The 144,179-nt window shown below is 43.3% G+C and overlaps 2 protein-coding genes across 2 annotated transcripts; one reads left to right on the forward strand and one right to left on the reverse strand.

Moving 5' to 3' along the window:
* The first annotated feature begins 21,933 nt into the window (after positions 1 to 21,933).
* On the forward strand, positions 21,934 to 69,177 carry LOC123940709. The gene is made up of 18 exons (XM_046003664.1): positions 21,934 to 22,059; positions 34,002 to 34,417; positions 44,677 to 44,711; positions 44,832 to 44,918; positions 46,857 to 46,898; positions 47,220 to 47,249; positions 50,687 to 50,731; positions 51,091 to 51,138; positions 51,305 to 51,351; positions 51,452 to 51,501; positions 51,777 to 51,994; positions 52,098 to 52,348; positions 54,281 to 54,415; positions 57,216 to 57,354; positions 62,634 to 62,687; positions 63,164 to 63,244; positions 65,826 to 66,095; positions 67,693 to 69,177. The coding sequence occupies exons 1-18, from the start codon at positions 21,934 to 21,936 to the stop codon at positions 67,710 to 67,712; spliced, it is 2,094 nt and encodes a 697-aa protein (XP_045859620.1). The 3' UTR covers positions 67,713 to 69,177.
* A 5,954-nt stretch (positions 69,178 to 75,131) lies between these two features.
* On the reverse strand, positions 75,132 to 82,473 carry IL12A (interleukin 12A). Its single transcript, XM_046002958.1, has 7 exons — positions 82,102 to 82,473; positions 81,282 to 81,436; positions 77,865 to 77,978; positions 77,475 to 77,516; positions 77,358 to 77,399; positions 77,119 to 77,262; positions 75,132 to 75,711 (listed from the first exon to the last, which is right to left on the reverse strand). Exons 1-7 carry the CDS (start codon positions 82,115 to 82,117, stop codon positions 75,556 to 75,558), a joined length of 669 nt encoding a protein of 222 aa, XP_045858914.1. The 5' UTR covers positions 82,118 to 82,473; the 3' UTR covers positions 75,132 to 75,555.
* Between the last annotated feature and the right edge of the window lie 61,706 nt (positions 82,474 to 144,179).

The raw sequence follows: 144,179 nt of genomic DNA on the forward strand, positions 1-144,179 counted from the left end.
AAATACAAGGGTGGGTCAGGCCAGGTGGAGACATCTGATCGGTGGGGGGATATGTACTGTCTCCCTAATTACCAAGGAGTATGGGTCTTGCCCTTTGGCAGCCTTTTGGGCGCCAATTCTGACCAAGGTGATCCGCTAATTCAAATATCTACTATAGGGTAAATTGTAATTCAATTGGTCACTTGTGTGTGACCTAGCATGACTGTGCAGCTTTCTCTGTGTGTTACAATTTCATTGGCCACCTGTGCGTGGCCAAGCCCAACTGCCTGGGCTTTGCCCTTAAAAGCTAGTCTGTAAAGGAGTGAGGTGTCGCCCTCTCTGTAAGAGGCGCGGCCCTGGCTGGTCAGTCTGATTCCTGATGCTTGGTGCGAAAAAAACTTTGCTTGACCTTCGCTTTGTATCAGTCTCGCTCCTTTAATCACGGACCCATTATTGAGGGACCTAACACTTCCATGATGTTTCACAACTCTTTTTTTAGTACTGGGACATTGATGAGGCCTTCTGCTCCCTCACCAGCATCAACCCTCCATCTCCTGCGACTCCCTCAAGATACCGAGACAACTTGTCTCTGGGTAGATTTGGAAGAATCTGGGGTAGAACCAGACAGCATCTAGCCCTCTATTAAAAGATAATTAAAATCATCACACACACAGAGTTTGCTCTTGGACAACATTGGTTCAAACTGGATTTTTTTTCACTTATACATGGATTTTTTTTCAGTGAATACAGTAGAATACTGTACTATACATGTATTTTGTGATTTTATTAATATTTTCTTTATTATAGGAATGATGTAGATCATACACATAACATACAAAATGTGTGTTAATTAACTGTTGTCATAAGGCTTCTGGTCAACAGTAAGATTTGGGGGATTCAAAAGTTACAAGTGGATTTTTTTTTTAAGATTTTATTTATTTGTCAGAAAGAGCACAAGCAGGCAGAGTGGCAGGCAGAGGCTGAGAGAGAAGCAGGCGCCCTGACAAGCAAGGAGCCCGATGTGGGACTGGATCCCAGCACCCAGGGACCATGACCTGAGCCGAAGGCAGAGGCTTAACCAACTGAGCCACCCAGGCGCCCCTACATGTGGATTTTTGACTGTGGGTGTCAGTGCCTCTAACCCCCATGATGTTCAAGGATTAATTGTATGTTTATGTTAAAGGTTTAATTTTACTCATTAATCAATAAAGAAACCAGGCAGGCATTATAACTCTTAAGAACAGATGCATTTATAGATTAGAAATACTGAAATTAATATGTGATTGGAAGCAAACTGGTTTTCCAACAGGGGCTAGGGAAATCAAACGAACTTCTTACAGGATAACATTTGCATGTTCATGAGAGCCTATCTACTTACAACTGAAAAGGTTGTAAAAAAGCTCGGAGAGAGGGAGCGATTAGAATCGGACAGCTGGGGCTGTCCTTTGGTCCTTGCCAGGTTTCCCAGGAAGCAGGATTCTCTTTCTACAACCTTCACAGCTTCTCTTTCGCTGAATAGCCCACAGATTCCTTGCACAGGTCACAGGGCAACAGCCTTAATGCCAGGTTCCCGGATTAACAGGAGCTCCCACATTGTTCTTTTCCTGTTTTTCTCAGGTTCTCAGGGCCACTGGTTCCTGCACTCTTGGAGGCCTGCCAGAGTCCTAATATGGGATGTGGAAATCAGGCCTCCCCCGGAACCCTCGTGGTAAGTCGGACCCTTCATTTGTATTGCTGTATTGAGGAAGGGAAGCTTCTGATGTGGGAAACAAAGGCAGAAAAATTACTAAATGTAGCCCATTGACAAGTCCCTGAAACAGGCAGGGTGACATTCCTCTAGGGACTCAACCACCTCAATGATAATACTTTGCTAAGGGCAAAAGGCAATCCTAGCCTGACACCCCCCCACCCCCACCCCCCCACACACAGACCAGGGTCCTGTAATTCTGCTTTAATATATAAAAATTCCTTTGGAAACTTCTTTTATCTCTAAACCCCCCAATATCTATTTTGGCAATCATTCCCCAAGCGTATGGCACCGATACACCTTTGAAGGGTCTCATGACTAAGGTTTAATTAGCTGATAATTAATGACCTTTTCCCAACAATAGCTAGCCCCCTCTAGGTCCTGGAAACCTTGTTTCCAAAATTCTTTAAAGACTTATGCTGTCCCTAACCCCCTCCCAAACTTGAAAGTATATAATGGGCCACTCCTTATGACCCCCCATGCAGCTCTTTCTGCTTTAATAAAATCACCTTTTTGCACCAAAGATGTGTCAAGAATTCTTCCTTGGCCATTGGCTTCAAACCCTAATAACGTCTTTCCTACATCACTGCGGGAAAGACTGGATAGGAGCAAGTGGAGAAGCATCTTCTGTGTCACACTGCAGATTTTGGTCTTGACCCCAAAGGCAATGGAGGACAGACACAGTCTTTCGAACAGATCGGTGCAGTGATCAGGGCTGGGTTTTGATGAGATAACTGGAGGTGGCATGAAGGACACACCACAGAAAGGAAACCAAAGCTATTTCGGCGGAGGGGGGGGTTTGGGGGTGGGGGGGTGGTAGGAGGGGTAAGATGAAATGGAGATGGTTAAGTCTTAGTTTACGTAATTGTCTTGAGTGAATGGAAATGACTTTTAGAGAATTTTCTGCCCATCAAAAAGGCACACCTTCCACTCTTCAGAGTATCTCCAGGTTTGTTCTGCTCTCTCTCCCTGTCTCCTCAGACTTCCCTTTCTCCAATAGCCCCTAAGCTAGGAGAACACTCACCCACTGTCCAACACTGTGACTCAGTGTGAGATGCTTAAGAGGATTCATGCTCTGTGCAAAAATCATATACAGTGTTAGGAACCAGGGTGTGAAAGGCAAACCTGAACAAGTAGAGTAAGGAAATTGATCTTAGTCAGACTGTTGCTATATAAAGAGCCTTTTAGATGTTAAGATCAGTGTCTCTGCAGAGTGGTTTCCCCTAAGACACTCATAGGAAGGAGTAGGCAAATTATAGGTGGGGTGATCTTGTAGTTGGAGTTGCTTCTATCTCAGGGGAAGCCCCAGTCAGTCAGCCGATCAAAAAAATATATTTCTGTGTCTGGTTGGGTTTTTTGGGGGGGGGGGTTGTGGGGGACAATGGCAGGCTGCCTTAACACAGTCCACTTTAGCACGCAGATTATGCTGCACTGAACACAATCAAGGCTCAAAAGACTGAGGAAGAAATTTTTTGCTTCCCCACAATTGCTTTGCATTTAGAGAGAGAACCTGCTACAGAAAGAGAACTGTCACCATAGATAACTATACTAGGACATGAGCTAGGTATGGGAGACAGGAACAGAGCAAGGCCTGCTTGAGCAAAGTCCTCTATGTCCCGAGGCTTCTGCGTGACTCAGGAGACGCTTGTTTACCAAACATTTACTCTCTTTCGTTTTTCTGTGAATTGCATTTCTTCCTTTTGAAGTCCCAGGCCCCTGTCCCCTTCTCCTTAGTTCAGAATGACATATACACTCCTTTTGCCTGAGTGTCTTTAGAATTTCCATGTCTGTGTGCATTCCCCATACATGCAGAATTTTCTTTTGTTAATCTGCTTCATGTCAATTTGATTCTTAGTCCAGCTAGAAGGACCTTGAAGGCAGAGGAAAGTCTTCTTCCCCCTTGGGGAGGGGTCAGTTCATCCAATCATTTTTGAGCGATTGAGCAACAGGCCCAAAATGGAGTGACCGCATCACCAAACCCAGACCTCATACCTAGCTAACTGCAGTTTCAGCCTTTTCCAGGTATATAATCTTAACCAGACAGTCTGGAATTTCCTGGTCAGCACTAGGGAGGAAATCTGCCTTATAGACCCCTGCCATCCCCCAAAGGAAGGTGACCTTGGCTGAAAGAATCCATTCTTTGCTAGTAACTTGACCTGACCCCTTCTGCCTATAAAAATCTCCCAATTTGCACAGCTCCTTGGAGCAGTTTTCTGTTTGTTAGATGGGATACTACCCAATTCATGAATCAGTGAGTAAAGCCAAACAGATCTTTAAATTTACTCAGTTGAATTTTGTTTTTTAACAAGACATTAGGAATTTGAAGAGTCTGTGTCTGACTTTCACATAGGTAAGCAATGGGGTATTTGCGTGTCTTACCTAAGGGGAAGGGTAGTTTTTCACAGGAGTCCTTTCTAGTAACACAGAAGGGTGGAGGATTTCAGGAAACAAAGTGTTGGGAGGATTAATCCTCCCCATTGTCCAGAAGAACAGGGATCAGGTGAAGTTCAATGTTGTCAGTGATTATGGATTTATAGATAAATCAAAGGTCCAGCCTTTGTGAAAGAAATGATACATTATGGGGCGCCTGGGTGGCTCAGTGGGTTAAGCCTCTGCCTTCAGCCCAGGTCATGGTCTGAGGGTACTGGGATGGAGCCCTGCATCGGGCTCTCTGCTCAGCAGGGAGCCTGCTTCCCCCTACCTCTCCGCTTGCCTCTCTGCCTACTTGTGATCTCACTCTCTATCAAATAAATAAATAAAATTGAAAAAAAATGATACATTTTGTCCAGGAGGAAGTTGGAATTGTAGATACCTTGACTCCCAATATTGCAACTCACTCTTATACAGAGGTTTAGAAATTCAAAGCCTCGCTGTATCACCCAAATCTCATTAACAATGAGGATTTGGGGAGGGGCAGGCCCTGATGTAACCTGGAGAGCGTGTACTCCATCAAAAGGGGGGAATGCTCATGGGCTCCCTGTGTGTGGGAATGCAGGGCCCAATGTTGAAAGACATCGTTTTCTTAATTTCAACAAGGGGTTCTGATTATCTACTTGTTTACATTTCTACAAATACATTTATTTATACAAAGTATCTAGAAATCTGATGGGAAACCAATTTGTTTTTAATTGAAGTGTAGTTGACATACAATCTTATATTACTTTCAAGTGTACAACATAGTGATTTGACATTTATACACACGAGGAAATGCTCTGCACGGGTGAGTGTTACCATGTGTCACACAAAGTGATTAGAATATTATAGACTGTGTTCCCTCTGCCGCACGTTCCATCCCTGTGACTGACTGATTTATAACTGCAAGTTCGTACCTCAGTCCCCTTCACCTACTCACGCATCTTCACAGCTCCCTCTCCTGTGTCAAACCACCCGTTTTGTTCTTTGTATTTATGAGTCTGTTTCTGTTTGACTTGTTTGTTTTGTGTTTTGGATTCCACACATGAGTGAAATCATATGGTATTTGTCTCCTTCTGTCCAACTTACTTCACTTAGCGTTATAGGGATCTCTAGGTCCATCCATGTTCCACAAATGGCAAGATTTTAAAGAAACATCTCTTAATTTAAGAGTTGAAGTGATCGTAAATATCAGGAAACATACCAGGAAGATGACAGGCCATCAGTTTGCAACCTCTCATGTAGAAGTCGCCCAGTTACAAACTCCCCTCCTCTTACTCTACTCCTTGCGACCGCCCACAAAAGAGGGCACAGCAGCAGTGACTGCAGGTTCTGCAGAGGGGCTGACTGATGGTTTAGGGTTCCCCAGCTGGTCAGTAGCCTCTCTCAAGTGGAAGCCAGCTCTGCATGACTGGGCCTTCTCTTCCTGGGTATGCCACACCCTCCCTTGCAGTCTGGTTCCAAGTCCCCTCTTCTATTGAGAATGGGGAGGGAGGGTGAATGTTGTGTGGATAGCCATCATTTTCTCTTCAGTTCTAATACTCTGGGCACCTTCTCTAATTCTGTTTGTAATTCCACCAAGGAATTCGGCAGGTTTGTAAGTTAATCCTAGCTCACTTGTTCCAGAAAATAAATTTTTCGTTCCTCACTTCCAAGCTGGTCGTCTGTTTTTTCAGAAGCTGCTGTCTTCCCCATGTGCAGAACCCGAAATGGCAATCGGAGTCTTAAGAGAGAGGAAGGTGAAGAACAGACCAGAAAAGAAATAGTTATTTTATTGGTCAGCTGGCCAAGGAGCAGGACAAAAATCAGTTATAAGTAACAATGGCCTTTAAGTCACCAAGTTACCTTTTCTCTTATGATGAAGATAAAACTCAGGATTGACGATGTCCAGGGATGGGATAAATTTTAGTTTCCAGAAAGCTCCCTTCGGCGTCACACAAGTAACAGGTTCCCAGCTGGTTATAGTATTTCTCTGGTTCTTACAAGTATCAGCTGCAATTAGGGATCCTCAGAAAGCTCCAGAAAAGATGACCATTTACAGAGTAAATTTCATCAAGTGGGAGCTTCTTTTTCTTTTTCTTTTAAGATTTTATTTTTAAGTAATCTCTGCACCCAATAGGGGGCTCGAAGTTAACCACCCTGAGAGCAAGAATGCTCCACCATCCAAGCCAGCTGGGTGCCTTACGTGGGAGCTTCTGGTCTGGTCTTGTATTCTTGTATTCTCCAGGTCTGTCAAAACTTTAAGAGCTAACTGATGTAACAGGATAATGACACTAGCTCGAATGATTTCTGTTTCCTCTTTACCTTGCTTTGCAAGGAGAATTTTATTTTTCTGTACTGTGTAAGCAAAGTTTGAGAAATCTGGGAAGATAGCCAAGAAATGTAGTCCTCTGAAAAACAAACTGGGGGAATAAGAAGAATGACATTAACTGACTCCTGTGGAAATAACACATTTAAATGATGATGGGTAAGTGGGAAGCTTTGGACTAGGGCAACGTTTCTCAAAGTGAATTGTAAATAAAAACCTACAAGAGTTTCACGACCTAACAATTTCTGCAAGTACTGGATTGTGATGTTGAAACACATTGATTTTCATAGAGTTTCTCAGAACCTTTAATGTATTGATGTACATTGTGAATGTTGAGGAGAAGCTATAGTATGTAGTATTTTCCAAATGTGTTTTACATTTTTTTAAAGATTTTCTTCATTCATTTGAGAAAGAGAGAACACAACGGGGAGGGGGCTAGGGAGAAGGAGAAGCAGGCTCCCCATGCAGGGCTCCATCCCCGGACTCCAGGATCATGACCAAAGGCAGACACTGAACCGACTGAGCCACCCAGGCAATCCTGGAATCACATTTTGTAGACAAATCTACCTTGACAAGCTCCATACTGGAGTATTTTCTTAATTTCAAAAGGGATTCTGATTTTCTGCTTGTATATATTTCCATAAATAAGTTTATTCATACAAATAAATATTTGTACAAGTAAGTCTATACACAGGTGATTTATACAGATGAACTTAAATGTCTCAGTATGCACTGTACTTACAGTCTGAGGGGGAGAGCTGAAAAGAGAATTGGAGAGGAGGTAGAATTTGTGCCAGGCCATCTGGGTGCTTCTCTGTCATGGGTGAGTACTAGTTTGTGAGGGCTGCCATCACAAAGTACCACAGCATGGGTGGCTTACACAACAGAAATCAGTTTTTTCCTAGTTCTAGAACCTCAAAGCCCAAGGTCAAGGCATCAGCAGGGTTGGTCCCTTCTTCCTTAGCTTGCAAATGGCCTCTTCCTCCCTGTGTCCCCATGTGGTCTTCCCTCTGTGCTTGTTTATATAGCAATCCCCTCCTTTTAGAAGAATACAAGTCATAGTGGAGGCGGCCCACCCTAATGACTTCCTTTTACCTTACTTACCTCTTTATAGGCCTCACCTCTGCATGTAGTCACATTCTGAGGTACTGAGGGTTAGGACTTAACACATGAGTTTTGAGGGGACACAATTCAGCTCATAACAGTGGACTAGCAACATAAATTCCCAGGAGCTGGCTATATATTTCACTGAGACCATAACCTTCTTTGAACCCCATCCCAGTCCTTCTTGAGCAGGCTTTTTTTTTCTTTTAAGATTTTATCTATCTATCTATCTATCTATCTATCTATCTGACAGTGAGAGAGGGAACACAAGTGGGGGGAGAGGGAGAGGGAGAAGCAGGCTTCCCGCCGAGCAGGGAGCCCAATGCGGGGCTTGATCCCAGAACACTGGGGTCATGACCCAAGCCAAAGCAGCCGCTTAAAGACTGAGCCAACCAGGCGCCCCTTGAGCAGGCTTTTGAACCTGAGATGAGCCTCAGAGGATGTTCCAGCTGGGAGAAACCGGTCTCACAGTCAGACACAGTCTCTCTGACCATTGTATTTCTCAGGAAACTTAATACATCAGCCTGCTGGTTTGTGAGCTAATCTCCTGAAAGGTTGGTTAAGATGACTTAGTTCCCCTGAACCTGATCACACCTAATTGGATGGATAAAATGTGTTTTTTAAACTAACAAACCTGGGGGCCAGATATTGCCCCAGCTGTGCCTTTACCAGGAGAGCCAAGAAAAAGGAATGAGCTCTAACTGAGGGTCAAGTATTCAGCAGGGACTGACTACGCATAATAACAGCTCATGTATCCTGAACTGCCCTGGGCCTTTCCCATCAGCATCATCTCATCTGTTGCTTACAACATCTCTTTGAGATAAAGGTACTATGATCACCTCTAGATTAAAGATGGGGAAAGTGAATCCTATCTCTGAAACTAATAAAACAGTATATGTTAATTAAATTGAATTTAAATAAATTTTTTATAAAAAGTTAAGGAAATCGAATTCTAAAGGTACTTATCAGTCATACAAATAGGAAATAATTGGAAGCTTCCAACGCTCTTAGCTATAATCTCACATATAGTTCATTGATCTCAATTTGGGGAGTGGAGCAAAAACTGTTCCTCTATCCCCTTGGGGTCTGTGATTTAAACTGCCAAAAGACAGGTTAACAGGAGAAAAGGCAGACAGATTCTATTAATATGGTTATCTGCATGGGGACTTCACAAGGAAGGATGCAAAAACCCAAAGAAGTGGTTAGATTTGGGGGCTTATATGTTATTTTAACAAAGAATGATAAATTGTGGAGAAGTGATTAGATAAAGGAAAATCACGTTGGGGCTCTGAAGGACAGTCAAGTGCAGGAAGTTGGAGAGGAACTATGTGGTGGACAAGGATGGTTTAGTATAATTTGCTATGCTGACTCCAACTCCAGGCACCCTCTGCAATGATTAAGCTGTTTCTCTTCCTGGTATGGGAGAGAGGAACAGCTTTACAAATGGAAATTTATGTCACTTCTGTGAAGGCGAATTTATGCCCTGCTTTTAGGTAGAGACAGGGAAGGCTCTTCCAATGTCTGCTGTTTCTCAGTTGCCTTTAGCTTAAACCAATAAAAATAATCCTTATGCCAAAGTGGCTTTTTTCAGGATGAAGTCTCTGGATCCCCTTCAGTTTCTACAATCTAAATTAGAGACAAGGAAAGCAAATGAAGGCAAGAGTCATCCAGGGTGATAAGGTTAATAAGGGGAGACCAGACGGTAAGCTGATCTTTCTGACTTCAGAAGCACCAATAGATGTACTATATAAATAGAATTTTTTAAATAAACGTTTTGTTTCAGAACCGTTTTGGATTTACAAAAACATCACAAAGATAGTGTAGTGTATCTCATACACTCTGCACCCAGGTTCCCCTATTACGAATGTCTTACATTAGTGTGGTACATTTGTTACAAATAGCAAATCAATATTGATACATTATTATTAACCAAAGTCCATACTTCATTCAGATTTCTTTAGTGTTTAGCTAATGTCTCCCTCCTGTCCCATGATCCCAACCAGGAAGCCACATTGCAGTTGGTCGTGACTCCTCAGACTCCTGTTGTCTGTGTCCGTGTCTCCGACTTGAGTTTTTGATGACCTTGACAGTTCTGAGGAGTACGGCTCAAGTACTTTGTAGATACTTGGGATTTGTCTCATCTTTTTCTCATGATTAGACTGGGGTTCCGCCTTTTGGGAAAAGGCCACAGAGGCAGAGGGCCATTTTCATCACATACCAACAGTACGCCCTATCGACAGGATACTTATCACTGTGGATGTACATCAGGTTTCTCCACTGCACATAAAGTGAATTTCCTTTTTTTTTAAAGATTTTATTTATTTACTTGACAGACAGAGGCACATAAAGTGAATTTTCTTTTTTTTTAAAGATTTTATTTATTTACTTGACAGACAGAGATCACAAGCAGGCAGAGAGGCAGGGAGAGAGAGAGGAGGAAGCAGGCTCCCCGCCGAGCAGAGAGACCAATGTGGGGCTCGATCCCAGGACCCTGGGATCATGACCTGAGCTGAAGGCAGAGGCTTTAACCCACTGAGCCACCCAGGCGTCCCCATAAAGTGAATTTTTTAACTGCCTTTTCCACCTGGGTAGTACTTCATTCTCACATTTCTGTGCAGCAGCGGTTTCCAGTCCTGTGCTTTTACAATAACTCCATTGTGTTGATGTTCCCTGTAGTTCCTGCTTGTCATTCTGCTATTTAGGTGAGGGATTCGTTTTTGCTTTTGTCCTTTGTGAGCGAGTTTTTGCGCCTGTGTGGGTGTGTGCCCCCACGTGTGTGCTCACACATGAGCCCGTGTATGCGTGTGTGTGTGTGTCTGTGCCAGTCTGTGTGAAAGAGAGTAAGTGGGTTGGTGGTGGTTTAGTTCATCTAAGGACTCTGCTGCCCAGAATCTAAGAGTTCTAAGAGGGCTCCAGACCAGTGCTGGAGCAGTAACAAGCCGAGGGACTGAGCAAGTGACCACGCGGGGCATCAAGGGGAGGTGAGAAGATTAGAAAAAACTCCCCGTGGGCCTCCGTTTTCTCAGTGATGAAATAAGGTGCAAGAGATGGATTCTGTGGATTCCAAGGTCGCTTCGCACTCTGAAATTAGGGATCTGTGGTCGGAGGGCAGGAAAATAAGGTGGGTTCTCTCTTTCTGTATCAACTTTGTTTCTTTAGTAGTTCATTACAAATGAAAGCATTAAGAAGAATCCTGATTCCTAGTCCCTGGAGGTATTTCTTTGGCTGGGTCCCTGGTTTAATGAAGATGTAAACATTCTTGTGGGAACAGATCCCAGCTCGTTGCTTCGCCCACACTTGCTTCCACAGAGAAGCTCTATCCCGTTCATTCTCAGCCCCTGCTATGTTTTCTACATCTTTCTTGCTCCTTTGTGTCCCGCCGTGGTGAGAGAGACTTAAAAGTTTATCATTCATCCTCCAGGAGCATTTTTCTAAATCAAGGTGGGAACACACCCAGTGCATAATCAGTCCCCTTTCTGGCCAAAGCTGTCCCCATTTCTGTGTTTATTTTAAGGTAAAAGTCAAAGTCCAAAAACCTTCATTTTTGCTTTGTGAACCTGAGAAAAGTCATAGTTCATTTTTTGTGTCCTTGGTCATCTGCCACAAAATAAAACCTTGTGGAATGTATGCTTTTTGTTTTTTAAAGTTCTTTTAATTAAATCCTATATGCTAACTCAGTAACACTAAATACTGTGCGTTGTTGCAGTATTTCCTTTTTTGACAAAATACCTTAACAATTATGACAGTTAATTTTGTTTTAACATTTAAACAGTGCCCATTTTAACAGGCACTGAATATGCTACATTTTGAGTGCTGGTAGAAAAGGAAAAAAGCTAAGAAAATGTTACCATACCCCAGTTTGTCTTGCACTCATTTCCCTTCCTGAGTGGAGAATTGAGGTTAAATGGAGAATTAAGGTTATTCTTCTATCAATTTTTCTGTAGCCCCATTTAAGAAAAAAACCTTTCATTTTGTGTTGTCAATTCCTTTGGGTTCACTTACATCAGCTTTGGCTGGGTTGATGTTTAAAACATTTCAGAGGGGTAAATAATTTATTTGAAAGCCAGTGGAGAAAGGCACTTAGAAAAATTAAACCAAGTGAGTGAATTTGAAAGAAAAGATGTTACTGGGAACCAAATAGCTTAAAGGCGAGGGAGGGATCTCCATTTCAAAAGCAAAAGAAAATGTCATTTAAGTGTTAACCTTCATACATATCCTTCCATGAATCTTGTTTGAATGTATCAATACAGATGAAAGTTACATGTCTGAACAAGTAAATATGTCTTTAAATACTGGCTTAAAGAAATTCTTCTAAGCTTTGATACTGTCTTGTGACATGTTTATATCACATTATCATTGTGAATAGATTCACTAGTTCTTTAAATCATTAAATACCTTTCATGTTCAATTTGTACAAGTTCTCTGGGATTTTTGTAAACCTATCCTGGACTTTTTCTAATTTATTTTTATTCTAAACTCCCCATATCTTACTCTACTATAATCATGTCTAGAACTGATTCTGTTATATTTAACAGATTTTCAACTTTGTAGCAATTTTTTGGGGGAGGGGGACCTGTCCTCAAAGTTTTTCAAGAAAGGTTCTTGTTGATTTGCCAGAAAAAGCCTGAGGTCCTGACTGAATGATTTGTCCCAGTGCACTCAAAAGGAGGAGCTGAAGTAAAAACCAGGGTCTTGTTGGATTTTTAGTGAGCAGTGGATCTTCACGGGACAGCCACCAGGTCCTCGGAAGGCATGGCTGGAACTGGAAAAGACCTCAAGCCCGGCCCTTGCCTTTAGTAGCATATGGTTTGGTATGTTCTGCTTCTCATTTTAATGTCATAACTTTTGCGTACATTATTTACTTGAAAATAATCCTAAAGAATACAATTGAAAGACAACTGAGTTTACTCTGTTTTATAACCTGGAAGTCTGAAAAGGTAAAAGATGCAGTCAAAATTCAGTGAAAGGTTTTGGCTAGAACCTAGCCAAACCGTGGGGTGGGAGAATTGGTCTGTGGATGTCCTTTTTTCTCAGCACCTCCCAAATGTAGTGCCCCCTCTTACAAACCCTCTTCTTCTTCATTCCTCTGACCTACTATGGCCCATTCTATCCTGCATCCTCGTACTCTTAAGCTATCAGTAACTGAGGGGTGCCTAGGTGGCTCAGTGGGTGAAACCTCTGCCTTTGGCTCAGGTTATGGTCTCCATGTCCTGGGATTGAAGCCCACATCAGGCTCTCTGCTCAGTGGGGAGCCTGCTTCCCCCTCTCTCTCTACCTGCTTCTCTGCTTACTTGTGATCTCTCTATCAAATAAATAAATAAAACCTTTTAAAAAAGTTAACAGTGATTGATAAGGAACTATTTAATTTGCCCCCCCACCCCCAACCCAAGGTGACAGATTCTAAACATGACAGAGCTCCCCCGGGAGCCTTTTAAAAATGCAGCTTTTTGATGCCACTTTGTATATTATTTTTTAAAAACTCTACACTTTCTTTTTCCTTCTTCTTCTTCTTTTTTTAAAGATTTTATTTATTTATTTGACAGAGACACAGGGAGACAGGGAACACAAGCTGGGGGAGTGGGAGAGGGAGAAGCAGACTTTCTGCAGAGTAGGGACGGGATGAGGGGGCTCCATTCCAGGACCCTGGGATCACTACCTGAGCCAAAGGCAGACGCCTAAGGACTGAGCTACCTGGGCGCCCCCCACGCTGTATGTTATGAATAAGATCTCCCTGAGATGGGGCCTGGAAGTCTTTAAGTTTGAAAAGCTTCTGAGGTGATTCTGATGCTCAGCCTTGTTTGAGGACCAGTTTGCAAGGGGTATTACATTTACATGTCAAAGGGATAGATCTAGAAAGCATCTATCAGCTGTTCGAGAGAAGCAGAGAATGGAGATATTTATGGGACCTGTAGCAAGAACAAATTTCATTGTTTATGTGATTGTGAATCATATGTATATATGATTGCAAATTAAACTGTTTTTTTAAAAGATTTTATTTATTTATTTATTTGAGAGAGAGGGAGCGAGCACGAGGAGGGGGAGAGGCAGAGGGAGAGAGAAAGGGAGAAGCAGACTCTGCTGAGCAGGGAGCCTGATGTGGGGCTCCATCCCAGGACCCTGGGATCATGACCTGAGCTGAAGGCAGATGCTTAACCGACTGAGCCACCCAGGCGCTCCCAAATTAAACTGTTTTTATACTATTTATTATTATAAACATATCAACATGCTAAAAAAAAAAGTCAAAGCATATATTTGGATATAAATGAAAAGTAACTTCTCCTTGCTGCCTGCAGAAACTTGTCTGTTCTCATTCCTAACTATAGTCTATGGAGATCTGAGAAAATAAAGCTGTCTGGCTGCTTCCCCAGAGCTACTGAATCACAATGCTTAGGAATCTGAGCAGCTGTATTTTTAAAATTCTATAGCTGATCCTGATGTGCAGCTAGATTTGAAATCCAGTGGTTCATGAGCTCTTTTATCACCTATTTGTAAGGTTATCAGGTATTTGGTTTAGCTGGGAGTCTTTTTTTTATCCTAAGATCCCTCATCTTGGGCTCTAAGGAGAATCCACACAAATCTGGTCAAGAACCTACTTGCCCCACAGTGTTTTTGTGTAACACTGGATCTTTTTGGCTGTAGACAAAGCATCATGCAGGAAACATTGTGAAAATGTGATTGTGAAATCACGGTAAGAGTAAATCGGAGGAAAAGAAAAAAAATTACCCATAAACCTTCCATCCACTGCAATAAATCAAACTACTTTCATTTTTGCTCATCGCTTTTTCTGTCTGTGTAAGCATGGACACATAAACAATGGAAAAGTTAGTGGGCTCCCCCATGTATGTTTGCATCTCTCTGAGGTCAGACCAAAGTCATGGAAGAGTTGTTTTGGTTGGTCTTTCCAGATGCTCAGGCAATTACCCCAAAATTATTTGGCTTGATTTTTTAAAGAGATTTTTCTCATCCTCTACCAGAAGCTAAACGGTACAGTGTTTTATTCTCAACACAGCTACTTAATATCCCCCGAGAATGTATTTTAAAGTTCTTTCAAAGCACGTTTTCCAAAAATTTCAAATCTATCTTTTTTCTTTCTTTTATTGGAAGCTGATGTGTGTCTAAAAAATGATAGCATATTGGAGGCTTTGCCTTCCAGTGTACCGCTCTGAGTTTGGATTTTTTTGGCATTTATTTTCAAATCTAAATATTTCTTCAACTGATCTGCCTGTAAGTCTGAGAGATGAAGGTGACAATAAATATCTTAAAATCCAGAATTTAATTTTTTCTTTATTGTTTGAAAGACTTGATCACCCCCATAGTTAGAGTTTATGCAACGTATTTGTGCTTTTTTATGCTTAGACACATGGCTAAGCAATTTTATCAAAACCACAAGGTTTTTGAGTAATGTGAGCCTCTGTGATTCCCTCAGGTTCTTTTTGACGCCATCAATATTTCATTGTTTACCATTTACTTCATGGTTTGGCATTCTTCCTATCCTCCTCCCAACCCAGTAAAATTGTAGTGTGAGCAGCAGTTGCAGGGAATGAGGCCAGTGAGGCTGGTTGGAGCCCTCTAAAACAGAGGCCCAGGAACAGACGTCTAAACATAGTTTAAAATGAGCCCTTTGGACTCTGTGGCCCATGAAAGAGAGCCGCGGGAACTGGAGTTGAAATACGGGAGACCACGCAGTTTATGCAAAGAATCGTCTCTGATTTACTTGGAACTTCAGTGTTTCTGACATAAAACGGTGACCCTTAGAAAATCGAACTGCATGGAAATCTGTTTAAGGATTTATAAGAATGTTCTCGACACAGACTCTAAAAACAGTAAGTGAGTTGAGTTGGAAACTGGTTTTATAAATTTACAGGGTACATTTCTTTGACTGCTAGCCCAATAAAAAGTGGGATTTTTATTCTGAAGTTGCCTTGGGCATCCAATAAAATTGTCCTTAATTATCCCTGACTTGGATGGCTTTTGTCCCTGTGTGCTGCACAATAGGTCTTTATAGCCTACCTTTCATGCCAGTAATAAGAAAACTCTATTGTCATCCTCTCAATATGGCTCCTCAGTAAGAGCAAATTCATCTTGTCCTTTGATGCCAAAACTGGTACCTATCTCCCGTAAGGCCCTTTTCTGTCTTGGGGGTCAATGCGGTTGAGTCTACCATGCATTGTGTACTAATGGCCTGAGTGCAGAGTGGATACATGTTTTGTACTCAGGAATGCTCCCACCCTGGGGCGAGAGGGGTGGTAGTCCTACGTGGATGTGATATAGTCTGAATATGCCCCTTCTCCAATGGGGTGAGGCCATTCCCAGCAGAACTCGGCTCTACCATGTGATGCCCACTGCTTTATTCCCCCAGAAAGTCATCGTCTTTTCCTGTTCTTCTTAATACCTTGCCATCTGCCAAAACAAGGGTAGTGTGTATGTGTGCTCAGGACACTGTGGCATCCTGGGTATACTCCTGCTATTTTTGAATCCTTATGACTGGAGACCTTCATAGGCATTGATCTTCAAGGTTTACATGGTAATCAGTTGACCAGAAGCAGTACATACACAATTCAATGGCCCAGTAGGAGTATTTTCTGGACATTGCTAACTTAATGATATTATTGGTAGTAGATGTAACCTGGAAAATAAGAACCAAAAGACAGGGGAACATAACTAGAGCTCTGTTTGCTTCTTAATAATTGGTTCAGTTCATTATATTAGGTGACTAAAATGTCACCCAGAGCAATGCTGCTCAGGTCTGCAGATTTCTACTTGTCCTTGTCAGACTCCAAAAGTGGAGATGGTCTTGGCAAACATATGGCTCTACCCTTTCAGGTACCTGACAGAACTGTGCTAGGAGACAAGGTTCGTCTGTAGCTTTGAGCCTCACTAAAGGCACCAGTGAAATAATAGGATTTCTCCTGTTGCATAAACCCATTTATTTATCCCTTTACCCCCGGCTACTATTTCTCCTCTCTGTGTGTCATTTGTTTTTACCCAAACTTTCCCACCATTTGAAGGGATGTGAGATTCAGCCACTGTGCTGGTCCAAAGTGTGTCCCCCTCAATCCACTCCTCTATGAGTAGGCTTCGTAGAGCACTGAGCCACACAGCTGCATTCCTGCTCAACCTGAATTTTTGCCAGATGGAGTGAAGGCATGATGCAGCCCAGAGGTCCTTAGGAATTCTGGCATACAGATTTAAAGGTATAGTTAGAGTTCCTTGGTCAGGAGCATCTCTTCTTCCTCCTGCTTTTGGTACCCACAGTTGCAGTCCTGGACCCAGAATGATCACTACCAGTCAGGAAGAAAGTAAGTTGAGGTGACATGGGAATAATCATATAGTCATACTAACACCCTCCCCATCCCCTGTCCCTCCAAATCCTCCAGAGAAGCAGAAGAGTCTAATGAGTGGGGAGCCCTCCTTGGCTCCCCACATGCTGAGTGTGAGCACACAGGCCTTTCATGCCTTTATGTCCCTAGTTTGAGGCAATAAATGTTCAACTGTCCCTGCCAACTCTCTATCAAACCACTACTCCGAGAATGACAAACATGCTATGTCCATTTGTGTGAGATCTCTTTGCCCACTCTTGGGCACTATGGACTGCAAAGTGCGTTCTTGCTCTGAAGAAATGTAACCCAACAGTCCGAATTGTACAGTATCTTCTGCTCTGGTCCTTTGATAGTGTTTTGAACATTTGCATTACCACTGGGTATGCAAAGCCCAGTCCAAATTAAGTGTCTTGTCCTTCAGGACCAGTTTATAGGCTCCTAGCACTCCTGGCAATGGCCCAATATAGTCTGCTTGCCAGCTGTGCCCAGGAGTCTTCTCCCTGGGAACGTGCCCCACAGCTGCCTGCAGTTTCTGTCTTCCTAGCAGGCAGACGGGGCAGTTCTGGCTGGCATTTTGTGCCTCTGGGGGTGCAAGAGGAATATGTTGATGATCAGCCCATCTCTGTGTTGCTGCAGCTCCCCCCCCCCCTTGGACCCAGTTGAACAGGTGAATGCACCGAGATAACCACTTGCTGATTCCAATCACCTTCCAATCTGGGAAAGAAATTCTTCTAATAGGGCATTGACATGTCATATGTAATGCACCCCTTAAATTCCCATAGGGCTCTGTCTCATATGAACATCCCCTTAGTAATCTGGTTTTTTCATTGTCCATCCGCCTGACTGTATGGCCAAGCCATGGGCTACTGCCCATGAGCCAGACAGACACACTCTGCCTTCCGGGTTCTCACTGTTGTTCAGTTTCTCCATCAACGCAAGGAAAATAGATGTAATCCAGCCAGATGTGCTGATTGGCTCTTAGCTTCTTCAGTTATAGTTTTTCACCAGCTTGTCATTGTCTACAGCCTTCCAAATAGGATGCTGCTTGTACTGTAAACTGCCGTCCATAAACCACATAGCTTTTTGTTGGTCAGTCAAGAGTCCTTTGTATGACACCACCAATGTGTCAGTAGCATCTGGAGGCTCCCAAAGTTGGCCCTGTAGAAACGAGGCCACCCACTCCTGCATGCAATGAGAACCTCCTTTCGTTCCTCAAGGAGCATGTTCCTGAGGAGACCATTTCCATTTTATTATGAAACTCTTCACTGTACTGATTTCCTTATTGGAATGTTTCTGTGACATCATCCAAGATATTATGCATATTTTAGGTTTCAAGATTATTTTGGGTCCTTCAGTTACAGATTCAGTTTCAATTAATGCCCATAAATAACAAGCCAATAATTGTCTCTCATATGACGTACCATACTGCTGCATCTGGAAATTTTCTGTCCCCAAATCCCAGCAGTCACTGCCGGGCAGTATTCATGGGCTATGGCCATAAGCTCTCATCTGTGTTAAGTGTGAGTTTGCAGATAATTTCAAGATCATCTCTGAGTGTGAATTATGAGAGCCCAATATTGATCGGACTATCACTTTTTGCTACTGTGAAGTCTCCCACTCAAACACGCACTCCTTTCAGGTAGTTTTATGAGGGGAGCGAGTGGTGTTCCCAGGTGCGGAATCCGTGCTCTCCACACCCACGCACCGCCACAGGCACTGGGCTCCTTACTCAGTTCCAGGGCTGGGCAATGTCGACTGTTGCCTTTGAGTTGTCTGTAGAATGTCAAAGGTGGCTCTTGCCCATGCTACTCCTAATAATTTTACTGTTTGGATGGGCTCTGGGATCTTGGCTGGATTTGTCAACCAGCCTGTGTTAGTTATGTGTGTCACCATTTCATTTAAGTCGTCTTGGCTCATTTCTCAGTGTTTGACACTGTCATGATATCATCGGTGTAGTATACTATCAAACCAAATTATGGCAGTAAACTGGTGACTCGAATAACCCTGTGGCAGTGCAGTCATTGTAACCTGGGATCCTTCTATGAAGGCAAACTGTGATTGACTCATTTCTGAGACCGTGATCAAGAAAAAAAAAAAGCATTTGCAAGATCTAGCACCAAGTACCGGTATCTTTGGCTTATATTTTTGCAGTGTTGAAACCATACCAGGGACTGCTAATGCCGTAGGTGATAGTACTTTATTCAGGCCTTGATAATCTGCTGTTTGTCTCTTTGAGTCATTTCTCTTTCTCATGGGCCACACAGGGCAAACCTACAGAGATGTCATTAAATAAAGTGAGAATCTCTTTTGTCTGCTAGGCATCCAATAGTTGGGTCATATTAACAACCTGTGTGGGCACCAGCAAATCTATAGATGATGTGCAATTAATAATAGTCAAAGGCTAACTTAATTGCCTTCACTTTTATAATATAATATATAGGAAATGTTCCCCAGTCAGACGTAATATCCATCCCCATCATGCATCCAGGTAAAGGAGACAACTATCTCACACAGTCTGTTCAGACAATCCGATTTTTACCCAAACTTTGGACTGTTGCATCCTCCTATGCTCCCAAGCTAACTGTGGCCCCCTTTAGGACCTCACCAATAGGTTTTGAAATTTCACACTGGGATCCTGCACTAAGGGAGTCCCAGAAAAAGTTGTGTCCAGCCCCTGGCCATTTTGGCCACACATGTGCACATGGCCTTGGGTCCCCAAGCCAGGGATCAGGCCAAGACACCCTGGTACTTTTATCAACCTTCATCCTGATTAATTTGCCTAACCGTTGCCACCAGTGATACAATGTCATGTTTTTCATGTTGTCTTGGCCTTCCAGCTTTTAAATTTGCTCCAAACCAGGGTAAATAGAGTGGATTTGCTCAGAGCCCTTCAGTGTCAGGGCACCAGCAGGAGCTGCGTCTGTCCACTCAGTCTCCCATAGTGCAGCATGAAGATCAGTGTTTCAGCCTCATCAGTGTCCTCCTGTTCGTTTCATTTCCTAATAACCATTTAAAGACTATCCTGCTGGGACTCACTCCTTGACTATCCTCCTTTTCCCCCATTCTTTAGTGAATGGGCCTAATTTTCTTAGACTACAGGGAAGCTGAGAAAACAATTCTGACCATCCAAGAAAGGTTGCTTGCCTTTGCAATAGTATGTCTACATGGGGTATCTATGCACGAGGGCTCCCTTAGTCATGGCGTTTGCTATGACCTGGCTGGGTTATGTGAAGTGGATGGACATCCGGATCGTCATTAAGCCAAGCCAGCGTGGATTGCATATGCCTTTGAGCTGTCTCATCTGGGTAGTTCCAGTCAGCATTTCAGAATCGGGACCACCAAGGTACTAACTTATCTTGTAGATTGATTTCATCAGCTCCTTCACACCTTGTCCTCTGGTTCAGTAGTCTTGGTTTTGCATCCCTTCTATACCCCCTGCCCTCTACCGTTCGGACTGCTTTCTTGATGTCCGGAGGTTTTAGAGGTGTTATCTGTTGTTCGAGCATAATTTATCCCTTTGGTAGTGGCCATGAGGCTAGCAGCCATAGCTCCAATGAGCCAAATGGCCTGGCGCCAGGATTTGTTAAAATGCTCCCCTTTACTTTCACCGATTATTACAGCTTAAAGCAGCCAAGGGATTGTGTATTAAACTTCTTTCCCATCCTTTTGCATTTTTTTTTCTGTACCCAGTAAAGCCTCCCTTTGGAAATTTGGTCTATCACTTCTAAATTCTGCTGGTAACCCTTATATCCAGTAACTGAGGGCCATGTAGCTGCTGTCTCCCGTCCATCCTGAGAGATGAGACAGCTAATGTGCCGAGAGACAACTAACATGCCTAAGGTCATACAGCAAAGAATGACAGAGCCAGTATTTGAAACCGGCTTATCCGACGCCAAGGCCTTGCCCTTAACCTTTAGCAAAACTCCCTCCTGTGAATAGATTCTGAACCTTAGAAGCTAGAAGCTTCTCCTATTCCATTGGGCATTTCTTACATGATTCTCTAGGGATTCCCTCTTTCCAACCATTCCCTTCTTCTCCTCTTTTTGTGTTGGGCAGTCTACTCAATCTTGCTCAGCTTCAGATACACATTGGGAAACAGGACCATTGTCTGGGCTCTCTTTGCGCCTTTGCTGTTTCCACCCCAAGGCCTCTGCTGGGCAGGAAGTGGCAGTTCAAATAGATCAGTAATTCTTAAACTTGGCTGCAAGTTGGCATTACTTTGGGAAACGTAAAAAAATACTAATACCCAGGGACACCTGGGTAACTCAGTCAGTTGAATGTCTGCCTTTGGCTTGGGTCATGATCCCAGGGTGCTGGGATGGATCCCCATGCCGAGCTCCCTGCTCCAAGGGAAGTCTGCTTCTCCCTCTGCCCACTCTGACCTGTCCCCCTCCGCTCCCCTCATGCTCTCAATCTCTCTCTGAAAAAAAAGGAAAGAAAAGAAAAGAAAATTGCTAATGCCCAGTTCCACCTTAAAGGGCTGATTTAGTTGGTTGATTTCTGTCTTAGTTTATTCAGGCTGCTAAACAGACTGCTGTAGACAGGGTGGCTTATAAAGAATAGAAATTTATTTCTTATCATGCTGGAGGCCGGGGAGTCCAAGATCAAGGCACCAGCAGATTCAGTGTGTGGTGAGAGCCTGCTCCCGGATTTACAGACGGCTGTGTTTTTGCTCTGTCCTCACATGGTAGGAAGGGTGAAGTAGTTCCCTGGGACCATCTTTCAGTAAGGGCACTAATCCCATTTAAGAGGGCTCCACCTTCCTGACCTAATCACCTCCCAAAGACCCCCACTTCCAAATACCATCACACTGGGGGTGAGGCTTCAGCATAGGAATTTGGGGAGCACACGAACATTCATTCTCCAGCAGCTGTTTGTGGGTGGGATGGGTGCTCCAAAAGGGTGTGTTTGCCCCCAGAACCTGTGAATGTCAACTCATTTGGAAAAAGGTCTTTGCAGGTGTAATTAAGCCAAGGATACTGAGAGGAAATCATCCTGGATTATCCCAGTTGGTCCTAAATCCAAAGAAAAGTGCCCTTAGAGAGACACCAGGGAAGAGACAAATGGAGAAGAGGAGGCTGCGTGAAGATGGAGTGGAGATCGCAACCGTGCGGACACGAGCCAGGGAACATCTCGATACCTCAGAAGCTGGAAGAGAAGAAAATTCTCCCCTAGAGCCTTCAGTGGAAGTACAGGCGTGCTCATACCTTGATTTCAAACCTCCAGCCTCTATAACTGTGAGAGAATAAATTTCTGTTGCATAAGCTACCATGTCTGTGGTAATTTGTTTGCCAGTCCCGGGGAACGAACACAGTTGGGGTATGGCCTGGGGCATTGCGTGCTTCTGAGAGTTCCCCTAGGGGTTCTAGTGTGCAGCCAGGGCTGGGAACCACTGGACGAGGGCATTTCGAAAGTGTCTCCCCTGGCAGTTTCCCTCAGCTCAGGGCTTAAATGCTTTCAGGAATATCATGATGTCTTCTTAATTCCATTTGTGTTACCTTCGAGTGGAGTAAATACTTGATGCACTGTGGGAGCAGCCAGGGCATAGAAAATCTATAGTGAGGAAATCAAAAGCTTTACATACAGGTGTTTTGGTATCCGTACCTAATTCTGTACGCCCAGAATTTTTTCTCGAAGGCTCTTTGGGCTGTATCCGCAGCGTTGTTTGCTGCTGCTTTGTTGGGTTTCTGAGTTATCCTGTCCTCTTCTTCTCCTGCCTTCCTGTCCTCCTGCTGCTTGCCTCTGGGCGGTTTACTCAGGGCTCCTCAGCACCCCCCTGGAAACCTGGCCTGAGGAAGGAGAGAGACCATGCCAGGTGCTCTGTCTGCAGGGCTGGGGAAATGTTGTGTAGAGTGAGGAGGAAATGGCCACTGTGAGGTTTCTGGGATTTGGCCCCTTCTCCACATCCCTGCACGGGGAGATAATGTTTCCAATGTATATACACATTTCCATATAAACCTTGAGAAAGAAGATGTTGAGGAATGATAGCAATGCTTATATTCAAGTACAGACTTTGTTACTCTTTTAGGGGCCTGGGGATCAGTTAATTAATTGAACTGACAGTTTGAGAGCTTCCAGGGGTTGGAATTCAACACAAGTTTAATAGTCTCTAAAGACTATGATTTCTTCACCATACCCTGCCTCTTCAAAAAAAAATACATGGCTATATAAAAATATATATATTGATACTGATGTTTGTGTTTCTATTACTGCATTCCACAATGTGGATGACCCTTGCAAACATGATGTCAACTGAAAGAAGACACAAAAAACTACATAATGTATGATTCTATTTATATAAAATGTCCAGGGACGCCTGGGTGACTCAGTTGTTTAGGCGTCTGCTTTCAGCTCAGGTCATGATCCCAGGGTCCTGGAATCGAGTCCCACATCTGGCTCTCTGCTCAGTGGGGAGTCTGCTCCCTCTCCCTCTGTAGCTTCCCCTGTTTGTGCTCTCTCTTGCTCACTGTCTCAAATAAATAAATAAAATCTAAAAAAAAAAAAAAAGTCCAGAAAAGACAAATCTGGAAAGATAGAAAGTAGATTAGTGGTTGTCTAGAGTTGGATATGGTAATGGATATTAATTGTGATTGGGCAAGAGGGATCTTTTTGGGGTGATGAAAATGTTCTAATTGGTGAAAACGTGATGGTTGCCAACCTGGCCAAGTTTACTACAAATCATGGAATATACATTTACAATTATTTTATAGTATATAAATGATACCTCCATAAACTTGCTTAAATATATATATTAAATATATATATAGGTATATAAAATCTAATTTAACCTTGTTACTATGAGCGCACATGTTAAATTTTGTAATCTGTAGTGTAGACTTGTGGCAAAGCCTCATTTTCTCTGAAGGGCTGGGCATCATGAACCTGTCTAATCCTGTGAGGTCAAGAGGGTGGCACCTGCTCAAGTAATCCCAAGCCCAGGGAGTTTTTCTCACTAGGTCTTCAGGTTAGTCCATAGCCTTTCTCCTGCCAGAGAGTTTGGAAAAGTGACACTGGTTTTCTCCCCTTTCAGCATCCTATCAGGGTATGCACAACGGTTTTATTGTAGTAAGAATATAGAAGATTTTTCACAAGAAAGTCATTGAAACCATACAACTTCTGTAGACTCTAAGTAGGGTCTTGGCTTTACTTTCAGTATCAATCAGGATGGACTGGGTTATGCTGCAGTAACAAAAGTTATCCAAATTGTAGTGGCTTAAAAGAATAATAGTTTATTCCATACACTGCATGACTTTGAGGGTTAGTGGGGGGCTTTGCTCCGTGTCATCTTTACTCAGGGACTCAGGTGGACAATCTCCACCATCTAAGACATTGCCAGTGTCATGGTATGAGGAAGAAAATATGGAGAAATACACATGCTAGTTCTTAAATGTTTCTACCCAGAAGTCACAAACATCTTTTTCACTCATGTTTCATTGGCCAGAGCAAGTCACATGACATCACCCAACTTCAAAAGAGCAGAGAAATGTACACCTTCTTCCTGTTGGGAAGTAAAAGGGAAGGGAAAGTGGGTGAACAGTAATAATCCTTGTTACATCCACTTTCACCAGAAGAGACATCCCAGTGGTAAGGACTCACAAGATGCCCTCTGCTGGATGAGGGTGACCATATGTCCCCTTTTGCCTGAGGGGTTTCCTCAGGATGAGGCACTTTTAGTACTAAAACTGGGAGAGTTTTAAGCCAGTTGAGATGGTTGGTCACACTAGTTGAGTTTTGCCTTGAGTTGCACATCATGGGTATGAAGGATGGAGGGATCTCTTTGCCCATGAATACTGCTTTCAAAAAATCTGAAAGTTATAGTCCAGGCCCTCGTGTAACCCAGCAAATCCTTTTGAGTTTTTTTTTTAAAGATTATTTATTAATTTTTTGAGAGAGAGGGGGACGCAAACTCTCCACTGAGCAGAGAGACCAACATGGGGCTCGATCCCAGGACACTGAGATCATGATCTGAGCCAAAGGCAGATGGTTAACCAACTGAGCTTCCCAGGTACTTCATCCTTTTGGGTCTTTTAATTAAAAATTGAGGTTACTATAGAGACTGCTTTAAAAGTTCTCACTAGTCCGTAGCTCTGATAGGGAATCTGAGTACTTGTCTCCCTGGGCAGGGTCTGGAAACTTCCAGGGTCTGGAAACTTGTTCATTAAAAAGCCATAAAGTTAGTCTACCCCATCTTGAAAGGCTGATGAAGCTTAAGCCTCAGAGCTGCTCACTGACATGGAGCCCTTAATGTGTTTGCATGGTCAATGTGTTTTTATAAAGTTTCCAAAGTAAAATATGTTTGTACTCCTTTTCTAAAAGAGGGCTTCCCAAATTATATACTCTTTAGGTGCCACGAAAACCTGGGCTGATTCCAGATTGCATGAGAACATATCCACCATGCTCCTCATGCCTCAGATAGAAAAAGGGCATGACTTTCCTCAGGAAAACCTTCCCCATCTTCCTGTGTAGCCTTTCCCCCTATTGTATATTTTCAGAGCACCGTGTACTTCCTATTCATAATGTTTGGGCAATTATGTGATTAAAGTCTATCTTCCCTTAAGAGGTTGTCCACTCCAGCAAGGCAGAGCCCATCTCTACCTTCACTTGGCACTGTTTCTCCAGTACCTACGAGGGTGCTTGGTACCTCACCAGAGCTCAGTAAATGTTGCATAAAATAATATACACAGTGTATACAGCATGCATAAAAATTTATTTTAGTCGAGTTTATTTTGAAGAATTTGTTGTATGCTTACACATATCTCGAGACAACCTGAAGTTTTGTCAAATGAGGCTGGTGTCAGTGTTCTAGGCTACTATCTAGATGTTGTATCTGGATAATGCAGATTATCCATTGTGTATTAATACACATCTGACACTAGTGTGGCCACCATTTCTACCTAGGGAAATGAAACCTCAGTTGTCCAAGAATCTGAAACTATCTAATTTTAATATTCCATTTAGCTCCCAGAATTCCTTGAAATAGCGGTAGGAGAACGCTCGGCGATAATATAATACCCAGCAAAATAATCCTTGTTATATGCTGACCCTCTAATTCAAGTTTTGTAGCCATCATACAGTTCTGTTTGTTGTAGCTCCAATCTAGTGCTTCAGTCATACAGACCTTTTCAGGATTAGCAGTAGTTACCATTTATCGAGCACTCACTTTGTGCTGGGCACTAAACTAGTGACTTTACATGCACTAGCTAAATCCTAACAATATGCTTATGATCCTACTATCCTCACTGTACAAAGAACAGAACTGAGGCTCAGAGAGGACAAGTAACTTGTCCAAGGTCATAGTCACAGAGAAGTTCAAGGAGGAGAAGGCTCCTGGTTGTCCTAATATTCATTTTTCTTCTCTTTCTTAGTAAAAGCTCTCAATTTCAGGCAAATAAATGAATGTGAATTAAATGATTTCAGTTTAGAGAGGATGGTAATCACATTTATTGTCATATATTTGCATAGCCAGGACTTCATAATAGTAAAAAAAAAAAAAAAAGTAATAATCTTTCCTCCACTACTTTAGCTGAAAACTTATTTCCTTGGGCAGGCTTTGCCAAAGATATTTGACCTTGAGACCTCACCCAGTTGAAAGGTCTTTCACTTGATGCAACATCAATGACAAAGGACTGGAGTTAGTGGAATTCATAACAGATGATGAAGGCACCATAGGGTGTAGCCTACTGTTAAAAGAGATAAAAGGAAACTATTGTGTCTTTCTAGAAAAAAAAATAGAAAAGATTCATTATTTAGACACTCAAAATAAACACTGATTTTGAGAACAGAAAACCTGAATTCTGGTCTAATCATTGTCCTGGTCCCTTTGCTAGCTGCCTTTTTACCTCCTAGAGTCAGACACGGGAACTTACAGAAGAATTTATAAAGTATGAGGACAAAGAACAAATCATTGAATTGGTGGCCTAAAATTATAGTTCTTCAAAAATAGTTCAGAAGAAACGCTTAACATTTTCTCAGACCCTTTCTGCAGGTGACTGTAAACATTGAAAGAATTTTAGTTTACTTAGTTCTTCCATCTGGGTTCCTGTGGTATTTTTTATTGCTCATTAATATTCACACCAGCATTGATACCAATTATTAACTTTTCCTGGCAGTCGTTTTACCATATCACAAGGAGAGAAAGGGGATGGCTGATTCTGGGACCCACAGAATCATGGTGGTGATTCATTCCCACCAGGAAGTGTATCCATCAAACAATACGGGATTGATAAGGAACACCTTTTACTGGAACACATTACACTTTCAATTCACTTTCACAGGCATTAACTCACGTGACTGTGGTTATGGGTGACAGTAGCTTGAAGATTTGTGGTCTCAGCACTCGCAGACGGGTCACTTTGTGCTTCTCTTTTCAGACCTATAAAGTGGACATAACACTACCTTTCTTCTCTATTACACGAGTTGTTCTGTGGCTCCAATGAGAACATGCATAGGAATGCTTTGCAAACTGTAAAGCTCTGAGTAAATAAAAAGGCATCATACTAAAATAATATGAAAGACGAGGAAACAGATGTTCCTGAATTTGCTAAAGGTGACTGGGTAGGTAACAGCAGAGCTGGGCTCCAGCATTCCTCCAAAAAGAAATACATAGGGAGTGGAGGTCTGCAGTTTTTTATGGCCAGCCGGCAGCTGCCCTTGCCTATGTTTTGAAGATTCCCTCCCCTCTTGAAGCACACCCCTCTTGTCACTACTTAATCTGAAAATACCGCTCTGTTTCCTGGCCTCCCCTAAGGTGGGGGGCTCTAGCAACCTTCTGCATCTGCCTTATGCCTTGTCTGGGAAGCTAGAGGGATGAAGAAGGGACTGGACCCACACGGGCTCCAATGGTTAATGGAGTCCGCTGCCCAGTAGTGTCTGCCCAGGCTCCTGTCCTCACTGAGCCCGTCTGTGGGATGATTGGGGTGTTGTTCCAGACAGTAGTACCCCAAATCTGGCTCTCTGGCCCTCCTGGAGAGTCTGTAAACTACCCAGTGGCTTTAGATCAGTGCTTCTCATAGCTGTGCAGTGCTTACAGATCACCGGAAGGTTGTGTTCAAATGTCGATAGGAACTCAGTAGGTATGGGTGGGCCTGGGATTCTGCATTTCTAACAAGTCTCCAGGTGATGCTGATGCTGCTGGCCTGCGGATCTCACTTTGTGTGGCAAGGCCTTTACTAAATTTGTTCTCAGCGCAAGCTAACACCCTGACCTTACTCACGGATTCTGTCATCAGAAATGGGGAGGTAGGATTTATGCATAAAATGATACTAAAACACACTAAAAGGAATATTTCCAATTTTTCTGGAATTATCCTTATTCCAGTTGCCTGTTGTCTCCTAAAACAAAACAAAACAAAACAAAACAAAAAAACCCCAGATATGAGATTTACTTTTAAAAAATAAAGGTGAGTTAAAATTGTGTGAACAATAGTTTGTCGTTCGGTACCAACCCTAGAAATCATCGGAGACACGATGATGTGTCATGAAACTAGATCTGGAAATGACTCTTGGAGTAGTTACACTTCAGGTGCACTATTAGAATGAGGAAGTCAGGGATTGTAGGAGGGAAGAATGAAGACTTCCTAGCTGAAGTTAATTCCCTTGAATTCCTTCTCACACACTTTCTGTCTCTAAGTAAATGAAGCCAAGAGATAAAGCCTAGCTGGATAAAGGCAGAAACAGAATAGTCCTCCCCAAAATATAGTAACATTTGTTGACCACAGACGGCTAAAGACGAGTGTCCGAGTCAGCTTGGGCTGCCACAACAAAATGTCACAGCCCGGGTGCTTAAACAACAGGCATTTATTTCTCGCGGTTCTGGAAGCTGGGCAAGTCTGAGGTGCTGGTAGATTTGGTTTTTGGTGAGAGTTCTCTTCCTGGCTTGCAGGTGGCCACTTTTGTGCTATTTCCTCACAAGATGAAAGGGAGCTCTGGTGTCTTCCTCTTTCCATAAAGACACTTACCTCGTTTTGGGGGGTGGGGTCCCACCATCCTGACCTCATGTAAACCCAAGTACCTAAGTACCTGAGTACCTAAGTACCATCTCCAGTATCACCAGTATCACTAGTATCACCACATCAGAGGGTAGGGTTTCAACATCTAAATTATGTGGGCAGGGGACACAAACATTCAGTCCATTACAGTGAGATAAAGATTCTTCTAGATAGACGATTTAACTTCAGCGCGGGCAGTCTGGCAGTTCTGGGCAAAGGGCCGTGTTGTCCGTTGTGGTGTGTTTCACTGGAAGGAAGGCATACCACTGTGAGCTCTGACTGACAGTGGAGCAGGGGGCAACCCGCCTTCTCCATGGGAGCTGGAGCACGGCTTGTTTTGTCATTTGGAAAAAACCGATGTACAGCATGTCCCTGGATGCCATGAAAAGCATCTTCAACAAAAAACTGGATGCCTCATTCTAGAAAACAAACATTGCAAAACTCCAAGGTGGCTCAGAACCCAAGGGAATAGATCAATGGCCTTTAGGAAGAAAACCAAGAGCTGTTTGAATACATAACTACGGACTTCCACTAGATAATGTCAGTAGCAAAAGAACTTCTTAGGGCTGATATCTTGGCTGCATCTACCTTTCCAGACCTGGTACAGAAGACAAGAGTCTGTGACACAGAGAAAACAGATGTGTCAGGAAACCTGTGTAGTCTTTGCCACACGTAAATCAGGAAATGCATGATCTTCTCCTATTTGCAGCTTCAAGAAACAATTCTCAGTCCTACAGTAATTTTTTTTTTTTTTTTGTAAGTAGGCTCCATACCCAGCATGGAGCCCAATGCAGGGCTTGAACCCACGACCCTGAGATCAAGACCTGAGCTGAGACTGAGTTGGATGCTTAACCAACTGAGCCACCCCGGTGCCCCTGATGTTATAGGATTTAAGGAATTCTCCAAGATGGCTTCAGGAAACCCTCTTTCTTCAAATCTCTCTCCACTAACATTCCATTCTCCAAGAATTAAGATAAACTTACTGTTTAATCTAAAAACAAGCACAACTCACATACAAACTTCATATAGTATCTTTAGTATCAAAATGAGATAAAAATTATATGAATCAAATAGTGCTAAATAGATAAATAGCAAAATTTGTCCTTAAGATGATTAAATTAGACCTTGAGATACACTGTAGAGTAAAATCAAACTGAAAAACAATGCACATATCACATAATTTTTGAGACAAACATATAAAAATGGTATTTTCTGTAATATATAGGAAGATTTGGGGGAAATGGTCTGGAATGAACACTCCTAACTGAGATGAGTACTTACCCCAGGGAAAGGATTAAACAACCACCACAAAACAAAAAATCCAAGCATGGGCTTTATCAACAGGAGTTCCCAAGAACAAGCCTCATTTGGGCTTCAGAGAGAGAAGACACACCATCTTCATGGGCTTAACCATATGTGTTGGGAAAAATAATAAACAAATATATTTAAATAAAAGGAGAGGAGATGGAAAAATAATCACTTTATCCCTTGCTGTCCTCTCCCATTCAAATGATGCCTTGGCCTCCACTTCATCATGCAAAGAGAGGCCCAAACTGAGTAAATTGAAGTAAATACAAGCAATTTAGTTCTTGGCCAGGGCTTCCTGATCATTTGCAGGACCCAGGGCTAGTAAAGACTAATCTCCATATGTAATATGTCTAAATATTTAAAAGTTAGATGAAATACATTCCATTTTCCTGACTTTACAGATATTCCTGTAAAATGATGTGGAAGACCAGGTCGAGTTAGACTTCTCAGAGTCCATCACCAGTGTGAGGCAGCATTAGGAGAGCTGGCTCGGGGTCCATGGGCCACCCTCTTGGTTTTCCACTGCTTGCTTTGTGCACAAGGTGAAGGGCTCTGTACACACATGTGGATCACTCAGCTCCCACGTGGACCACCCAAGCGCCATCCATATCCTGTCAAGCAGCTGCCCTTGGTCTCCCCTTACTCTGGCCTGTGCACTCTGGGGGTACGCTCCACCCATAGAAAATTGGACCTGGGAAAAAGATCTATGCAGGCTCTAGAAGTGGGTTCAGGACCATTTGGACAGGAAATCTGGGTCTCTCATCCTGAGTCTGGTCTACAAACTGGGTGGGGGAAAAAGTCTCTAAAATGGCACATCCCTTGGGGCTCATTGGCTCCTCAACCTGTGGGAGGTACAAATAGAGGAGGGGGAGGAGGAGGCCCACAGTAGGGCCCTCTGAAACAAGTTCCCACGGTTGGCCCTGGCCTACGGTTCATACTGCTCTTTGTCTGGAGGACTCCTGGGCTCAGATCTTGATTAGTTAGGGGATTTCAGGGGTTGTTTTGACCACATTATATATGGAACCCAAGTTAGTGAATTAACCTCATTTTCCCCACTTTGTACAAAACATGGATAGTTAAAAATATGAGCAGCACAGTCAGCATCAAGACTTGCTCTTCTGTGAGAGATGCCCAGGACTGGGACAGAGACTGATGAATGAAACCAGACCCACCTCTTTCATCTTACCGTACCATTGCACTGGGATAGCGGGCAGAACTGTCAACACCGTGTAAACTGTTCTCTCTCCCTCTTTTGCAAACCAACTAAGGTTGAATTTACCAAAGCTGAAGCACAAGTGATGTGATTCCACTACACTAACCAAAGCATCTTGTTTCCTGTTTGTATTAGTCATTCACTGCTGCATAACAAATTACCCCCAAATTTAACAGCTTAAAACAACAAACATTTATTATGTCATAGTTTGTGTGGGTCAGGAATCTGGAAGTGACTTGGACCACTGGGGCTACAATCATGAAAAAGCTCAGCTAGGGTAAAGGATCCACTTCCAAGCTTCAGTGCCTCACAGGCTGTTCGATCAAGAGTTTCAGTTCTCTGGGCCTCAGTTGCTTACCACACTACGTGGGCCTCCTGGAAGCCAAAGAAGGAGAATTTTAGGAAGGGGAGAATGGTCAAGTGAGTCAATGGCATATGGAAAAGTATCCTTCAGATCTAGCAGCTGCAAGGTAACTGCTGACCTCAGCAAGAGTGGGCAGTGGGTCAGGAACAATGTTACAATTGGTTGAGAAGTGAAGGGGAAGAAGGGAAAGGGAGATTAGGCCAGTGGTTGGCCAACAGGTGCTGGGTTGGGCCACTTGGGGAGCTTATACAAAATATGTCAATGCCTTATAGTTAGTTATAATGTATTATATATTTGAAAGTTGCTAAGAGAGTATACCTTGAAGTTCTTATCATGAGAAAAAAAATCTGTAACTGTGTGGTGATGGATGTTCACTAGACTTATTATGGTGATTTCACAATATATACAAATATGGAATCATTATGTTGTATACTTGAAATTGATACCGTGTTGTATGTCAATTATATCTTAATTTAAAAAATACCAGTTCCTAGACATCTTCCCTTTTGTGGGGAGGGGCAACGAAGTTGAGGTTGATTAAAGTTAAGTAACTTGCTCAAATTCCCATAGATAGAAGAGGGCAGAGCTGGGGTTAGAGCTCAGGCTCATCCGGAAGCCAAAGTTTGTGTGGGTAGGCAACATACTACTCCGGCTCCCCACAAGCCCATGTGAACATGAACCAGCCTTTCACTGACAGCTGGTGGCCTGGTGTGATCTAGAACCCCAGTTAGCTTGTATGTAAAGAGGGTGTAATATTTACCTTGTGCTGTTATTGCAATGATTAAGTAAATTTATTTTTAATGCCCTCTTGCCAAAGACCACTTGGAATACACCTGTAGTTATACAAGCTGGATTTATTACTCATTGCAGTGAGGGAGACCATGAAGGTGTCTCAGTGAAAGGATGTTAGAAAATCTTATTAAAGGATGTGGGCTCTTGTTGACTGACTTGGAGGCAGGCTCAAGAAAGCAGGGATCGTTCTATGAATGTGTGTCTTCATGAATCTTAGCAGGGATTAGCAGGGAGGGCAGATTAGAGCAAGGCTAAGACCATGAGTGGCCAAGAAGCAGCAGTCCCTCTTATTAGCCAGGATAGCTGTGTGTTTGGTATTTTGTGGCTTGGACGTTCACATTTTGTCTATGTTCAGACATGATCGGCGAGTCTTGTCTTGTTCTTGTTCTTTTTCTTGTTCTTGTGTTGTTCTTGGTCTTGTTCTTGTCTTGATCCATCGTGGTCCCAGAGAGGCCTTGTCTGATGCTGATGTTCTGTGAAATTGTTGACGTTCAGTGGGAGAACACCAAGGCCCAGTAACAGTGCCAGGGTAGCTCTTAGAATATAAAGTATCGACTACAGTGTTGGACTCATGGGTGCTCCACCAGCAGGGATTATGACTTTTATTGTGCTCGCCCACACTGCCAGTTCAGGACCTTGGGTCACAGTGAGGCAGGCAGGGGGCTGAGACTTTTGGAGGAATCTAAAAGACAGATGTCTCTTCAAGCTGCAATGAACCACTCTCTTCCCCAACTTCAGGCATTGCATGAGGCCATTTCCAGGAGGTCGGGGGTATTTCAGCCTGGGGAGAATTTCAGAAACTGCAAAGAGAAGGCTGGCATCCTGGACTCTGCCTTTGCCTCCTTCCTCCAGTCGCCCTGTAGTGAGCCAGACCTGGGCTAGGTGCTGTGACAGCCACCACTTCATGGCAGACAGACAAGCAACCATGCTGAAAACGGGGTAAAGGAGAACAGTGATAGGTGAGAGCCACCAACCATCTAGGCAGTGGTTCTCACGCTTTCCTGAGCATTGGAATCACATGGGAATTTTAAAAATATTGCTGCCTGGGTCCCACTTTAATTGGTTTGAGATGCTACCTGGGGCATTGATATTTTAAAAACTCTCTGGGTGATTTAATACATTGCAAAGTTTGGGAACCACTGGTTTAATTCATCCATCTTCATGATTTTTGGGGGGGTGGGGTTTAAGGCAGCCGTTAATCTGATAAAATCTGTGGCACCTCATTCCAGGCACTTGTATTTTAGATTCAAAACCTGACGATTTCAGGGGGTTTATAGACCCCAAGAAGCAAATCTGGGAACCTCTTGGGGGTGTGTCTGTGTGTGTGTGTGTGTGTGTGTGTGTCTCATGGTCCCCAGCTGAAAATCCCCAGATACTGGAGTAGCCAGCCCCAATCTGGATGACTTGAGCTCTCTGACCCCTCCTGAAAGAATGGCGCTGGTCCTTCTTCACAGAAACCGCGGGTTAGGGTCATCAAGCCGAGTTCCCTCAGGGCGAGGGTGCCGACCAGCAGCAAAGGCCGGGCCGGTGTGCGCACGTGTGCGAGTGTGCACGTCGGTGTGCACGCCAGTGTGCGCGCGCGGGGCCGCTGGCGAGCGTGCGTTTCCGTTACCGGAGCCTCGGCAGCCTCGGGCTGCAGCAGGCGCTGCGGATGCGCGCCCGGCACCCCCTCCCAGCCAGTCCCCTCCCCCGGTGGCTCTCGCTCGCCCTCTTCCCTCCCCCCGCAGTGTCGGCCGCCTCCGAGTGTGCAGGGCAGCGCTCCCTCCGCGAGCCCCTCCAGCAGCCGCCCCGGCGCGCACTGAGCTCCGAGCCTGGGGCGCGCGTGGAGCCCCCTCCCAGCTGCCGAGCGACGATGAGCCGCCGCGTGGGGGTCGCGGAGAGCAGGTGAGCGCATCTGCGGGGCTGGGGGGTTCGGAAGGAAAAGGGGAGGAGCGGGCTCGGGCGACGGCTGGGCCCAACGTCGGCTAGTTGCAGAAAAGGCTTTGCTCCCTTCGGCAACCCCCAGACCCTCCCGGGCTCTGCCCTTGCCCTGCGCGGGCGGGGGCGAGGGCTCCACTCCCGTCCCGACATCCCGGCTCCGGCCGCACAAACAAAGCACACTTCGGCGGCGGCGCCGACCTCACGCGGGCCCAGAGCGTGGGGAGCCAGTGCGTCTCCCGTGTCCCACTCCGGCCCTCTAGCCCTGGCCGGGGGTCTTGGCGGGCAGCACCTGGGTAGGGCCCGCGGCGGCGGGGTCGCGCGCAGGTGCCCGCGCGGGAGGCGGCGGCGGCGGCGCGCAGCTCCGGAGGCCCATAGCTCCTGGCCCAGAGGCGGGGCCTACAGGCGGCGCTGCTATTCCCTGCGGCCGCGTTTCCCTGGGTGCCGGGGTTCGGCACCGCCGCGGTGGCAGGTGGGTCCGAGGTAGTTCACATCCTCCTCGTGGAGGAGGCTGCGGGCGGCCGGTGGGGGCCGAGGAGGGCAGATCGCCCTGCGGCGCCCCCTTGCTCCCTGTGGTGGACTCGCGCGCTTCCCGCCTCCGCCGTGACTCTCCGCCCCCAGGCTCGGTTTCTGCTGTCCTCATCTGCCCCTAGCTCCCCGGCTTCAGCTCTCCGGAGCCCCTGCGCCCTCCGTACTGGAAGAGGACTTGGGAGGTCGCTCCAGGAGGGTGCCCGGCGTTTTGCCAGACACTGTCGGCTTTTAAATTGTTGAGTCGAAGTCGAGGGTAGGATTGGTTCCCTTAACGTCCCCCCCATCACCTCACCCATGTGTGGTGGCCCTACCCACAGCAGCCCCTCACCCTCCCATGTGGCGCTAACACGTCTCACGCACGGCAGGCTCCAATTAACACTGCTTGAAGGATTTCTGCTATTACTGTAAAGGGAGCCAATGCCTTTGTTTGTCACCAGACCTTTAAAAGTAGCTGCTTTTACATGGGAATGTTTATTAAGAGCTAGTTTGGGGATGCTCTAAGGGTATTGTGGGCGTGTTCTCCAGAGTTACTGTCATTTGCAAAAGGAGCTTTTAGCATCGGATGTAGTATTTCAGCAAGTGTGTGATGGGCGCTTTGTGAAATATATCTTTTAGGTAATCCTTTCATTGCCGTTAAGCGCTTGCAGGAAGTCACCCAAAGCAGTGCAGAAACGCTCAGCAAGGATTCAGACTGCAGAAAATTTTCTTTTAGGACAGTCACTGCTGCAGAACCAAGTTTCTACAGGAACAACTAGAGCAAGGAACGAGTGCCCAAGTTTAAAGTGTCCACGACTTCAGTTTTTCGTGGGTCACTAAACATCAGGCCCAGTTTCTCACGGGGAGGAGGGAGGTTTGTTTTTTCTGCCACTGTCCTTTCTTTAAAACACTGTTGCAATCAGGAAGGCAGCCTAGAAAAGTCTGTGTGTAGATAGGTGTGACTATTTGGTATCCTGAGGTTAGGATCACGCATAAAACCACAGGACACGAACTGAGTCCACATCGAGTATCAAAAACTCTGCTTACAAAGGGTATTTACCCAACAGCAAGTCCTGGGAATGATTGGTAAAGAGCTCTGAATCAAATCTTCACTAGAAGTAAAGTTTTCCCCCTGCCAGAACAATAAAGAGAGGAAGTGAATTGAAATATAGTATGTGACATTAACAGTTATTTACACAAACAGAGCTAACTGAATTTTTCTGCTGACTACCCAGAACTACCAGCCCTTGTTGGTGTTGCTGGAGGATATGGACCCACCCCAACTCTTCCCACCAAAACTCCTTAGTCCACCATCTCTGATCTTTCTGGCCTCTTCAGGGAGATCATTTAGCAACGATCTCAGCAAATGATGTGTCATTTTCATGTTTCAGTATGGCAACAAAGTCCATAAAATTCAGTATCAGCCAGGGGTGAGGTGCCAGTCTCTGTAAACTGGAAAGCACCCCACAGATGCTAGCTACTGTTGCTTATAATTTTTAGTAGCTGCACAGCATTCCCTTCTCACAGTTTTGGCCATTTAGACTGTTTCTTATAGATTTTTTAAAATACTGAGGCATAGAGTCTTTATGTCTACCCTGTTCTTTCTGTCGCATATTTGTTCAATGAACACTTTTTTTCCAGTGCAAATTATATGCCAAACCATGTGTTGGATGCTGGGGATGTGGACTCCTTGGCTGTACACACCCCCTCACTCTCACTCATTGGTTTTTTTTTTTGTTTTGTTTTTTTTTTTCAGTTCTCAGACTTGGAAACAAATTACAGCAGAGCAGTGCAATAACTGTATTCCTGCAGGTGTATATCGCATGCTGTTGGTTCAGGGAGGGGAGAAGAGAAACAGAGTTGAGTCATGGGAATTCCCCCACCTCACACATCTTCAGCTCAGGAGTGCTCTCTTTGTTCACTCCTGGCACTCAGGATTTCTTTCTCTTCTCTTTTCCTCCTTCCCTCTTGTCTGCTCACTGCTGGAAATGTCCCAGCTGCCTCCCTTCTCCCTGCCAGCGTGGTTCCAGCCCATTTCTCTCCTGGCCCCACTTCCCTTGGGAGTACATTTTGCAAAGCTCTCACTGACAGGTACAAGGAGGAGGAAGGAAATAAACCCTGAAACTGTTTCCCCGCGTTCCTGCCACCCCACAGCTAGCTGCCTTTTAGACCATATCCCCAACGCAGTTAGCCTCTTCATCTTGCTCTCCTGCCAGCCAGGGTTCTTCTCCATTCACAACTGTGGTGTGTAAAGCCGAAGTTCTAGATACTTTCCTTTTCCTTTCCCCAGATGCCAAAAACCCTTGTGTGTGTGTGTGTGTGTGTGTGTGTGTGTGTGTACACAATCCTGCAGAAAACACAAGCATCGTAAGTTGCACATCACCAAGTGAACATTATGTAACCACTGCCCAGGTCAAGACACAAAACATGGCACCCTAGACGGCCCTCTCATACTCTGATTACTCACAGTCATGTTTCTCCTTCCCAAAGGAACAAGAGATTAATTTTGCTTGTTTGTAAACTTTCTAAAAATAGCATCATGCAGCATATAATCTTCATGTCTGGCTTGTTTTGTGCAACATTCTGTTTGTGAGATGGATCCACAGTGTTGTGTGTAAGCAGTTCTTTCATTCTCATTGCTCACAGTGCTCCATTGTATGATTATGTCACATTTTTGTTCATCCATTTCTTACTCTTGTGAGCATGATAGTTGTTTCCAGTTTTTGCCTAATACAAATAATATGCAGTGAGTCCTTCAGCCTTTTGGTACCCAAAGACCTACCAGTTCCACCATTATTTGTTCCTATTGGAGTAACTTAAAAAGAGGATGGGGTGGGTGAAGGAGCCGGCCGGTTGAGCCAGCTCTGTGCATTTTCCATCTTTGCCAGCGCTAAGGACCTTTGGAGGAACCTAAGACTGTGCTTTCATTCAGGGACCTGAACATTGAAGAAAAAAAACCCATAGGATGGCTTCTTTTGTGAGCGAGCTGATTGGAAGTGGTGATCTTTGGGAAGAAAGAAGAAAAGAAAATAGGTCATGATGGGAAGCGGGCTTGGTTCAGGCAGCATCCTCAGGGGGATGGACAGCTGGTGGCTCCAGGTGCCTACATCTTTCCTGTCCCCACTCCCCCACCTGCCCCTACCTTCCCTTTATTGAGTCTCCGATCTACCTCAGGGGTGGTCCTGGAGGGCTTGGCATGGTTGGAAGTCTTTCTGTCTTGGCTTGTGGGGATGGCACTGTTGGCTTCCAGAGCTTGGTTCTGAATGAAGACACTTTCCTTGGAGTGTGCTTTAAAGTTACATAGCTCCCTGGGAGGTTTTTGTCACCTAGTACTACAACTGCCCTGGCAGGGGGACTGTCTCTTGTGGCCTGGGGGATTGAGGTTTTCTTTGGGGATATGCTTAGGCCTCTGGATGCTACACAAGCAGTGTCTTAACCTGCAGGTTGTCAGAGGGTCGTACGCATTCAGGCAGTTCCCGTGGAAGACGTTGTCAAAATCTGCTGTCCTGCACTGCACTATTGACTTCCTTCTCTGCTTTCACGTTTTCAGTCTTCCCAGGATGGAAATGTAGAGACTACGCAGCAGACTGAATAATTGCCACTAGCCTCCTGGGGGTTACCATCAGTTTGGTTACAGAGTTAGGATTTCTCCCCCTTCCTGACCTTCCTCATCCCCTGTTTCTCTCTCCCTGACCACACTTGCTTTCCTCCTGTTCCTGGACCTTGATCTACTCTTTCCTGTCTCAGACAGGAGCTGCCCTCACTACTCCCAGTTCTTCTCTCCTGTCCATTTCTGCTGTCCTTTGTCGTTCAGCTTAAACGTCACTTCCCCTGGGAGCCCTCCCCAATTCCTCAATCTTAGAGGAGCTGTCTTGTCATTCTCTCAAAGCACTTCCTGTCTCCGATACAGGAAGTCAGGCTTCGCCATCAGGCTGATGGGCTGGGGAAGGCACAGACCCGTTCCTTTGTTTACTGGTATCTGGCACATACGCTCCACAGGTGTTAGTTGAATAAATTGATGAAGAAACCAGGAGACCTGGGACAAGTTATGATATTGTGTCTGCTTATAACTTGCTATGTGATCGTGGGTATGTATTCACTTACCCTCTCCTAGATTCCCATCTCCCCTTGTAGAATGATGTATCAGACTGGAAGATCTTGTAGGTTCCTTTCATTTTCAGCTTTTTCTGAGCCTGAAAGCTAGAGGATCCTGTTTGTGGGGAAGCAGCACTCTTTGAAAATGCAAGATGGCCTTAGCATCACGGTTTAATTGGCTGGTGTAGTTTGTCACGTGCCTGTGATCTTAGCATAAGAGCTCAGTTCTTCCTAGTTCCTCAGAGCCTGCGCTGGGCTAACACTATACTTATGTTTATTTTTATTTTGCTCTCCCTGCCTCATATACAAATGTATTTGTTTTCTGATCTGTCTCCCTCCTCCCTTACCGTTCCCCCTGGGGACAAGGTTCATGTGTCTTGTGTTACTTTTATATCCCCTCTGCCCAGTGCAGCACCTGTCATAGGGTAAATAGGCGTTTGTTAATCTGAGTTGATGGGAAAGAGAGCTATGTTATAGAGAATATTATTTGCATTGGGACTATGCCCTGGGAAGTATATTTATTTCATGATTATGAATTTTAACTTTAGTTTGTGGCTAACATAAAATCTTTTTCACTTTCTTTAACTGATTTACCTATGGGTTTTACTTTACTTGTTATGGTCTGTTTTCTAGAGGATTGATAGCGGCTAAAAGAAGTAAAACCTGGGGGTTACCATCAGTTTGGTTAGAGATGGTTTAATTCTGGTGAAAAGTTAGTTAGAGGAAGATTTGGGGCTTATTATGGATGTAATTATGCCTAAAAACTCTGTTTACCTACAGTGGAGAATTACCTTCATAGGCAGTAGGAACCTTAGTAGGAAGAAAGACTGGTGTTTTGTCGTTATTCTGCTTGGCAGAATTTTTAGCTTTTTGTTGTTAAACTGTACTGATAAAAGTTTGGACTCTGCAATCAGATAGACCATGGTTCTTGGGTGAGTCACCCAAGATCTCTGAGCATTATTTCTTCTTCTGTGCGATGGGGATACTTACTAGCCCAGTGTTAGGCGCTTAAAAGATGGTCATGATGGTTAAATGAGCTGATCGACATAAGGCTGAGTCCTTGGCTTAATTTCCAGCATACAGCAAACATTTAACCAATACAAGCCATTATCATATTAAGACTTTATTTTTACTTTAAGGATTGTTAAAAATCTTTAGGTGGAGACTTATTACTTACAGAGCCAGATTGGAGTGAAATCATTCTTATGCCCAATAGCCACCTGTCCAGGCTGCACAGAGTCAAGCTGGCTGCCAAGGCGGGAGATGGGGCTTCCTGTGAGAGCTTGGAGTGCTTGTATTCTGGTTCTCCTGCATCGCTCCCCGCCCTGGGTGGGTTTGGCCACGTGACCCAACACCTCTGAGCTGCAGTGTCCCCATCTGCATGTGGGGATCGCAGTCCTGGCCACGTCTTCCTGGCAGAGTTCATGTGAGGAGCTGGTGCTCTTGTGGGTCTGAAAGCACTCTTGGAAGTTTTAAGCTCCTGAACCTATGTGAGGATTTGGTGTTGCTCTCAGGTTTCATTTCATTGCAGCTATGACTTAATTCTGACAACAGTTGGTTTTACTCATTTGCACATAGTTTCACAGAATCCACATTTTCCAACAAACAGGTAATAAACACTCTCACTTAATATTAGCCCTTTGAGGTTTTTAAGCCCGTATTTTACATCCTGTAGCAGCTCGGGGACGCAGGGTGTTTTTGTTTCCCCCTAAGGGAAGGAGCTGTACCAGTCTGGGGCCTGGGGGCTGATAGGAAGGAGGCAGCATTTATATATATATATATTTTTTTTTTTTTTTGAAGATTTTATTTATTTATTTGACAGACCGAGATCACAAGTAGGCAGAGAGGCAGGCAGAGAGAGAGGGGGCAGCAGGCTCCCTGCTGAGCAGAGAGCCTGATGTGGGGCTCTATCCCAGGACCCTGAGATCATGACCCAGGACCTTGAGATCATGACCTGAGCCGAAGGCAGAGGCTTAACCCACTGAGCCACCCAGGCTCCCCGGCAGCATTTATATTTGATGCTGGTGTTGGAACGGCAGGAAAATTCTACCTAGTAACAATGATGGAGTCCACATCAACATTTAAGGAGCTTCAGGTGCTGAGTAGATGTCCCTGCCCCTTTCCTACTTCTCTCCAGTCCATGAATTATACTGAGAGCGTTTGGACTGGCTGCTCTCTTTTGATAGTTGCTGTGGTTTTACTTTAGGACAGCGCCCATGATAGAAGAGAGCGTGGCCACCTAGCATTCATTCAGTTGCAAGGGGCCCTGTGGGTCCACTGGGGTCTGGCTTTCCTGAGGTGGGGGTGGGGGATGAGGGTAGGGGAGAGAGCTGCCTCCTCTCATCAGGTCTAAGCCCCTCCCCCATTACTGTTCCGGGGTTGGTGCCTGGTGTTTCTGTGGGGAAGCTGGCCTTCCACCTCTGGGCCTCACTGATCTCATCTTGGACACCACTCACTCTCATCTACTTCATGGAGAAAATAAAGGCTTTATGCAGAGGCTTTCTGGGTTTTAGCAAAAGTTGTAGTATCTAAGCAGATGGATACATGTCTGGAAACAGATAAGCAGCTGCAGAAAGGGGAAAATGAAAGTACTAGTAAGGAGAAAAACAGTTTTGTTGAGAACACAAAAGTGAGTTTTAATCAGGCATATTTTATGCAATAAGAATGACAAACTTTCAATCCATGTTCTCATAATTATCTTCAAATTAAAAGGCATAGTGACTGCATTATAAGAGGTAGGAGTCTAGAGAAAGAAGGTGGCACTTATTCTTTTAGACATTTCTTTAAAAACTATATTTTAGGAGCACCTGGGTGGCTCAGTGGGCTAAGCCTCTGCCTTCAGCTCAGGTCATGATCTCAGGGTCCTGGAAACCAATCCCTGCATCGCCTCTCTGCTCAGCAGGGAGCCTGCTTCTTCCCCCTCTCTCTGCATTCTTCTCTGCTCACTTGTGGTCTCTCTCTCTGTGTTAAATAAGTAAATAAAATCTTAAAAAAAAAAACCCTAAGGGGCGCCTGGGTGGCTCAGTGGATTAAGCTGCTGCCTTCGGCTCAGGTCATGATCTCAGGGTCCTGGGATCGAGCCCCGCATCGGGCTCTCTGCTCCACAGGGAGCCTGCTTCCTCCTCTCTCTCTGCCTGCCTCTCTGCCTACTTGTGATCTCTCTCTCTGTCAAATAAATAAATAAAATCTAAAAAAAAAAAAAAAACCCTAAAAACCATATTTTAGCCTTTCTTAGTTTCTTGAAGCATTTCGCAATTACAACTTTGCCACCATGGCCTGACCTTTTGAGCAAGAGTTGAGGATTAAAAAACGAAGGGATTTAAGTCTGAAAACGAGAATGTGTGTATTTCCTAGAACCATGGAGCTTGGGAAATACCAAATACTTGGGGAAGTTTACCTAAAATCTTGAGTTGAGGAGGCTTACAACACCAACATCCGGGGATCCCAACTGACATGGAGAAGAAGAGGAGGGAGAGGGAAAGCAGTGGGTCTGCTGCCCTTGCTGTCTGGGTCCTCGCTTTGCTCCCAGGGTTGGGATTTGGGGGTGGAGTGGTGGGCAGGGAGGGAAGGCACTGGGCCAGGCAAGTGTGTGGGCTTTGAAGTGATAAAGGACTAGAGTCAGGTGCTCCTTCTCTAGTCCTTAGCTCTGTGACCCTGAGGAAGTTAATTAACCTGTCTGAGCCAGTCTCTGCATTTGTAAAACGGCCTTCAGGGGCTTTTTGCAGTGATGGAATGAGAAAATAAAGATTTTAAACATATATAAGTGCAAATAACATCATTGTTGTTTTCTTCCCGTCCTTTCATTTATTCCTCAAAGATTCTGATTCAGTGGGCCCAGAACAACAGTTTTTAGAGGGTACCTCCTATAGCTCTCATGTTCCTCAGACTATACTATGAGAAGTGCTGTTCTTCTGTGATGAATAGGAGTTTGGGCATCAAGGGGAGGGCCGGGCTGTCACTTCTCCACACACACACACCTCCAGGGGGTGCCCTAACATCAGAGTGCATGTTCACAGAGCCCCCAGAGTTGGGCACATGATTTGCAAGGCCATAGGCAGTGACCCTAGGTGGGGGTTGGTGATACAGAGAGTGATATGTGTGTGTGTGTGTGAGAGAGAGAGAGGGAGAGAGGGAGATCCTGGGTGTGCTTGGGACACCGAAGAACTTTCACTCTGGCTGAGCGCATGGAAGGGAGACAACGGAGCAGGGTGGAGGTCGTTGTGCACCCTCCCAAGGAGCTTAGGTCTAGGCAGAAACCAGTGAGAAGCCACAGAAAGGTATAAGCAAAGGTGTGAGGAGACCACACTGATAGTCACTGATGAGCCAGGAGAGGGAGACTGCAGGCATGCATAGTAATTATGAGAAAATTACCATCAGCCAGCCAGGTGAGGGCCCATGGTGAGAGATGGGGAGAGAGAGGGGAGAGAGGGAGTGCACTGGAACTGAGGCAGAGAGTGTATGCTGAGGAGGGGACAGATTTGAGAGGTGTCTAGAGGGAGGCTCAGGAGGACTGGCTGCTTGATGAGCAAGAGGGGGCAGGAGCTGGTGAGGGCCGGAGGTCTCAACTAGGTGCCCCCGGGATGTGATTCTCTGCAAAGACAGGTCAGGAGGAGCAGGTTCTCCCTGAAGATGGATAGCAGTGTAGTTAATTTAAAGTGCTGCAGTGACCCTGGGCACCTGGAACTCCGAGAAGAGGCCTGGGAAAGAGGTGCAGATTTAGGATCAGAAACCCTGATGTGAAGGGGCACCCTGAGGTGGTGTGAGGCAGGAAGACAAGGGTGCACAGGGGTGACTCCTGATCAGGTAGCTGCTGCTGCCCTGGAGGCTGATGCGGGGGCGGGGAAAATGAAGTACACAGCGGGGGGGGGGGGTGGGGGGGGGTGGCAGCAGGTAAGAAGGGACATGGAAGCCACGGAAAAGCCCGCCACCTGCTTCATCTAGTGAGGCCGTGGTCACTGAGGACTGCAGAGGGCCCACTGGGTCTGTCCGCCAGGAGTCAGTGGCAGCGTGGGAGAGCAGAAGCCAGGTGGCTTTGAGTGCAGGGGAGAATGGGGAGCGGGAGAGTGGAGACCATGTGCATAGGGCATGGAGAGTTCAGGCCGTGGAGGGGACAAGGGAGAGGCCTTCTCGTTCGTTACATGCTTCCTACAGGAGCCCTCACTATTTGGGGTGCCATATGTGAGGGAGGAGGCCAGGGAGGCAGAGGGAGACGATCAGGGAGAGGGAGGATGACTCAGGGAACCAGATGGAGGGCTGGATGCCAGCGCGGGATGGGCAGTTAGGACTGTGTGCCTAGGGACGTGACAGAGGAAGGCCAGATGGCTGGGCATGGAATGGCAATCCCGTGAGCCTAGAAGGTGCGGTGCTGGTTCCTGGGGGTGTGATGGGACAAGGGGTCAGGTGCACTCCCCAGAAGCCCCACTGATGAGTTAGGCCTGGCTGTAGGTGGGGTGAGGCCACAGGTGGAGAGTGAGAGGGGCAGGAAAACCTTTGAGGAGGGAGAGAGTTTTTTAATTTGCAGCATTTCTGGAGAAACAATATAATGATCATTTTGAAGATTTTTGTAATTATTTTATATAAAATTAGTATCGGTTTTTAAAAATCTTTTTCTTTTCTTGTTGCAGTGATGACCCTCACAATGCCCCTTCAGAAGGAAAAGGTACGGTACTCCTGAGTCAGTGTGGAGGTGTTAAAAAACTTACACTCTATGGAGCATTTGCTGTTTTCAAGAATGATCATTTATTTTACTTACGGACTGCGGCTACTCTGTTGCATTCAGGCATCTCCCAACTGCTGCCTTGCAAGCTGGCCTCCTTACAGGAAGGGCAAGGAGAGACTGAAGGAGGACGCACACCGCCCCAGACCGGTAGGTGGCAGTTTCCGTAAGAGAGGAAACTGACTAGGAGGCTGTCTTGGTCGGCCTGGTACTTTGAAGCTGGGCGAATGTTCGTTCACACTTTGAGTGTGTGTGTCGCGGTGGGTGCTGCGCAACTAAGGGGATAAGACGTGGCCTCGGTCCTCCAGGCCTCACAGACCAACCGCGAGACAAGCAGCCACTGTTTTTGCCAGTTGGTCTGTGTGAGGGGAGGGATCGCAGAGGAGGCGTGGCTAACCCGGTGGGAAGGAGGACCCCAGAAGTGACTTTGGGCTGGGTTTGAATGGATCCTGGGAACTCCAGAGGTGAGGCTTGAGGGAGGGACTTCCGGGCAGTGGGACGGTAACTAGAACCAGAAAGGCTTGGAGAAGGAGCGGCAGTCATCCTGGCGTTCAAGTTTGGGGACTAGGGGAGTGGTTAAAATAGATTGATTCTAGGCCAGTGGTTCTCAGTCCGAACTGCATGTTGCAGTCATCTGGAGACTTGAAAGGTAAATACTGCTGTTCAGGTCCCACCCCAGACCAGCTAAATCAGAACCTCTAGGGAAGGGCTGAGTCCGGGGCATGGATGTGTTGAGAAAGCTTTCCAGGTGGCTCCAAGGTGCAGCCAGCATTGAGAACCCCTGTTCTGTGCTTCCAGCCCTGCAGGTGGGCAGGCCTCCGCTTTCATCATTGGACAGTCATGAGGAGAAAGGTGTAAATACGTGTGAAGTGTTTTACATAAATATATGTAAAGTCTACATATACAAAATGAATAAGAAAAGATGAGTAAATATATGTAAACAAGTTAACACATATACGTGCCTGGCACATGGAACACTCAGAACAAGCTTCTATGGGCTGCGATTATTATTGTTCTCATCATTATTCTCAGATCTTTTCCCTTCTCCCTGTAACTGCTGCCACTCCTTCCTTAAGAACAGAGGGAGGAAGGGTTTGGGAATAATGCTAATAGCTTTCCGTGTATGTACTTTCTGAATCCAGAGGCTGTGTGGAGGGGGAGGCAGAGTATGGAAACTGGGAGGTACAGAGAATGAGGAGTGGGAATGGGGGAATGAGCCTGGCCGGCAGGTTGGGCCTGGACAGCTCCTGGGGTCTGCCAGGAGAGGCCCAGGTGTCCCTGGAGGTGGAGGTCGGGATCCTACTGGGGAGTTGGTGCCATGCCTGCTGAGGGCTCAAGGGGGAAGAGAGGCTGGGAATGTGGGACCTGGGGCATTAGTAATTGGGGAGGGGGGTGGTAGGAGAAGAGAGGAGTTGCAAGGCCACTAGTGGAAAGCTCTTAGAGTGGTAGGAGAAGCAGGACAGACATCTCGGGAGGGTCCTGTGGGCCAGAGGGAGTGATGGGTGTCTACCTGCGGGATTTATTTTCTGGGTGCTAGTAGTCCTTTAGGGATATCAGGAAGAGGATTTCCAGCAAGCTGTGGGAACAGAAGCGCGATTGCAGTGGACTGAGACACGGAGTCGGGGGTGAGGAGGTGAAGGGAGTATTCGTGGGGACCACTTTTTCCAGAAGTAGTTGGATAATAGGGACTACGTTTGTCCTGTGCTTCAGTCAGTGGCACACACACGCCAGAACTTCTGCACAGTTGTGTCACTGGCCTAGTGTGTGACATGTCCAGATGTGCAAATGCAGGAGCCAGGCAGGAGCAGGGAGGGCGAGTCACCGCTGGGAAGGACTCGAGCAACAACCAGAGGAAGTGGTTCCTGCAGCCAGAGGGTAACAGGAGCTCATACTCAGTATGTTCTATCCAGTTCCAAAGAAAAACAAGCCCCCTCTTAGAGAAACCAGACTGGTTTTGGACTCAATGAGAATTTATTAAATTAGGAAGAAATTAGTTGAGTTCGGATCTATTTTATAATAGATATAATTAAAAAACAGTTCTTATTTTTTATTCACTGTGAACTTCCCTTGGCGTATGTTTCTATTCAGGAGGGGACAGCAGTTCTGAGAGTAGCTCTGAGAGTGAATCTGGTGAGTAACGTATGCTTTTCCTTAATCACGGAATTCTGGTTAAATCTATGAGCCTTTATTTTTATTTTAAAGTAATGCACACATCCCTTATATTGTTTGAGGACCTATTGCTAGCATGGTTTTGTGAAGTCCTGAAGAAATGCCTACATGGCAAATACTTTCCAGTTGGCAAGCGAAGTGGGAGAACAGGATGAGCTGAAGAAGAAAGGCAGGAAGTGGTTGCTATTGGCGAGAGCCAAACATTTTACCTATTCTCCCATTAGCCCGTGTTTCCTCTTGGTTGTCAGAAGAGTTTGATTTAGGCTTCTTTGCTTTTTGTAGATAACGAGGAACAAGAACCAGAACAAACAAGTGAGTATATCCTTCCTCTTGATTTTATTTTTTGTTGTTGAAAGGAAGAAAGGGGAGGATAGCCTCTGGGATTTTTACATTACCGATCACTTGCTCGTTATCTTTTTCCCGTGCAAAATTAAGGTGAACGTTAGGAAACTTCTCTAAGTGTTTTGGAAATGGGAGCTCACTACACAGAGCAAAAAAAGCATGTGCCTGTGATGTGCATCGGTACCAAGACTGTATGTGTGCATTGTTGCTCTGAGGCCCCTGCCTGAGGAAGGACTGCGGGGCCGCCGTAAGCGGCCACAGCTTCCCTTGGTGGGGCTCGCTGCTCACAGATTGCGGCCCACTGACTGTCTGCCGCTGTAAATGCACCATTTGTGGTTAGGAGTTTCTGGCATGCTGTTATAGCTATCCGTGAACAACTTGAGTATGAAACCACTTGAAGGGGATTCTAAATATAAAATATGGTTTTTGTCGAAAGTTTTTGTGTGACTAAGCTTGTATTTTAAGTGATTTTATTTTACTGTAGGATTTTTCCCCCCAGTTCTTAGACTCTCATCTGTCCCTGAACGCTGTAGCAAGGCAGTTAGAGGGCTCCTTTGCAGTACTTAAATGAAGTCTTTTAGCTCACAAGTCTTTATATAATCTGATTCTCTCTGCAATTTCTCAGTGGAGAGCCTGTGGTGGTAACTGTAAGTTCTTGCAGTCATGTTACACATTGAGGAGAAGCTGTAATGACGTGTGTAGCACTCTCGTGGAGATGTCATACTCTGATAGCCATAAAGAAAAAAATGTGTGCCAACCCTCTCACCCCCAGTTCTCTGTACATTATGGATTATTTCCATCCTCCAAAATGCAGTCGAAAGTCCAGCCTTCATAGATTGGATTAAAATAGAAGTGAAACTAGAAAGCTGGCATTGGATCAGGTTTCCACTGTTATCCCTGATAATAACTGGGTAAAGGGCTGTAGAGACACAGAGTCTGCATTCAGGACCCTTAGGATCCAGAGCTAGGCCAGGGGCCAGGCCTCACCCAGGCAGGCAACATAGGTGGAAGGCATTTGGAGTCAGTGAGGCTCAAAATAGTTTCAAAATCGGTGCGGTCAGTGTGGTCAGCAGGGCAAACGTGGAGCACGGAGGGGCTGGCCCTTGGCTGGGTTAGACATCTTGGTATTCTCTGGCAGCCCAAGTGTCCTGGCATCTTCTGTGGGTGGGCTGAGGATGCTTGTTCTTGGAGCCCCAGGTCATGGAAGAGCCCTGCCTTCCTCCAAGATTCTCTTTGTTAAAAGGGCTGTGATTCTTCACCTCCATTCCCAGGTCAGGTGGAAAGTCCAGGTGGGCTGCCTTGGAATGTTCGCTCCTCTGTGCTCTAGCTAACAGTGCAGGCCTACCCGTTCTCTTACCGAGTGGATCCGCTTTCTACTCACAGGCATGAACTTTGGGGTCACCCAACCATGCTTGAAGGGAAGCCGTGGTCGATAAGTTGGGGAGAATTACATCCATTTCTCTGCTTTGGCTGGGAAGACCTGGTCAGAGGCTCGGTGTTTCCCAGCTGGTTAGGATTCTCTGATCTCTTTCACTTTCCCTGCTCCTAAGGCGGAAAACCATGGGCTGTGGATGAAATACAATGCAGACATACAGCCAATCAATAAAGTAGAATTTTATGATCCTTTATAGGACAGTGACTGAGGAAATATGATTGGAGGGTGGTGTGCTGCAGGAGGTGGGTTGGTACTTCAGATCTATAGTGTTCTGAGTCCAGGACTCTGAATACTTTTAATCTCTATTGGCATGTTATCTTAATTTTTTTTTCTTTTTTTTTTCTTTTTAAAGCTGGAGCTCCCGATAGGCTGACAGATCAGTCAGCTTGTGTGTGCTGGGGTGGAGCGCTGTCCTGGGGGGTGTCTGTACTTTCTGGGCATGGGGGATGGCATAGGACCTTGTACATGTGTTGATGAATGCCTTACCCATGGGGTGATGCTCCCAGAGGTTGTTCAGACGTTTACAATGTAAAACCAAGCATTTGACACATTAGGTCTTGCCTTAAGTGACAGGAGTTGTCTAGAATTCTCGAATTTTTTAATGAGTCACATCTATCACCATAGCAAAATAATAGTTAATAATAGTTATCTAACACTTACTGAATTAGGGAATGGTCATTTGATTTTCCTTAATTTTTGCCGGGGGGGGGGGTGGTATTATTCTAATCCCTGTTTGATAGATGTGGAAAGTGAAGCATGGGGAGACTTAGTAATGCCACCAGAGGGCCCGAGCTCATGCAACTAGTGACCAGTGTAGATAATAGAAAAATTCATTGCTGTTCCCTTTCTTTCTTTTTTAAAAAAGATTTTATTTGTTTATTGAGAGAGAGTGAGAGAGAGAGCGAGCAAACAAGAGCAGGGTGAGGGGCAGAAGGAGAAGCAGATGCTCTGCTGAGCAGGGAGCCTGATGTGGGGCTCAATCCCAGGACTCCAGGATCATGACCTGAGCTGAAGGGAGATGCTTCATTGACTGAGCCACCCAGGTGCCCTGCTTTCCCTTTCTTAATACGTTTTGTATTATGGAAGTCTAATCATTCAGAAAACAGTGACTGAGCACTTACCAGGCCCTAGAAGTACAGTCCTCATGAAGCTTACATTCTAGTGGGGAGAGAAACAGGAAGCAGAAGACACTAAACCACAGTGTGCCAGGTGGGGAGATGCCCTGAAGGAAATGAATATGTCAGGCAGGCCCTGTTTCAGGGAGGGGGAGTGTGCATGTGTGTCAGAAAAGCCTCTCAGATACGGGCACATTTGAGCAGAGACCACAAAGATGTGAGGGGGCAAGCAACATGAATATTTGTGGGAGGAGACAGTATATGCAAAGGCCCTGATCAGAAGTGTGCTTTGGGGTGGAGACGTGGCAGGTGGTGACTGGAAGGCAGCTGGTGTGGGGAGGCAGGCAGAAGATGAGGTAATGAAGAGCCAGAGCATATAGGGCCTTTCTCCCTGTGGAAGGAATCTGCATGCCAAATCAGAGACCCTTATAGTTGTTCCAGTTTAAGTAGGCCTAAAATCTGGGGCACCTGGGTGGCTCAGTGGGTTAAGCCGCTGCCTTCGGCTCAGGTCATGATCCCAGGGTCCTGGGATCGAGTCCCGCATCGGTCTCTCTGCTCAGCAGCGAGCCTGCTTCCCTCTCTCTCTCTCTGCCTGCCTCTCTGTCTACTTGTGATCTCTCTCTGTCAAATAAATAAAATAAAAATTAAAAAAAAAAATAGGCCTAAAATCTGATGTCAGTTCTTTTCCTCCAAGCTAATGTCTAACCCTAATAGCTAGAGGGCTGAGGCCAGCTGAGCATTATCTTGGGCCGTGGATGAATCTTCAGTGGAGGCTGCCGCTCTCCAGCGGAGACGCTGGCCCTGGGGAGGAATAACTGATGAAGAGATGGCTCATACACCCCTTCTTGTCTTCACAGATGGGGAGCCAGGAGGGTCTTGCGCGGAGGAAGCTTCTGCTCAGAGTAAGAACCGGGCGATGTGCTCACCGCTGGTTCCTCTGCTGCTCTCCCGTGCTTGTGTGAAAGGAGGACGTGTGGGTCCCGTGTAAGGATGATGGTCGCATAGAAAGATCACATAAAGTTTTATGTGCCGAGATGGGGTACACCAAAACTCGAGTCGCGTTCAAGCCTGTTTTCACACCTTAGACCCAGAGTGGGATTGACAGACATAGTGTCTCATGTGTCATTGGATTGACGTGTGGAGGTGTTTAAATACATGTTTAAAGTTCTGTGGGTTGGGAAGCTAAGGTGGGTGCTTGAGTCATGTACGATTTACCCTGTGATTGACTCGTGCCAATGCATGTGTATGATCTCGTTCACAGCGAAAGAGTGGGAGGAGAAAGAATTGCCCAAAGAGCATTTGCATTCAGGTATAAACTGACATTTTCCAAAATATTCTTCCAAATATTGTTATTGCTGAGGGGCATGTGCCTTTGAACTTTGTCATCTCATCCTGTCACATATACTTATTAAAAAATTTGTATTCGAAAATGCCAACCGCATTCATATACATAAAACTTTTTCTCTGTCATTTAGAACTTAAAAAAATCCAACCTCATTGTGAACACTGCAATGTTGAAAATGTAAGTATCTTTTCATTATAGAGTATGATTCTTTAATTCGCTTTAAGAAAGTAACATTACTTGTGTATTACCTGCTTTTATGTGTGTACTTTTTCTCCAGAAACAAAATGAGCAAGTGACCCCCAGGCCGCTTTCCAAGGAACAGTTTTTGTAAGTAGTTGTGAATAGAGAAGACTTAAACATCATCAGTAACTTAACTTCACACATAAAAACAACCCCAGGTAGGGGAAACACAAAACAACATAATTAATTTCACACACTTTATGTGCTTCCTTGGACTATTTTCTTTGGTAGTGATGCTTCTTCAGAATGCTATAGAATTTCATTAGTGCTTTTGAATGAAATTAAAAACATAAATAGTTTTAAGAAGTCCTCTCCCGACCAAACATAAAGACTAAAAAGGTGTTCTTATCTGTCCAATGCAGACTGAAGTTGGACACAGAGGGAACTTACCAGTGCACTGAAACTGGTCTGATATTTGAGGTTAACAGAAAAGTTGACATCAAGTATTGCGTTTTGTCCTGGAGCAAATATGCAGACCTGGTTGTTAAACCCTGGGTTGTCGGTGGACCCTTGTTTGATGTTAAATGTGACCCAACCTGTCTCACCTCCATTCAGTTTCCACATTCCCTCTGCTTGGGTCGTAAGTACTTGTTTCCTAAATGTCTGATTTTTGTGCATGTGTGTGTATGTGTGTGCAACCCGTGTCCTGCCTAGACTGCTGATTTACCTTCATATTTTAACAGACCACAATGCCAATATGACGTTCAAAGTCTTACATGTTAAAAGTTCTGGGGCCTCATTAGAATCTACCGTGGATCATTCTACAACCCACGTCAAATGGCGTGTGAGCTCTCTTTCTCCTGTGGGGCCTGTTATTCAAAGTGAAGAGACTGTGTACCACCACGGGGCCGTGATTCTCTACAAAGCCATTGACCATAACCCATCCTTGTCTTTTCGGGTGTACATAGCAACCAATAACGAGTCCTTCATCAAGGTAAAGTTAACGAGAATGAATAGTAAGTGTTGACTACTTTGTGTTCCAACATGATGCCATGTATGTGGGTCCCATTCTTGTTAACTGAAGTGTCTGCCCTCTGTGGGTCTCATTTGGCGCTCACCTAGAGAGGTCAGAGTGTCAGTGCCTGGGTCGTGCCAAGTACTCTGGTTGCGGGAGGGCAATCATTCTGATCGAAGCAGAAGAGGGCAGGGGTCTGGGACTTCAGCGGGAAGAAACGCAACTCACAGGAAAATGAAAAAGAATAAATGTTTGGTAAACAAGTGTCTCTTGGGCCACAGAGGACTTTGCTTAAACAGGCCTTGCTATGTTCCTCCCTGTCTCCCATACCTAGGTCGTGTGCTGGTGTCGTTATCTCTAGTGACAGTTCTCTTTCTGGAGCAGGTCCTCTATCCGAATTCTTTTTTTCTTTTTTTTAAAAGATTTTATTTATTTATTCGAGAGAGTGAGAGAGAGCACAAGACGGGGTGAGAGGCAGAGGGAGAAGCAGACTCCCTGCTGAGCGAGGAGCCTGATGCAGGACTTGATCCCAGGACCTGACCTGAGCCGAAGGCAGAAGCTTAACTGACTGAGCCACGCCGGCGCCCTGTCCAAATTCTTTTACGCAGTTGTCAGGGAGGTTAAAAGCCTTTCCTGAATCTGTTGGGTTTCAGTTGCCTTTTTAAAAAAATTGTTTGAATTAGTTTTTTTTAAATATTTAAAAATTTTTAAAAAATTCCAGTATCGTTAACATACAGTGTTATCTTAGTTTTAGGTGAACAGTACAGTGATTCCTCAATTCTATACATTACTCAGGGCTAATCGTGATAAGTGTACTCTTAATCTCCTTCACCTATTCACCCATGCCCCCACCCTTCATGCCAAAGTGGCCCATCTTGAGGTACCCAGCCCTTGGCCCCCTCCAAGGTCACACTGCCTATCTCCAGTGTTTTTAGGTTATAGTGTTTTGATGGCTTTAAACATAAGTTATATTGATTGTAATTGGTGATATATATTAAAATTTAAGAACTCCATTAAGTAATATGTTTTTAGTTTCTTCCTAAGAAGGTGAAATATGCTTCTTATTATCATTATTAAAGTTAATACTTTCAGTTGGGAAACTGAAATACTTTCAGTCTTCAAAATGGAGTCAAAAGAATTCCATGTAAATTCACTTAATTAAAAGGGTGTTCTCTCTCTTCCCGGGAAGCTGGGTGAGAAGCTGATTCTGCTGCTGGAACAATAGGAGCATGGCATGGTTAGGGCAGGATGGGCTTCCTGTTGATGCTGTAGTTTTACACCTTCTGGGATTGACTATTTTTTTCCTGTGTAGGAAGATTTCCTTGCACTTTGCATTCAGGAAACCCATATTTCACGTCCAGCTCTACAGCTGCTGCACAAGGGAGCCTGGGCCAAAGTCTCTCATTTGCCATTGTGGGGCATTCGAACTATGTGTATAAAATCAGTAGCACGTCTGGGACTGTGGTGAGGCCAGGGCTGGAAACACATAGTGCCGGGCAGAAGCAAGCTCTGCGTAAAGGGGAACTGTGTACAATAAAGTAGTTGCTTTCTGTTCACACGACGGACAGATAATCAGTGCAAACGTGTAATGCTGGCACTCATTTAATTTTCTCAAATCCTTCAGAAGCAAACTTTTGGTGCTAGCCAGGGTGTGTGTGTGTGTGTTGCTTTTGGATGTAGTGCTTGGGCAGAAAGAGGTTTGGAGACCTAGAAGCCTGCAGCGCGGGTCTGAGGTGCCTTATTAGCCTCTGCGGTGTTTCTTTTTAGGGCGCCGTGAAGGTGTTTCCATCGCGGTCGTTCTGTAGGGGGACATGAAGGGAATGCTGGGGGCACGTGCACTGCCTGGGCACTTAACGGTTCTTACAGTTGTTACTGATGCATTTCACAGCCCAAACCTATTTCTGCCTTTAGGATATTTCCAAGTCAGTAAAGCACTCCTCTAAGAAATTCATGAAAATTGACAAGCCTCCTGTTTGCCAGAAGTTATTGCAGAACGGGAAGAAATACAGACTGATCAGTGAACCAGAAGCTGAAATCACCCCAGAGGTATCTTAAAAAAACCACTTGGAGTAGCAGCAGGGATGTATATTTTGTAGCTAAGGTTATTTTGAAGGTTTTAAAAGAATTCATTTTGTTTTCATTTATATTCACAGGAAAGCCATTGTTTTTCTAAACTTGCAGCTTGTTCCAAAGATGCTGTTGAATTTCAGAATTAATTTGCCACCATTGCAGAAATAGGCTATTTAGTCTTTTTTCCTTTCGAAAGGTTTTACATTTTCCTGAGTTTTTAAAATTAAATTCTTCAAACAATATTAGCTTCAAAGGAATAAAAACCTTCAGTATAATTTTAAGTCACAGAGCACTGGAGGTTAATGGGAAAGAGTTGCTAACAAGGTTATCGGCTTTTTCTTACTGGAAGGCATTTGAAAAATAGTTGTGGGAGCAAATTGTCACTAGATTTCAGCTATTCACTGTATACACCATGACATTTGTAGGCGATTTCCGTTTCCTGTAAGTGACAAAGTTATTTTCGAAACTTATTTTCGAAACTTATTTTCATTGCGTGCTCTGACTGCGTGCTGCAGCTTAGCTAACTAGACATCTCTGTGGAAATTCTTTTTGTACACCCCTTTGTTTTTTTCTTAGTCTGTGAAAAATTGAAAATGTGTTTTGATTCCATTACATTAAAATATGAAACAAGAGGGAGCTGATGGGGGTGGCCCGTGTTGCATTACCATACTAGCAGAGGCCTCGGGCCCTGTAGAAGCGGTCAGGTTGGGCAGACAGCCTTCCATACCTTCCTTTCCAGTTGCAAAGGGTTTCTTCCCACCTGGTGTTTTTTGAGTTTCACAACATTGAGGCTGAAGAGAGTGGCCTCCAGTAACGTGCAGAGCAGGCTAGCGAGCTGCCTGCGTCCCACACCCAGGTGGCAGATGAGCCTGGCCCTGAGCCCACTCTGCCCTTGGCCCCTAATGCAACAGTCTTTGCACCGGGACCTGAGAGGCTGATTCCTAGCCTTTGTGAGCTGATCAAGCCCTGGCAGGTGCTACCTCAAGGTGATCATGAGAAGCCAGCTACAGTCTTGTCTGGGGGGTGGAATTAAATTCGAAGGGTTTGCTTAGAATGGTGTGATTCTTGGCCTTTGCTGCAAAATAGAATTTGCAGGGGAGCTTTGAAAAAAGTCTGTGGCCTGGGTCCTACCGCCAGAGATGCTGACTTAATTGCTCTGGGAGTAGCCTTGGCATTGGGCTTGTTAAAGCTCCCAGGGTGACTGTACTGTGCTGCCAAGAGGGAGAGCCACTAGGAGAGGGAATAATACACACCGAATGGTCCATCTGACTGGGAAGGGACTGAGGTGGTCCCTAGAGGTGTCACTTACACAAGATGGTGGTGGTGGGAGGGCTTTAAATAGTCTAGTTCTGTCACCAATTGTATGCTCTCTCTTTACCAAATCTCTGGGCTAATGGGGCTAGTCTCCCAGGATTGCCCTAATGATTATGCAAGGTAGTGGTTTTGGGGCACTCTGAGAGTTGTGAAACTCTGTTAAATCTAAGGTGTTCTTACTGATTTTAGACCATTAGGTGATTTGTTTAACTGACATTTATCAAAGGTACCTATTACAAGTCAGTCTAGGATACGAGCTAAGAGTTAAAAAATGAGTAAGTTGTGATCTTTTCCTTCAAAAGATGCTAGGATACAGAGAGACATACTATAGTCATGTAAAGAATAATTTTTTTTAAAGATTTTATTCATTTATTTGACAGACAGAGATCTCAAGTAGGCGGAGAGACAGGCAGAGAAAGAGAGAGGGAGGAGGAAGCGGGCCTCCCGCTGAAGAATAATTTTAATGTGTAATGTATGACCATAGAGATGGGTACAGTGGATTTCCGGGAAAAGTTCCTATGTGGTGATATTTGTTCTGGGTTGGAAGGGAGAGGGATTCATTGGGAGAGACAACCTTCCTGGAAGAAGGAACTGGGCGTGCCTAAGTGAGGTGATGGGGCTGTGCAGCTGGGCTCTAGGCACCAGACAAATGGGAATGGGAAATGGGAATGCGAGGGCTTTGGGAGAGAAAGCTCTTGGCTTTGTAGGCCTTGGTGACCCATGGTGAGGATAATGCTAGTGGTTTATAATGGAAAGGGAAGGGACAGGGTAAGACTGTTGGTTTTTAAAGGTGATGCCCAGTGTAGTTCAATGATTTTTCCTTTTTTTTTTTTTAAGTAAATTTCTCCCTGCAGACTTGCTAGCCAGTCTGGAGAGGAGAGAAGGTCCGAGGCATGGGGCAGTCTATGTAGTGGTTAAGTGTAGTGGTTGTGTGTAGGTGCGAATTCAGTTCTCCCACTTCCTAGATGTGGATTTGGCCATTTAGCTTCTCTGAGATCTTTATCCATAAAATAGCAATGAAAATGTTTGTGGGGGCAAGGTGGTGTTCAATGAGGAATGTGGACGAAATAAGCAGTGTGGTTCTGTAAATGTCTTGAATCGTTTCAGGTTGTGGAATGATTGAAGTGAAATCAGTGAGGGAGTTTAAAAGGACTTAGGAAAGGGTGATTAGTTTGGGAACATGAAACACTGAACCCAAGAAAGGGCTGAAAATTTACGCCTTAAAAAAATAGGGCCAAAGTACTGGAAGCCTCAATGAGGGAGAAAAGCAGGTCTGAGTTAAGAAGGACTGGAAGAAGCAAGAGAATCAGAGGATCTGTGATTACGGGATGAGATCAGAATCTCAGTGAGCATTCAAGTCAGCAGTGACCCCTTTACCATTCCTTACTCGACATTTTATGTTGCCAACTAATGCAGCTTTTATTTAAAAAAAAAAAAAATTCACTTTTTTTTTTTTTTAAAGGAAATTGAATTTGTTGATGGTTCACTTTTAAAATTGAAAAGTTACATTGAAGTGTATTTGGAGCAGCCAGTGGAGTTTAAATTACTTTTAGTCGAAATGGATTCTGAAGAAATTGTATGGAAAGCAAAACTGAGAGAATGTAAGTGTTTTGAATCTTTAATGAAAACTCAGGTTTGGGGGGCAGTTGGGGTATGAACACAAGTAGAATGATTGTTCTATTATATATATATATATATATATATATATATAAAACATCTAAAGATCTGATTAAGAGATGGAGAGCCCAGCGAGGCTCTGGTTCTCAGGCACCCATAGCCAGACCCCTTGGTCAGTGGGTAGTTCAGTGAGGTGTGGACGCTTCAGGCAGTAGGTGGGCTTAGCCAATAGAGGATTTGGGTTTTATTTTTTTACCTCTTTTACCGTTCTGAGGTTTGGATCTCAGACTTTTTTTTTTTTTTTCAATTTAATTTAATTTTATTTTTTCAGTATTCCAAGATTCATTGTTTATGCACCACACTCAGGGCTCCATGCAATATGTGCCCTCCTTACTACCCACCACCAGGTTCACCCATCCCCCTACACCCTTCCCCTCTAAAACCCTCCCTTTGTTTCTCAGAGTCCACAGTCTCTCGTGGTTCATCTCCCTGTCTGATTTCCCCTAACTCACTTCTCCTCTCCATCTCCCAATGTCCTCCGTGTTATTCCTTATGCTCCACAAGTAAGTGAAACTTACTCTCTTGACTCTTGACTCTCTGCTTGACTTATTTCACTCAGCGTAATCTCCTCCAGTCCCATCCATGTTGATAGAAAAGTTGGGTGTTCATCCTTTCTGGTGGAGGCATAATACTCCATTGTATGTATGGACCACATCTTCTTTATCCATTCATCTGTTGAAGGGCATCTTGGCTCCTTCCACAATTTGGCGACTGTGGCCATTGTTGCTATGAACGTTGGGGTACAGATGGCCCTTCTTTTCACTACATCTGTATCTTTGGGGCAAATATCCCAGTAGTGCAATTGCAGGGTCATAAGGTAGCTCTATTTTTAATTTCTTAAGGAATCTCCACACTGTTTTCCAAAGTGGCTGCACCAACTTGCGTTCCCACCAACAGTGTAAGAGGGTTCCCCTTTCCCTATACCCTCTCCAAAACTTGTTGTTTACTGTCTTGTTGATTTTGGCCATTCTAACTGGTGTAAGTTGATATCTCAAGGTGGTTTTGATTTGAATCTCCCTGATGACTAATGATGGTGAACATTTTTTCATGTGTCTGTTAGCCATTTGTATGTCTTCTTTGGAGAAGTGTCTGTTCATATCTTCTGTCCATTTTTTGACGTGATTATCTGTTTTGTGTGTGTTGAGTTTGAGGAGTTCTTTATATAGATCGTGGATATCAGCCCTTTGTCTTTAGTGTCATTTGCGAATATCTTCTCCCATTCCATGGGTTGCCTCTTTGTTTTGTTGACTGTTTGCTTTGCTGTGCAGAAGCTTTGGTCCCAAAAGTTCATTTTCGCTTTTGTTTCCTTTGCCTTTGGAGACATATCTTGAAAGAAGTTGCTGTGGCCAATGTGGAAGAGGTTCTCCTCTATGTTCTCCTCTAGCATTTTGATAGATTTCTGCCTCACGTTGAGGTCTTTTATCCACTTTGAGTTTATCTATGTATATGGTGTAAGAGAATGGTTGAGTATCCTTCTTCTATACATAGCTGTCCAATTTTCCCAGCACCATTTATTGAAGAGACTGTTTTTTTTCCACTGGATATTTTTTCCTGCTTTGTCAAAGATGATTTGACCATAAAGTTTCAGGTCCATATCTGGGCTCTCTACTCTGTTCCACTGGCCTATGTGTCTTTTTTTGTGCCAGTACCATGCTGTACTTTGTAGTAAAGCTTGAAATCAGGCAATGTGATACCCTCAGTTTTGTTTTTCTTTTTTAACATTTCCTTAGCAATTCGTGGTCTCTACTAGTTCCATACAAATTTTAGGATTGTTTGTTCCAGCTCTTTGAAAAATGCTGGTGGAATTTTGATCGGGATGGCACTGAAAATATAGATTGCTCTAGGCAGTATAGACATTTTAACAGTGTTTATTCTTCCAATCCATGAGCATGGATTGCTCTTCCATCTTTTTGTGTCTTCTTCAATTTCTTTCATGAATGTTCTGTAGTAAAGACCCCACCAAAAAGGAGAATTTCAGACCAATATTCCTGAGGAATATGGATGCCAAGATTCTCAACAAGATCCTAGCTAATAGGATCCAACAAACATTAAAAAGATTGGGGAGGGGAGGCGAACCATAAGAGACTATGTACTCTGAAAAACAACCTGAGGGTTTTGAAGGGTCAGGGGTGGGAGGTTGGGGCAACCTGAGGGTTTTGAAGGGTCAGGGGTGGGAGGTTGGGGGAACAGGTGGTGGGTAATGGGGAGGGCACGTTTTGCATGGAGCACTGGGTGTTGTGCAAAAAGAATGAATACTGTTACACTGAAAAAATAAATAAAATGAAAAAAAAAAAAAAAAAGATTATCCACCATAACCAGGTAGAATTTATCCCTGGGATACAAGAGTGGTTCAACATTCACAAATCAAGCAATGTGACAGAACAAATCAATAAGAGAAGAGAGAAGAACCACATGGTCCTCTCAATTGACGCAGAAAAAGCATTTGACAAGATATAGCATCCATTCCTGATTATGACAATTCAAAGTATAGGGGTGGAGGGAACATTCTTCAACTTTATAAAATACATCTATGAAAAACCCATAGCAATTATCATCCTCAATGGGGAAAAGCTGACAGCTTTCCCTTTGAGATCAGGAACACAACAAGGGTGCCCACTCTCACCACTCTTGTTCAGCATAGTACTAGAAGACCTAGCAACAGCAATCAGACAACAAAGAGAAATAAAAGGTATTCAAATTGGCAAAGAAGAAGTCAAGCTCTTTCTCTTCACAGATGACATGATACTTTATGTGGAAAACTCAAAAGATTCCACCCCCAAACTACTAGAACTCATACAACAATTCAGTAATGTGGCAGGATACAAAATCAATGCACAGAAATCAGTTGCTCTCTTATACACAACAATGAAAATATAAAAAGGGAAATTAGAAAATCAGGTCCATTTACCATAGCACCAAGAACCATAAGATGCCTGGGAATAAACCTAACCAAAGAAGTAAAGGACCTTTACTCGAGGATCTCGTACATTTTAATGTGAATTAGGGGTGTCCTGACAAAGTCTGTCCCATGACCTGGATGTACATTTGCATTTTGGCTGATCTCCTGCCTCATTTGTGTCCCCCTGCCTATCTGATCAGTGAACTGTCGCTCCTGCTGTGTGATTATGGCTCTGCGGTGGGAACGCTTTCCCTCATTTATGATTTCGGTGCTGGGAAGTCCTCCGGTGACAACCTCTTCAATATCCTCTCCTGCCCTGGGAGGAGTTGGAGAGGGCTGCCGCTGATGTGGACTGCCTCCAGAAGAGTGGAGATGGAGGAGGACACCCCGGAGCTGCCCTTGGCTGCCTCCTCGGGCAGGTCTGACCTTGACCTCCAATTCTCTTTGAAGAAGGTTATTAAAACAACAGACATGTGTCTAGTGAGCACATTTTAGAGCTATAAGGGAAGCAGAAGTGTGGATTGGGGGTGAGGTCCTCTGGGTTCTAGTTCCAGCCCTAGAATTGACCAGCTCTCTGTGGGAGTGTGGACAAGTCACTGAACCTGCCCGTGGCTGTTGTAGCCTCCTCTGCAAAGGGCACAGGGTTCCCTCCTGCCAGTGCCACATGTTTGTAGTAGAAATTATTTTTGTATCATTTGCATTTTGAATTATAATATCTTAACTCTTTCCCAGTATCATACGCAATCCAGTATCATTCCAAAAAACAGCGTAAGTAGTAAATGCCATTAGCAGGATATCAGAGTTTTAACCCACTCTTCTATTCATTTCATCCTCCAGAATTTTTATTTGTTATACAAGTGTAATAATAACAAGGATCTGTTAAATATTTTGTAAGCCTCTTCAACGTCTGAGCAACATTTGAGTCCATTTTCAGCTAGTTTCTTTTGTACCCATCGGGGCATGGGTAGACAGATGAATTAGGTCGCTGCTCGTGATGACGTGGCATGAGTGCTGTGTGCTGGGCATACCTGGATGTCTTCCTGCCGTGCAGACTGCTGCCTGTTAGGTCTGCATTTCCTGTCCTGTCTTTATACTCTAGCAGAGAAACCGGATCGAAGCCTTTTGGAATCTCAGTCCTTGTTTAAGCATGAGCCTTTTTGGTAGATGGGATTGATTCTTATTCTCAGTGTTATACTCTTAAGTTAGCTAGTTTGAAACAGGCCCTTTTATCTGAGCCAAAGTTATTTACCCATAATCTTCGTTGGGGCTGGGTCTTGTGGATTGTGTTGTTTTTTGGGTTTTAGTTATTTGTTCAAATAAATGAACCTGAAAGATGTTACTTTTTGGTCACAACTAATGGTACTTTAATAGAGGTATTCAGTATGTAGCAATCTGAGTAACATGTTTTCTAGGCTAAGAACCAGTCTTTTGGTCATTTTAAAGACCACTTTATAAGACCTCTTATGCTTTTTTTTTTTTTTAAATGTTTATTCGACAGATAGAGATCACAAGTAGGCAGAGAGGCAGGCAGAGAGAGAGGAAAGCAGAGAGCCCGATGTGGGGCTTGATCCCAGGACCCCGGGATCATGACCTGAGCTGAAGGCAGAGGCTTTAACCCACTGAGCCACCCAGGCGCCCCTTATGCTTGGTTTTTAAAAACATTTAATAATACTCTGCATGGTAAGGTGTTTCTGGTCTCCACTGTTTTGTGGGGGAGGAAGGGCTAACCTAATGGTTGGTTGAGATCACTCTAGGGACCTACAGAAGGCCTGGCTGAAGCATAGACACCTCACAGAGCAACGACTGCATCTCACATGGGGGAGGTGGTATAGAGTCACAATGATGTGTTCAGACAGAACTCCCCAAGTACAGTGTTCCAGAGTGTAGAACAATTATATATGAGATTGTTTTAGGTGGAGTACATGCAAGTACATTTGAAATAAACAATGTTTATCTTTATGACTTCCTTATCAATACAGCAAGTGATACCAGTGTTCTGTTTATAGTAGTTAGAGATGTAAATAAATAGCTTTTCACCTGGCTTGTGGGTTTGGTAAGAATCCGAATAATTATATGCAGATGACTTGAGTTTGGGAAACATTTGCCTTGTAGGACCTGCTGGAAGGAGTGCTCAGTATTTATCTTAAAGATATATGCTCGTTGGTATACATATCAAGTTGTAATCCCAAACTCATATTTGAACTTTAGAGAGATTGCCAAGACTCTAGAGCTTCATATACTTTGATAAATTGATTTAAATCAAATTTTGCCCGTTGCCCATTGCTGCTTATTATCCTTGAACAGGTGACTGGGTTCAGCACGATCAGAATCAGAACATTTCGAAAAGAAGCACAAATGGTAAGTGCTAGTTAACTGGACATTGAGTGAGTTTTAACCTATTCTTTTATTTACTTATTTATTTTTTAAAAATTTTATTTATTTATTTGACAGAGGGAGACACAGAGAGGGAACACAAGCAGGGAGAATGGGAGAGGGAAAAGCAGGCTTCCCGCCTGATGCAAGGCTCGATCCCAGGACCCTGGGATCATGACCTGAGCCAAAGGCAGATGCTTAATGACTGAGCCACCCAGGCACCGTTTAACCTGTTCTTTTATTCCTTCTGTCCACTAGAATTTTTATTTTGCTGGGCAAAAGTGATATTGCTACAGTCTGCTAAGTATTCTGTTATTCTCTTAATCACTTAAACAACCTCTGAATTCATTTTCAATTTGTTTCCACCTGAATGATGATTTCTTTAAAAATCCAGGTTAAAGGTAGGTAGAAAATAAGATATACAGGGCAAGCCAATTTGGTGATTTTTTTTTTTTTTAAAGGTAATAGGCGGCGAAAAATGACTAGCAGCTTACCTGATGAGGACATCTATGACAAGAGAATGAAGCAGGTTGACTCTTCAGGTGTGTAAAAAAGTCATCACTGGTTGTGAATTATTTTCCCTGGTTTTCCCCATCCAAGCCCGTGTTGTTGGGTCAGTCTTCTGGGGCCACATCCCAGTTGTGCCTGCCCTCCCAGATACCTTCTTCGTGTCCCAGCTCCTCAGGCCTGGGGAAGGGTCCTGCTTGATCTGCCCTACCCATTTTCCAGTTTGAGTCCCCACTCCACCACTTCACCCAGTCTAAATAGAATGGGGCACCAGGGGGAGCTCCATTACGGTCTGGAAGGGTACAGGCCACGGACTGTCCAACTTTACTTTTCCTGTAGCAATGAGCATGGAGCCTTTTTTGTAGAAGATAATGAACGCCGACTGAATGAATGAAATACTGAATGGCCATGTGTGCGTTCCTTGGCCTCATGGTTACTAGCCCTCTCTGGGGTAAAGAGCCTCCAGCTCAATTATTGGAGGCAAGTCTCAATTTCTTACAATTAAATGGCAGAGACCAAGGCTTGATAGTTGTGAAAATAAGACAGAGATTTAAAATGTTTAACCACAGTACTCCAAGGAGCCAGAAGATGGAGTATGTAGCTCAAAATTCAAGTCCAGCCAGAATTTACAAACTTAAGTTTAAAAACAGACTCAAATTATGGGACGCTCAAGGTCTCAAGGCTTCAGGGGCCTCCAGTACCTCCCTAAATTAACTGCTTCATCAAAATGCCTTTCTTTTATTGTAAGGTATGAATCTCTGAAAGCAGAAAGCAAGATACTCTCTACTTTCTAGAACAGGAGACTGTGAGGATGACATGTGGATAATTTTTACTGTGTATCACTGTAGAAATGTTTATTGTTGTTTTGTTAAGTAAACATCAAAATAAGTGAGGCTATAGAATTATTTTAAAAACCTAACTAAATTGGAGTATTTTTTCCTAGTTTTATTGAGATATGATTGACAAATAAAATGTTTATACTTAAAGCATACAACGTGATGATTTGATATACATATACATTGTAAAATATTTACCAGTCAAGTTAATTAGTACATCCATTACCTCACTTTTGTTTTGTTTTGTTTTGTTGTTTTTTTTTTGTGGCGACAATACATAAGATCTACTCTCTGCAAATTACAAGTATATAATACAGAATTAACTTCAGTCACCATATTATCCATTAGATCCTTAGACCGTATTCATCTTATAGCTGGGACCCATTTTATATTAAACTGATATATGGAAAAGTTTTTCTTGTTATATGCATTTAACTTTTGGCTATTTAAAATTATCTCCAATAGCAAGTAGGTAGAAATAGAATTAAAATGATTAAATGGTACCTGGAAAGAGTAAGGATTTCCAGCCTTTTTGGAGTTGACAGTGTGGTATCAAAATAACTTGGTAAGGATTTACTTTGGTTTAGGAACTTACACAATGTTCCTTGAGATACAGAGTCACCCCCATCCTGGTGGTTTTACTCACTCTGTCAGTGTGATTGATGCTTTTTAAAGCACTCAGCACTCAGTCTCAATAGAATCACCTGGAGATCTTGTTAAAGTTTAGGTTCAGAATCAGAAACAGTAGATTTGGGCATGGTCCTGAGAACTTGGCATTTTTCCTGGGTTCCCGGTGCAGCTTTCATTGCAGCAGCTGTTGGGAGAGCTAGGAGCGATGCACCACGTCTCCAAAAGCCACTAGAGGGCGCAGGCCATGGCTTAGACCCCATTCTTCAATCTAGAAGGTTAAGGATCTGTGAGGTGGGGAGAGGTCTCAGTGCAGAGTTTACATTCCTATTAGTAAATTGTCAGCGGCAGATGAGCCGAGGTATTGTGGTTCTAGAGGAAGGGCAGAAAGTACGCTACCTCTCATTCCCTTCTAATTTCACCTCTAGTATTTGTAATCCCTTTACCGATCCTTCCCTGAATCTAGGCGACCAGTGAACCTTGCTGCGCTATTACACAGCCAACTAAAACACATGAAAAGAGAAAATCTAGCTTAGTGATAAGGCTCATAATTTTCATGGGGCCTGTGGTTTAACAGTGGCAAATGTGTCCCTTCAAGCTTATGATGCTGTTTCTTAGAGATCAACAGATGTAACAGATACCATCTCATGACTCTTCTGTGGGGTGTGCTTTTCCCCCAAATGCCAGGAAATGGCATAATGGAGATTGCAATTCAGATGTCTTGCTGCCTGCTTTACTGGCCCTTCGGGTAGCATCTATGTGAGGCACTAACATTCAGATAAAGACACAGAGCTGGGCAAGGGTGCAACTGTATATTTTTCTTTTGGAGCTGTATAAATGATTTTTGGTGTCTGATTTTTTTTTAATTCCAACCCACCTTGTGCTGCTTTGTAAACAGTCTCTTTCTCTGAGTAACAGAATTACCATTGTGAACATTATACCCTGGTTTAATGTTACTGCACAAAAAATTCCCTTTGGTCCTTATAATCGTTTGGAAAACAAGGAGTTTTGGACACTTAAATATATTTTAAAGGCAGCTAATATTACAAATCATTGCATCCTTTTTTATAGAAGGAGAATACCTTTTCACTATTAATTGCTATAAATGATTGACGTCTTGAGAGGAACGGTGGACTTCCTTGTTTGCTTTTAGATGGAGCAAAGACCAGAACCCTGTTAACAGACGCACAGTTGATCACCCTTGCTGCGAGGCTAGGGAGGGAGTGGATAAAAATTGCCATTGCCAACCTGGAGTTGGAAATTAGTGATATTGATGATATCCGGGAGAAGGAAGAAGATGTTACCATGTGTAACTTCAGGATGCTGAAGAAGTGGCAAGAAAAGGAGCAGGGTAATGCCACAGTTGAGAATTTATCCAAGTGCCTAAAGAACGTTTCTGTTGAAGTCCAAGATGTGCTGAAAGGTGAGTGGAAGATTATCTTAGTTGTTTACTTAGAATCAAGCCGTGTCTTTGCAAATAGCAAGTTTCTACCATAGAATGTGTTTCTTGTTTATTTGTGAGCTTGGGTCCAGAGAAATGTGTAAAGGTCGAGTATGTGTAAAGGTGGACTGCCATGAGTGGAGATCTAAGTAAAGATGATTTGTGGGTGGGCTCAGAGGAATGGTTCAAATCCCATCCCAAGTGCTGGCTGGCTTGGGACTAGCAAATTGTCAACCTAACTTTAAGCCTCTCTGTTTCCCTCTGGCAAATGGATGCAAAAAGCTCTCTGTCCTGGGTTTATTGTGAGAATGAAGAAAGATAAGGCATGGAGAGCTCCAGGCAGGTAGTAAGGCTGGCTAAGGCGGTGGCGTGGTGGGGGTGGGGGGGGGTGGGATAAGGATGTTTCTTTAGGGTCCTGGAGACATTCAGCCTCCTAGGCCTTGTGGGGCAGAATCAGTGCTGGGCAAGGCCACTGGGTGGCACCAGTGAACCTCCAGTGGCAGAGAAAAGAGGAAAAGCCGAGAGTCCAGAGTAAGGCTAAACTTTCTAGACTTAATCCAGAAAACGACACAGTTCTTTCCTTTGTCTTTAATCACTTCTTTTTGTGTGTGTGGCTTGATTTGGCGTGTTGGTCAAACCGGCTCAAACCTTTGTTACCTATTGTTACCGTAGTTGAGGAATGCAGTGTTACTTCTCCACAGCCTCAGTAAGTCGGAGAGAGGGCTTTGTTGGAAGTGTTTGGACTTTTTATTCCAAAAAGGATGTGAAGAATGTGTAAATGCCCCACAAGTTTATGTGAATGGTAAAATCATCCTGTGATCTGTCAGGAGCTTTGAGATACTGTGAGCATATTTCCCCTGTAGATTTTGGATGCAGCAGCCGCAAGCAGATAGAATATCGAGTTTTGGTGCCAATTTTTTCATTCATATTCCTGGATATGTTGAAATTTTGTAAATTACTGAGGCCCATGTGTGGAAATCTGCTTATTTGCATATAGATGTTTCTGCCTGTTGCCGACAATGGCCTCTGTGTTGTCATAACCAAATAATCACAGCCTCTTCCATCAAAGTAATAAGCCTTGAAAAGTCTCTCTCACAGACTCTTTATAATGGGTTGTTATTCTGTTTTTTGTCTCTGCTCCTGATCTCACTAGGCACCTGACTTATTGATACATTAGAACCATAAAGGGTTTGTGAAATTTTTTTTTAGCGCTGAAAGAGATCATAAAAGCTGGCTGATCCACCCAATTCCCTCATTACATAGGACAACAAAACTCTTCTGAGTTAAAAACAAACAAGCAAAAAAAAAACAAAAACTACCAAAAAAAAATTTACCAATATTGTGTGCCTTTGTGTGTGGCCAGAATATCCAGTTAGTTGGTGGAGTTTTGCATTTTTTATCAGGATGTTTTAGTATCTTGTAACCACAGTCTTGAATTTGCGATGGCTTATCTTCAGCTCAGGAACATGCAGCTATTGCGGAAGATCGTTTTTGAAATGCCAAGTGATTTTCTATAAAAGCATGCTCCCTTTCCCCCCAGTAGTGAATCCCTGAATCTGTTTGATTCTCTCTGTTTTAGGTTTCTTACAGGAAAGGTGAAGTTTGGAAGATGAGCTGAAAAAGGAAGCCTCAGGAACTTTTATCTGCAAAAGACCACTTCAACTGGTAACCGGGTATGGACTTGATGAGACCTTGAACTGCACAGTCTGAAGGCAGCTCCTTTCACACAGGCGGAAACTCTGCAGCTCGCATTATTCAGGGGCACAGAAAATGTAAAATATTTAGACAGCTTAAGGAAGAAAAAACCTCTATAACATCGAGATTCATTTATTTATTTCTCTTTTTTTTTTGCACCTCCTGCTCACACCATCCTATCTCGCTTCCCCAACCAACATCTGTCCTTACAAAGGTGCTTAAAATGACTCCACTCAGTCAGGTGAGAAATGTGGTCATTTTCCTTTCGGAGTCTGCGAACTATGAAAGTCGTATCAAGTATCTGAAACCTTTTTAGCAATTAAGTGGTAGTGTGCTTAAACTCATGCCAATTTTTAGTTGAGCTTTTTTTTCATTGTGACATTAATAATGAAGAGAGATTTCCTGTTCTTTTAGCCCCACTGTGACAGGCCTGTTGCCCCCCAGGTACAATGTATTTTCTTAGGTGGGATGATTTCCATAGCTCACTTTAACAGCCTATCTGGCTAGTGGTCTGTTAAATCGGTAAACCAATCATGTTACCTGGACCTGGAGTGATGAGAAGAAATGTAATCCTGTCCCCATCACACGTTGGGGTGCACGCTCAGAGGCGATCTTATCTCAGGTGGCGAAGACGGATGGATGGTCAGAGAGTCCCTGGAAGTTTCATCAACCTTCCCAAATCACAAGGCCAAGCACTACATTTCTTGACTTTCACCCTGGGATCATTTACTTTCTGGGGGGAAAAATGCCGCTCAGAAATCGCTGTAGAAGGACCAAGGGAAAACTGTCACGTCTTCTTGAAGAAGATTTGCCCCAGGGAATAATGAGCCACATTGGCTCTTGTTAATTGGTGAAATGGTTTTTTGGGGTCTGTATAGCCATTGTCACTCTCCCAGAATCATGCATGTGGTTGATTAACATATTGGATATGTTTTGTTAACTTATTTGAAGAAACTATAAATTACCATTAGTCTACTGTAAGCATTAGCTGGAGAATAAAATAAATCTCAATGAATTAATCAGAGAAATACACTTTAACTATTGTTTTGCCTGTGAAGAACAGATTCACTTTATAGGGGAGAACATATTTTTAATTGTCAGGGATCCTGTGGAATTAAATCAGTGTCGCTTTATGAGTTTTTTTTTTAATTGTCCTATATTTTAGGAAACACAAGGAATTTTAACATTCAGGAGTATAAATACTTTATTAAAGAACTTGAATTTTTAAATGTTTATTATTTTTTATAAGTTGTTTCCGAAGAAAAGCATAATTTCAGAGGTGCTTTGTATGTATCTGGTTTCCCAACAATTTTCAACCTTTTTCATACTATCGAATGAAAGGGAGAAAAATAAATTTGTACAGTACTAATGTGTCTCCTTTGTATTATTGTTTACTTACAAAGCATCATATTTCTCGATTGCTATTATCTTGGCTGTTTGGGCATTAGGTGGTTTTGTCGCCAGCTCTCCAGTTCTTGGACTGGGGCCCAGCATAAACCATGGTAAGCTGGTTCACCTGGGAGTTTGCAGAAATGCAGAGGAACCTGGCCCACCCCTTGTCCCCCTAACTGTCCTCACTCCAGGAATGACAGCGACACTCCTGCCCCTCGTTATTGGAAGGTATGTTTTTACTTAAAACCAGGTGGGTTCATATTAGTTCCTCACCTGTGCATCTCCCTAACGGGACTTTTCTGCACATTTGGGACGCATTTTTTAATTTTATTGAATTGCTTTAGGGGAAAATTCTCCCGCTCTTTGACATGTGGAAGCACATTTTCACTCTCATTTTCTGCAGAGGCCATTGTATTTGCTGATTTTTCTTTTTTTTTTTTTTCAAGAGTCTATCTATTCATCTGACAGAGATCACAAGTAGGCAGAGAGGAAGGCAGAGAGAGAGGAGGAAGCAGGCTCCCCGCTTGAGCAGAGAGCCCAATGCAGGGCTCGATCCCAGGACCCTGAGACCATGACCCGAGCCGAAGGCAGAGGCTTCAACCCACTGAGCCACCCAGGCGCCCCTATTTGCTGATTTTTCAAGGGGTCCTCATGAGGATGGTGGTTTTCAGCTGTTGCCCTTGCCCGTTGCCTGTTGATGGAAGTTCTTGGGGCTAAAGCAGCACACGGCCTGCTGCAGGGTGTGATCCCAACTGGGTAACTGCTGGGAGTTTATCTTTTCTAGCCCACACCCTGTGGTTTGAGTATTTCTGGTAACCGCTCTGGAGCTAAGGTCCTGGGTTGAATTCTGAGCATGGAGTTCTGAGGTTTTTCCTGCTTCTTAATGAGGACATGCAGCTCTGCCCTGAAGCCCAGTGGAATTTAGATCCAGTGTCTTTCTCTCTTGCTGTGGATTCCTGGTGAGTTAGTCAGCCATCTTTAGTCTGTCGAGTCCATTCGTGCTGTTTGCTGTAAACTCTGCCTTGAGTTTCATTTTTATTTATTTATTTTTATTATTTATTTTTTTAAGGATTCCATCCATTTATTCAAATGAGAGAGACAGTGAGAGAGGGAATATAAGCAGGGGGAGAAGGAGAGGGAGAAGCAGGCTTCCCGTAGACAGGACCCTGGGGCCACGACCCAAGCTGAAGGCCGACACTTAAGAGACTGTGTCACCCAGGCGCCCCTGGAGTTTCATTTTTAGAAGAGGGTATGCTGTATGCATTTACAGTGTTGCTTTATTTTCAAGCAAGTTGGGAAGTCTAAGAAATGGTTTTATTACATACAAAAACTCAACTGCTGGAGAAACTTGGACTAGTTCAGTGAATTTTTTACTTTTCCTTAGCTGTAAAGGCCATTTGTGAAATCTTGTCTGGAACCTGCATGGGTAAAGCGGTCAGAAGAGGAGCTTCTCTGGTAGGGGGCTACTGGGGGCTATCGGGGGTTGTTGAGGAGCTCGGCTAGATCTCTGAACCACTCCTGTCAGGGGCAGTGTGGGAACTGGCCGGGGAGGTGATCGCCAGGGCCTCTTGGAACTACTGTCGAGAGAGACCGGTGCAAGGACAAGTGAACGACACTTTGGTTCACCAGTGTGAGGGGTTGGCTTCTGAAGGACAGTGACCACATGATGCCAAGCTGTGGACATGTGGGTTGTATATATCTACAGGCTTATGCATTTTGGATTTTTCTCAGTATAAGCATGCAAAAATTGTTTTGAAGTAAGCACACATGTGCATTTTTTACAATTTTAAACTTTTTTTTTGGTAGTTGGGAATACTTTGATTTTTTAAAGACTAAAGACTTTCTTCTTTATTCCCAGATTAGAAAAAGAAATGAGAAACATATGGGAGCCTATGAAGATTTGCCATTCTCTCACTTTCTACCACCTCTCAGTGCCAGGGCCTGAGAATACACAGACGTGGGTAACATGGCATTTCCTGTACTTGAGGTTCTCCTAGTGTCTCGAGGGGGAGACACGTATAGAAAACCATGATGGTGTTTGTATGGTGATGATGAAAATGTCCCTTCACCTACTGGGCCCTCACTACCAAAGGTGAAAGGCTGCTGTGGCTGCACAGGTCCGAGCCACGCTGCCCTGGGGTCGAATCACGGTGCATCACGTCCTCATCATGCAAGCATCCATGGTTTCCTACCTGAGTTTCCTCATCTATAAAAAGGGGAAGGTTTCTCCTCATACGACTATTGAGAGGATTTTATGCATTTGTGGTAAACACTTAGAAACACGCCTAACATTTATTTAGCGCCCAGTAAGCATTAGTTAATGTTGCTTCTAAAAAAGGTCACATGAATATATTCTCTGATGTTAAATTGATGTCATAATCACATTTATGTTTTTAAAGCGATTTTATTTATTATATTAGAGAGAGAGAGCAAGTGAGGGAAGGGGCAGAGGGAGAGAGAGAATCCCAAGCAGACTGAATGTAGAGCCCAGTGTGGGGTTCCATCCCATGAGCCTGAGAGCATAACCTGAGCCAGAATTAAGAATCAGACACGTGGGGTGCCTGGGTGGCTCAGTGGTTTGAGCCTCTGCCTTCAGCTCGGGTCATGATCTCAGGGTCCTGGGATCGAGCCCCGCATCGGGCTCTCTGCTCAGTGGGGAGCCTGTTTCTCCCTCTCTCTCTGCCTGCCTCTCTGCCTACTTGTGACCTCTCTCTCTGTCAAATAAATAAATAAAATAGTAAAAAAAAAAAAAAAAAAGAATCAGACACGTAACAGACTGACCAATCCAGGTGCCCCTTCATATATATATATATATTTAAGTAAGCACTATGTCCAACACGGGTCTTGAACTCACGATCCCAAGATCAAGACTCATGCGCTCTATGACTGAGCCAGCCAGGTGCTTCTCACATTCCTATTTTTAATATCATATTAAAAAAAATACATAAATACAATGGAAATTTTTGACTTATTCTCACCAAATATATTTCAACCAAAAAATTGATACAGTTCAATTTTCGAAAATGTGGCTTTTTAAAAAATTTAAAATAGAAGTTTAAATTTCTATTTACTTCAGTCAACTGAGACTATTACAACAAAATACCACAGACTGGGTGGCTTAAACAACAGACGTTCATTCCCCATGGTTCTGAAGGCTGGAAAGTCTGAGGTTAGGGCACCCAGGGACTTGGTGTCTGGTGAGGGCTCTCATGGTGGTTTGTAGACAGCCACCTGTCACTGTGTCCCCACAGGGAGCTGGGGCGTTTCTCCCACTCTCTTCTTACAAGGGCACTAATCCTATCATCAGAACATGCTTATGACCTAACTTACCTCCCAATGCCTCACTTCTAAGTACCATCGCTTTGGGGGTTAGGGCCTCAACATAGGCATTTTAAGGGTCACAAACCTTCAGTCCGTGGTAATACTGTAAAGCACTCTGCCCTAAACTAGGAAGCCAGATCCCGCTGGTAGAACCAAGTGTTTGGTCTTCAAACAAGGACAACACCTGAAGGGTTCAGGGTAACACCGCCAAGGGGACTCACTAGTTTCTGTCCGTGCTGGCCCCAGACAAAGCTGGCTTTTCTTCTCTGTCCCTATGTTTTCTTTCCTCATTGGGTTGTCTCAGGTGCTTTTGCATCTCTTGAGTTGTCCAATCCCTGCCTTTGGATGTCTGGCCAGACCATTATCCAGAACTGTTTCCTTTACCCTAAAGTTCTGCATCCTCTGGGGGGCAGCTGTCAGCTGTGAATTTTCATCCTAATTCTCTGATTAAGTCATTCTCAGATGTGAGAAGCACTTTCACTGTTTATTTCCTTTTCAAAATAATTTGTTAATCAAGTGAATCTCTAATAAGACTGGGGAATACTTTTAGGGGGAAGGTATCTCAATCCTACCATGTTCCTTTGCTCACTATCCTTTATTCTAGGAAGGCAGGGACTTGCACCAGACCCCTGGGGAGCACCTGACGTGCTGAGTGCTGGGCAAGGACAGGGCCTTGTGGAATCTAAACAATCTTAACACTTTTTAAAAATTGATGTTGGGCATTGACTCAGTGCCAGCCCCATACTGTGTCTGAATCATCACCACACTGAAATAGGGCCTACAGTTTTCCGAATTTCGCAGGTAAGAAAATAGTAGCGAAGGAGGGTTTTACCAATTTGGCCCAGTCACCAAGCCCAAAGACTACTAATAATTTTTAAAAATCTCTCACATTTATGGTGTATGTATTACATGTCAGGAACAGTGCTAGTGCTCGACATTAGCTGTTCCACGTAACCCTCGCTCTGACCCTCTGAGGAAGGTTCTAGCATCATCTTCCCTTCTTAGAAGAGGAAACAAGGAGAGGTTAAAACAACTTGGTCATGTTATACAACTTGTAGACTATAGGCCCAGGATTAAAAGGAAAAAGAGAAGAACTAACCACGTAATAAAGAATAGAAGAGGTTTCTTGGGCCAGTCATGCGTCTGAAGCATAGGTCATGGTAATTTCTAGAACCAAAGTAACACCTGTGTTCCTCTGTACAAGCCCTATCCATAGACAGATGATCTACTTGCCTCTCCTTGTTTCTAGGCACAGACAGCCCGCCAGTCATCATTCCTAGTGAAGGATGGCAGCAACTCTACGGCCCCAGGCCCATCATGCCATTGAGCTCTTCTTTCCATTATCAAAGCCACTGAAATCCAAACCCAACACTTAAGGCAAGAAACTCTTGTCTGTGGATCGCTCGCGGGGCATTCAATTTTGTGGGGGAATCCCTCAAGAAAAGGGAAGTATGTGGGGCGCCTGGGTGGCTCAGTGGGTTAAAGCCTCTGCCTTCAGCTCGGGTCATGATCCCAGGGTCCTGGGATCAAACCCCACATCGGGCTCCATGCTCGGCGGGGAGCCTGCTTCCCCCTCTCTCTCTGCCTGCCTCTCTGCCTACTCGTCATCTCTGTCAAATAAATAAATTAAAAATAAAAAAGGGAAGTATGTGTTGGGATCTAGTTTCTGATGCTTTTATCTGTGTATCCAGTGGGGTGAGAATTTGAACAAACGAGTCATTCTGCCACACAGATGAGGGGGCCCCGGGTAGCTGTACACATCCCCTCTCAGTCCTCAGGGATATGAGCTGGACTGTGGTGGGGAAGAGTCACATGAGGTAGGGGACAGGACCCCCTAAATAGCTCCTTCCTTATGGCCTTTTCAGATGAAGGAGGAAGATGGTTATCAGAGCACTAAATTACATGGTATTTTGCCAGGTGAATCTTTTAAAATTCACATGGTTTAGATAATTAAAAAGATGGAATTTAATATTGGCTCGTTAGGAGCACATCTCTTAAGTCAAAGAGTGGCAATTATCCATGTGGTTCAGGCAGAAGTTCTAGATCATTTGAAGCAAATGGAGAATTTTTCTCATTGTAATTGGGAAACAGCTTCCCCCTGAGGGCCCAAAGGGTCACAAAAATTGGAATAATTTAACTAGAAGGCCTCTAAATGATGTTTTTCCCAGTTGAAGGATATTATGTATTTGTCAAATGCACACAGTATATTATGGGGCTGCGGTTAATGGGGAAAAAACATTTTTATGTGTTTTACTTTTAGATGTAGATGTTGAACAAAACATACTCTCAATAACCATAACTCACTTGATGGCCTTAGTATTAAAGCATATCTAGTCTTCCAAGTCTCCTTTTAAAATAAGAGATTAGAGGAAGTAGGACTTGGGTAAGAATATTGTGACATTCTTTCCAAGGAAATTTTGTTCACATTGGAGTTTTCAGTTTTCCCACAATGTGTATTTTAATGCTTAAAGTATTCCAATCATATTAGAAAAAAATGAGACCTATTTTATTCAATCACTTTATTTTTAGAACATAAGGTATTTCTCAAATCCATTTGATAATAAATACTTTAATAAATATGACATAAATAAATATAAGTTAATTCACATGCCTTCGTGAACACAAAATTATATAAATAAGTATTTTAAAATAAATTATGCTTGAGTGTTTGTTTCTACAAACACTCTGGTACAGAAATAGCTTATAAATTCTTGCTCTTCTAGTAAAGGGAAAAGAAGAACATGTTGATTGAGGACGTTTCCCTCTTTAGCAATTTGCTCATGAAAACTTAAAACAACTTATCCGTAGAAAATGTGAAGTCTACTTGATCAAGGGCAGCCTGTGGATGGAACAGTCACATTGTTCAGATTTTGGGGGGCAACTAATGTAAACAAGCATGAGAATTATCGTACTAGCTTAAGCAGGACCAGGTCAAGGCACCCCCTCCCTGGTTCTTAACCCACATCCTGTGAAAAATATTTTCGATTCACATTATTTTAAGAATGACTTTAAGGTCTGGAGGGACCTCAGCTTTTTAGGAAGAGTTCAGATAGCTCATCATTCTGTCGATGGTCACGGCACGAATTCTGAAAGCATGAAGAAGTATGCAGAGCTTGATTTTAGTTTTATAAAAATCCGGTTCTTCAAGGGAAGATGTCTGTGGCACAGTCACACTGTTGAAATTCAGGGCCTATAAGGATAAATATTAAGGATGACATACATGATATTCCCAAATTAAAACATTCATCCGTAAATATGGGTGAAGCCAATACATGTCTCAGAGTCTGCAACCCACTTCCTCATCACAACTCCTAAACCCGACCCAGATCTACTCCCAGCCAGATGGCCAGGCAGAACCTGAGAGAAGAAATACTCATTATCCAAGCACATGTATCTTCAGTGAGCTCTGAAAAGACCCTTAAAGCTATTTAGAAAATTGTCAGTGGGAGTTGCATTTTTGAAAGGAACAATTCTGTTCAGATGACATCTGCTGCAATAGCTAATTAATTTTTATATGTTATACTAAGAAGCTAAGTCCTTTTTAGAACAGAGAGGTGATGGATCGCTATTGATGGAAACTCCCAGAGTAGCAGACCTGTCTGCTACAGGCGGAGCTCTCAGTGTTACCCTTTCATTTGATAACATAATGCAAGATCTTCTATTTGCACAGGGAACAATATGTCCACTTGTTCCCTGCAAAAAGCCCAAGAGAAAGGTAGGGTGGGTGAAGTCACGCCATTTTACAAGGGAAAATCCTGAGTCCCAGTGGGAGTGAATGATTTGGGCACGATTGGTGATTCCTGGCAGAATGGATTCCAGTGTTCAAATCACCTGAATCTTGGACGCGAAAATGAAATAACTCTCTAGATGCTAACATTCTTTGATACTTGCAGGCAGCTCATTGCTGCATTTCCAGCAATAATTCGGCACAAAAAGAGAACTCATACTTCTTTTTATCCCATGCCTTGGCCACCAAGGTATTCACCCTGCTCTTTCTTATGTGACTATTTCTGTTTTGTATTAGCATCCGTGCTGGGGTGATTCAGAAAATTACAAAGCCAGTTCTTGTCTATGAGTGACATTGTAGATATCCCAAGTGATGGGTCATTGTTTTATGTCATACACATTTTAGTTCAGAATGGGTCACACCCAGGCATCGGGCCCCACTTGTTTTCTCCCACAGTATTTGTAGATACGTCTAATGGCCCCTCAGGGCACACCCTAGAGCATTCAGAGTGAGCGAGAAGGTAAGAATAGTGAAACCCCTCCAACGCGGGTTTCAATCCTGGCTCTGCCACTTACAAGCCACTTGGACAAGCAGCTAACTCTGAGCTTGGCTTTCCTCCTTTGAACACACCCCACATGGTGGTTGCAGGGATGGTAAGAGAGAATCTGTGAAAACATTTGCAGGGAGCCCAGTGTGTACCACATGCTCAATAAGCAGGAGTCTGCTTGTCTTCCCTGTGGCCTACTCACGAGTGCCCTTTGTCAAGAGGCTCTGTGGCAGACATAGGAGGGGGATTTCTGGCCTCTCCCAATCCTGACTAGCCATCTCAGCGTGAAGAAGGTGCTCTTCGTGGTAGTATGAGCGTCTTACCTGCAACAGCTCATCAATAGCCGTCAGCATGCTTTGATCCAGAAAGATCTGCCTCTTAGGATCCATTAAAAGCTTTGCGTTCATGGCCTTGAACTCCATCTGGTACATCTTCAAGTCCTCATAGATACTGCTAAGGCACAGGGTCTAAGTGATAGGATAAAATGGGGAAGGAGCCACTGAGATGGCTGAAAATGTTTCCCCCGCATTGCATCTGAGGAAAGACAGTATTTGTGTCTTACCGTCATAAAGGAGGCCTTTCTGGAGGCCAGGCAACTCCCATTCTAGAAGAAAAAAGAATGAGACATCAATGATATGAATTCATCATAGGGGCAGAAACCTTTAATTTTCTAACTTACAGTTATCAAAGAGATCTCTCTGGAAGCCAGGCAACTCTCATTCTAGAGGAAAAAAAATCACATCAAAGATATTAATTCTTAATATACATTTTCCTGGCTTTTCTCAAACATATCTTTTTTATGGTAGTAAAAAACACATAACATAGAATTTACTATCTTAACTCCTCTTAAGCATACTACAGTTCAATAGTATTAAGTATATTCACATTGTTGTAAAACACATATTTGTTGTATGTATATACATATTTTTTCAAATTCAACTTCTGAAGTGGGACCTATTAAAATCTACTGGTGACGGAGACCAGAAACATGCACATTTTTGGAAGAAGATGAGGTTTGATGCCTAGCTCTTAACTGTGTTACTTGCTTGGGGAAGAAAATCACCCATACCATGGTTAGTTCCAATGGTAAGCAGGCCTCCACAGTGCTGGTTTTATCCTTTGTGATATCTTCATGATCAATCTCTTCGGAAGTGCAGGAGTAAAGTTCTAGGGTTTGTCGGGCCTGTAAGAAACATAAAGAGTAACCCAGTTTATAATATTAATAAGGCACCTGACCTTGTAGGAGGCTGACACCGCAGGCTGCTTCTGACATCCATCTTTGACCGGTAGGAAATTTGGGATCTTCCTAAGACAAAAGGAAACAAGTTATTTACATTCTCCCTCCCTCCCTCCTCTCTCTTTGCCTAGGACGAATTTCTCTGAATGATCCGTTTTTCCATTATGTAAACACTATAAATCATTTCAACAGGCTATGCTAATCAGTGTCTACACCATACTGTGACACTTGCTTCTGGTGAAAACAGGTTTTTTCCCTTTTGCCAAAGCACCTGGGTTTTATGAATATCCTTTTCAAGCAGAATGTCTAAAGGCCGAACTGTTAAGGTCCCAACTTGATGGATATAACAAACATGTAACCTAAAGACAAGTGGTTCACATACACGCAACCACACACACGGATGTTATCTTTTTTTTTTTTAATTTTTAATTTATTTGGCAGAGAGGGATCAGAAGTAGGCAGAAAGGCAGGCAGAGAGAGAGGAGGAAGCAGGCTCCCTGCTGAGCAGACAGCCCGATGCGGGACTTGATCCCAGGACCCTGAGATTATGACCTGAGCTGAAGGCGGAGGCTTAACCCACTGAGCCACCCAGGTGCCCGCAGATGTCATCTTATAAGCATGCTGGAAAGCACCGTTGAATAGATTTATGAAATTTATCTAAGAAGTCAGTAAATTTGATTGAAGACTGAGATCGTTTTTCCATTCATCAAGCCTAAGGTGTCCAAGGAGTCCCCCCCTCTTATCTGTGGCTTCACTTTCCTTGGTTTACCTGCCAGTAACCGTGGTCTGGAAGGAGGTGATCCTCCTTCCAGCTCAGAGTCAAAAGCTTACTAGTAGCCTAACAGCACGTTACAATGCCTGTGCCGCTCATTTCGCTTCAAGTCATCACACAGGCATTTTATCATCTCACATCATCACAAGAAGGGTGAGTACGGTACAGTAAAATACGTAGAAACCACATTCCCTTAACTTAAATTCTTATAATTGCTCTATTTTATCATCAATTATTATTGTCAATCTCTTACTGTGCCTAGTTTAGAAATTAAACTTTATCATAGATATGTGTGTATAGGAAAAAACACAATATAAGGTTCGGTACTGTCTGTGGTTCCAGAGGTCCACTGGAGGTCTCGGAAAGTATCCTCCTTGGAGAAGAGGAGACTCACTGTACTAAGGAACATGACAAACAAGAGGACTGACATCCCCCGCTCCCTTCCCAGATTCCAAGTTCAACTGCAGAGACAGAAAAGTGCCCAAACGACAAGGAGTCATGTCAGCATGTAAGAAGTACTGAGAAGGGTATGACGGCTTCTCCAGAGATGAGACATTGGCATTAAGAGGATTAGAAGGCCTACTGGCAGAGGAGAGGAAATTTCAGGCAGAGGGAAGTGCAGGAGCCATAATCGAGGCGAGGGATGCAGAGCATGTTTGGAAACAAGTAGTAAAATCTCTGGGTTAAGCAGAATAATGCCCCATCCCCCCACCCTCCATCCACTTCCTAACCTCTGGAACCTGAGAAGAGGTTACACGGCCAAGGGGGAATTTCGGTTGCTGATGAAATGAAGGCTGTTAATCAGCTTGTTTTAAACTGGGAGGTTATCTTGGATTATCTGGGTAGGTCCAATGTCATTGCTGGGTTGCTATAAATGGTAGGCGGCAGGGAGTCAACGTCAGAGTCATGCAACGTGTGTGCAGCTCAACAGGCCACTGCTGGCTTTGAGGCTGGAAAGGGGCTATTTACCAGGGACTGTGGTCTGCCTCTAGAAGCAGGAAAAGGCAAGAAAATGGATTCTCCCCTAGAGTCTCCAGAAAGGGACACAGCTCTGCTCCCATCTGGATTCTAGCTTATTTCAGATTTCCGAACTCCAGGGTTGTAAGATAATAAATTGGTGTTGTTTGAAGCCCCTTTGAGGTATTTAGTTATAGCAGCAACCTGGAGCTATGCACTGTTCCTGGAGGTACACACACACACACACACACACACACACACACACGCACGCACCCAGGCAGCCGCCGTCCTGAGCAGGTGGTAAAGATTTAGATTTGGAAATATGGGCCCTTCTCTCTTCAAGAGAAGCCGGAAATTTTGGACCTTATATGAAAGGTCCATTTTTTCAGTGGCATCAAACTCAAAATCAAAGACAAAACATACGGTCAAACTCCACAAATGTGTGGGCTGTGAGCTGCATGCATTTGCCCCCTCTTTCTTCTGTAAGAAGCCAGCTGATTTGTTCTAGCAAATTTGACAAAGGAATGCTATAAAAAACTATCAAATTGAGTCCTGCAATCTTTTGACCTTTAGAGCTGTACTGGGGAGTCGAACGGTTAGCTTTTTCACATAAAGCATCTATTTAAATTGCAGCTCCTGAATTTTATCCAGATTGAAACTTTCTTCAGGAGTCCAAGCACTTTTCTCTGCAGTTTTCACTTGTTGAGCTGCCTTTTTAATTAAGATTGACTGAACTGTGAGGAGCAATTGGCATTGTGAAAGCCTAGAAGGGGGAAAGAATTCTTTAAAAAGGCCTTGTGGCCTTGAGTATATTTTAAGATAGTCATAAAACAACAAGCTAGAAAATATGCAGGAAAGATTTACCACAGAACAGGGAGCCAAAAGACAGCTTTTAAAACATCAGTCTTTGGCTGTTCCAGCAGAAGGTACAGTTATAGAAGCATTTTTAAAAGGAAAAAAAAAGAATGTTTTTGCATTAAAATATGAAACCTAAATAGTGAATGAAGCTGTAAATTGTATTAGATAACCCGTGACACAACCACTGTCACAGGCACCTGGGAACAGGTTGCTCAAAGAACTGTGTCACCACATTGGAAGCTGGTGAGTGGTGCGAGGGGCAAATCTAATTCAACTTTGTAGCCCCTGGAGCACAGGGGCTGCACCTAATAACGCTTTCCTGGATTGATAAGTGTGTCAGAGAAAGAGTGTGGGCCTGACACAATTCCATCTCTGTTGGCAGGCTACAGGGAACACAGTAAATATTCACTTTCCTCTGTGTAGACATAGCCAAAATGAGTGCCATTATAATTTATTACCACTCTTGCCTTCTCTGGAGACACAATTTCATTGAGACGCTTTAGCTAATAGTTGGGCCCTTTGTAAAGTTCCCTCTCCCATCCTGACGGCTCCTGATTAACGTCCCCAATTTCTCTGCAGTTCTTTTCAGGTGACCAGGAGTTCAGAGAAACCCCTTCCCTAGAGAGGCTGCAAAGTGGGAACAAGGATATTGAAAAACTCACCTTCTGAAGCGTGTTGCTGACAGCTCTCAGCAGGTTTTGGGAGTGGTTGAGGCACTGGACCATTCCTGGGCTTGGGGAGGCTGTGGGGAGGCTCCTGGCCGAACTGAGGTCGTCCATGTGGTTTAGGAGGGCCAAGACAGTCACAAGGAAGAGGCCTGGAAAGGAAGAGGAGCAGGCTGAGCTCATCAGCTTGGTTTGCCCTACTGCTACCTTCCATCCATTCTGGTCATCCGCACCCATCCACATCTTAACCTCCAACCCTCCTCCAGCATTTCCCATCTTCCTTCAACACCTGAGAAATGAATCAAGTTCTTGGAAGGCAGTGCTCTGTTGTAGGGCTAGAAGGCAACTCCCTGTGAGGACCCCCTAATGAGCTCGGACAAGGGGGTTGAATTCAGAGCTCACCCTCTATTTTCATCAGGAGGGAAACTGAGGCCAGGTAGTGAAGTGACTAGCCCAGACTCGGCCCAGTGTTTTGGAAACAGTGGGGTGACAGCCTCACTTTGAAGCTGGCTGGGATCTGCACTCTTATAGCTGTAGCTGAGGGACCCGGAGAAAGAAAGTTACTGCGTGGGGCCTCAGTTTCAAATCTGCGAAGTGGGCCTGATGATAGCCCACAAGGCTGCTTCCAGATAAGGAGACAATGTCCTATTTAGCGCACTTAAGCACAGAGTCCTTCTCTCTGTCACCTCTGCACAACGTTGTGGACTGCCTTCCGGTCGGTCTCCGCTTAGCGGGTCCCGGGCTGCTGTCACGTCTCGCCGGGCTGCCGCCCCCTCCCCAGCCGAGCGCCGAGCCTCCCGGCGGGCCGGTTACTCACCGCGCGGCGGGCACATGCTGAGCGGGCGCGGCGTGGACCTTGGGCGGGCGCTGGACGCGGACTGAGGAGCAGCAGGTGAGGGCGGTGGTGGGAGGCCGACCCGGGGGGTCACATTTTTATAATTGTCCCGAGGCGCAGCAGGACTTTCCCGGGACTCCGGTCTCCTGCTTGCTTTCTCTCTCTGTCTCTCTCTACATCAGCCTCTCGGTGACACGTGGAGCTGGGCCCGCGGGGTTTGCGGCGCTTTCGGATTAACTCCGCCGGTGCCCGGCCGCAGCCTTCTGGGGACGGCCCCGCCGCCTCCAGCCCGCCCAAAGCGAAAGCGAAATTGGCGCAGAGTCAGGGCGCAGGGTCCCCGGGCCAGCCCGACCCCTCGCCGGCCGCCGTCCGTCCCGGCCTCAGAGGCCCGCCCACCCCTCGCCCTTCGGCCCTCGCCCCGCCGCCCTGCAGCGCCCCCTCCCCACGGAGCGCCTAGTAGTGCCGCTCACTGTCCCCCTGTGTCCGGGATGCGCCCTGATCGCGACTGCCCACCCAGCCCCGAAAGGGCCTTCGTCAGTCGTCCGCTCGCCATGTATTCATTCAGATGGTCCGCCGGTGCGGGCTGGACACTGCTAAGCGTTTGGCACCCACTGTTGAACAGGTCCCTTGGGGGACACTCCCACACTAAATCTGACTCAATGTATTTTATTCGCCGTCCTATCTTACATATGAAAAGGGATGAAACCAAACTGGCGATGCCATAAACTGTTGTTCGGGAGAGTCCAGTTTCCTACAGGGAGAGAAGGTCATTATTTAGTGGGATGGATGCACGGGGCCTTGGGAGAAGCCCAGAGAGAGGACACCTCAGCAGGACAAGGTGGTGAGGAGGCAATGAAGGCTCCCGGGAGCAGGGCCCCCCAGTATGCTTCTAGGGTCAGTAGACTGTTGCCAGTCAATGGGATGCAGGTTCTAGGTAGGGGGGACAGGGGTCAGAAGCACAGTCAGGGAGGGTAGTGGGACGTGGGGATCTGGGGCTCCTGCCATCAGGGTGTGACGTCAGAGAGAGCGATGGGGCTGTGCTATGAGGGTAGTAGATGCCATGCTAAGGAACATCCGCTCTGAGGGGGGTGGGAGCCTTCTCAGGTTTGAGGCAGGAGGCATGGTTAGAGAGGCATGATGGGAAGATTCCCTTCAGCAGTAGTATGGAAGGGGGATCCCAGGAGGCAGGAGTAGACACAGGGAGCAGCTGGGAGGTATGGCCAAAGCCTCAGTCAGAATGGGGAGGACAGAGTGGGCCAGAGAGACTCTCAGGGTGCTGAGGGGCCAAAACTTGGTAACTCCTTAGGTGTGATAGGCAGGAAGGTGTTGAGGATGGTGGAATGGGGATTGTTCCAGGGCCTAGGCAGGGGTTAATGTAAGAGGGGAGCGAGTTTGGAGGAGACAGTGAGAAGTTCCATTTTGGATGTACTGGGTGTGAGGTTCCTGTGGGACTTTTCAGTTCACTCATCTCGACCACAAGTGTTAGTCACCCTGGGTATGTGTAAAAGGGAGGGGTGTGTTTGGTCACCTACTCAGAGCTTCAGATGGGTCTGACTGTGCTCAGGCCCCAGGACTACATACTGGAGCCATCAGTACCCGCTTCTGTGCAGATGAGCCCATCTTGAATAGGGAAAAGCCTTGAGGCTACAAGAAGAGTGGATGCTTCCTCTTTCTCTCCTCTAGGTCCCTATTGAAGTCAGGATGAATGAGTCACTGTAAACCTTGAGACACTGCCATGAATACCAAGTAGGGCCCATTGAAGATGGAGTGAAGAAGCCAATTAGAAGAAAGCTATGATAGGCCCTGGTCTGATTCAAGCTCTCTCAGTTGTTAGTATCAGGCCCCCAAGGCGGATCATCTGCTCAAGGGTGAGGAGGCACCCACTGTAGGGACTTATAGATGTGTGTGAAATGAGAGCACTGGTTGCTCTCTAAGGCTCCTTCCAATGGTGCTGTCTGTGAATTCCTCCATGGGGATGGAGACCGATGTGTTGTCAGAAACAATTGCATCTAGCAGATTGTGTGAAGCAAGTGACAGGTGCAGAGCTGTGTTGTTGCTATAGGGCACTAGGATGGAATTAAATATATTTAAAGTCAGAATGAAGTCAGATTCATCACAACTGAACTGTCTCCCCTGGAAGGACTTTCCCCTATGGAAAAATAATTTCTGTGGCATAAATAAGCACAGGGCCTGTCTGCTTAGAATGGATTTTGGACCAGCAAGCACAATTTCTAACCTATGCTCTGTGAAACAGTTCTTTGATGTGCTGTGTATAGTACAACCAAGATAAAATGGAAACTTTCTTCTGGGAAAACACTGCTTTTTTAAAGACACATTCTTTGCCCGTGATCACTACTACAGAGAGTCTACCATTTATTGGAAGTCTTGGCTAATGCTGTAAGGCAAGAATAAGAACAGAGAGGCTTAAAAATTGGAAAGGAAAAGACAAAATGGTCATTATTGACAGTAGATATCCCCAAAAGGCGGGGGGGGGGGACAGAAACAAGAGACCATAGAACTAATTAAAAAAATCAGCAACTTCACTGGATGCAAATACCAAGTTTTAAAAATCAACTACATTTCTGGAATTAAAATAAAATAAAAAAAGAACACTGGGTGATGTATGGAATTGTTGAATCACTATATTGTACACTCGAAGCTAATATAACACTGTATGTTAACTATACTGGAATTAAAATTAAAAAAAAAAAACCCGAACTACATTTCTCTACAACTGCAACAATTAGAAAATATAATAAAAATAATATACCAGATAATGAATGAATGCTAATACAAAGAATATACCATTCACAGTAGCAGCCAAACTATAAAGTTACTTCCTGCAAATTGAGAGGCAGTCCAGTGATTAAGAGTATGGACTATAAACTGTTTGAAGCTAGGCTCTGTTACTTACTTTACTTACTTGTTATGAGTTCTTGGACAAGTCCCTTATGTCTCTGGGCTCAGTTTCTTCATTTGGAAAGTGATGGTGATATAAGTTTAAATGGTGGTTGTGATTATTATATGAGTTAGTGTAAGTGTAGAATAGTCTTTGGAAAAAAAATTTAAAAATCTAATCAAGAACATAGAGTGATTTAATTTAAATGGAAACACATTCCATACCCTTGGGAGGAAGATCTTAATACATAAAGAGCTCAAGTCTATTCTAATTAATTCACATATTCAATGCAATCCCAATGCAAATTACAAATAATTTTCTGAGGAACTTAATAATAAACCTACTCTAAAACATATATATGTAACAATAAAAGTCTGTGAATATCCAAGCTAAACTTCTAGAGGAGTCATAAACAGGGGGATTAGCCCAGATACAAACACGCCATTCAAAGCAATAGTAATAAGAATAGTGTTTAGCAAAAGGATGGCCAAATAAACCGTTGAAATGGAATAGAGAAATTACAGACAGACTTGTACATATGAGTATTTAGTATAAGATTCAGATGGCACCCAGGTCAATGAGGAAAGCATGGATTGTTTAGCAGAAAATGTTCACTATGTAGTGAAATATAAAACTGAATTCCAACCTAAAACAGCATACAGAGGTAAAGCCGCTTGGAAGACTAAATAGGAAAAATAGGAAAAAGTAAAATGGTTATAGAGCTTGATGAAAATGTAGGAGGCTATCTTTGTCACTCAAGAATGGGGAGGACTTCTCAAAAACAGCAAAGCCCCAAGCCATAAGGCAAATTACTGATAAATTTGGTTACAGAACTTTTAAAAAAAGATTTTATTTAGTTATCTGAGAGAGATAGAGAGAGAGAGCACGTGTGTGCATAAGCAGGAGGGAAGGGCAGAGGGAGAGGGAGAAGCAGGTCCCCACTGAGCAGAGAGCCCTATATGGGGCTGGATCCCAGGACCCTGAGATCATGACCTGAGCCGAAGGCAGACACTTAACTGACTGAGCCACCCAAGTGCCCCCAAATGAAGAATTTCTGTAGTATGAATTCCTGTTAATCATGAATAGTTAACAGACCGCTGACTGATGGGGAGAAGACATTTTGCACTGTCCAATAGGAGAGTAGACCTGGACCTCCTGCAAGTCAACAAGAAAAAGACAGAAACTCCAGTAAAAATTGGCAAAGCTAATGAACAGATGATTTACAGAGAGGAAACCCCCAAGGCTAACCAGCATAATGAGATGCTCGGATATATTATAATCAGAAAAACACAAATGGAAAAAAAATGAGACCACTTTATACCTATTAGATTAGCAAAAATTGGAACATTGGATACTGACAAGTGTTGGGGGAAAATGTCAGATTCTAGAATGCTTTATACAATGCAGGTAGACTGATGCAGCTATGGACAGTCATGTGACTCAGTCAGATTAAATACACGCACACCTGATGACTCAGTGTTCTACCTTGGGTGTCTATCCCCAAGAGATTCTTACACAGTCTCACACAGGGACATATATGAGAATGTCCAGCAAGTCATTCTTTGTAGCAGTGGGGAGTTAGAAGTAATCTCGGTGGATCAGGTTCTGGACAACTCGAAGTTAGAATTTTCCCCTAATCCGTCTCACAGGAGGAATGACCCATCTCTTCTGGCCAACACAGTTAGACAGGAAGACATTCAACTCAACTGTTTGTTATCATATACCTCTGTTTATTTGGTGACCCACTGCATGGGAAATTTACAGGGTCTGATAACACTGATCTCAGAGTGAGAAGGAAAATGGGACAGGAAAACACTGGGCATATTTGTACTTCTGAAAGGGAAGAGTTGAATCAGTTTTCTGTTCCCCAATGCTACCTTTTGGCAGGAGACCAAAGCTTTTTATTTAGTAGATTTCAAAAGAAACCCCAGGTGAAAACAGCAGCCCGGACCCTTACTGATATCCTACAATTTCATTCCCTCTGTTGTTTTTACAACATGAACTATCCCAGTGTTTCTCTCCTAAATAATGACACAAATTTACCCAATGTCAAGGGACTTCAAAGAATCTAGAACACATTCTGTATATTTATTCCAGTGGTAGTAATGTCCTTTCAGACAACAAACACAGAACAGTTTTGTTTCTCTCTAGAGCAGAAGACTAAGGTTCCCACACTCAATAAGTATCTATATAAAAAAAAATTATGTGAATGTATTCTCAAAAAACAACTGAAAGTGATCTATTTTGGATTTCAGTAGAGCTAAACCGATTTCATGCCCCAGGTTTAGGGCCTCCACCTGATAAAAGGCTCTCTACAAATGGTTTCATTTATCTTGGGATCACCTCAACCAAAAATTCTGGGACAGCTGAACAAGAAACTCGTTGAATTCCACAGCCAGTTCCAGCAGACCTTCCAAATTCATTGGAATGAAATTCTTAGTTAAGTTGCTCAGGGAGATTAAAAACAAAAACAAAAACCCCAAAACAAAAACTATTGATTTCTTTTGAGAGGCTACTGCCAAAATGTAGTAGGTCCATACCTGTGAGGCCTGTTGGTGAAATACGCAGCTGCTTGTGCAACAACAGTTTACAAACTATAGCCATTGCCCCTGGAGTAAAAATGTTTCCCTTGAAAGAATAAGAAAAATACCATTACGAAAATAATGTAAAAAGGGCAGAAAACACCTTTCAGAAGATCCTCTTTGCTTCCAGGTGGTAACTACAGAGGCTGCTATTTTCAGAACACTGAGGCTTCATTTGTGGATTCAACAATTGCATGACTTCAGCTATAAGCAGTTTTATTAAACTGGGAAGCTTGGTACTTTTCCCGACTGTGTTAGGGGATTTTGTACCCAGATATTACGTTGGCTAGGAGTGAATCGGGAGGAGTGATTTTACTGGTTACTGATACCAGTTGATAGTACTTACTCACTACCTGTTATATGCCAGGGACTGTAGTGGGCAATACAATGTTATCCTTTCACTTAATCTTTATAACATCCTATGAGATGGAAACTGTTACTATCTCCATTTTACAGATGAGGAAACTGAGCTTTCATGAGGGTAAATAAATTTCCTAAGAGAGTGGGGCTGGGATTTGAACCCAGCCTGTCTTTGCTGGTCTCTTAGCACATAATGGGGTGACAGGGAGGGTTGAGAGTATTAGGAAGGGAGTGTAAATTAATATGACCTTATTGGAAAGTGCTTTTGAAATACTTAACAAAAGACTTTTAAAATATCATATATTTTGGCCAGACAGTTACACTTCTGGGCTCTGGTTCAGGGCATTGAAAAGAGACAACGATCATGTACAAGAGTGTTCACTGCAACACTGTGAGAGTTTATAATATAGGTTGAAAACAATTGCCCATAACAGGCACATAATATAAATTATACCAAAGACATAGTTAAAACATTACATATCTTTTCCTAATAATATTAAAAACATGTTATTAGGGGGTGCCTGGTGGCTTAGTCAGTTGGGGATCTGACTGTTGATTTCAGCTCAGGTTTTGGTCTGATGGGTTGTGTGATGGAACTGCGTCAGGCTGCCCGCACCGTGGGGAGTCTGCCTGGATTCTCTCCCTCTGCCCCCCCAAATAAATAAATAAATCTTAAAAAAAGAAACATGTTATTGGGAAAAAGCCCAAACTTGTCAGGGGGAAAAAGAAAGATGTAAGACTATGTATGTGTAGTAGGATCAAAATTACGTTTAAAATGGAAGGAAATCTAACAAAATTTCAACAGTGGCTGTCCCTGGATAATGGATTATTAGGTAATTTTTATTGTGTACCTTATGCTTTTCAGTATTGAAGCATTTTCCTACAATGCATACGAATTACTTTTATAACCCAAAGAAAACATTATTATTAATTTTGTTTGAAGAACAGTAAATTAACCAACATTGCAATTTCCATTGTCAGCAAATCACCTTTTCTCCTGAAGTTAATTTTTTAAAACTTTCTTTGGGTCTTATTTAGTCTTATTTTTTTTCTTTGACTTATAAAGTATCACTGTAGCAGAAATTGTGATTTCAGGCAGGTATGTTGGGGCAGAGTGAAGCTCTGGGTTTACTCAAACCTGTGTCCTAAATACTGTCAGTGCTCGATTTTGTCACATTTAAATTCCTCGGACCTTCCCCACAGATGTAAGAAGATGCCCAAAGGCAGGACTCAGGGAGCTGTCATCAAAGAGGTTCAGAATTGGAGAAGAGGGTCAGAATGTATCCTCTGAAATTGATGCTAATCAAAATAATAGAAGAGCACCTACAAAGTATAGGTACTTTTAGAGAAGATTTGTCAATACATTCTTTTGTTTATCCAGTAAATATTTCTATTTATGCCACCTTCTGTGTTAAAGATTCTGTGTTAGGTGGCTTGGGGAAAATTATTATAAATCAGCTATAATGAGCCCATGTTGCTGCCTGAATTTTTATTAAGATGACAGAGGTCTTGGGGTACCTGTGTGGCTCAGTCAGTTCAGCATTTGACTCTTCGTTTCGGGTCAGGTCATGATCTCAGGGTCACAAGATCGAGCCCCACATCGGGCTTCATGCTTAGCAGGGAGTCTGCGTAAGACTTTCCCTCTCCGCACTCTTTCTCTCTCAAATAAATAAATAAATTTTAAGGGGGGGAAAAAAAGGTGATAGAGGTCTCCAATCAGGGAAGTGGAGAATTTCTCAGTTTAGTTAAGCTGGCAGAAGGAGCTTGTACATTTGCTTAAAGTTAGGAGGTAGAGTAAGACCTCATAATGAGACTTAGAAAATGAACTTAAGGAAAGCTTCAGTTATGTCCCAGGTAGAATTACCTGTGTCCCATCCTCACCAGCCCCCAGGTGTATGGGGGGGAAAGGTGGGGATGAAAACAGACATCCACTCAACAGTGTCTAATGAATAGGGGACCCAGAAGGGGCAAAACACAAAAGTAGATCTTGTCCCATCTTTCTCCTTTCTCTTTTAATACCCTCAGACTGGAATCTCAGATCCCTTTGGCCAATATCATAATGAATCCAAACAGCTCTGCAAATGGCCAGAAGCCCCTCACGGACACTGGTCCTCGTGTGCGCTCTCAGGTCTGATCTCGCTGCCTGTGCACCCGCATTTCCTGAGACTCTCCAGCGTCACTGCCTTTCTGGCCTTGAACCATGCCACCGGGCAGGTTCCCATGGCAGAGTCTTTGCACTTCCTGTTCCTTCTCTCTGTACCACTGTTAGCCTCGGTTACCTTCCAGGACGGATCACATGGCTCGTCCTTATCCTTGTTTCCTCACCACTTTATGTAAAATGCGCTTTTCCCTACCGCACTGGACTCTCCAGCCCACTACTGTTTTATTTTGCTTTCCTAGCAGTTACCCCTACTTGACATTATGTTACATGTTAGTGGTTTGTTTATTGTCTGTTATTCTACATTAGAATGTACAGCCCCTGAACTCAGGGACTATATAGAACGGGGCTTGGTACATAGTCAATATTCCAGAAATAGTTCTTGAGTAAATAAATGAAGGGATGTACTTTTCTGGAGGGCAGTTTGGAAGTAAGTAACAAAACATAAAATTATATATACTTTCTAAAAACGATTTAATTAATTAATTAATTAATTTGACAGAGAGAAAGACACAGCGAGGGAGGAAACACAAGCAGGGGGAGTGGGAGAGGGAGAAGCAGGCTTTCTGCCAAGCAGAGAGGCCAATGCAGGACTCAATCCCAAGACTCCGGGATCATGACCTGAGCCGAAGGCAATGCTTAATGACTGAGCCACACAGGTGCCCCATATACATACTTTTGACTTCACCAATTCAACCTCTTAGATTGTATTTTGGAGATAATTATACAGGTGGGAAATTATATGCATAAAAGGTTAATCACAGGATTGTTTATGGTATTAGAGAGAGAGAATCTCAATATACATTAACGGAATATTGTGATATAGGCAGACTGACATTATGATATGTAGGCCAATGTTTATCAACATGGAAAAATATTTACAACGTATTAGGGGGTGAGGAAAATTGATTCTGGAACAGCACATATGGAACAAATTAATAAAATTCTATCATACTTTGTATATATCTGTGCATACAAGAATGTGTGGAAAGGTATTCACCAAAATAATAACAGTACTCTTGGTGGGCGGGAGTGGGATTTGGCGTAATTTTTACTTGTTTCTGTATTCTCTTCAGTATTTTTAAAAATAAACGAACTTGAATATTCTGAAAAACGTTTTTAGGCAAAGCTAACAGAACTGTTTCATGGGTGAAAATTTCTTCTACTTTAGAATTTATGCTAGTGCATCTTATGTCAAAGTAGCCCCCCGGCAGTCAGACTCACTTCCTGTGATTCTAGTGAAAAGTGTTGCAGGTTATCTGCCAGATCCTAAAGGGGTGGTTCACTGTGTTTCCCAGTGTCATTCCTTTCTCTATTGATCCTGCCACATTGGACTCTTGCCTGGACATGCGTACAGAGAACAGTTGCCTCCTAAGAGGTCTTCCTGCCCCCTCCCAGCTCTCTCCTCTAGGGGAGCAAACCACGATGGCTTCCTGTGACCCAGAGGAAAGTTCAAGCTCCCAGCTGGCTGGTCAGGCCTTCCACACAGAGCCCCTTCCTCTTTTTCTAACCTCACCCTCAAACCCTACTGTCTTCTGCCATTATATCTGCCCAGTGTGTTTGGCTCTACCTTACATATTCACGCCTACCTTTCTTTCTGGAATTCCTTCCTCTCTACCTACCCTTCTCTGAAGTTTCATCTCCCTTTTCATTTGTTTTTGTCTAATCCTTAAAGAACTACCTTCCAGGAAAGCTGCAGTACTTATAAGCAGTACCAATTCTTAACTTCTTAGAAAATTGGTTTCTTTTTATTTATTTATTGTGTCTGTATAACTGGTAAACTCTTTAAGGGCAGGAATATTTCTTACGCATCCCTGAATTATCCATAGCATCTATTTATTCATTCAACAAATATTTGTTGAGCGCCTTCTGTGTGCCTGACCTTGTGCTAGGTTCTTGACTAGAGCAATGACTACTGAGAAGGGCCTCCCTCGTCTGATATCTCTTGGTTGATAATTTTCATTCCAAACTGCACATCTACTAGTAATATTTTCTCTGTCCCTTTAGCAAGAGAATAATTTGTAGAGGAAAGAGATCAGTAACTAACACTTGTGTTTCTCTATTATTAAGGACTAACAAAAGGATTTTGAAAGGAGGTGTTCTCTTCTCTTGGTCTTTCAGACACTGTAAACTCTTGGTTCTATAGAGGGAAGCCCCCCAGATTTCTGATGAACAAGGTCCTTTGAACCAGGCAAGCTTTCTGCTGAAGAGAGTGGATAGCATAATTCTGAAGGTGAGATTCTGACATTCATAGATTTCCTCTGTGAAATGCAGCAAAATGTAAGATCATGTCATATTATACACATCCAAATTTTTCATGGATAAAAAAACGCAGGAGGTTAAATCTAAGAATGCTAAGAGTCTATTGTTTCTTTCAAATACAAAATATGAAGTTATTATCATTAATAAGTTTGAGAAGTTGCATAAATACTAGTAAGCAATCAAAATTCTCAACAGCTAAATTAATGAGATGCACACTATCTCAGTACTCACCCTTAGTGTTTTAGGGGGATCCTTGGCCAATAATTTCCCTTGCTTTGCCAGGCCTTAAAGTAAGTCTTTCATTCTTTCGGGGGGGAAGTGAATGAAAGATTCAGAACCCTGAGAGACAAACATAATTCAAAAGGCTTTTCAGGAGAACCCCTTTTTGCTATCTACTCAAGGTAACATTAAATAACAAATTGGTAATGCTATTGCTGGATTTTTTTTCTCTGGTTGCAAAAGTCCAAATGTGGACAGACTCCTAACCCTTTACTTAAAACCAAAATTATTCTCAGTAGACATTCAGTTACAACTTTTCCTTTCTCACTTAGATACTGAAAGGTCAGCTTTATTTTTTAACAGAAATATCACAAGACAGCAAACATCTGTAAGTTTTTGAGACATAGAACATGTTATAAAATTTTATAAAATGTCTTTTTTAAATTTTATTTTTATTATGACTTTTAAAAATATTTTATTTATTTATTTGAGAGAAAGAGAGCACAAAAGCAAGGGAGAGGGGAGAGAGAAAGCAAACTCCCCACTGAGAAGGGAGCCTGATGAGGGGCTCGATTGGGATCATGACCTGAGCCGAAGGCAGATGCTTAACCAATTGAGCCACCCATGTGCCCCCAAAATGTCTTTTTTTAAAAAGATATCAATATTTTAATGTATTTTTTATTGATGTATAGTTGACACACAATATTACATTAGTTCCACGTATATAATATAATAATTTAACAAGCCTCTATGTTATACTATGTTCACCACAAGTGTAGCTACCATCTGTCGCCATACAACAGTATTACAGTACCATTGACTATATTTCCTATGCTATACCTTTTATTCCCATGGCTTGTTCATGCTATAACTGGAAGGCTGTACCTCTCACTCCTCTTTACCCATTTTGCCTATCCCCAAACCCTCCTCCCCTCTGTCAACCATCAGTTTGTTCTCTGAATTTATGCGTCTATTTCTGCTTTTTGTTTGTTTATCTATTTTGTTTTTTAGGTTCAATATGTAAGTAAAATCATATGGCACTTTTTTTTTGTTTGACTTATTTCACTTGGCACAATACCCTCTTTATCCATCCATGTTGTTGTGAATGGTAAGACCTCATTCTTTTTTTTTTTTTAAAGATTTTATTTATTTATTTGACAGAGATCATAAGTAGGCAGAGAGGCAGGCAGAGAGAGTGAGAGGGAAGCAGGCCCCCTGCAGAGCAGAGAGCGGGATGTGGGACTCGATCCAGGACCCTGAGATCATGACCTGAGCCGAAGGCAGCGGCTTAAACCACTGAGCCACCCAGGCGCCCCGACCTCATTCTTTTTTATGGTTGAGAAATCCAGTGTGTGTGTGTGTGTGTGTGTGTGTGTGTGTGTGTGTGTGTACCATGTCTTATCCATTCATCTATTGATGGACATGGGTTGCTTCTTGCAAAGTACCTTATGCTTGCATTAATTCCCTTGTGGTAACATACATTATCCTTTGAGAATGAGATATCTTGCACCTAGAGCTCACACCATTCTCTCTGGAGATAGGTTACAGATGAAAGAAGTATTGTCTCAAGGTAACTAGCCAACAATTTTGGTCTATAGGTGTGGAATTTTTCACAAAGTATCTTCATCCTCCCCCACCCCCCACCTTCTTTTCTTGGTTGGGAAAAATGACCATAAAGATGGTCATGCATTGTATTATTAAGGATGTAAATACTGATGTTATTTTAAGGACAAAGGTAACAGAAATTTAAATAAATTAGGCATTTCTCTAGCTCACTTTATTAACAATGTGGGTGGAAATAGCCAAGGTGGGTTTGGTGGCAACATGGGGTTTGGGATCCAGGCTACTTTTATCTTCTTGGTCTACCTTAAGATGGAGCTTCCACCTTGTGGGTCAACATGGCTGCTGTAGCTCCAGCCATCACACTTGCATTTCAGGTGTTGGGAAGGGGATAAGTGGAAAGGGAGAGCATACTTCTTTCCCTCAAGGGTATGACCCCAAAGTTGCATACCTCTTTCTATTTTCATTCCACTGGCCAGAATTTAGTGACATGACTACACTAAGCTGCAAGGGGGTGAACAAAGAAATATCAGCTTTACCTAGGCAGCCATATTCACATGTGAACTCTATTCACATGTGAGAAGATGAGGCTGGAAACAAGGAGACAATTGGAACTCCCATCTGATGTATGAACAAAGAAGGAAAAGCAAAAATGAAAGAATTTGGAAAGTTAAGAAAGAGAGTGAAAGAGAATGGGAGAAGGTAACTTAAGATTGTACTGATGAAGGCAGACTACATTTGATGGTGTTTCTCATTTTCTTTTGTTCATTTACTTCTGGACTTCAGAATTTGTTTCTTATCACTGCAATTTACAGTGCTATATAACACACTTAAACCTCTGTTTCTTCTCAGAAGCCCTTAATTATTGAACTCCATTCAAGGGATAAGTATTTGTGAGTGTTTTCAGCAAACTTGAAATTGTGGTAGGTGTTAGTCACACACTGGAGAAGAATAACAATCGGTTTCTGCCTTCAAAGAATGATATAAAAGTTTAGAGGGGGATAGATACATACCAAATAATTAAACAATGATAACTCGTATAAAATGAGAAGTATTATAGGGAACTATAATAGCATAGAGGTGAGTGCCCAGGCTATGCTGGGGAGAGAATAATTTCTCTTATTAAATTTCTTTCTGAGCAAGATACCCATAGAAGTCCATTAGAAGGAGAATAACTTTTCTGGATTGCATTGATCCCAAGAATGTTACACTGGAGGCTAAAAGTTCAAGCCTAGTTAATTGAATCTAATGAAACAACTATATCTTGAGTATCTACTGTATCCAGGGTACTGGGCCAGACACCGTGGGGGCTACCAAAGAGAGTAAGAGTTGGTCTTGCATCGTAAGTAGCTCATGCCCTGGTGAAGGAGACAACAGTGGAACTCAGGGCAAATGTGATCAAGAGCTACGTTAGCAATGTCTTCAAAACCTAAGGGGAAAGTGAGACAAATTCTACCTTGGTAAGGTCTCTGAGCCTTCAGGGAGCACATGGCATGCGAACTGAGCCTTGGCTAACGTGATGGGGTTAAAAGGGCCCTTTGGGAAGACACATCTGGAACAAAGGGCAAGAACTGCAGGGTCTGTTTGAGAACTGACATTCCATCAAATGTAGCAGATGGGGTGGAGGCAGGGCAGAGGGGTGTCTCGTGACCCCAGGGCCATGCATAACAGATACTTCTGGAAAGGCAGAGGGCAGATGGGGTTGGGGGAGACTTGACCACAATGCTAAGGAAGCTGAGTATGGAGAGGAGGAATCTGAGGCCAAGGAAGCTAGAGGAGGCTTTAAAAATGGCTAGACAGAAAATAGCAAAGAGAGAGTCCTTGTTGAAGATGTTGAAGAGGTATCTTTAGGTTGGGCACCTGACTGGATGTTCACAGACTTGTGGGTGGGGAGGAGAAGCACAGAGGAAATAAAACACGGAGGTTTTAAAAGCCTAAGTGATTAGGAGGGTGATGGTAACATTTCATGGTTTAGGGAAGAAAAGGAAGAAAGAGTGATTTATAGACACTACTCATTGTCTCCCCAACAGCCATGTTCCTGTTCTTCACAGCAGCTTGATTTTGTCAGATGTCCAGCCCATCCTCAGCCCCTGAGTTGCATCCTAACTGGTGTGAGCTATCAGCTCAAGGCATCCCCCCTGCAGACTGTTACTGGTCTGGGCATGGGACTGGGGTGAGGGCATAACACTTGAATTGGCTTTATCATACTGGGTACGTATTGCGTGTTTGGGAAGGCATACTCTGTGTTGTGGGAAGTAGACAGCACAGGGCAGAACTAAACACCCAGACTGAAAAGGGAAACCCCAGGAATGAAAATGTATGAAGAAGATTATGGGGACAGAACAGTTCAGGAAATCAACCCCATCTGGTAGCTCACTATTGGCTCACCTGGACTTGAATCTATGTGATCCTAAACAGATTATTGGACTGTGAGAACTGATCTGTGGACTGATGCCATGCGGGTCTGTCACTGGTCACTGGATGTCACACACAGGGTACAGATCTGACTAGCCCCGCAAAGACACTGAACACTGAACTGTTGTTAGAACTACAACCCACAGAAGATGGGTTAGAACTTGTGGACTGATCCCAATCAGATCAATTGCCTGCTAAAACAAAAATATCAAAATTTCCCATAGGATTGAGGCATGAGCCCAGGTCTCATTACATACATTTATAATGTCAAAGGTACAATCCCAAATTACTCATCATATGGAGATCCAGGACAATGTCATCTCACATAAAAAGCTAAGGGACAGATACCACTGCTGAGATGACACAGATTTTGGCATTAAAACTTTGAAGGAGTGAATAAAGAAATGCTCCAAGAAGTAAAGGCAAGCAGTCTGGAAATGAATGGGAAGGTCAAAAGACTCAGCAAGGAAGTAGAAAAATATAAGAAGAACTACATGGAAATTTTAGAACTGAAAAATACAATAACCAAAAAACCAAAAAACAAAACAAAATAAGAAACAAAAACAAACCAACTCTCCAGATGGACTGAATAGCAGGTCTCAGGTAACCAAAGAAAGAGTGAGTACATTTGAAGACAAATCAATAGAAATTATCCAGTCTAAACAACAGAGAAGAAAAGATTTGGAGTGAGTAGTAAGAACAGAGCCCCTTTCTCCCGTGGGAGGATATCAAAAGGTCTGACGTTCATGTCATCAGAGTCCCAGAAAGAGTGTGGAAGGAGGAAGCTTCAGAAAAAACGTTTGAAAGAAAAATGACTGAAAATGTCCCCAATTTTCAAAATGAACAACAGAGACACAGGATAAAAGGAACAAGGCAAACAAAATGTCATAGAAGATGACCAAGGACTGAAAAGGTCTTGAACATATGAACACCCAGTACTACCCCTTACTTATTGTGTGACCTTGGGGAATTCTACATATCCTTCTAAGTCTCAGCTTCATCTGTAAAAATGAGTAGAATAAGACCTACCTAAAATAAGACTATTATGAGGACTGAATGCACTAATCTAATTTAAGCACTTTACGTAATTTCTGGCTCACAGGAGGCATTTAAAAAATAATAGCTTTTAAAAAGGAGTAGAGTGGTCAGCAAAGATGTGAAGAATGGTAAGGACTGAACAGAGAACACAGGGTTCTACAAAAAGGAGATCTAAGATGAGTTTGGTAGCATGGCCCAGGGGAATACTGACATTAATAAAAGGGTGGAAAGAATGACTAAATATGTGAAAGATCCACAAGCACATATAAAGATAAATATCTGAAAATTGCTAGATTTTCTATGTACTAACTATAACCAGTGAGGAAACATAATGGGAAAAATACTGCATTCCCAATAACAACAAGAGATGAAATTTCTAGGAATAACTTAACAAAAAATATGAAAGATTTATATGAATAAATGACAAGATTTTACAAGATATAAAAGAAGTCTTCTATAAATAGAATAATACCATGTTCTTGGATGGAAGAACAGAATATCATAAAGATGTCAATTCCTACCGAATTAATTTATAGTTATAACTCCAATCAAAATCCTGAAAGGGTTATTTTTGGAATATGACAAAATCATTCTGAAGTGCATCTGGAGGACAACAGACAATATAACTAATACATTTTGAGGAAAAAAGAAGAAGAGGAATGTCTTTTACTTTCCCAGAAAGTAAAAGACAACAGAAAAGACCAATAATGTTACCAATTTGTTTCTACTGTTAGTGGACAGTTTAATGAAACAGGAGAGGCTGGAGGTAGCCCGTAGAACATCCACTGTGAGGACGAAGATGGCATCACAAAATAGGAAGGCAGTGAAGGGTTCTCTAGTGAGTGGTGGGAGATGTCGGTGGGGGCTGCAAGTGGGGTCGGAGGAAGGGATAGAGGGAAGCCATTTTCCTGAGTGTGTGCTTCTAGGTACAGGGTCATTCCCTAGAGTCCCACTGCCCGCTACTGTCCCAAGCCCTCGCTTTCTCCTTTCTAGAGGAGGGGGAAGGAAATACCTGACGGAGGCGTTTAGAATTCTAAGAGAAACAAGAGTACTTGGGACTCAAGCCCTTCCTCCCCCATTTGGATCTGCTGGCCTGTCGATAAACTGGATGCTGGTCTGCCTTCTGCTTGGGCGGGGGAAGGGAGTGGTCCCCTAGTGAGAAGGTTCCAGCTCCTACCCTTGTGGGATTCATTGGTGGTCAATCAGGGGGCTGATGGGAGGAGGCAGCTGAATCCGGGGAGGTGCATTAGCAGATTGTTTTGGCTGGTTATCTAAAATTACATGTTCTAATCAGCTTTACAGAATTAAGAAGACAACATCTGCCCACATTGTATCTTTATCTCGTAAGCAGTTTCTAATTCACAAGGGGGAAATGGTGTCATTGGTTGGTCTGGCTGAAACTCCCAAACTGGAACATTTAGTGGTTGGTGAGCTGGAGGAAAAATTTATATGATAACACATGCCGGGCCTGTATGTGAAGAACAATTTGCATGAATCTTGAACTATCAGAAACAAAAACTAGAAGACAGTATCAAATTTCTGGTTCAGGGAAGACTCTTCAAGGCTAAAAGCAAATGCAAAGGTTCCAAAGGCAATGATACGTAGCTCTAACAAGATTTAAAAACAGTGGGTACAGGGGCACCTGGTAGTGCAGTCAGTTAAATGCTGGACTTGGTTTTGGCTCAGGTCGTGATCTTGGGGTGGTGAGATTGCCCCATGTTGGGCTCCTCACTCAGTGCAGAGTCTGCTTAAGTTTCTCTCTCCCCCTCTCTCTGCCCGCCCCCAAGTAAGTAAGTCTTTAAAAACAGACAAACAGGGGCACCTGGGTGGCTCAGTGGGTTAAGGCCTCTGCCTTCGGCTCAGGTCATGATCCCAGGGTCCTGGGATCGAGCCCCGCATCGGGCTCTCTCCTTGGCGGGAGGCCTACTTCCTCCTCTCTGTCTCTCTGGCTGCTTCTCTGCCTACTTGTGATCTCTGTCTGTCAAATAAATAAATAAATAATCTTTAAAAAAATTTAAAAAACCCCAGACAAACAAAAAAACTGTGTATATATAAAAAGACAAAAATGAAGGAAAAGGCACTCATCAAACGGGAAAATTACTTCTGCTGAATGTTACACATAATTACTACACTAAATTTATCAAATGCACACACTAAATGTTTAATAACATGGGGCATCCAGGGTGGCTCAGTCCGTTAAGCATCTGATCATGATCCTGGGTCCTGGGATCGAGTCCACCTCGGGCTCCCTGTTCCTTGGGGGGCCTGCTTCTCCCTCTCCTTCTGCCTGCCACTCCCCCTGCTTGTGCCCGCTCACTCTGTCAAATAAATAAATAAATAAATAATTTTAAGAATGTTTAAGAACACGAATACCTCAATAGATGAATGAGAAAAGAAGCATCAATGGGCAATTTGCAAAAGGACAAGTACAAATAGTTAATGAATATGTGAAAAAATATTTTATATAATATGAATGAGCAAAGAGATGCAGTTCAAATAAAACTATTCTTTGGCTATCCAGTTGAGGGAAAAATGATAAAATGAGAACATCTAGTCTTGGTGAGGGTATAATGAAATGATCACTGTGACTAGGAACATAAATCAGTACAGCTTTTCCGAAAAGAAATTTGGCAAAATTTATCATAAATCTTAAAATATTTATATCATCTGACCCCAATAAATCTAGAAATCCACCAGAAGGAATTCACAGAAAAACAAAATAAAGATTTATGTCTCTAGGTTTTTATGATAACAAAATAACTGGAAAAATATATCTACATCCAACATTAGTATAGGTTAAGTACACTATTGTATAATGGAATATAACACAGCCATTAAGTTTAAACTACAAAGAGCTTTTTAAAATCACTTAAGAACACTAAACCAACCAACCAACCAACCAACCAACCCAACAACTCAAACTTAAAACTGTCTCTATTAAAACAAAATGATTTAAGGCAGCTTGTGAGTAGACTAAAAATTCAGCAAGAGTGCTTACATTAGAAGTAGGTGAGGAAAAGAGGCCAACAAATGTATAGACAAAGTAAGAGCTGGAAAAATGTGTTGCAAAAATGAAAACAACTGGGCTATGGGTGGGCCACCAGTCTAGTTCTATGCAAATTCAAAAAGAAAGTCACTCTAGAACATCACAGTGTGGAATTGGCTAGGGAGGCAACATGAGCTAAATACAAAGACAGTTAGGTATGATTAAAGGCACATGTGAGGTTTAGCAATAGGATTTTGTGGTGGATCCACTTGGCAGACTCTCAACAGCCTGAAAATAGCAGAAGCCACAGCATCAGAGGCTGAAAAAATGAGTGTTGGCTAAATTCAAGTTTGGAAATGGACAACAGTGAAGGTGGGAGAAACCAGAGTAATAAAGGCACGTGGGGGGCTTGTCTGAGCAATCATTTATTCATTCAGCAAAATGAAAAAGTTATTGACACATGCCGTGTGCCAGGCACTGTCCTAGTCACTCTGGGGATACATTAGTGAACATAAAAAAGATCTCTAACCCCAGGAGTTCAGTGGATAGGAGACACAGAATCAATACTGAAGACAACACATTTGTGTGGTTAGAAACAAAAGAAACCATGGAATAAGGTATAGGGAATTGGGTGTGTGGCCCAAGGTGGGTGTGGGTGTGTGGGCCCAAGGAGTGAAGACTAGAAGGAGGTGTAGGAGTGATTTCTGGAGGAAGAAATCTGGAGATTTCTTCACCAGGGGTGAAGGCCTCTGGGCCACGGGGGTCTAGAATGGGCAGTGAGGAAAGAAAGGCGGGGTGAGGACCTGAATGTTGGAAGGAGAGAATTAAGAGGGTCTAGGTACAGTTCTTGAGGGAAAGAGAAATCAGGAAGCTCTGCCAAGAGTGGGGAATTCCTGAGCTTGGAGTCTTAGAAATTCACAACTCTTATCTTAAGCCTACTCCCTTTCTTCACAGAACTATTTTTAAAATTTCCAATTATACATGTCTCCAGAGGTACACTGCTCTTTCTGTGCCTTGATTTTAGAGCAAGTGCTGTGTGGGCCTAGTGAAAATTAGGATTTTATAGGAGAGAACTCCTTGATAAAAAATTTTAAAAAGAATTGAGTGACTCACACATTTGAAAGTGCCTGCTTCGGAGGTTTAAAAACAAAAAATAGAATTGTAGAGCACATAATTGTATAAACAGGACGATCACAACTTTGTCAGATTATAGCATGATCCACAGTCGTGTGCATAGAACAAAAAGGAAAGGAGGATGGAAGAAAACATCAAATTATCCACGGCGGCTGGCTGTCTTTGGGGGGGTGGCATCATATGAGTTGTCTTCCTGTGTTTCCTCTTGTTTTTGATACTTTTATGATGGCTGAAGAATCTTCCACCTAAAAGTAGGGAAAGTCCTGCTAGAAAGAAAGAGAATGTGACAGATGAAGGACACAAACAGATAATTAGCATAGGAAATAAAAACAGTAAAGGTAATATGAAAATAGACTCCACATCACTATAACCAAAGAAATGAAAATCGAGCATTTAAAAATTTATCTGTTTTGCTTATGACATTGGAAATTAAAATGTTTATAACGTGGAACTGAAAAAAATCAACAAAGAAACGGATCAACAAAATTTTCTGGAACTAAAGGAAACAGAAAAAGCCCACCTAGTGGCCATCAAGATAGATGAAATCAGACTCATATCAAGGCATTGTCTCATTAAATTTCGTAACACAGGGCGTAGATATGATCCTACAAGTTTCTAGAGAAAAGAAAAACAGATTATGTAACAAAGGGTGATGAATCATAACAGTTCTGTATTTTTCACCAGCAAAACTAGAAGCTAGAAGAAAGTGAGAAATGTCCTCAAATATGCGAGAAACAAAATGTTTTACAATCTATAATTCATACCCACCAAGCTCTCAAGCAAATGAAGATGAGAACATTTTTGAGATCTTATAAATTTACCTCTAATCCATTCCTTTTTGAAGGAAGGCTACAGAAGGGTCTGCACCACAAAACTCAGTAATAAACCACAACAACAACAACAAAAAAAAAGGTGAAAGAAAAGACAGGGAAAAAGGAGCATTGCAGGATGATGTCAGCAGGTATCCCCCAAATGGCAGCTAGCTCTGATCACAACAGGTCAGAAGTCTCTAAGAGAAAATTCTTCGAGAATATGATTTGATACATTTCTCATGTTTCTGAACATCTGGAGAGGAATTTAGATGATTAACGGAGACTTTTTGGTTGAATCAGTAGTATGTTCAAATAGAAGTAAATAAAAATGGGTAGTTGTTAACTCCAGGGAAAGTCCAAAGTTGTACAAGAAAGAGAATATAAATCATAAACTACCATCTGACTCAGCCCTGAATAATGCTTAAATAGTCATCAGAGTGTAAACACTGAATATCTCTCCAACCAAAATGATGATGTAATTCTACTGGGAGAATGCGGGACTAGGAAGGGGCCCCTGTTTGGTGGGAAAAAGAGATCGATATCTTTTCCTTCCAGAGAGGCAATATTTCTTCCATAATCCATAAGCCGGATAGACACCCCTTGTCCCTTTGGGTACCCTTATATCTGGATAAGAAGTCACCACAAAGGCAAGCAGCCTGAGGATCAAGGTGACCCGGTGAGGATAAATGGCAGAGCGGAAATACAGAATCCGTGTCCTTGGTGACCCGGCACCTACTTGGGGTGTAGGGACCGCCCTGATGACACTGTGAACGTCTGTGGCTTCCACACTCCAGTACTGTGCACAGCGACCACCACACATTGGCACATCTTCTATACAAGACTTTTTATAAAACTCGAAACGTGAAGAAAGAGTCAATGTTAATGATTAGGACACATTATTAAGCGCCGACAATGTGCCACGTCTTTCAGGCTACCTGAACTTTGATGGCTTCCTCTTCTAAAGAAACACTCTACTCTGTGCTACCTGTTTCAGAAATGCAGAACTGATAAAGAAATGAATATGGTCATTTACATTTCTACAGGGACTTTCAACTATATAAAATTACAAAAACAAAAACAAAAACATTGTCCTTAACATCACAGGGCCAAAAATAAATAAGTAAAGATAAAGACAGAATTTTTAAAAATCATAACCACAAGTATTGGATCTAAGCTTATCTATGTTAGCTCGTACTAGTGGGGATAGCCAAAAAGGAACTCACCCACAACCCATGACAACAGCTTGTGATTTTTGAGTTACCGGATGTGGTAGATGCTATATTCAGTATTTTATGTGCATCATTTCATCTAATTTTCACAATTATCTTAGGAAGGGGGCATTATTATTATTCCCATTTGTCTTGAGAAAAGTACAGTTCATGGAAGTAGGGTTTGAACTCAGTTATGCTTGGTTCCAGAGCCTGAGCCCTTAACTACTGTGCTATATACTCTTTCAGTAAGTGAGGAAACCTGATGTTTAATATGCCTCAACCATTTCTGAATAGATTTCCATACTAAATATGCAGTGTGGGGGTATGTTGATGTGGGTCAGGGTTCTCTGATTGCGGGTACGCACACCTACTATTCCTCTAAGCTCCAGATCTCTCTTTATGCTCACATGTACTTGACCCTGGACTGGATGTACCTGTAAACACTGCTTTTATGTTTGTTTGGGACTTTAGTATTCTGTTTGTAGTCTTCTACTCACTCACCCAATCGTGATGTCTGGTTTTGATCCCACACTCCCATAGCCCAAGAAATTGTCTCTGTCGACCTGCTTGTTTCAGAGTTCCATCACAGTCCTGAATTTTGCCAATCATTCATGCAAACTGCAAGTAAGAAATGTGAGTGAGCCGAAGGGGCTCAGAAAGGGAGAGGGGATGATCAGCCCTCACCCAGGCATGGAGCCTGGGAGCTGTCTGAACCAAGGGCTTGCGGGAGCAGAGGCCCTATGGGCACCAAAGCCAGAATCCCGGTCTGAATTCTCCTGTTCTGGCCACCGTTAGCCTGCTACCCTCCAAAGACTTTTCACTGGCTTGCCAAGGAAATCAGTACAAAATGGGTTTGTGAACAATGTCCCAGCATGCTCCTGACAAACCCCGAAACGGGACTGGAAAGCATTAAACAGGATTGTATTGTCAATAAATGATATGTAAGAACGTCAACGTAAAAAGCTTTTATGTTCATCTCCATTATTTAATCTCTGCCGGTTCAGAAGCACATCTTCCCTGCCCTGGTGTTAATAAACACTGACATCTGAAGCGAGGTGGGTTGTTTCCGTATCCTTTGAGAAGGGGAACGGAGGTGTCAAGGGAGTGCAGGAAGTAGAAATGGGAAAATGCTGTTCATCATAATGGCCACTGATTAAAAATGCACAGGAATACCTCCAGGGCCATGAGTTCGTGCAGCGGGCCTTCTGGATGGTAACAGTGTTTGTCAGATGGGACCTTGTGCTCTGGTGGCACGGTCAGTCCAGCTGCGGAGGCTGACTGTAGAGATGTTTCCCCAAGTTTCGTTTTTAGGGAAGTCTTAGGACATGGATAGCCTATACTAGAAGAGACCTTAGAAACCGTCACAGTCAGGACACCTGGGTGGCTCAGCTGGTTAAGCGTCTGCCTTTGACTTAGGTCATGATCCCAGGGTCCTGGGATGGAGCCGTGCACTGGGCTCCCTGCTCAGTGGGAAGTCTGCTTCTCCCTTTGCCTGCCGCTTCCCAGGCTTGTGTACTCTCTCTCTGACTGATAAATAAGCAAAATCTTAAAAGAAGAAGAAGAAGAAGAAGAAAGAAACAATTAGAATCAATGTTTTTGTTCTACAGAAAGGGAAATATAATCCAGAGAGAGGAGGCAGCTTGCTAAGGTCAAAGTGATGGTCTAAGTGGGTTCATAACAGAAGTCAGGTTAACTGTTGACTGAACAGACAACCATATGGGTTAGTTAAAAGGACAGGCTCATGCTATGAAAGATAGGTCCTCTTTCGCTTAGGCACCCAGACACCTGGGGGCAGACACACACAGCTGTGTTCTGTTATTTCTGAATGGTCAGATCATGGGTGATTTTAATTTTCTTTTTGTCTCTTTTCTTTTTTTTTTTTTAAGTTAATAGTATTTATACTGTTACTTTTAAAGTGAGTTTTTATTGCTTTTTGTGCTTTAAAAATAAGATAAAATATTTAAAACAGCATTTCAGGGTCCAGGATATGACCATGGGAATGGGTTGTTACAATCAAAGTGTGTTGAAATTGGGGGTAGGCCTGGTGTTCACAATCGGAGGGGGAGTTGTGAGCTGATTTGGTCATGTGGATGTTGAAGTCACTCATGGCAATGGTGTGAAATGGGTCAGAGAGAAAGTTGGAGTCAGGGCCAGAGTCTTCAGTCAATGGGCCAAGAGGGTAATGTGTGTGTGTGTAAATCAAGATGGATAGTGGGTGACTGAGGTAGACAGCATGGATTCCAGTGGAAAATAAGAGTTATGCTCTGAAAGCAGCAACAAGGCCCTAAAAGGGGAGGAGAGAAGTAGATGAGAACCAGATCTCCAGAAAGACAAGGAGATTGAATTATTTTGTGAAGAGTTGAAAGTATGGGGGAGCTTGCGTTTTTCTTTTCCTTTCTTTCTATTATGAAGTATAACACACATAGAAAAAAGTACATCAAAACCTAAATGTACGGTATAACATAATTGTCCGGCATCTGGCCATGTAACCACCAGCCTGTGAAGAAATAGATCATTGTCAACACCACAGAAACACTCTGTGGGTGTTCCTTCCTCATCCCGTCCTCTTGCCTCAACCCTGGAATTAACTACTGCACTGACTTTTGGGGCCATTACTTCCTTTCTTTTCTTTTCTTTTCTTTTTTTTTAAGAGTTTATTTATTTATTTATTTGTTAGAGAGAGAGAATGAGAGCACAAGCAGGGGGAGTGGCAGGCAGAGGGAGAAGCAAGCTCCTTGCTGAGAAGGAGCCCAATGTGGGACTTGATCCCAGGATCCTGGGACCATGACCCAAGCCAAGGGCAGCCGCTTAACCCACTGAGCCACCCAGGCGCCCCTACTTCCTTTCTTTTCTGTGTAGTTATTACCTATTATTTTTTTCATTCCATTTTTCCTTTCTATTTGTTTGGATGTTATAGATTACTTGAGATATGACAACTTATACCTTTAATGTATCAGTGTTTAATGCTACCCTCCCAAAGGACAATAAAAACAATTAGGATATTCTAATTCCATTTACTGCTTTCCTGACCTATATGTTATTGTTATGATATATTTTAAAAGCATTAAGACATTGTTATTATTTTATACCATCAGTGTTCATTTAGCTTTACATACACCCTTTACTACTTTACATTTCTTTCCTTCTGGTAGCTCAGACCTTTTACTTGTGGTCATTCCCCTCCGGTGCAAAGTGTATCCATCCTTCAGAATTTCCTCTCACACGAGTGTGATGGAAGTGGCATCTCTTGGTTTTTGTTATTCTGGGATGTTTTTATTTCATCTTCTTTCTCATATGATATATTTGTTGGGTGTAAAATTCAAGTGGCAGTAATCTTTCAGTTTTTTGGAGGTAGGGTTACATGTCTTCTGGTTTCCATTACTGCTGTTGAGAAATTGACTGTCAGTTTCATCCATGCTCCTTTGAAGTTGATGCCTTTCTTCCTCTGGATGTTTTTAAGGTTTTAGTTTTCTGTACTCTCACTATAATGTGTTTAACATTTTTAACTATATTGGTAGATATTGTAGTGATTTTTGAATTTTTCGATTGGCGTCTTTCACCAACTCTGGAACATTTTCAGCCATTATCTCTTCAGATCCTATCTTTACCCCATAATATCTAACTTCTTCTGACACCAATTAAATACATGTTAGACTTTCTCCTTCTGTCCTCTGTTTCTTACCTTCTCTTCTGTGATTTCCACTTTTTTATCTTTTTATGCTCTACTGTGGGTAATCTTTCTGACCCATACTTCAGCTTACTAATTCTCTCTTCAGTGTCATCAAAAACCATATGCTGAATTTTTTATTTGTTACTGCATTTTTCTTCCACAGAAGTTCTATATGTTTCTTTTCTTAATACAGTATATTGCTTTTTTGGTGGTTTTAGTTCCTTGCGGATACCTTCAAGCATATCTCGCATAAACTTTAAACACAAGCATAATTGTTTTATAGTCTTTTTCTGATATTTTCAGTATCTGAAGTTGTCCACATGAGTTTTTGTTTATTGCTCTTTGCTCTAGAGTTGCTGTGATTGTGTGCATGTCATTACAGTTGAAAAAAATTGTAACCACAACTCAAAGACTACGATCAATTCTACAGAAAGAATGTTCTTTGCTTCTGCTTCGAATCTTGGGACACTAATAACCTTAGACCACCTTGTCAGATTTAAGGATTGAAGTACCCGGGGCAAGCCATTTAGCTTCACTTTGAGGCTGTAGTCCTTGGAAGTCCTAGCTTACTATGGCATTTGTCCCTGGGTATCCTGTTAGAACCTCTGCCTTGTGCAGGTCCACAGATTGGTAAACATGCCCTTCACCCACAAGGCCATTAAAACCAAAGTTTAAACTTTGCAGAACAGACACATGCTCTTAGTATGTTTTCTGCTTATTGAACTAACTGGTCTATCAGAATTTCTCTTCAGTTTTATAATTCTTTGCTAACTTCTTCGATTCTTTCAAGAAGACTAAAAGTTAACTCAGCTCTTTTTTAGTTGTTTCCAACAGGGAGTTGTTCCAGACAACCTATGATATTACTAGAAATGGGGAGAAGGGTTTGGAGGGTTTTGTTTTTGTTTTTGTTTTTTGTTTGTTTGTTTGTTTTACACAGAGTAAGGATTCCAGAGGGAATGGTAGAAAGTTCTCTCAGAAAAAGAATTACAGTGGAAATAGATGAGAAAGAAGTTCTAAAGAATACAGAATTAAGAATATGTGAGATATGAGAAACTGAAAGAGGCTTTCCTTTTTTTACCATCAGGAATTATAGGATTAACTGGCTTCTAGTTTCCAGAGAAGACAGCCAAAGACCTCAGTGATATCAGTCCAACAACTGGTCAGACTTAGGGACTGGGGTTGTGGACACCAGCTTTGCTATGAAAACAGCAAAGCTCTGAAAATCCATTGTTTTGGTGATCCTGGAAATTCCTCTTCCTGGGAGGCTGGGAAGGGGATTCTTAATTCCAAGAATGCTCACCTCTTGAAAACTTTAGTAGTGGTATTCCGTGGCTTGGAAGCCTCTGTGACCTCACTGTAATCTGGGATATTGGCAGGAATTATGAACATTGCTCATTTAATAAGACTAATTTTAAATGGCTATAGAACTCTTGTAATTGTAGCTATGTTTTATGGCACATTGTTTGTGGTCCCTGGGATGAAGTGCTGAAATCCAGATCAGAGGATTATCCCAAGTTATCCCAAGTATAACTTTTTTCTATGGGAAATAGACCATGCTTTTAATGTTGTAATTACAGACATATTCACACATGGACAAGGAAAAAAAAAACTAAGAAAACACGTCAAATTCTGACAGGGAGTTTTAAATTCTTTATTTAGACTTTTCTTTGTTTTCCAAAATTTATACAATAAACATTTATTATTTGTATAATCAAAAAATAACAGAGGTTATTTTGGAACAGTAACAAGGTGTCCACTCCACAGCTCAATCAGAACAATCCACAAATTCTTTGTAAAATTATGTAACCATAATTTTAAAATACAATGTACTGAAGAGCAAGTACTCAAGATATGGGAGTAGGTATCTTCAGTTCTCAGGTACAGAAATAAGGTCAAAAACCAAGCATCTCACAGAGAAATTGGCCACTGTTTTGTCATAGGGCTTCCATTAGTCAAGGAGTAGTCACCCATTAACTTGAAGCTACTCTGTTTGTGGAATCCGGAAAGACCTTTGATGGCTTGGCTCTCTGTCTCTGAAATATTCTTCTGGACAGGAGCCCTGACCTTACCTCGATTTGTTCAAAAGCCTGAGAGAGAGGTGGGATGGGGTTGGGTGGGGTGAGCAGGAGGATGGGAGAGAGGAAGAGAGAGAGACACTAACTTGTTTCTTGATTCACTCTTGCTTTATAGCAGCACTTGATGGAAATATTTGTTCCTCAGGTAAAGGGTAAACATTTTAACTACTCATGAGTCAGATCCTATCACTGCTTTTGGATCAGTGTTTGGAAGAGAAAATTTTCGAAGTCTCAGTTGGCAAGTTAGAGGATCCCGCTTTGTTTCCCCCCAGAAATTCAGTGACTAGCAGTTATGTCGGGAGATTTGTCATGGGAATACTTTGGGGGATCTTTGCTTTGACTTGGTTCTCTATCACCCAATGACTCTGGGAAAATTACCTCTCTTGGTTTCTGCTTCTGACATCCAGCTTCCTGATGACTCCCAATAATTGCTGTCTTCTCCTACTCATACCCGCGTATAGTCCCCTCCCACACTGTACCAGGGTAAATAAATAGGGACAAGTATTTTTTTTAATACTGCATATGCAAGAAAGTGAGTTGTTAAAAGAAGTGACTTGATTAAATGGGCTAAAGAGAACAAGAATCTGGTGTCACCTGATACCAAACTCACCTTCTCGTGATGCTGTTCCTTGGAGGGAGCAAAAATGAAATGAATGAAATCAGTAGTTTTGCATTCATTCAAATGGTTGCTCACAGAGTTAAGCAGTGCCCTCACACCCAGAGGAAATGCACAAACATGTATTTACCCTTCAAAATTCTTTTCAGTTAAATACATTAATAAATGATGAGTAACATCAAGAGGGATGTGTGCCCCTCTATTCTCCCCTCCCTATCTTTTTAATTAATCAACCCACCCCCTTTTCAGTTGACTCAGAGATAGATTTGCATAATATCTTGGTTGCCATGGCTGATAACGTCCTTTGTTAGTTAACTCTTAAAGGAGGAGTTCTGAAAAAGCCTGTAAATGACCACATGAATTATGCATGAGGAACTCAACTCAAGCCATGCATATAAAATGGGTATTAAGAACACAAGTTTGACTCTCTTATTCTTTTATAAAGAACCCCACACAGGGCTTGCTAGCCTAATCTGTAGCTCTCTCATAGCATGAAATGGAGTTTGATTTTTTGGTTTGAGCGAATTTATAAAATGTACAAAATGGAGATCACTAACCAAGAAAATCTAGTTATATAAACACAGTTAGCATCTGGCAAATAATAACATGCCTTCTACAATTTCTGTGTATCTTGTAGAACATTATATAATATTCTGTGCACATGGTGACTGATGAAATCTAACCCTTTCTTCTCCCACCCAACCAAGAAGAACCAGTTTTAGATTGGTGTGTGATTTGCTAAAGAGCTCAAATGTACCAGAAGAGATTCATATTCAAATCCCATCTCCTGTTCTCTAACCTTACTTTCTACGATCCTTTGAAGACAAAACTGAATTTCCACAGGAATAATCCTAAACCGAAAGGACATACAACTACTGACTTAGGTTGCTGGAGATGCAGGGGTGTCCTCTGCTCTTTAGCATGGCAAACAAACTCCCTTTCAATCTCTGCTGTCCAAGACCCAGCCCAGCTAGTTCAAACTCATCTTCTCAAATTCCAGGGCTATTATTCAAGGACAACTTTGTTCCCTCTATTTTTTTGTCTGAGACAAAGGCAACTCTAGCATGGCCTGTTAGAAAAGGGCAATCCTACATGATTTGATTGAATCTCATTTGGGAGAATTCATTTTTGTTTTTCAGCCACCACGTAACTTAAGAACAGCTTGCTGATGCTTTCTCGTGAGGGCAATGGAAAAATTGAGATTTGGGTCAGCTGCGTGCATGCCTCATCCAAACCATCACCGTTTCTCACCAGGCTACTGCCGCCACAGGTGTGGTCTCTCGGACCCCATCTCTGACTCTTTGCAGCCCATTTTCCACTCAGCAGTTGAAACCATCTGGTTTCTCCTCACACTTAGAGCAAAGTCCAAGTTTCTGACCAAGGCCCGTAAGGCCTTCCATGACGTGGCCCTCCTAGCTTTCCTAACTAATTTTGTCCTCACTTCCTCCTGCCCATCATTTTTTAGCCCTTGTTCTCTTTTGGTTTCTTGAACACATTAAGTGCTCCTACCTTAGGTCCTTCATACTTGGTTTTTTGGCCTGGAATGATCACCCCAGTACCCTATCTTCAGCTTTCTAGCTCCTACTCTTCATTTCCTTTTCCTATTAAATGTCACTTCCCCCAGAAAATCCTTTCTTGACCACCCAATCTGAATCAGTAGTTCTAGCACATTACTTGGTTTTATTTTCATCCTATTAATTCCAGATATTTACTTGTTTATTCAATCTGTTTTATTGTCTGCCTCCCCTCTACCAAACTATAAGCTTCAAAGACAAGACCTTAAATTCTCCTAAAATGCTGACTGACGCTAGTAGACATTCAGTGTTTGTCAAAGGAACAAATGAATGAACGAATGCCTTTGTTTTAATTTTTATTGGTCATCTTAGAAAAATATGGTTGGTTTATTTCCATTTGGGTTGATTTGGTCATTTTATAAATACCAATCTCTTCCAGTTTAAGTCAATTCATAGTTTAATAAAAATTACTACATGAACCAGCTCAAACTTTAGTAAGTTAGTATGCTATACCCCTCACATATACAATTCAAATCTCTGACCCAGATTCCTGAAAATATCATTTGAGTTACATTTGTTGGTTCTGAGATTGTTTTACTTTACTTTGGTCTAAGGGCCGGTGGGGCACAAGTCCCATGTCCTCTGTAAGTTTTCTTTGACTTCCTGCCCCCCAACGTACAGTATCATTCTCTTCATTGGCTCCTTCCTCTTTTATAGCACTTAGTATTCCAGTGACTAAGTGGGCCTTGGGTAGAAGTGGCTATTAGATAGTGTTCACTCTATGGGGTGAATTTGTAGGTAGGTTGTTAACTCTCTGAGTCTCTGTTTCTCCTGGGTTCCTCTCTTGGACCCCTATACTGCATTTGTCCTAGGGATAGTCTGTTGACAAGCAGACCCAATTCCAGCAGCTTTTTCTCCAGTTTTGTTTGTTTGTTTATTAGATTCTTATTTATTTGAGAGAGAGAGAGAGAACGAACAAGCAGGGGGAGTAGCAGGCAGAGGGAGAAACAGGCTCTTTGCTTAACAGGGAGCCTGATAATGGGGCTTGATTCCAGGACCCTGGGATCATGATCTGAGCCAAAAGCGATGCTTAATGACTGAGCCACCCGGGTGCCCCCAGTTTTGTTTATTTATTTATTTTTAAGATTTTATTTATTTGTTAGAGAGAGAGGACAAGCAGAGGGAGCAGCAGGCAGAGCAGGCAGAGGGAAGAGCAGACTCCTCCCTGAGCAGGGAGCCCGGTGTGGGACTCGATCCCAGGACCCTGAGATCACTACCTGAGCCAAAGGCAGCCGCTTAATCAACTGAACCACCCAGGTGTCCCAGTTTTGTTTTTTTTTAAACGAGTGTCTGCACTAGCAGGGGTAGGCCCCCAGGACAGTCTACCCCTAATTTTGGCCATGGTCAGCGGCAAGGGGCAGGGCAGAGTTCAAAGGGGGGCTCTTTCCAGGATGCCCGAAATATATAGGGTGTTTCCCTTTTTCTTTACTGTTGAGATCATCCAGTAAAGTTATCCTTAGCCAGAAATAGCTCATAAAAAGATGAGAACAATATCCCTTTTCATCCCAAATAGCTTTGGGCAAAGGAAGGAGACCCTTCCAGCTGAGATAAAGCCTAATTTTAGCTGCAGGGCAGACCCATTACAAGTCCACCTCCATGGCCAGGGATCCATCAGTCTCTCTCAGCAGATAAATGATGATGCATTAGTGATAGACTTCTGACATCCTGTTCCCCTGAGAAAGGGTTTGAGTCTTGAGAGAAATTGTGTCCGTAGTGTAAAGATATGGTAAAAAATCACTGCTTTTCTTAGCAGCAGTAAAACCTTCCGCTCCCCATAGAGAAACCTTTAGTAGAGGTGATTCTTTTGATAAGATGCTTGGCATTAAGGTGGGGCAGCTGAGTTTTAATCTGGCTTTGGGGGCTGCCTTCTAAGGAAGGTGGTATTAGATGACTGAAACGTGCAGGGAAAATTCCTGCCCCCCATCTTTCAGATCAGTAAGGACCGTCTGCCACAGAGATGAATTCCTTTTTTTGTTTTGAGAATCTTTCTACCTTTCAGTACTTTTATTAAAACATAATTCTCCCTGACAAGGGTAAACTCTAAGACATTCATCAGGTGGCGGGCTGTGGGTATAACTCTCATATACACTTCACAAAGTCTTAGAATAATGTAACTGGCCTATGGCATAGAAATTACTACATTGCTTTTTTCGTAGTTGTGACCCACCAGGTCACAGGACCCTAGAGCACAATTTATCTGAGTTATGTTTTCATCCTCAGGGCCTAGTAGAGTGTCTGGCACATGGTAAGTCCTTGATAAATATTTCTGAATGAGTGCCCAACATCACTAAATGCTTCCAAGTCTAGAAGCCAGCTGAGCCAAAGAGTAGAACATAGATGTTAGCCCAAGAATAGTTGTGGGGAGAGAGTCTCTATAAAGAAAAGCAAGAGGTTCCCAGGACTTCTGAATCTTTCACCCTTGGCCACATAAAACAGGGATGGTGACAAGGAGAGCTGCTTTGGCAGTGCAAGAGGGAAAGTTCTCAGGAGACACCATTGGTGTTTTTTACTTATTTTTTGTTTGTTTATTTGACAGAAAGAGATCACAAATAGGCAGAGAGGCAGGCAGAGAGAGAGAAGGGGAAGCAGGCGCCCTGCTGAGCAGAGAGTCCAATGCTGTACTCGATCCCAGGACCCCAAGATCATGACCTGAGCCGAAGGCAGAGGCTGAACCCATTGAGCCACCCAGGCGCCCACCATTGGTGTTTTTTAAACACTAACTTTCTCTGTCCTACTGACACAACAAGGCGCCTCTTCCTGTGACTGTGACACCTGAGCTAACCCTTTTCATCCCCTCACTCATCAGCAGAAGTCTCTTCCTGCTAAAGCATTTGGAGTGTGAATTCCAAAGATAACCCTGAGAACTGCCCTTCACCAAACCAAGGGGATTAACGCAGGCTTCAGGGTTGGCTGTGCCCGAGATAACCGGCAACATGATTTTCTCAGGTCCCATCTCCCCCTGCGAGGAGGAGGCTGTGTTTCCTTGCCGACCACGTGCTGCAGGCCGAGGCCTGTGGTGGCTGTGTGGTGGCATGATGTGAGGGAGCAGCAGGCTGTGAGGGAGCAGCAGACCCCAGTCCCAGGCAGCCCCAAGCCCATAATGAGGCCAGAAACCTCTGGCAGGATCCCGGGGCCTTGGCCAGAATGTACCATCCCTACAGCAGGGAGAGGGCAGTCAGCTGGACAGAATATGTTTTGAAAGAGTTTCTAGTGTGCTGTCAAGAGGCATCTTTGTCACTGGGTGTTGTGCGGGTTCCTCCTGCAACTTTCTTTCCAGGAGCTGTTGCTGCCTCTGCCTGGGTTTAGTAACACCCGCAGCAACATCTAATACTGATTAAGCACTTACTGCGTGCTCAGCGTAGCTCTGAGTGACTGGAGGTGTTTGAATTCATCCAGTGCTCACACCAACCCTATGAGGTAAGCTCTAACATCTTTCCCACTTTACAGCTAGGAGCTGTATGACGAAGCACAGGTGAAGGGCTGTGCGTTAGCCGTCCTCTTCCCATTGAAGAGTGCTGTATTATAAAAAGTTCTCAGCTTGAGTTTCCCAACTCAGAGGGTCTCTAGTTTGCTGGCTCTGCCTCTCGATTTGCTTCTCCCTTAGGGCCCCCTCACCCTTCATTTCCATTGTACGCCTGGTGGTTGGTTCTGACCTCTGAGTGCCCTGGGCTCTGTACTCACCAGCCCTGCCTCACCAGTACCCAGTGGGCCCCTGAACTCCCTAACTGGGGTCAGATGGGAGGTGTCACAGGCTGCCTGGGTCTGGGAGTAGAGGACATGATTGTATGGACACACCAGGTCCTCTTGCAAGAGCAGGTACTTAGCCCCAGGCAGATCTCTACCTGCAGGCATGGGGAGCACGTATATGTTCTATTTTGTCCAGAGGAGCACTCTCCACTTTCTGAGCCTCTGGAGAGTAAGATCAAGTTCTAGGATAGCTGAGCAACTTCTTTGAAAGTCCATGTGCCACAGCCCTCCAACACGTCACTGAGAAGTCAGCTTCCCTAAGACAACTTCACTTGAATTCCCACCGAGAGAGCTACTCCTCCCACACAATTCTGCACCTTTTATCTTTTATCTTCTGCACCTGGCATCGGTTAACCACCACTTCAGCCACTTCTCACACCCCTGTCTAACGAGCTAATCCACGCCTAACTTCACCCCCACACATGTCAGCAATGCCTGTCGCCCTGCGTTCTATCAGCTGCTCTTGCTTCTTCTTCTCCGGGTGTGTTATGTTGTTTCCTTAAGTAGCTTGTAGATCTGGGAAGTCATCTCTAACTTCTGTACTACCAGGATCCAGCCCAAGGCTGGGCAGAGAACAAACAGCTCAGAAATAGACTTTGCTGTTGATGAACTGCCATATTGGCTCCTCACAGCACGGGCTTCAAGGATTCTGGTGTCGTATGTAGACCCTCCTTAGAACTGTGGTCTCCTCCATTGTTGTCTGCCTTTCTTCTACACAATCTATAAATCTAGACTGACCTACTTTATTTTTTTAAGAAGAATGATTTATTTAGTTTATTTGAGAGAGAGAGAGAGAGAACATGAATGGGGGAGGCAGAGGGAGAGGGAGAGAGAGCCTCAAGCAGACTCCTTGCTGAGCGTGGAGCCCGATGCCAGGCTTGATCCGTGACCCATGAGATCATGACCTGAGCTGATGCCAAGATACAGATACTTAAGCCACTGCACCACACAGGCACCCCCAGACTAACATATTTTTAATAAAAATTTTATTTTAAGTTTTTATCGACTTTTTAAAAGAGCAGTTTTAGAGTCATAGCAAAATTGGGTAGAAAGTACAGTGAGTTCCCATATGCCCCTTGTGCCCACACATGTTCTTTTCCCTCCACTTTCAACATCCCTCACTGGAGTGATACATTTGTGAAAAGTAATGAATGTACACTGACACATCATTATCACCCAGAGTCCATAGTTTATATATAATTCATGCTTGGTGTTGTACATTCAGTGGGTTTGGACCAATGCATAAGGACATGTATCTGTCATTGCAGCACCATACTGAGTAGTTTCACTGCCCTAAAAAGCCCCTGTGCTCTGTCTATCCATCTCTCCTTCACCCCAAACCCTGGTAACTATGGTTCTTTACTGTCTCTATAGTTTTGTCCTTTCCAGAATGTCATAGAGTTAGAACCATACAGTATATGGCCTTTTTAGATTCAACCTTCTACTTTTCATTTTTTAATTACTTCCTTAGTTGGACTTTTTTCAAATCCAGGATTTGGGTCCCTTGATATCTTGGCTAATCACACAGTGAGCATAGCGTGTAGGGTGTCCGCGTAGAGAGAATATAATGGAATACTATGAGTGTAGGTCAGGGGCCAGAAATTCCCCTCCCATCCCACCATATGCTGCAACTGCCCTTTAGGTTCAGATGTTAAAGTTCCCTGTTAAAATGCAAACATAGTGGGGCGCTCATTAAGCGTCTGCCTTCGGCTTGGATCATGATCCCAGGGTCCTGGGATCAAGCTCCACATCGGGCTCTCTGCTCAGCAGGAAGCCTGCTTCTCCCTTTCCTACTGCCCCTGCTTGTGTTCTCTCTCTTGCTCCATTTTTCTCTGTCAAATAAATAAATAAAACCTTTTAAAAAATACAAACATAGTATTTGGAAGGGATGATATACATTATTAAACATTAATATGCTGGCTCAAATTAGATGAGCAGAACAGGCAAAGGATATCATGAATTTCAGAAAATGTGGCCAAAAGTTAAGGCTTCTGGGAGCCAAGGAATAGATTGAGGGGTCCGCTGGGTCTGGAGTCTTTGAAAAGTAGAGAAAGATAAAAACAAAACAAAAACAAAAACACATGGTATGGGGGAAAGAATACACTTTTGGGAGACAAAGAACAGAATGAAGAGTTCTCTAGTTTATTGGTTATCTATTTCTTTTTCTAATTAATATTTATTTATTTATTTAATTTTTGAGAGAGAGAAAGAGACAGCATGAGCAGAAGGGGAGGGAGAAAGGGAGAAGGAGAGAGAGAATCCCAAGGAGGTGCCCAGCCCAGAGCCTGACATGGGCCTCCATCTCACAACCCTGAGATCATGGCCTGAGCCGAAATCAAGAGTTGGATATTAACTGACTCAACCATCCAGGTGCCCCTATTATTATCTATTTGTGTGTACCAAATTACCCCTAAAACGTAGTGGTTTGAAAGAGTAAATATTTGTTATCTCACAGTCTCTGTGTCAGGAGTTTGAGAGTGGGTTTTGGACAGTTCTGGCTCAGAGCCTCTCATAACAGTGCAGTTAAAATATTAGCTGAGGCTATCGCCACCTGAGTGCCTGACTGGGCTAGACCCCCTTCCAGGACGGCTCATTCAAAAGTCTGTTGGCAGGAGCCTTCGGTTCTTTGCTGGCTGTTGAAAGGAGGTCATAGCTCTCTCCTTGAATGCCCTCACAACTTGTCTGTTGGCTTCCCTCAGATGAGTGAACCAGCAGACCCTTCTATGACCTGGTCACTACGTGGTCAATTCCTCCATATTCTGTTTGTTAGGAGAGAGTCACTAAGTCCAGTTCATGCTAAAGGGAAGAAGAATTGGTAGGCTCTGTTTTTTTTGTGTGTTGTTTTGTTTTTTAAGGAGGAGTTTTGAAGATATTGTGGACATATTTTAGAAACCTATGTGGTGTGTCCTTATACAGCGGTCACCTGGAAAAGTGGAGAGAGAGAAAAATGTGAAGGACTAGAAAGAGTAATCTCTTTAGTATTGAAGACCCAGCTCTTCCACTCACCAGCTGGTGACCCTTAGAAAATCGTGAGTGTTCTGAACCTTGGTTTCCATGATCAGAATTGTATGCTTTCCCTACAAGCTGCAAAGAGCCTTATAGAGGTGTAAGGGTGAAAGCTATTTGTCCATCACAAAATGCTGTGCAGACTTAGGCTCCTTCTCTGTTCTGGCTGGCTTTCTGTGTAGTGGGGGGAAGAATCCATAGCAAAATTTATCTTCACTCAAGCTTTCCCTTTTCCCTTGTGGGCAGAACACAAACCCCTGTCCCCTTTCTCAACAGAAAGTGCAGGTCACAAAGCTCCTACCCAGTTTTACTTCAGGATCAGGATTTTAGATTCCGGGGAGGAATTCTTAGGGTTAGGCCTTCTTGTTACACACACTTTCCCAAGCTCCCTGGAAGCCTGGGTGAAACATTCCATACAAGCGTAGTGCCATTTCTTGCAGAAACAAGTTGAAGACATCGCTAATTGAGATCGGACAGACTCCAATTCAGAAAGCAGATTTTGCATTTTTGTGCCAACAGAACATTTTATATATAGTCTTTTCTCCCTATTGCTAAGCCATCCTGAACTTTCTGTTTTATTTACTTACATGGTGGCAAATTTTCATCAAAATTACATAAAGACAGATTTGTCTATTGGGGATACTATCATTTTCCCTCCTTTCAACTTGCTTCCATTGGCCATTGCATTTCAGGTCCCTTCTTTAAAGAATTGTTAGTGATTGCATCATCAAGCACTGAAAAATGTTTATCTTAGAGGCTTGTGATGAGAAGTTCAAGTGATGTGTTTGTTTAGTCCAAGAGACTGCTTTCCCCTTCCACCCACCTAAATGGTTTCCATGTTGGGAAGAATCTTGGAAATGGAAAAGAGAGTAGACCTTGGAATTTTAGGGAGAGATAAATGAAATCAGTTTCAGTACTGTAGTCATCCGAGAAAGCATCATCTGAAGCACTTTCTAGATGTACACTTAAGAGGGGAAAAAATACACTTTGCAATTTAGAAATGGGCTCCTGCATAGTTCATTGTAACCTTTATTTCTCAACCAAGCCAAAACCATCAGCTAATCCTGTGTGGCTGAACATGACACTATATTTTTTAGGTTCTTGATCTATTCAGCGTTTCTATTCCTTTGGAGGATAATGGGCCACAGCAGACTGAAACCAGATTGTTTTTAGGGCAAATTTCCCCTGGCAACATACCAGGGGATTCCTATTATCTTAGGGCATTCAAAACAGTCACAGCAAAATCAGTTCAAATCCTCTAGAAAATATTTAATAATAGATTATGATTTTTTTTAACGAAATAGAAGGTTGCGGGAAAGCAGAGCAAGTGGAGTATTAACATGGCTCAAACTGGAAATCACTGATTTCCTACCCAATCCCTTTTCTTTTCTATGGCAGATTGTCAGGTGTCTTGATATCAGATCTCTTCTTTTACGCTCTAGAATCTACAGAAACATGCTTCTAGTGCTGGACAGTAGGCGGCCCAATATCACTTGCAGTGAGGTGCACCATGTGACTAAGTTCTGGAGCGTGGTATGTTAAGTAGAAATAGTGTTTGCACCTTCCAGGAAATTTTCTTGAAAGGAGGTTTGCATGTTTTTCTCTTCTTTCTGTCTTCCTAATGACCAGAATCCAGATGTGACGGCTAGAATTGGAGCAGATATCTTGGATCTGGAGATGATATTGGAAATGGAAACCATACACAAGAGAGCCACAGGATAGAAGGTATGTCAGTCAGTATCCTGGAGAGTGATGGCAGCCCTGGCCCATCCATCAGCTCCACACACTCAGCTGAAAGGTGGTCCAGCTGGTATCTTCTTGCTACCACGTTGCCTCAGGAGCAGGGTCATCTGGTGGTCAAGAATGCTAGCTCTCAATGTCAGGTGATTCTGGCTTCCCCACTCACTGGGTGTATGACCTTGGGAAAAGTGTTTAACTGCCCTATGATTACGTATCGCCATGTAACAAATTCCGTCCATTTTGCATACTCATAAGTTTAAGGTGAGAAATTTCGATGGTCACTTCTGGGCAGTTTGTCTCTGTTCTCTGATCTCTGGGGCCTCAGCTGGAAGACTCAAAGGCTGAGGGGTAATGTGGCGGGTGGGGGTTGCAGTCATCCGGAGGCTCATTCGCTCACACGTCAGGTCGTTGATGTTAGCAGTCTGCCGGGACCTCAGCTGAGACTATGGGCCAGAGAACCTACACATGGGCTTTTCGTGTGGTTTGGGCTTTTTCTATGTGGCAGTTGTATTCCAACAGTGAGTGTCCCAGGAGAGAGAGCCAAGTAGAAAGTGAATCGCCTTTGCTAACCTAGTCCCAGGAGTCACACAGCATTGCTTCCACCACATTCCGTCCACTGAGATTGTTACACAGGCCCACCCAGTCTCTAGGGGAGGAGAAACAGAGGCCAACGCTTGATGGGGAAGTGACAAGGTTCTTGAAGAGCGTGCATGACTGGAAATAGCGTCGTAGTCAACCTTGGAGAAGAGAGGGTGCCATACTCTCCCAGGCTTCTGGTTCTTCATCTGCAAATGAGCATAATCATGTGCACGTCCTAAGTCAGAGGCGACACTGGAAATACTTAACCACGAGTCTAGCAGGAACACCAACCATCACAACCGTCTCTGGCATCAATGCTTTAGTCCTGAAACGGCCCTGGAAGTCCCCAGGGAAGAGGAAAGGGTGAACATAAAGTCAAAGGGTGAACAAGGTGTTGTGTGCAGGGAGAGGGAGGACGCTGTCACTGAGTGGTCTCAGGGCAATGAATATGTTAACTGGTGAGGAAACATTTCAGTAATTCCACAATCGACCCCTGCATCCTGGCCGAATGTCAGCTCTGCTTGTAGGATCCTTTGGAGGATTAAATAAGATACTGCATACAAAGCACTTGGCCCATGGTAAATATGGAATAAACAACAGCTATTAATTTTGTTGTGGTTCTCTCGCTACTTTTCCATTCTACTACGTAACATAGAAATTAAAATCTTAAAAACAGGAGGTCCCTAATGCTTTCTCTTTCTTTTCACATGAGGACACACCCCACCTCCCCAAGAGCTTATAGACCATGTGAGCATTGGAGGTCTTTACAAAACAAGTGGGTGACCTTTCGATGGATAGATTATTTGTAAGAAATAAGGAGTATTTTCCCCCCTTTTATTGGAAACCACGAGTCAGTGACAGTATTGCTCTGCATAAGTCTCTTTAACTGCTGTACAAAGCTTGAAAATTTCCTAGATGTTTTGGTACACGTTGTCAGTGAGTTGATGTGATAACGGAATAGAAACAAAAAAGTACTCCCCAGCTGTAATTTCAGAAGGGATTCCTGTGGCTTTATAGAGAAGTGTGCTTTGCACCATGGAACGCCACATCCTAAAATTAGAATAGGCTGAGAGAGACGGAGTGCAGATGTATAGTTCCTCATAGGATAGGAACCTTTTTTAATAATGAAATTATGCTAACAGGGCATGACTCATTAGCACATTTCCTGGACATGAATGAGCCCCTCAGGGTTGGGCTGGCAGATATGTGAATTCTCTGGAAAAACGTGATTGATGCTGAAGGATTTTCCACAATGCTGTGTAGCCCCATTTTCTGCCAAGCCACATCAGTGGGAAAGGTTAATGGAAGGGTTGGCTAATAACGGTGACAGGAATGAAAGCTAACTTCAGTGTCGAGCAGCTACCCAACCATCTGGACCTGAGCACCCCTCGGGGTTCTCTCCTCCTCAATGCTCAGTCTCTGAGTGACTCCCTGTTCGCCAAGGTGCCTTCTAGAACACTTTGGCAGCAAACGTAAGCTCCACACACGGTTCGTGCGGGGGGGGCTCTGAGCAGGAGCTGCTGTAGCCGGGTTTCCTCCAGTTCAGGGATTAACCCAAGGCCACCTTCATGACGCCAGTACAGTGGGGAGTCTCGCCTTGTGGACTGAGCTTGGCCACGGTCACCTTGGTCCCGAGTTACACCTCCCGAATTAGCACAGAAAGGGTGCTGCTGTCAGGCCTGATTTCTCATTGCCCTCTCTTTCCAGGGCTGGCACTAAATTCCCTGGGGTAAAGTTGGGGTCAGCTGAGAGGTGTTGTGTGGGTGACATCCAGAAATGCTTCACCAGCTTTCGCTTGTTTCCCAGTGTGGCGTCCCAACATCTCCTCCGGCCTCTGGGTGAGTTCTGAGTCACCCAGGCTTCTCTCTGAGGGGCCGAGCCCACCTTCGCCCCTCCCTCCGGCAGTCTCCATCCCAAACACAGAATTCTTTTTCCTCTGACAGGCATTCGCCTGCTTGGACAGATGACCGGCCTCTTGGCAACTCTCGCTAGGCCCACCACTTATGAGATGGGAACACATGTCTCCTAGCTCCTTTCCTGTAATTTGGAGACCTTCACTTAGCCCTGGTAATCAGAAGAAGATAAATTTTAATTGGGTTCAAAGCCAGACATTTATTATACAAGCAAATCTCGTTAATCATTTAGTTCATGAAAGGCCCTAACAGAGTTAAATGTGGTCCTTCACCTGCCGACCTTAACTGACAGTGGATTCAGTCTGTTTTTAATTTGCCAAACATTTACGAAAGGCCTGAGGCAAACAAGACACCGCACTGTGGGGCCACAGTGATCGTACCAAGTTCTAGGCACCAGGGGCTCACAGTCCAATGAGAGATAAATGAGATGATGTCTGTTCTCCAACTTCTCCAGTGGGCTCAGCGAGGTTGGTAAGAAAGACAACCTTGGTAGTGTTTCCTTTTAGTTCAGTAATTGTGGAAACTCAATAGTCTGTATTTTGAAGAAACTTTACTTCAAAAATCAATGTCAGTATTTTTCTTTATTTTTTTTTTTAAGATTTTTATTTATTTGTTTTAGAGAGAGAAAGGGTGAGCACAGAGTGGGGAGGGGCAGAGGGAGAAGGAGAGAGAGACTCCCAAGCCGACTCCACGCTGAGTCTGAGATGATGACTTGAGCCAAAAATCAAGAGTTAGAGTCGCAACTCACTGAGCTACCCTGGCGTCCCAAGGCCAGAGTTTCTCAAATGTTTTCAGGCTGTGGTTTTTACATCATGTTCCGGTAAACATCTATATTTAAAAAAAAGACTTCCAGCTGAAAATTGTTCCACAAAACAATATTGCTCATAATGTGTGGAACGTACTTTATTTTCTCTCTTTTTCTTCTCCCCCACTCCTACCCTTTCTCTCTTGATGGTTAATATCCACTAAATTGATTTAACATACAACTAACAGTTTTCTTTAAAGATTTTATTTATTTATCAGAGAGAGAGAGAGAGAACACAAGTTGGTAGAGAGGCAGGCAGAGGCAGAGAGAGAAGCAGGCTCCCCGCTGAGCAGAGAGCCCAATGTGGGGACTCAGTCCCAAGATCCTGGGTTCATGATCTGAGCCAAAGGCAGAGGCTCTAACCCACTGAGCCACCCAGGCGCCCCAGTATAACTAACAAGTTTTAAAAGCACAGCTCTAGAACACTGAACCGGAAGTTTTGAATTGTCAACCATACTCTCATAACAGCGGAGTAGACTCATAATTACATGTTATGTTTGTATCTTTGTACTGTGTCCATGATAAAGGCGATTAGAGCCCAGAACTCAAGGTGGGATCACCAGCTGGGTCCAAGACGGCTCACCTGGAGCACCATTCTGCTTTGCACCATTGGTCAAATTTATTTTTCTGTGGGTGTTGAAGCTTGCAGGATTACCCAGAGCGGGCAGCTGGTCTTGCTGCATCCTATTACAACTTTATTCTATAATCCTCGGAGCTTCCTTGACACAATAAACCTAAACCCTTGAAAATTACTTCAAATAGCGTTTGGAGCCATTTTAGAAAATTCAACTTCAGAATCAGTTTGTGCTCATAACGAACACTCTGCTCGTGTTTAACACCATTCCATTTTTTGGGCTTGAGCCTCAGGAGTTGTTGGAGAAAAATCTCTCAGTGTGGTGTAGTGGTTGTGTTTATGCTTGGAAGTCAGGCCTGCTGTTCAAGAGTCTGAGCCTTCGTTTGCTCTTCTGTTAAATGGGGGAGATACTAGTTCTGCTCTCACGGGAGAGAGGTGAGGAGCGAAAGCCAGGGCGACTGTAACTTACTTCGCAGGGTGCCTGGCTTAGGGCAGATGTGCGGTGGGCACTGGGGTCCTTGGTGTCACCATCCCACACCACCGCGAGCTCATTGCCTTGCCCACCCTCTCATGTCAGTAGTCCCTGCCCTTGGCTCCAGAGATAGTTTTGCTGACTACAGATACTTGACATTTTGAGACTTCCTTGTTTAGATCCTACTTGTTTCCTCCCCAGGTGCTCTCCTTCACTTGTTGAAAGACAGAAGAAAACTTTTACAATAACAAGGAAGTGGAACTTCCCTACTCTTTTAGGAGGATACGTAAGCAAGGGTGCCAGGCTCAAACTTCCCATAAATATCTTGATTTGAATTTTCATGGGGATGTCCTCCATGTGGGAGACTCACCCCTAAATGATAGAGAGTGACAGAAGACTCCTCAGTCTGCCTGATGTTGGACTAAAGAGTGACAACACCGATTTGTGACTTGGAGGAGGAGAATGGGGCAAGTTGGGGTCCCACGAATAACTAAAATCTGGAGAGAATTTAATATAAAATAGTTATTGTGTACCTTCTGCTCACATTACCCTATACCAAAAAACACAGACTTCATCTTGTAGAAACCCGCCATCTAACTGAGAGTTAAAATATATGTATAGGTGCACATTTAAAAATAACCCAAGAGAACTGATGGGCTATTGGATAGTGGCACTCCGTGTCTACGACTTGGTGCAATGTGCCGTGACTTCTAGACATTGTGCAAACAGGAGGTGGGACGGAGCTCTAGAGAAGTGAACAGGATGGTGAGGAAGTCTACACTGTGGCGGGGGGAGTTGTCTTGGGAGAAAGTGGGTGTCAAAGTGGAAATGGAATGGAGCACAGGGTGGTACATGTAAGCAAACAGACTGAGCAGCTGGATGGGGATCAGATCATATTCGATGACCAAGATGCCTCATTTTATCCAGGGGTTTCATGTTCCTGCAACAAACCTTTCACTAGAGCTACTAACAAGTAATGAAAGGACCAGGGCTAGATTAAGGTCAACTGGTACCCTAAACATAGCCAACAATGGTGTCCCCCTTGGCCCTTCCATTGCTGCAAATAAAGGGTCTGTTACACAAATCATTGGTTGGAGGTGAAACACTCATGCCATGAGAGATGGAAAAAAAGAGAGATATCTGACAACACACCTTCAAACCAAATTAAAGTTGAGTCACTGTGCCGAAGAAAGTGCTTGGGAAAAAAAAATTGTATTTATTTATTAGAGAGAGAGCATGGGGGGTGAGGGAGGAGGGGCAGAAGTAGAAGTAGGCTTCCTACTGAGCAAGGAACCTGATGTGGGACTCGATCCCAGGACCCCAGAATCATGACTGGAGCTGAAGGCAGGTACTTAACCAATTGAGCTACCCAGGCACCCAGAAAATACCTTTTAAATGATACTGGTTAGGGGCGCCTGAGTGGCTCAGTGGGTTAAAGCCTCTGCCTTCAGCTCAGGTCATGATCCCAGGGTCCTGGGATCAAGCCCCGTGTCGGGCTCTTTGCCTGCTTCCTCCTCTCTCTTTCTGCCTGCCTCTCTGCCTACTTGTGATCTCTGTCTGTCAAATTAATAAATAAAAAATCTTAAAAAAAATCTATGAAAGAAAAAAAAAGATACTGGTTAAAGGTGAACATAGGCAGATAAAGACAATTATGAAGAAATTCCACTCAAGTCAAGAATGGCAGTGAAAGAGTTAAGGGCATCAGCATGAGGAGGAAAACTCCAGGGTGCCACTTTCTCTTGGGCAGTTAAGTAGTACTTATTTTGCCTAATAATTCAGGGCTGGAAAGAATAAGAGGAAGAAGAAAGGAGACTGAAAACTTCCCAGTTGTAGGTAAGGCTAACTGGAAGGGGATGGCTGTGAGCTCCTTGAGGCAAGGCCTTTGTCTTATTCATCTTACTCTAACTCAGGCTCTGTCACATAGAATTCAAATTAACATTTATTGACTCTCTACGACATGCCAGTATTTGGAACTAGGAATAAAATAGAATCAATACTGAGTCCTGCCTTGAGGGTCCTCATAACCTGGTAAGGGAGTTAGGTATGTGAGGAGGTAAATATTGTATGATAATATAAAGTCAATGAGCAATTATTCACAAATAAGGTAGCCCCAGGGTGGTGATATGTGGGCTGGCTCTGAGGAACAGGAGAAGGCAAAGGGTTTATATGTTTTTTAAAAAGGATATTTTATGGGGCATCTGGGTGGCTCAGTCAGTTGAGTGTCTGCCTTTGGCTCAGGTCATGATCTCTGGGTTCTGGGATCAAATCCCATTGGGCTCCCAGCTTAGTGAGGACTCTGTTTCTGCCTCTTCCCTTGCTTGTGCTCCCGTGCGCTCTCTCTCTCTCAAATGAATATATAAGGAAAATCTTTTTTAAAAAAGGATATTTTAGACAAATCTGACTAGAAATGGAAGGAGATCAATACATATTTGGTGAATGAACGAAGAATTGATTGAAGAACGTGTACCCATAGAGTGTACAATCTTGGGATGGGGATAGACACATAGTCTAGAGAGCAAGAGATTATCATTTGTGGTAAGTTTTGTACATAGAGAAACACTAAAAATGTTAGTCTTGACCTAAGATACGTTACTGCTGCCAAAGTCACCGTAAGTGGACTATTTCATTGCTGTGTACACTGTGCTGGTAGAGAACTAGTTAGGCACTTTGTTTTGCTTTGTTTTTTAAATATTTTTAAAAACTTTAATTCAATTAATTAACATATAATATATTATTTGTTTCAGAGGTAGAGGTCAGTGATTTATCAGTCTAACACAACACCCAGTGCTCATTACGGCACATGCCCTCCTTAATGTCCATCGCCCATTTACTCCATCCCCTCACCCTCTCCCCTCCAGCAATCCTCAGTTTGTTTCCTATGATTAAGAATCTCTTATGGTTTGTCTCCCCTTCTGGATTTGTCTTGTTTTAGTCTTTCCTCTCTTCCCCTATGATCCTCTGTTTTGTTTCTTAACTTCTACATATTAGTGAGACCATATGAAACTTGTCTTTCCCTGACTGACTGATTTCACTTAGCATAATACCCTCTAGTTTCATCCATGTCATTGTAAATGGCACAATTTTATTTTTGAAGGCTGTGTAATATTCCATTGTGTGTGTGTGTGTGTGTGTGTGTGTGTGTGTGTGTGTATACACCCCATCTTTTTTATCCATTCATCTGTTGATGGACATCTGAGCTCTTTCTGGAGTTGATCGGCTCATCAATAGAAAGACCTCAAAGGATCTGTAAAAGCACAAGGTGTGCGTGATTCCAGTTAAAGGACTGGCTTAACACCAATATAAACCTGATTTTATATATCTATATCTACATCTCTCTCTTTCTCTCTCTATGTGTATATACACATACATATATATATATATATCTCATATATATGTCTTAATTATAAATACTTTTTTAGAATAGGAGCAATATGTGGAACAATATAAAAGCTCCTAATCCTGCCCCCTCCTTCCCAAGGTGGATTGTTTCCGGAGTTGAGAGGTCAGCCAGACTTACAGGTATAAATCGATGGTCCCAGGAAAGGATCGGCATTAAGTGGCGAGGCTCATAGGAATGAGTATACATTGCTTTCTTCTACTGCTGTCTATTTTACTTCATTTTGTCCTCAGGGAGTGGCCGGGGGAGCAGAGTTCTAGGGCTACAAGAAGCAGAAAAAGATAAGCTGGGTCTCTGTGGCATCCTACCAGGGTGGGGAGGGCACCTCTCTGCAGCATTAAGAACGAGGCAGGGCTTGCTTTGCAGGACATCCTGGGAGTCTTTATCCCTGATATCGTGACCACATTTACCACGGTGCCCAGCTGGAATCCCCACTCTGCTGGTAATGATATGGCTTGTATTTTTATAGCCCTCTCAAAGCACTAGCATGCATATTATCTCGTTTGAAACTGACAGTAGCCTTGTTTTGTGCTTTATTTTTACAGATGAGGGAAAGGCAGCCCAGATCTCCAGACTATAAAAGGCCTCTGTGCTGAACCAGCCTGCCTGACTTGGCCAGAAAGCCAGCATTCCTCTCCCCAGAGGGAGACACATATGCCTACATGCATAGAAATTGGTTACTTTTTTTTTTTCATAAAGAAAATGGGCTTCATTTTTTCCTAGTGCCATAGAAACTAAAATGCTTGGACAGGTTTTTATATGCAGAAATATCCCCGCATTAGAGAGAAATAAAGTTAATTTAAGAAACAAGTATGTCGGGGAGCCTGGGTGGCTCAGTGGGTTAAGCCTCTGCCTTCGGCTTGAATCATGATCTCAGGGTCCTGGGATCGAGCCCTGAGTTGGGCTCTTTGCTCAGCAGGGAACCTGCTTCCCGCTCTCTCTCTGCCTGCCTCCTGCCTACTTGTGATCTCTCTCTGTCAAATAAATAAATACAATCTTAAGAAAAAAAAAAAAACAAATATGTCCTTCTATAGGTACATGGGAAAAGGTGGCCACATAACCCAGTTTTGTCTTTTTTTTTTTAGATTTTATTTATTTATTTGACAGAGAGAGAGATCACAAGTAGGCAGAGAGGCAGGCAGAGAGAGAGAGAGGGAAGCAGGTTCCCTGTTGAGCAGAGAGCCTGACGTGGGGCTCGATCCCAGGACCCTGAGATCATGACCTGAGCCAAAGGCAGAGGCTTAACCCACTGAGTCACTCAGGTGCCCCCATAATCTAGTTCTTAAAGGGCAAATTCCCACTTCTAATATTTAAAAATTGTATAGCTAATAATATATATAGTAAGTATATATAATAAATGTATTGTTTTATATGGATTTGGCTTTAATTTGTTAAATGTGTCACTAAATAGGATACACAAGTCAGAACATTATTTGTCATCATACTTTACATTCAATTTTTGGTGTTGAAAAGTGGAATCATCATACTTAAAGGAAAAAAATCAAAGTTCAAATGAGGGTGGACTGACCCAAAGCAGACTCCGAAAGGGACCAGATACATCTTTGGAACACGACAGAGCTCAGTGATGGACAAGTGGGGTACTACCATAAGGACAGGACTGGAAACCAGGGTGATGCTGAGCCACCAAGGAAGTAGCCTTGAGCTCCTTCTCCTGCCTGTCCTTCCCAAGGGGGATTGCTTCCATGGCTGCGAGACCAGCCAGCCTTACAGGTATAAAGACGTAGAGTGCATAGCTCTCAAAACAAAAGGGGTGCAGGGACAGGGAACAGATCATTGCTGTAGGGCCATTTGTCCGTCATGCCCAGCAGGCTCCTGTTTAAAAAAAAATTCTTAGAATTTTAAACTTGTTCCTAAACTTTGAAGCAAGTTCTTACACTTGTTGGAGTTATGTACAAGAAAAAAATAAGTTGGTTCTGAATAAAAGTATGAGGGTCACTGCAACAAGGAAGGTGTATACACTTCTGGCCATCAATATCTCTTTTGGCCACTTGGGCCATTTCAACTTCATATTTCTTATCTGCTTCTGATACTGATTTCTGGTTAGATACAATATTATTATAATTAACCGTACATGCATATAAGGCACAGATGCATGAAAAGTTGTGGATTCTTTTACATATATTGGCTCAAGCATTTTCTTGGCATCCACAGAAGGCAAGGGAGGCACGCACGGAAAACAGATACAGCTCTAGTAAATGTGAATTTGCACCCAAGCTTCCAGGATACATACATGTCCCTCAAAAGAAAGCTACTACATGAAAGCCATACTGATATTAAAACTGTGGGTGCCTAATTTTATTTGAATCAGGTATTTCGGGCCAGAAATAGCAGTAAATCACCAAATAGCCTCTACTATCTGGGACCTACCCAATCAGTCAAGTTCTGTAATGTCTATGGATCCTATAAAAGGTGAGTAATTCTCACCTGTGTTGTTTTTTGGGAGAGGACTCGATGAAAAACCGATTGCACAGGTAGGAAATGTTCATGGTTTGGAGTAAAATATGCATTATACAAATAATTATTTATTTTTATGTAGTTTTGAGTCAAAGATATGACTGACTAAAACATAGCAGATAAATTATATTGGAGGGAAAAAAGGAACGAGGTCAACATTTCCCAAACTGAGTTCTTCAATATAATAGCGTTCCATGAAATGTTAATTGGTGTTCAGTGAAAAATAAGAGAAGGATCCCATGACCAAGCTTTGAGCAAATCGCCACCCTCCTGGAGATTTATAATGTGTACCAGAACTTTAAAGTTTTTGAGAAGTCTTGCAGATATGTATTTAATTCATGTATTCAATTAACAGTACTTACTGTGTATCTATTGTGTGTCACTGGGATATAGTGATAAACCTAATATTTTTCCTTCTTATCTGATCGTGGAATCCTGGCGTTAGTGTAATCCACTAGCACAATTTGTTTCAAAGAGCACCATTTGTACAATGTTGGCTAAGTCTTCCTGATCTTATGTTAGCTTTCCTGCTAGTATCACTTGTGAGCTTTTCCTCCCAGAGAATAGATGTCTTATTCAGGGAGTTGAATTGTGGTATTGGAGCTTATTGGAAACGTTGGGTGGGATTTGCCAATAAGGCTGCAAGGTATGAAACCAAGGATGAGCCAGCCAATGGACTGGGGCTGACAAAGAAAACAAACCCAAAGTTTCAGGACAATCGAGTCATCCATCCAGAAGCTCTGTGGAGACTCCAGGTTTGGGATAACAGAATGGCATCAGGGAGCCAGACCAGAGGGAGAGGGGTGATGCCAAATGCAGTGTGGGAGAAACCCAGAGAATTCTTGAGATCTTTGAAGCCTATTTATCATCATTTGTATAAGGTGCCAGTGACCTTGGCCATGGGTAGCAAGGGAATTTTGAAGGACAGAAGTGATAGCTAAAGTAATGTGTCTACTCATTCAAAACCTTCTATTTTACCAATGATCTCATATTCTGTAAATAGTGGTTGACAGCTGTTTATCAGTCATTTAAAAAAGTGATAGCTACACGGATAAAGCTGTAGAATGAATTAAGAGCATATGTGGCCTTGAAACACAAACTTCCAGGTTCTGTAAGTAGCTTTTGGATCAGACTTAGTAGTTGGAGGAAGAGAGTGTGCAAAATGGGCTAGAGGACCGAGTGGCTAGTTAAGTGCACTTTCTCATTTCCCCCTGTGGATTTGAAAAGATCTGGCTCACCATCTTTCACATAACTTTTTTTTTAATTTGATGACTGTTACCACCTGCTCTTCTCCCCAAGGCTCCCTCAGCTTCCCCAGGCTTTTCTTCTTCAACTTAGTTCTTCAGACCATTTCTGGAGCCTTCTCGCATGACTTCAGTGATCAGTGATCACTGAAAGAGTCCCTTGGTGTACAGACTTATTTTGAGAAGCCAGAATTAGCTACTACTAGTTTGTGCCTGTTCTTGTGGGTCTCACCTGCATCAAGAAATCCCAGCCTCAGGGCGCCTGGGCGGCTCAGTTGGTTAAGTGACTGCCTTTGGCTCAGGTCATGATCTTGGAGTCCCAGGATTGAATCCCACATTGGGCTTTCTGCTCAGCGGGGAGTCTGTTTCTGCCTCTGACCCTCTCTCTTCTAGTGCTTTTTCCTCTCCTTCAGATAAATAAATAAAATCTTAAAAAAGAAAAAAAGAGAGAGAGAGAGAGAGAAAGAGAAATCCCCTCCTCTCAGAGCCCAGAATCTGGGGGACTGCAAACCCGGGTACTTGAGCTGTGGTGTTAGAGAGCATAAGACAGGCTTCCACGGGTGACTTCTATTTTAGACACACCAGTAAAATAACTGTTAGTTTCTTGCTTGAGAAATGAACATCATTCAAGACACGGCTAATATTTACATTTGTCAAGTTTTCATCAGTCTTTTCAAAGTGATCTTTCCAGGGTAAAGACTAATGGAACTTTCGAGCACTAGGGCCTCATGTCTTCCTGAGCTGAGTGCAAGCAGAAAAAAGAAGGTTGAGGTAATGAACTGTTGCTTTCTGTCTTGTTGGGAGAGCTGCCTCATGAAACCCTCATTCCTGAACAGGAAGAGGAAATGCCACTCACCCTGGCCGTGCTCACGGAGCCACGGTTCACAGCTGTGGGATTTTTTGTTTCCCTCTCTTCTTTCCAACCAACTCCATGCTGGCACCTCTTTTTTCGTTTTGGTTTCCGAAATGAGTGCCCAGTCCTGCTCTTTCCCAGGCGGTGCTAGACTTCCTGAGCCCCGCCCCCACCTGGGGTGAGCTCACAGGTCTTCCCTCCTGTCACTTCCCTCGCGGTTACTGCTAAGCCCTGTGGGGTTTTTAAACCATTAGCTTGAGTAATGAGTTTCTGTCTGGGTGGTTTATTTGCCATAGTAATGCTGTTTCTGGTGAAATGCCTCAATGTGTTGGTGTTGCTGTTCATACCTGCTCTGGGGCCAAAAGAAAATGAGAGTTCTTGTTTTCCCTTTTATGTGAAATGCCCTTGCTTTCCTCACACTTCTTCCTCAAACGCCTGGCTTTGGTTCCCTCTGGTGTTCGCTACAGCAAGTGACCAAGTGACCAATGGTCCCTGACTTTGTGGAAATGTTCTGAGTGAAGAGCTTCAACCTGTTGATTAGAAGGTGGAGGGCTTTAGTTTTTCCAAGAGCTGTGACTGAGACCCGTTGAATTCCCACTCCCCCACCTCCAGCCAGATCCCCTAACTTATTAGTCATGGCCTATGTCAATCAAAATTTGCAACTTTCATTCAAATTGAGCTCTGTACCTTCTGCCTGTGCAGGCTAAGGTACTCAGGGAAACCTTTCTGAGAAGGTAACATATGAGCTGGTGAGGGTCAGGTCCCTTACCGACTTGAATATGGCTTGTGGTACGATGAGGGGTCAGCCAGACACACACTTGCTTATGTAACCCCAGTAATGGCCTCTATTTTCTTTGTAAATCCAACTTGGGCCTTTGTAATTTCTCCAGCCTTCTCACATTCCATTGTCAAACCACCCCTCACGTTCTTCACAATAATTCTTTGAAAGACAAGGGTTTCTTCCTAGCAAGGCTTCTGCACACACTCCTCTCTACCCAGAACACTTTCCCACCCAGTCCTCCTTCCTTTGACTTCTGCTTGGTTAAACTCCACGAATTCTTCAGATTTCAGATTACATAACTCTTCCTCCAGAAAGCCTTCCCTGACCACCCACACTGGGCTAGGTTCCCTAGTCTTGCTCTTCATGGTCCTGGTCATGATGGCCTGTGACCCCACTAGACCACTCGTTCTTCAAAGGCAGGGACCACATTTGCCTTCTTCATCGCTTGATCTCTGGCATTGAGCCTAATGCCTGGCACATAGTAGATGCTCAATAAACGTGGAACAGATGATGGCCTGACAGCAGCCATGAGGCCCTAAACCTGCAGCAGGGTCAGGGTTTCTCAGATCAGATCCCTGGTATTTTAAGGGAATGAAAGGGGCTCATGTGGACACAGACGGGAGCTGGAAACTCCAGCACAGAAGAGACTAGAGTCTGTTCTCCTCCAGTAGAAAGTAGCTGCAAAAATGTCCTGATGGAGAGACGAGAGTGTCTTTGCAACAGACTCAGGCCTGGCAGGCTGAGGCCTCCGTCCAGATTCCATGGGCCTGCTTGCCCAGGGCCAGCTGGAGTGCTTTGCCTGGGAGACCCTCGAAGGGACTCTGACACCACATTTTATGAGCCGCCCCCTGGATCCTGTCAGCAGATCTGTTTCGACCCATCTGGTGAAGTTTCTCCACCCAAATGTCAGTTCACATTGGAGACTGAGGATTTGTTCCCTCAAAGTCAGTTAAAGGGCAAAGGAGGCTGCAGGATTTGAGAGAGAAGAGTGGAGAGGGCTCAGCGGTTTGCTCAGTCCGTGCTGTGTCAGTGGGGCTTTTTTCTGTGACTTGGGAGATGCTGGGAAACCACTCTCTCTGGCTGACTAAAGGCTAGAGAACACCACCAGAGAACAAACCCCTCTCTTGTTCGTTCTCTGGGTTGTCATCGATAGCATCTCTGCCGTTGGCTCAAAACTGACCGTTGTCGGGCCTGTTGGAAGGTGGGGACAAGACACCTGATGGGTGTGCAGGGGAAAGGCTGGCAACGTGTCAGAGGACCTGAGGTCTGCATGTTACGCCTCCCTCAGTAAGCCGGGTTGAGGGTGTGGATGTGGAAGCCTGATGCTCTGCCATTTTTTCCTGGCAGTGTGATCTTACCCAAGTTTCTTGAAAGTTTCCTTTTTTCCTATCTCACATTTTAAAAATCCTTGGAATACTGCCCGGCACTTAGTAAATCCTGCAAAATGAGAATATGGACCTCATGAACTCTGAGAACCCTTTCAATATAAAATTGCTGACCTGCCTGTGTTCAGATCCCGACTCCACCACTGCCCGGCTGGGCGTTCTCAAAGTCAGGGACTGATTGGACCTGGGTCAACTCTGTACCCACAGAGGGCCTGGGACAGCACCCAGTAAGTCGTAGGTATGTGAGAAATTTGGAATATGTGCATGAGTTGCTTGCTGAGGCTCCTGTGAAGATGTGGAGAGGCTTGCTCTGAAGCAAGAAGCAGTGGGTGCTGGTTTCCTTCTGTGACTAAGAGCTGGGCTCAGCCAGGGGCCAAGGCCTTCAGAAAAAGAAAGAGGCCTCCTCTGTCTTAACAGATGGATTTGTGGCCTTGAGGAGCCCTGAAACCAGGAAGAAAAGGAGAGCAACAGGAATTTGGGTGACTCAGAGTAGAGGAACATGTGGGGGAACTCACCCTAGGCTATGCCCCTCTGAGAGAGAGACAGGCCCCTAGCTGACCTGGACCCCCGCTGTCCAGGAGAATGGAAAAACTGGCTGACTCAGAGCCCAGAGACCCGAGTGTGAATCCAGCCCTGCTTTGCTCTATTGTGTGCCTTGAAGCAGAGCACATACTGTGTCAGACAATCAGCTTTGATAAACGAGGCCATGAATTTCAAAGCACTTCACTCTACTGAGAGAATGCATAACTAAGAACATCACTAAATCCATTATTCTCTCTTCCTTTTCTCAGGATGCCCAATGATGTGATTTTCTCACAAACATTTTTAGTTTTCAAAGTGCTTTTAACCATACCTTCCCACACACAGAACATTCCTGCCCTGAGTCTTCCTTGCTCATTTAAAAGACTCGATTCAGAGTGGTGGCTAAGATGGCCTAATGAGTTGGGCCCACAGTCACAGACTCCAGGCTTTGCTGTCTTTCTTTCCTCTCTGCCACCCAGCACACTGCACAGATCCCCAGACCAACAAGAGAACTAACCGAAGGGTTGAATAAAGAAGAAATCTGGAGAACATATATGTGAGGTGTGGGGGGGGTATGGACCAAACTCTCAGGCTGGTGCCGCCATTGCTGGGAACTGGAGACAGAGCGAGAGGACCCAGAGGCCGGCTGGCCCAGCCGTCAGTGTTGGAGGCCATTCAGCTCATCATGGGGGAGGCACCGAGGAAGACACGTGAACTACATGCTTACTGAGAGGGTAGGTGGAGGGCTCATGGTAGAGAAATTCTTCTAAAGAAGGAAAGTACTACAGGAAAAAAATAAATGCAGTTGCTTCTCATTTGGGACATTCTAATATACGTCTCCAGAGAATCTTCTCTCCGTCTGGAAGGGAGATTGGAAAACTCGATTTGGGGGTTTGGAGCCTAACGAGAACAACAAAGAAAGTCAGTTATGCATCTTCAGGAGAACTTTACCAGGCAACATCCCGATACACAGTCATTCATTCCAGATTTCCTGAGCCCCTATGATGTGCCGAGCACGGTCTCAGGCATTTTGGGAGGTATAGATTCAACCCAGGTTGAATCCTGACAACCCAGGTTGAAGCCCAGGTGTAGTGCCTGACATCGACGGACTCCCAGCAGCTGAGTGGTATTGTCAGGATTTGATCCCGGGCAGTCTGACTCCATGTTCTGTGCTCTAAATTAGTGCCCTGTCACCATGTATCTCAGCCTGGAGCAATCAAGAAAGGCTCCTATGAAGCAGTATCACCTTTGAGTCGAGTTGAGTCCAGCAAGTGGACAAAGACGGAAGGATGTTCTAGGGAAAGAAAACAATATGTTCAGGGGCGCCTGGGTGGCTCAGTGGGTTAAGCCTCTGCCTTTCGCTCAGGTCATGATCCCAGGATCCTGGGATCGAGCCCCGCATCGGGCTCTCTGCTTGGCAGGGGGCCTGCTTCCTCCTCCTCCTCTCTCTCTCTCTCTACGCCTGCCTCTCTCCCTACTTGTGATCTCTATCTGTCAAATAAATAAATAAAATTAAAAAAAAAAAAAAAGAAAACAATATGTTCAAAGGCTAAAAGGTGTGAGGAGAGAAAGGCATATTTAAGGATATTAAAGGCATATTTAAGGAATTGCAAATTATGTAGAATGACAGTAATAATAATAATAATATTGACATGTTTGAGACAAGACAATGACATGATCAGCACTGTGACGTGGGGCATTGTGTTTAAGGGGTTCTTCTAAAACAGTGTTTCTGGGTGCCTGGGTGGCTCAGTTGATTGGGCAACTGCCTTTGGCTCAGGTCATGATCCCAGGGTCTCAGGATGGAGCCCACATCAGGCTCCCAGCTCCATGGGGAGTCTGCTTCTCCCTCTGACCTTCTCCCCTCATGCTCTCTCTCTCGCTCAAATAAAATAAAATAAATTAAAATAAAATAAAATAAAATAAAACAGTGTTTCCCAAGCCCAGTCATTTACTTACTACAACAATACCCACAAATGTCTGTATTTCAGGGCAAATATCTAGTAGTCATCCTTTATTCCTCCCATTCCCACACCATCTACATTCAAGCCATCAGCATGTTCTCTCTTGTGCTTCTGTAATGTAGCCCTTTCCATTCACTGCTCTCCATAGCCACCGTCCTGGCCTGAATGATTGTGTCCATCTCATGGTCAGGCTTCTTCTGTCTTCCTCACATCTAATTTTCATGCAGCAGCCAGAGGGATCTTTGTAGAAATCAGATAATATCAAGCCCCTACTTATATCTCTTTACAAACAGTTCTCCATTGCCCTTGGAGGAAAATCCAAACTCATGACGGCCATCAGAATGGCGGCCACTTCTCCAGTCATCTTGGAATCTGCTTACTTGCCCTCTTTTGTGAGCAGGTTCTGGCCAGCTAGTCCTTTGACAGTTTCTGGGACTTGCAACGCCTTTCTTTGGACTTGCTGTTTCTTCTTCTTCGAACACCCTTCCCTGAACTGTTCCTGTGACTTGCTCCTCCTTCACCTTCCAGCTTAAATAGAATTTTTAGGGAAGTGTCTGCCTACCTCTTCACAGTGCCTCTCTTTCATAGCATATATATATATCCCTAAGACTAGCGTAAAGGCTGGAGCCCAGAGGCACTCAAATATTTGCTGAGTGAGTGCTTGAATGAACAAATTGAATGCAATTTACTCCTCTAAGAGCAAGATTTTTTCTAAAGTTGTCTCTCTTGTTTTAAAAAATATTTTATTTATTTGTTTGAGAGAGAGAGAGAGCATGAGAGAGGGGAAGGTTAGAGGCAGAAGCGACTTCCCGCTGAGCAGGGAGCCCGATGTGGGACTCAATCCCTGGGCTCCAGGATCATGACCTGAGCTGGAGGCAGACGCTTAACAAACTGAGCCACCCAGGCACCTGTTTCTCTCATTTTAATAAGGGAAAGGATGCAGAGTGGAAAAACAAAACAAAACAAAACAAAAAGAAATTATTCCCTTTTGTCTTATCTCGTCTTTTTTCTCTGCCAAATTTCACTTACTAGTTATGTAGATGAGTTTCTGGGACTGTTTATTCCCCGCCAAGACACTGGTTCAGAGTGCTGACTGGTTGAGGCCTGTGGCAACAGCTTTTCATTCAGCGGACGGAGTGTTGCTTGCTCCTGCGGGTCAGAAAACAACACTGACTCACAGCAAGGGAACAAAAACGCACTTAGCCCACCACTCAGTGCACATGGCAGAGAGGAAGGGACTGGGGAGAGTGTACCAAGCTCAGGCCCTTGGTTGTACAAAGGAGGAAACAGGTCTCTGAGAGGTCAAGGGAAGAAACTCTGGTCCACTTTTCTCTGACTCCCCCTCCCCGCCCCCCAATTCTGCTTCTAGGGAGAGTCTGGATCTGAGTGACATCACTGCCCTGTGGCATCCCCTCACCAATGTCTGTTCTGATGGGAACATGAAGGGCTGCGTTGTCAACAGCCTGCTTGTCCTTCTTGATCCATTAGGAATGTACTTGACATCTCTGAGTGCCCTCTGCCACTCTAATTTGGGTTATGTTCCAAGGTCAACCTTCAGATCCCTCTCTGCTCTATCTTGACATTGCCTTCTCTTCTTTCTCTCTCTCTCCATGTGTATATTTATGAAATTGCCCTTTTATGAAACGTGACTGCATTTAAGATCGCCCAAATCATTCAGGGTGATCTCCTCATCTTGGTCCTTAACTTATTACATCTGCAAAGATCCCTTTTGCATACAAGGCAACACTTTTAGGTTTCATGGATTAGAACCTGATATCACTGGGGGTCACTATTCAACCTACTAGAGGCTGCTGTTGACTTTGGTGTGTTGATCTTGGATTCAGCAACATTTAAACGTTTGTCTGAGAGTCAACTCTTCTATCATAGTTGCATTTTATGTTTATGTTAATAAACATAAATAAACATAAATAGTTAATAAATAAACATAAATAGTTAATTTTGTTTACCTACTGATTAAAAGAACGCCTTTTCTTTCTTTTCATTCTCTCTTCCTTTTCTTGTGTACTTTGCCTTCTTCTCTTTCTTCTTCTTCTCTTACATTTTTTGGTTTTATTTTCTTATTTTTAAATAATTTAAGTGATTTTGAATATTTTTTGGTGTTTTGTAACAGCTTTATTAAGACATAATTCATATGTCATACAGTTTACTCATTTAAATTATAAAATTCAAAGGCTTTAGCATATTTACAGAGTCATGTATAGGTCATCACAATCATTGTTGGAACATTTCATCACCCCATAAAAAAACTGCACATCCCTAACCTCTCCCTCCTTCTGAGCCTTACACAAGGACTAATCTCCTTTCTGGCTCTATGAATTTGCCTATTCTCAAATTTCATATAAATGGAATCATACTGTATGTGACGTTTTGTGGCTTTTTCACTTGGCATAATATTTTCAAGGTTCATCCATTTTGGAGCTTGTATAAATATTTCATTTCTCTTTTTATTGTAGTAAGATAAGATTTCTCACTTTAGCCACTTGTAGGTTTACGTGTCAGTGGCACTAAGTACATTCACAATGTTGTATTATCATCACCATCTATATCCTCAATTTTTTCAACGCCAATAAAAACATTATATCTATTAAATAGTACTCCTTCTCTTCTCCCTCCAGCCCCCAGTAGCCCATATTTTACTTTCTGTCCATGAATTTGTCTATTGTAGGTATCTCGTATAGGTGGAATCATACATGTCTACATACATAATGTCTAGTTTATTTCACTAAGCAAAATGTCTTCAAGATCCATCTAAGTTATAGCACATATCAAAATTTCACTCCTTTTTAATGACTGAATAATATTTTGTTTTATATATATAAAAATTTCCCTAGGAGTGAAATTGCTGGGTCATATGGTAGTTCCGTATTTAACCTCTTGCAAAACCATCAAACTGTTTTCCACATTTGCTGCATCATCTCGTATTTCTGCTGGTCCTTATCAACACCCATTTTTCATTATTCCTGCCATCCCAGTAGGTGTGGAGTGGTATCTCACCCGGGGTCTGCCCTGCATTTCTCTAATGACTACCAATATTGAGCGACTTTTCGTAGGCTTACTGGCCACTTGTAGATCTTTGGGGAAGTGTCTATTCAAGTAATTTGCTGATTTTTGAATTGGGTCTTTTTGTTGTTGTTGAGTGTTAAGAGTTCTCGATATATTCTGGATATTACTCTCTTACTGGATGTATGATTTGCGAATATTTTATCCCATCCAGTAGGCTGTCTCTTTTGCTGTCTTGATAGTGCCCTTGGATGCACCTAAGTTCTTAGATTTGTTGAAGCCCAATTTATCTATTTTCTCTTTTGATGCCTGTGCTTTGGTTGTCATATCCAAGAAGTCATTGCCAAATCACTTCCTTTCTTTTTGTTGCCAAAAATATTTCATGATATAGATAAGCCACATTTTATTTATCCATTCATCAGTTGATGGGTATTTGTGTTGTTTCTACCTTTTGGCTATTATCAATAATCTGGTCTTGTGTAGACTTAAGTTTCTATTTCTCTTGGGTATAAATCTAGAGTGGAATTACTGGGTCATATGGTAACTGTTTAAAGAACTGCCAGACTGTTTTCCAAAATGGCTGCACCATTTTACATTCTCACCATCAGTGTAGGAGCATTGCAATTTCTCTACATTCTCACCAACAATTGTTATTATCTAACTTTTGGCTTATAGTCATGCTATAAGCCAAACTTTAAACCATGGTGGGTTTGAAGCAGTGTTAACGTGTTTTGATTTTCAGTTCCTTAATGACTAATGATGTTGTGCATCTTTTTATGTACTTATTGGCCACCTGTTGATCTTCTTTAGAGAAATAGAGAAATTCAGACACTTTACCTATTTTTTGAGCCAGGTTGCCTCTTTATTACTGAGTTGTAATAGTTCTTTATATTTTTTTAGGTAGAAGTCTTTTATCAGGCATGTGATATGCAAGAATTTTCTTCCCATTCTGTGAGTTGTATCATCATTTTCTTAGTGGTGTTCTTTGAAGCAGAGAAATTTTATTATTTATTATTATTTTCATTTTTGAATGTTTTATTTATTTATTTGCCAGAGAGAGAGAAAGGAAGAGATAGGAAGCTCTCAGGCAGGGGGAACAACAGGCGGAGGGTGAAGCAGGCTCCCCACTAAGCAAGGAGCCCAATGTGGGACTCAATCTCAGGACCCCATGATTATGACCTGAGAACCAAAGGCAGACACTTAATGACTGAGTCACCCAAGCGCCCCCCGATCCTGATTTTAATGGGAAACTTAAATAAAAAATTGTTTTACTATTTTGTTTTATTTTATTTTTTTAAAACATTATTTCATTTTTTTCCCAATATTCCAAAATTCATTGCTTATGCACCACATCCAGTGCTCCATGCAATACGTGTCCTGCTTAATACCCACCTGCTCACTCCCCCACCCCACCCTCCTCCAAAACCCTCAGTTTGTTTCTCAGAATCCACAGTCTCTCATGGTTTGTCTCCCCCTCCGATTTCCCCCAACTCACTTCTCCTCTCCATCTTCCAATGTCCTCCATGTTATTCTTTATGCTCCACAGTAAGTTTAATGGGAAACTGTTAGACCTTCATCTTTCTGTGGTGCTGTTGTTAGTTTTTTATAGATAGCCTTATTAGTAAAAGGATGTTTTTTTGCATTCCTAGTTTGTTAAGCGGTTTTTAAAATTCGTGAATGATATTCAAATGTTTTCTCTATATCTGTGAAGATGATCATTTTTTTTTGTTTTCTTTTTTAAAATTTTATTTATTTGTTTGAGAGAGATAGAGAGAGAGCACAATTAGTCAGGGCAGCAGGCAGAGGGAGAGGAAGAAGCAGACTCTCTGCTGAGCAGGGAGCCTGATGCAGTGTTTGATCCCAGGACCCTGAAATCATGACCCGAGCTGAAGGCAGATGCCTAAAGGACTGAGCCACCCAGGTGCCCCATATTTTGTTTTTATTCTTTAATCTGTTAGTGTGTTAAGTCACACACAGATGGAGTATTTTCTAATAGAAAATTCTTGTATTCCTGAGATAAGCCCTGTTGGGACTTGCTTAGGTTTTATTTAGGACTTTTGTATCTGTATGAGATTGACCCATAGATTTCTTTTCTTTTATAGTTTTTGATCCGGTTTTGGTGACAAAAACCTGTTTTTGGCTTTTGTATCTGACATCTCTTGAGCATTAAACATCATTCCAGCCCTACCCCTAACCTGAATTACCAGTTCCGTGCTGGCTTTATCTCAGGACAACCTCCCGTACCTTGTCTCGTCTTCATGCTATGTTCCTCTCATATCTTCGGGCTTTCCCAATGCACAGGTGTGTGACACCCACAAAACCCACGTTGCATTCACACAGGTGCACCTGGAAGGGCTGGGAAGTGAGGAGTTGACACCTCTGGGGGAGGACCCTTTTTTTTTTTTTTTAAGATTTTATTTATTTATTTGAGGGGAAGAGAGAGGGTGAGCACGAGCAGGGGGAGAGGCAGAGGGAAGGAGAAAGGGAGAAAGCAGATCCTCTGCTGAGCAAGGAGTCTGATGCAGGGCTCAATCCCAGGACCCTAGAATCATGACCAGATGTTTAACCTATTGAGCCACCCAGGTGCCCCGAGGGAGCAGTCTTGACCAAGGTTGGACCTTGACCAAAGTGCTCAGGAGAACCTTTGCTTTGCTTTTCCCAGGCTGACAGTCCTGAGATGAAATTAATAGGGCTTCTCAGTCTCCCTTAGCAGAAGCCAACTCAGTGATGTATCCTTACATTAGCTTTCCTCCTTCTTTGTTTCAGTCTTCTGTCCTTCATTCCGACTTCCCTGGGTCACATTCCAAATAAATGACCCATATGCAAGCTTGAGTCTCAGGCTCTGTTTTCAGGGAAACCCAGGCTAAAACAGTTTGGTTCCAGAAAATAAGTTGATAACTTTCTTCTTTTCTTTGAAAAATGTTCTTTTTCTTTTCTTTCTTTTTCTTTTTTTTTTTTTTTTGTGGTCGCTGTATTGTATAGAATAGTCTGTTGAATGTTGTTGAAACCTGCCTATGAAACCATACTCTGCTGTTTGTGAGAGGAAAAGGGGGCGCTTTCTTACCCTGCAACTTTCTCAAGTTTTTAGGCAGTTGTTGGTTTATTCAAGTCTCCCATTTCTCTTTAAATTTATTTTTATAGTTTATATTTTTCAAACTTATAATGTTTTTCTCTAATACTTTAAACTTTCGACTGCATCTGTAGTTATATCTTCCCTTCATTTCTAATGTTGATTTGCACCTAATTTGTGTCTTCTCTTTTCTTGATCAGTATAACTGGGGGCTTATTTATTGTCATTTAAAAGAACTGGATTTAGTTTCACTGATCATAATTAGTTTCTGCTTTTGTATTTCTTTCTTTTTTCCTGTGATCTTTGAGTTTATTTTGAGTCAAATGCTTCCTGAGTTAACTCATTTATTTTTCTTGAAATTTTTAAGATATGAGATATCCCAAATATCCAGAAAAACAAAAAACCAAAAGCATATATATGTTATAAATATCCATGTAACTACCACACAGATTTTAAAAATCAAATTATTTTCAATCTTACTTTGTTACTAAAGGTTTCTTATTTGCCCATAAATGCATTTAAGACTATTAGCATCATGTAATATAACATACATTGCATGTTACAATTCTTGATTTGGAGAGTATTGATTATCTGAGTTTCCAACATTTTGAAATTTATGTTGTAATTTCTTCTTCGTCCCGTACACTATTAGAATGGTATCTTTAAAATTCCAAGTGTATTTCCCTTATCTTTCCATATTGATTACTAATTTTATTGTTGTGTGGAAAGAGAATATTAAATCTATTCTTTTAGATTAGCTGATACTTCTTTATTGATTTGGAAAGATGTTCAGGACATATTGTTAAGAGAAAACATCATTATGTTAAAAATTATTGCATTGAAGAGAAAAAAGCACTTACATACTTATAAGGAGAAAAGATAAAGGGGTTACAAACCAAAATATTTATCTGACAAATCGTTACAACCAAAGTGGAAGGATA

Source organism: Meles meles, chromosome 4, assembly GCF_922984935.1.
Source record: "Meles meles chromosome 4, mMelMel3.1 paternal haplotype, whole genome shotgun sequence".
Taxonomy (NCBI): domain Eukaryota; kingdom Metazoa; phylum Chordata; class Mammalia; order Carnivora; family Mustelidae; genus Meles; species Meles meles.

Excerpts from the sequence above, each read along its gene's own strand:
- LOC123940709 (XM_046003664.1), top strand. The coding sequence starts at position 21,934 with ATGGAGAAGAGGAGGCTGCGTGAAGATGGAGTGGAGATCGCAACCGTG. Across the intron at positions 46,899-47,219 it reads TAGCTCTGAGAGTGAATCTG|ATAACGAGGAACAAGAACCA; the intron begins GTGAGTAACGTA and ends TGCTTTTTGTAG. Across the intron at positions 62,688-63,163 it reads TTCGAAAAGAAGCACAAATG|GTAATAGGCGGCGAAAAATG; the intron begins GTAAGTGCTAGT and ends TTTTTTTTAAAG.
- IL12A (XM_046002958.1), bottom strand. Across the intron at positions 77,263-77,357 it reads GAAAGGCCTCCTTTATGACG|ACCCTGTGCCTTAGCAGTAT; the intron begins GTAAGACACAAA and ends CCTATCACTTAG. Across the intron at positions 75,712-77,118 it reads CTATTGATGAGCTGTTGCAG|GCCCTGAATTTCAACAGTGT; the intron begins GTAAGACGCTCA and ends TTATCCTTATAG.